The sequence below is a fragment of the Erythrolamprus reginae genome, chromosome 2 (assembly GCF_031021105.1).
Source record: "Erythrolamprus reginae isolate rEryReg1 chromosome 2, rEryReg1.hap1, whole genome shotgun sequence".
Taxonomy (NCBI): Eukaryota; Metazoa; Chordata; class Lepidosauria; order Squamata; family Dipsadidae; genus Erythrolamprus; species Erythrolamprus reginae.
Genome location: NC_091951.1, coordinates 84,455,071 through 84,599,249, shown reverse-complemented (window position 1 = coordinate 84,599,249; position 144,179 = coordinate 84,455,071). Strand labels below are relative to the sequence as shown.

Below are 144,179 nucleotides of genomic sequence, written 5' to 3'. Positions count from 1 at the left end.
CACTCTCAAATTGTGCCTCTGTTAAAAGTGTCCAGGACAGAAGGAGAACATGCTCTCCTTATCTGATGCAGGAAATGCAGACACTGGTTTGCATGCTTCACCAAGGATGATGTGTTGAAGACAAATTCATATTATTAGTTAATTATCCCCTTATTAGGTAAAGGGCGTAGAATGAATTCCAGAAGAATGTCCATATGGTGTCTCGTTGGCTTTTCCAGTTGTTGAACTGTATCTTTAACTGTATCTTTAACCTAGCTTCAACCACAACAACACAAGAGCCCACAACAGATACAAGCTTAATATTAACCGTGCAAACTTGACTGTAAAAAATACGACTTTAGTCATTGAGTTGTCGAAATGTGGAATTCACTACTGAACTCTGTAGTATTATCCCCTAACCCCCAACACTTTACCCTTAGACTATCCACAGTTGACCTCACCAGGTTCCTAAGAGGTCAGCAAGGGGCGTACAAAAGTGCACCAGAGTGCCTATCGTCCCCTGTCCTATTGTCTCTTCTATATCTCATATATCTTCTCTTCTATACCTATATCTTTTTCTGCTATTCTCTGATAGTTATATTTCACTCCTTTATTTTCTCCTCTATTCTCCCTTTAATACATTCTATTTGATTATATCCTCTATAACCCTCATTGTGTATTATTGTGATTTGGACAAAACAAACAAATAAATACATCTTTAATAAATCTAGCTTTCTTAAGATCTCCTTTGTTGAAATCCACAAAAGCAAATGTAAAAACTTTCCTTTACTTTCCCTTGCAATCATCTTCAGTATAACATAATTTCTTCCTATGTTCCAACTCTTTTCTCTATCTGCTAAATCTTCCTTATTGGTTAAGATCAGTTTATTATGAGAATACAGTTATTAAAAATAAACATAACATAGAAATAACATACATATTCATTATTCTTCAGAACTTTATGTGAATTATGAAAGTAGATGGTAGATAAACTGGAGCCTCACAGTGATAATTTATGCAGATCTCTTAAAGGAAACTCACATAGATAAAGATTGCATACCTGACACATTTGCATCCTCCTTGAATTATTTCCCCTTTAGACACTCATTTCTATGCACGCTTTGGCTCAGAACATTTACTCCCTGCAGCTCAATCCTTGTATGCATGTGTCTGAGTCCCTCTCAACTCAGTGGGGTTTAGTTCTGAATAGACATGTATAAGATTGAATAATAGCTGACTTTCTTCAGATACTTTTCAAGTATTTAGACTTGATCATACTGAAATAGCACCATTCCTTAGTGATGAAACAGGCATTTTGCCTTGGGGTTGGAAAACTAGAAATTGAGTCATCTCAGCATGATTAGAGCTCATATATATTACTGACCTACGGGCATGCATTAACAGGCAAAAGCCAGCAATGATTCTAATTATTCTACTCTTAATCATATTTCTTTGCATAGAAGCAACCCCCAATGTGGAGATTTGTAAGAAAGCAGAATTAAATGAATTTAGCATATTTTAAGTATTAGTGAATAGGTCAAATCAGATTTAGATTGATAGCACACTTAATTTCATTTATTTAATAGATTTATAAACTGCTCCTTTTATCTGGTAGGTGACCAGGTCAATGTATAATAAAAATGTGATAAAAATTGACTCTTAAACCAAGAAGGCCAAATCTGAGAGGGATTTCAAAATACTTTCTATAAGTATATCTGTGGCAAATGTCAAGACATCGCTAGAATAGGAAGAAGTAGCCATGTTTGCAACTAACGATAATGGTTTGTAAGCAGGGGTGGGCAGCAGGCAGGACAGGGTGGGACGCAGTTCCACTGGCAGAAATGAAGCTGTGTGTCCAGATCCAGCTGACTATCCCCCCCCTCCCATCCTCTTCCTCCTCCTCGGAAAGCAGCAGGGAGACCAGCACAAGTAGGAGTTGCAGGGGGCCCATTTCCTCCCCCCTCTTTTCTCAACAGCTGATCGGCACCCATTTGCCTAGCTACCCAGAATGAGGCTGGGGGCGACCCAGAAAGGAGAGTGCGGGAAACGCGAAGCAAATTGTCACTCCAGAGAGCGACGCTGGTGAGGTTGTAAGTCGAGGACTTAACAGTTCACTTGAACGATGATGATTGTTCAAGCCACTCCCACCTGATCACATGGCTGGCAAGCCACTCCTACCCAGTCACATGACCATCAAGTCGCACCCACAAAATAAGCCACACCCACTGTGTGGCAGTAAAAATTTGGGCTGCCCATTACTGTGTGTAATTATAAGAGAATATAGACCAGAGCAGTAGTGAGTTCCTGCTGGTATGGCTAATTGTGCATAGCTCCATGGCTGTGCCATTCGAGTGTGCGATCAAGCACAATTTTGCTTCCCGCACCTGTGCAGGTAGCAAAATCGTGCATGGGGATGCACGGGGATGCACATTTCGGCAAGGTTTTTTTGCATCTCCACAAAATCTATGCGAGATTTTGCTACCTGCACAGGTGCAAGGAAAACAATCCACACAATCTCGCAATCACGTGCCAGAGCCACAGAGCTGTGCGCAATTAGCTGTACTGGCAGGAGCCCACCACTGGACCAGTACAGTACAGTGTCGATGATGCAATTTTGGCACGACAACTCCAGTGCTGCCTTTGTGGGTCTGTGAGTGTCACCATCTTTTTTAAAAATGATTGTTGCTGCTTGCTGATTCAAATATCTGTCCAATATCTTTTATTTGTTTATTTGTTTATTTGTTTATTTGTTTATTCGTTTATTCGTTCATTCGTTCATTCGTTCATTCGTTCATTCGTTCATTCGTTCATTCGTTCATTCGTTCATTCGTTCATTCGTTCATTCGTTCATTCGTTCATTCGTTCATTCGTTCATTCGTTCATTCGTTCATTCGTTCATTCTATTTTTAGGCCACCCTTCTCCTTAGACTCAGGGAGGCTTACAACATGTTAGCAATAGACTTTTTAACAGAGCCAGCATATTGCCCCCACAATCTGGGTCCTCATTTTACCCACCTCGAAACGATGGAAGACTGAATCAACCTTGAGCCGGTGATGAGATTTGAACAACTGACCTGCAGATCTAGCAGTCAGCTTTAGTGGCCTGCAGTACTGCACTCTACCTGCTGTGCCACCCCGGCATATTTTACTGGGTTCAGTAGCCCATAGATAGGAAGATTTAACAAACAATAGCATTATAAATTCACAGCACAAGACTAACATGACAGCTAAGCAGAGAAACAGTAGATCCCAGTGTGTTTAAAAGGTGAAAAGTCATTCTCCTTCCTTGGTACAATTTTCTTAAATTGGCATTTGAGAATTAAAAGACACTGTGCTAGAGGGTTTTCTTTCCTGTTATATCTCAAATAGTAGGATAACTTTAAATCATACGATCACAGAACTGGAAGGTATATTCAAAGGTGGAATTCAACAGGTCCTGACCAGTTCTGGAGAACTGGTAGAGGTCAGTAAGGGGCGTGCATAAACACACTAGCGTGCCTCCCATCCCCTGTCCTACTGTCTATCCTGCATCTCATATCTCTTCTCTTCTATCCCTATATATTTTCTTCTATTTTCTCATTGATATATTTTATTCCAATATTTTCTCCTTATCCTTCTTCAGTATTTCCACTATAACCTTCATTGTGTATTATTGTGTATTGGACAAAATAAATAAATAAAATAAAATAAATACATTTTGAATAGTTCAGAGAATCGGTAAATACCGCCTCTGACAGGCCCCGCCCCATCTATTCTCTGCCTCCCGAGTCCCAGCTGTTCTGGAGGAAATGGAGATTTTGCAGTAACCTTCCCCTGGAGTAGAGAGGGAATGTAGATTTTACAGTATCCTTCCCCTGCCTCACCTACCAAGCCATGCCCACAGAAACATTAGTTTAAAAAAATTGAATCCCACCACTGGGTATATTGAAAATAATCTAATCTGCTTGCTATTACTGTACATCATTTCAAAGAGGCGAGCAGTCATTCTCTATTTAACAATCTCTAAAGAAATAAAGATTCTAAAGAAAGAGACTTCAATACCCGTCAACATTTGTCCACCTTTGGGACAGTTGGGCAGGTGGCATAATAGCTAGATTATGCAATAGCAGTTTCTAATCAAGGTAAACCTATGTCCTGAAGCAACTGTATCTAGCTACTTAACATAAATTTTAAGCACTGTGGGAGAAAAACTGGAATCTTAATACTTCATATCTGCAGTTACAGAGCAAAGAAGCAAGCTTCCAGCAATAATTTCCAAAAACTATCTTCTAGGGGAAAATGATTGGGTTATTGCAAAAAGATACAATGCATTTCCTATCCGCCAGCAGGGCCACCATCAGGAATTTTGGGGCCCCATACAGCCTAAGTGTCTGCCCCCCCCCTGCCATTTTAAAACTATTTTAAGTCACTAAGCCACTCCATCCCCCAGGGATCATTTCCCGATTCACGCCAAGCAAGGCGGTCCCATAGGCCAGTGTTTCCCAACCTTGGCAACTTGAAGATATCTGGACTTTAACTCCCAGAATTCCCCAGCCAGCGAGGAGCTGGAAAGGACGAGGGGAGAGAAAAAGCAGGGTACCAGCAGTTGGGCAGGTGTCTTGAGGGGGCACTCCCATCTGGAAGGAACGGAAGAAAGGCGAGGGCGAGCTATGAAGGAAGGAGGGAGGGTGGAAGGAAGGAAGGAAGGAAGGGTAAAAGGGGCGATCAAGAGAGGAATGGGTGAATGAATGGACGGAGGGTGGGAAGGAAGGAAGGAAAGAGGGAAGGGACAGGAACAGAGGAAGGGTGCAAAGGAAGCAAGGAAAGGTGTGAAAGGGGAGAGTAAGAGAGGAAGGAGTGAAAGAAGGGAGTGAGGGAGGAAAGAAGGGAGGAAGGAGAAGGAAAGCAAGGAATGGAGGAAGAGAAAGAAAGAAAGAAAGAAAGAAAGAAAGAAAGAAAGAAAGAAAGGGGGAAGGGACAGAACAGAGGAAGGAAGCAAGGAAACTTATGAAAGGGGAGAGTAAGAGAGGAAGGACTGAAGGAAGGAAGGGTAAAAGGGGCGATCAAGAGAGGAATGGGTGAATGAATGGATGGAGGGTGGGAAGGAAGGAAGGAAAGAGGGAAGGGACAGGAACAGAGGAAGGGTGCAAAGGAAGCAAGGAAAGGTGTGAAAGGGGAGAGTAAGAGAGGAAGGAGTGAAAGAAGGGAGTGAGGGAGGAAAGAAGGGAGGAAGGAGAAGGAAAGCAAGAAATGGAGGAAGAGAAAGAAAGAAAGAAAGAAAGAAAGAAAGAAAGGGGGAAGGGACAGAACAGAGGAAGGAAGCAAGGAAACTTATGAAAGGGGAGAGTAAGAGAGGAAGGACTGAAGGAAGGGAGGGAGGGAAGAAGGTAGGAAGGAGAAAGAAAAGAAGAAATAGAGGAAGGGAAGGTAAAAGAGAGAAAGAAAAAGAGCAAGAAAGAAAGAAAAAGAGAGAAAGAAAGAGAATGAAAGAGAAATAAAAATAGAGAGGGGGAATGAAAGAAATGGAAGGAGGGAAGGAAGGAAGGAGAGAAAGAAAGAGAAAGAAAGAAAGAAAGAAAGAAAGAGAAAGAAAAAAGAATGAAAGAGCAAGAGAGAAAGAGAGAAAGCAGAAATGAGAAGCTGAGAGCTGGCAGGCCAGGAGCCTCGCATGTGCTGTTGGAAGGGGGCTTGGTGGTCCTGGGAGATGGTGAACATTGTTCCTTCTTCCCTCCCAGCACAGAGGGGTGGCTTCCTCCTGCAAGGAGAGCTCTGCTCACCAACCTCTCCCAATTTCTTCCACAAATAGGTTTCAGATGAGAAGCCTCACCTGGGTTCCCGGAGCTCCTTAGAAACAGAACTTCCCAGCAGCGGTGGGGGAGGCAGCGTCAAGAAGGGCTCCACACGGCACTGGAAGGGCTCACCTTGCGCCGCGCCGCCCCGGTTCCCTGCTGCACCTCCCCAGTGCAAAGCGCAGGACTGCCGCCTTCCCCTCGTCCTAGGATCTCGCGCTTGCACTTCGGGCAGGGGGCTTGCGGGGGGCAGCAAATGGTTGCTTGGAAGCGGAACCTCGGAGCAACTCAACCGCCTTGCTTCCGCCGGAGAAACACCAAAGCAAGAGCTGGCAAGCGGGGGGGGAATGGGGACTGCCTTCTGCGGGAGTTCGGGGGGGTTGGGGCGCGCAGGGGCCGGCAGGCAGGGAGGGAGGGAGGCGCCAGCATCGGACGGGTCGGACGGAGGTGTCGGACGGGCAGCGCTTTCGCCTTGGCATTGCGCTGCGCGGGAAGGGCGGCGCCTTCCCTAACCGCACCTCCGCCCGTGTTGGCAGCCAGGCCATCAAGAGGGGCATCTGGAGCGCTCCAGGAAAGGCTCTGAGCCGCTAATGCTCCTCCGGCACCGCTCCGCCTCCTAAACCTGCGCGGTGGAGGCGTCCCCCGGCCCAGCACTTCCGGAGGCCGAAAGGCGCGGCTCTCTTCGGGGTTGGGGAGTTTTTGGCGGGAGCCGGGGCCCAGGCCCCCCCAATTTTCCAATTTGCCCGGGCCCGGGACAGCAGTCCCAGTAATACCCATCTATCGGCGGCCCTGTCCGCCAGTACAGGCCATTTGCTAATACAAGCAAGACAACTGACTCCCTAAACTTATAATAATTTGGAAATTGGTTTCACCAACTCTGTTACTGTTTTATGTCAGAAAACCTTTCCGAAAGATAGTACATAGGATAGATGTCAAACAATAATTATTCAAATTCCCAGTGTATAAGTGATCTTTTAAAAATTAGTGCATTCACTATTTTCTCTATCTCACATGACACAAATTTTGACCTTATCCTTCCAGATATTTTCAAAAGGTCCCAATAAATAAAAAGCTTATAGGAATCAGGTTCTCTCCTATAAGATAAGCGGAGTGATGGAGACCCAAAGATGGTAAGGTAAGATAAAGGAGGAGCCATCATGGCTATTGGTATCATGAACATGGTCCATGATACACTAACAATGACGTGATCCATTTATAGCAAATGCATGAGTGGAGTCAAATTTGCCAGCCATTGCCATCTCTACTCCAGTGTTTTTCAACCAGTGTACCGTGGCACACTAGTGTGCCGCGAGACATGGTCAGGTGTGCCGCGAAGAAGGAAGCTCAGGTTCTGGTCTTGCAACTTTTTGCTGAGAGAGTGAGAAAGAAAGAGAGAGAAAGAAAGCAAGAGAGAGAGAAAGAGAGTGAGAGAGAGAAAGCAAGATAGAGAAAGAAAAGAGAGAGAAAGCAAGAGAGAGAGAAAGAGAGAGAAAGAAAGCAAGAGAGAGAAAAGGAGAGGAAGCGAGAAATGAGCAAAAAGGGGAGGAAAAAAGAGAAACAAGAAAATGATTGAGACAGAGAATGAGAGGAAAGAGAGAGAAACAAAGAAAGAGAGAAGTGGCTCTTGATTTAAAGCATATGATAAAAAGCACCCAAAGAATAAGAGAGAAAAAACCCCAGCTCTCACCTGTTTTTGGAAATGGTTCAAGAGTGTGTATACACACCCACACACACACAAGGGTGGGGAGGAGACAGGGATGGGAAAAGAGAGGAGAGTGTCTTAGGGTGTCATTTTGTGTCATTTTGGTTGGTGGTGTGCCCCAGGATTTTGTAAATGTAAAAAATGTGCCGCGGCTCAAAAAAGGTTGAAAATCACTGCTCTACTCTGCCAGGATACTGAACAAAGCCCCAGTAATGATAGATAGGTGTATATTTTAATCTGGATTAATGGGCTTTCCCAAATATGCCCATGTTACACCAACACTCCGCAGTCTGCATTGGTTGCCGATCAGTTTCCAGTCACAATTCAAAGTGTTAGTTATGACCTATAAAACCCTTTATGGCACCGGACCAGATTATCTCAGGGACCGCCTTCTGCTGCACGAATCGCAGCGACCATTTATGTCCGACAGAGTGGGCCTTCTCCGGGTCCCGTCAACTAAAAAATGTCATTTGGCAGGACCCAGGGGAAGAGCCTTCTCTGTGGCAGCCCCGGCCCTTTGGAACCAACTCCCCCCAGAGATTAGAATTACCCCCACCCTCCTTGCCTTTTGTAAGCTTCTTAAAACCCACCTCTGCCGTCAGGCATGGGGGAAGTGAGATATTCTTTCCCCCTAGGCCTTACAATTTACGCATGGTATGTTTGTATGTATGTTTGGTTTTATAATAAGGGTTTTTTTAGTTGTTTAGTATTGGATTGTTACATGCTGTTTTTTATCACTGTTGTTAGCCGCCCCGAGTCTGCGGAGAGGGGCGGCATACAAATCCAATAAATAATAATAATAATTAATATAATTTGTTTTAGGATCTTGCAGTGAGAAATGATAGGGAATGATTTTCAGTCGGATCTTAAAGATCCTAGCAAATTTGGATGCATTTAAATAGTTCCTATTTCAAACGTAATAGAAAACTATGATTTGATGCTTCATTTTGGCTTGTTTGCTGCTTACTGAGAAGGAGGCATGACACAGCAAAAAAAGAAGCTGTATGCAGACCCCTTTTGCGTGTCCTCATGTACTCTGCCAAGACGGCAAACTGAGCCAAAGCAGGAAATCCAATCACCATATGTTGACAGCATTGTTGGTGGGGTTTCACTTTGCTTGGCAGCTGCATCATACTGGCTCCACTTTGCCTCCAATAAAATTTAGCTTCTCCAAAGGGAGGGGGGAAAGAGAGAGAGATCATTGCACTCTGCCCGCTTTGTAGTGCCAGCAGGTGGCATACAGAAGATGCTATTTCCTTTGAGAGGATTTTTCTGCCTTTCTCTGGAGATCACAGAACTTGGAGATCAAAAGATTCTGAGGTGAAAACACCATCTTGCTGAAAGGTTAACGATCAATAATTCATCGTGAGTAAGTAAAATGCTGTTTGCTTACTTCTCTGTCCAGAGAACTTTTAAATAACATTCAGCTGTGGCAAAAAATCCTGGAAACAATCCGAAGGTATTATCTTTGAACAGCTTTTAAAAGATGCTTGCTGTCCAAAAGCCTGGTCCTTGGTCTTTGAGATGCTTACTAAGAGTGATGCTTGAAAAGGAGGGGGGGACTTTTTTTAAATGTCTCTGCCATTTCAAATTTTTGTGTGACAACAGGTCAACAAGCCGAGTGCCAGTGGTAGCCACGCTTGGGTGGAAGAAGAAAAAAATGAGCTTGTTTTTTGTTTGTAGTCTTATTCCAAATGTCTGGGTTTAAGGAACCTCTGCTTCTCCCACATTAGCTCTCTAGACAAATCTTGAACTACCTTTGTAGCAAGCCTCTAACAAACTCTGTCACTTTGACCTAATCCGGTTTTCTGCACAGCTGTGCTAAAGTCACCTTTAGTTTTACCTCATTTTAATGCAAACAAGGCCGGAAGGGTCCTTGTTTGGCCTGAAGAAGCTGTGACAATTCTTATGAATAGGAACTTCAGTAACTGGGAAGAAAAATGTGACAGGCAGCTTTATCACTGCATTGTACACAACAATCTGAAAATTATTGCTTCTTTAGGGGGCTATTCTTGCATTGAGGCCTAGCACTGTCTATGCTAAGCAGCTAGACAGAACTCTGAATGGTTTGCCAGTCCTAAAGACGGATTTTCATTCTATTGTGTAGGGGTATTCCCGACTTTCCTAAGAGGATTTCAAAAGCAGGACAAGGCAGCTCGATCCGACTTTACCAAGGTTCAAGGCATGCCCTTTAAAATTCAAAGGACTTTTTCTTTTAACCCTCAATGCTTGCTTTGGAAAAGAAGGATATCAAATGAGTATGTGCTCTAAAAGAAAGCTGAAAACATTATACAGGAGGAAAAGAGTAGCTGATAAATAGAAGAGTGCGAATGAAACACAGTTTTTACTAGTATGAGCAAGCACAAATAATATTATGGTTGAAATCGGGAGCAGAATAATTATGACTTCCGTGTGTAAATATTGAAGTTGTAATTCTGTAGGAGCTGTCCCTGTCAGTGGTGAATGTGTGCAAGTAGAATTTCTGCAAATCTTTTTTTTTTTAAATAGTTTATTGAATATTAAAGAAAAAAAGGGGGAAGGGGAAAAGAAAGGGAGTGAGGATACACAATAAAAAAGAAAAAAATCATAAATTTTACATAGTTTGAAGGAAATTGAAAAATCAAAGAAAATAATTATATTTCTTTAAACAATACATATAATATGGAACAAAAAGAAAGTAATGGAAATAATAAAGAAAGAAGGAGTTTGTTAGAAGAGAAAATGGAGGAAGAAGATGGGGGAGATGGCAGACATTTCAGGAGTATACAACTTTATAATTTGATTATGTATTGGGTGCATATGGTAATAGTGCCGGCGGACTTACCTGCCGCCGGCGTTTGCAGGAGGGGCTGGGAAGACACCGGACCTCATGGCGGCCGCCATCTTGGTTCTCGGGCGGAGTCTCGCAACGCGAGACTTTGCCCGAGAGTCTGGCCTGCATAGGCCCGGCTGCTGATTGGTCCAGGCGGGGCTTGCTCGCCCTATTTAAGGGCGGGCAGGCCCGAGGCTCAGCCTTTTCGCCCGGACCATTGCCCCGAGCAGACACTCGGCTGAGTTCTGCTCGTGGCGGCCATTTTGGGAGCAGCCTCGTGAGGCGGCCGCCATTTTGTTGCTGCTCAGTGTCCGGCGAGAAGGCCTTTGTTGCGGTGCCCTTGGGCGAAGTCCGGAAGCAGGAGCCTCTTTCTCTCATCGCGGAGCCAGCATCGGCTGGGCTCCACCCTGGTTTGGTGCTCCGGTTGCCCCTGGGATCTGGGGGCGTGGGGGGCGCTTTTGGGGGGCGCGGCCTGGTCCTTTCTCCCGGGTTCCTTTAGGCCCCTTTACATAAAGCGGTAGGCAGTGAGGCCTTGCTGCCACCGCTGGGGAGGGGGGCGGATTGGCCTTCTGTGGGGTCGCCCCTGGGATAGGCTTGCCGTGAGTTGGGGTAGGCCTCGCCTCCCGACACGGGCTCATTGGTGTCGGGGTTCACCTCATATTTTTGTTCCCGATAGATATGGCCCCAAAGAAGAGGCAAGCTCGCCCCCCCCCGGCCCAACCTGTAGTTCGGCCTAGGAGGGCTTTGAGGCCTTCTGCCCGGGCTCGGGCTGCCGCGAGGGGCCCCCTGGGATGGTCCCATCTGAGGGGGTGGTGGGACCCGTTCGCCAGCATCAAGCCTGGAGCCATCCCATGCGGGCTGCCTGCTACACCCTTGGGGTACCACCTCCACCCATCAGTGAAGGAAGCAATTTGGCGGGGGGAGTATGTGGACCTCTTCTCCCTATTAAATAGGAAGGTCCCCAAGCAGGACAAAGATGTCGTGCCTGGGGAAAAGGTGAAGAAAACGAAAGTCACCAAGTGTTTCAGCTCATGGCTGTACGCTTTCTTGACTTTCGCATCTGTCGTGATTCAGAGGCAGCTGGTTAGGGCTGCTGCTCTGCTTAAATACATTGATTTAATTGCCAGGGCTAACTTCGAGTACGGAGTACCATTTGGAGGCATTATGATAAGGGGTTTCGGATGCGCATAGCCCATGACCCCTCCTTGCCCTGGGATATGGTGGTCTCGGACCTTTGGTTCCAGGCCACGTATATGTCCGGCAAGGAGGGTTGTGACAGGACCAACAGCGGTCACTTCATGGAAGAGGAGCCTGTGGCTTCCACGCCAGCCAAGGCGGCTGCGGAGGGAGCGGGAAAGGGGGTTTCCCAGGCATGCCATGAGTTTGCCGCAAAGGGGGTGTGTTTTCGTCCCTTTTGCAGGTATAAGCATGCGTGCGGTAATTGTGGGGGGAACCATGCCTCTTCCGTGTGCCCCCGCCCCAAGAAAGGGGCGGAAAAGAAGGGTGGGGGTCCACCAAAGCCTCCCCCACCAGCTGGGGGTAAAGGGGCCCAGTCCAATTAATTTACAGGTGCTTGAGGGTTGGTTAAAAGACTACCACCCTCGCTCGAGAGCGGCCGCTCTCTTGCTAGGATTCTCTAAGGGATTTAGGATCCCTTACATGGGGGTTAGGAAGGCCTTCATGTCCGACAACCTCAGGTCGGTTGCGGGACATGAAGACATTGTTAGAGAGAAGATTCGGAAGGAGGTGGCCGAGGGCAGGGTCCTTGGGCCCTTCCCGGAGCCGCCCTTCCCGAATCTTAGGGTGTCCCCCCTAGGTGTGGTCCCCAAAAAGGCGAGTGGTGAATTTAGGTTGATTCACCATTTGTCTTTTCCAAAAGGGGAGTCAGTGAATGACTGCATTCCTGACGAGCTTTGTTCAGTCCGGTACGCATCCTTTGATGCTGCCGTGGCTATGGTTAGGAAGTGTGGGGTTGGGCTTCCATTTTGAGGGTGGTTATTACGTGGACAGAGCTTTACCCATGGGTTGCTCTGTCTCATGCTCTCTTTTGAGAGTTTTAGTACCTTCTTGGAATGGGCGCTCAGGAGGCACAGTGGTCTGGGTTCGGTCATTCACTACCTTGATGATTTCTTGTTGGCGGGGCCTGCGTGTTCGGAGCAATGTTTTGCTCTAATGCGGGACTTCGAAGCCCTTTGTGCTCAGTTGGGGGTGCCTTTAGCCTCCGAGAGGACCGAAGTCCCCGCCACCAAGATTACCTTCCTCGGTATTGAATTGGACTCAGAGGAGCAATCTTCTAGATTGCCCCTCGATAAGTTACTTAAAATTAAAGGAAAGCTCGATGAGGTTCTTGGCTGCCGGAAGGTCACTCTCCGGCAGCTCCAGGAACTAGCTGGGATACTCAATTTCGCCTGTCGGGTTGTGGTTCTGGGCAGGGCTTTTTCAAGGAGATTGTACAACGCGATGAAGGGGCTCCGTTTGCCCCATCATCGTACCCGCCTCTGCGCGGGGGTCAGGGCTGACCTCCGCGTGTGGCGGGAATTCTTGGACAGGTTTAATGGCCTGTCCTTTTGGAGGCACGAGCTTCTTTTGGAAGCTGAGTTGCAGCTCTGCTCCGATGCTGCGGGGACTTGCGGTTTTGGGGTAGTGTTAGGTGACCAGTGGTGCTGGTTTGCGTTGCCTCCGGAATGGAGTGCCTCTTCTCTGGTTAAGGACCTGACTTTCTTAGAGCTCTTCCCCTTGATTGTGGCCTTAGAGCTTTGGGGGGAGCAGTTTAGGGACAAGACTGTGCATTTTTGGTGCGACAACCTAGCGGTTGTCCATGTGGTGAACGCCCTGTCCTCTAAGAGTGACAGGGTCATGTGGCTTGTCCGCCATTTTGTGCACAGGTCCTTGTCCCTAAACACGTTGTTTTTGGCTAGGCATGTCCCCGGGTTGGATAACGGGGTCGCTGATGCCTTGTCCCGTGGTCAGTTGTCCAGGTTTCGGACCCTGGCCCCGTGGGCCCGAGAGTCACCGGAGGCATTCCCCGGCCACCTTTGGAGTCTGGGGGGGCTCCCGAGCGGTGGAGAGACGAGGCATCCAGGGCAATCTCCCTATCTGTAGTGCCCGGCACCCTCAGGGCATACCAGCGTGCAGGTAAGGAGTTTGGGGATTTCAGGCAGGGTAGGGGTTACCCCCTTAGTTGGCCTGTCCCTGTTGAGCACCTGGCAGAGTTTTGTGTCCAGCTTAGGCAGTATGGCCTGTCAGTTAGGACTATTAGGTCCAGGTTAGCCGGCCTCGCCTTTTTGTCCAAGGCGGGGGCGTTCACCTTATTTTTCAGGTGACTTCCGCATTCGGAAGATGCTGGAGGGCTGGATGAGGGAGCAAGCGGGGGGCCCTGGTGACACTCGTCGGGCTCTGACGGTTCAGCAGCTGTCCTTGCTTAATGGGGCTTTTGACAGTCTGTGTGCCTCCTTGTATGAGGCCCGTCTTTTTAGGGCAGCGACTTGTGTCATGTTTTTTGGGGCCCTCAGGGTCAGTGAGGCCATGGCATCGTCTCAGGCTGACACGTCGCTCTGCGCCTTCCAGTATGCTGATCTGGCCTTTAGGCAGGGGGGTATCCCTTGTCGTAAGGCATTCGAAGACGGATCAGCTGCACAGAGGGGTTAGCATCCAGCTTAGTGCGGCCGCCGACCAGTCTGTGTGCCCGGTGGCTGCCCTACAGCTTTATTGTAGCTTGCGAGGGTCCGGGCAAGGGTACCTTTTTAGGCATTGGGACGGTACCCCCCTGACCCGTTACCAATTTTGGGTGTTAGTGTCCAGGGCAATGGCCCAGGTAGGCATGGATCCTGCCGGTTATGGAACGCATTCGTTCCGTATCGGCGGCGCCACTAGCGCGGCACTTTCTGGTTTCCCGGCCCATCGGATTCGGGAGATCGGCCGCTGGCGGTCAGCGGCATATTTGGGTTATGTTAGGCCCGCTGAGGATTCTAGGCAGGGCTTAGGCTAGGTAACCTCTCTGTGTGTGTCCTCTTGCAGGTCCCCATGCCAACACGAAACCGACGGCGCTGCTGTGTGGCCACAGCATGATTTTTTGGGCCGGCCGCTCAGCAGCCGGAAGCGCCACCGGGACCCAGTTGTCATTGGGACGGTGGGTCATGGTCGTTTGGATGGGCCGCAGAGGTATGCGGTGGGAGGGACTCCTACCGTCTTTGCTGGGAGGGCGGCATCCAGTGGCTGCACCCAGATGGCTGGTCTTGCACCTTGGTGGCAATGACCTGTGCCTGCTTGGGGGTCTACCGCTGATCGTCCAGGCGAGCGAAGACCTACGACGGCTTTGCGATGTGTGGCCCACCACGCAAGTGGTGTGGTCAGAGATCCTCCCAAGGATCGTGTGGAGGGACGCCCTTTCCCTTAGGGCCATTCACCGGGTCAGGCGTAGAGTGAATAAGGCCCTGGGATGGATAGTTAGGGAACTAGGTGGGGTTGTAGTGGCCCATCCCCTCATCACTGTAGATCGGCCGTGGCTTTACCGGGCCAATGGCGTTCACCTGTCAGAACAGGGGAACGCCATTTTCTTACAGGACCTGCAGCGGTCTCTGCGTGAGCTGGCGCAGCTAGAGGGGGGAGTCGGGGGGCCAAGATAGAGATCTGACCCCCGCTCCGTGGCAGGTTAGGGGCGGAAAACTGGGTGGTGGTCTAGCAACTGCGTGTTCTCCCTTGGGCATCTTTGGGGATGATTGACAGGTTCTCTCCAAGCTTGTGGTGGAAGCGACCTGAGCAGTTGGGGGGAACCTGTCTTTGGGTCACGCACCTTTAAGTCCCCTGTTAGGGGTTAGCTGGCGTGACCCCCCTCATGCAAGTGCATGGCAGGGTCTCAGGTGAGGGAGGGGTCCCTCACCTGGACTAGCATGGAGCTACGCCCATAAGTTGCCCAGGAAGTTTATGTGACGTAACTTTTCCGCCCCGGAAGCAATTGTTTGACCCTGCAGGTCCATTGTTTGGGTCATAGTTGTTTATGCTAATTTTATGCTAATTTATTTGAATAAATTATGCTAATTTAATTTAATAAAAACGACCCAGTTAAATCCAGCTCTTGTGTCCATGTCGTTACTCCGCCTCTCCTGCAAAAGGTAATAGATCATTTGCAAAATTGTAATAGTAAATTTTAATGTTGTGCACAGATATAGGTGTTTTTGCAATGAGGAGTACATTGAAAAGTTATGTTGTAAAGGTCTATGTTTGCATTTCAGTTGTTTTGTGATCAATATTTAATCTTGTTTCTGTTGTTGTTGTTGTTTATTTTTCATTGAAACATTGGTAGACGAGCCTAGTATCATTTCTGCAAATCTTGATGTGTTGTGTTGAAGCTTCAGACAATTAGATGGTGATTGTTTTTATATTAAAGGATTGTTATTACATAGTCAATATGGCTTACGCCTTCATTTTATTAATTTGGCAACTTTATTCAATCCCTTTTTTTGTTATCTCTTTTAAAACAAAAAGTAGGTTTAGGCAGAAGGAATAAGGAAGTGAATGTACTTTAGGGCCAAAATATTTGTATAGATAATCTCTGATCAATTTGAATTGAATTACCTATTTTCAGCACTATGTTTGCAGCACTAAACTGAATTATCCAGGTGTTACTACTAGAAACATAGAAACATAGAAGTCTGACGGCAGAAAAAGACCTCATGGTCCATCTAGTCTGCCCTTATACTATTTTCTGTATTTTATCTTAGGGTGGATATATGTTTATCCCAGGCATGTTTAAATTCAGTTACTGTGGATTTATCTACCACGTCTGCTGGAAGTTTGTTCCAAGGATCTACTACTCTTTCAGTAAAATAATATTTTCTCATGTTGCTTTTGATCTTACCCCCAACTAACTTCAGATTGTGTCCCCTTGTTCTTGTGTTCACTTTCCTATTAAAAAACACTTCCCTCCTGGACCTTATTTAACCCTTTAATATATTTAAATGTTTCAATCATGTCCCCCCTTTTCCTTCTGTCTTCCAGACTATACAGATTGAGTTCATTAAGTCTTTCCTGATACGTTTTATGCTTAAGACCTTCCACCATTCTTGTAGCCCGTCTTTGGACCCGTTCAATTTTGTCAATATCTTTTTGTAGGTGAGGTCTCCAGAACTGAACACAGTATTCCAAATGTGGTCTCACCAGCATTCTATATAGCGGGATCATAATCTCCCTCTTCCTGCTTGTTATACCTCTAGCTATGCAGCCAAGCATCCTACTTGCTTTCCCTACTGCCTGACTGCACTGTTCACCCATTTTGAGACTGTCAGAAATCACTACCCCTAAATCCTTTTCTTTTGAAGTATTTGCTAACACAGAACTGCCAATACAATACTCAGATTGAGGATTCCTTTTCCCCAAGTGCATTATTTTACATTTGGAAACATTAAACTGCAGTTTCCATTGCTTTGACCATTTATCTAGTAAAGCTAAATCATTTACCATATTACAGACGCCTCCAGGAATATCAACCCTATTGCACACTTTAGAGTCATCGGCAAATAGGCAAACCTTCCCTACCAAACCTATTGATAACATTGATAACTATTTATTGTAAATTGTGTTACTACTATTGATAACAATTTATTGTAAATTGTGTTACTACCAACTATTCTTAAAGAAAATTATTCTTTAAAAACTTGAAAAAAATGACTGTTGGTGCATCTTTTTGTAATCAGACACATTCCCTTGTGGCAGAAATTGGACAACAGTGGGGATTTTACTGGAAACTAATAGTCAGGCTTTTGGGACCAGTTATTATCTTCAGGCAGAACCCAAGCCTAAACTGGTGGGCTTCAGCAAGTGTTTAAAATGAGAGTTTTCCCATTCCATCAGCCATAACAATTTACAATGATAGGGATCTCCCAACTGACTTTTCACTTATGGACAAATAAAATTATTCCCTCTGATTTGTATAACTTCTTTATAGTTATAATGCACAATTATAACTATAATGCACAAACTAATGATAACAGATAGCTCGATCAGATTATAACTGAGAAGGTATTTAAGTGGTTAAAAGCGTCTGCCTTTTAGGATCATTTATTTACAGTAAATCAGCAATCAAAAAATATGCTGCAGACAGTGAAGGGCTACCAAAATTTTTACTACCACACTGTGGGCATAGCTTATGCAGGACGGCCTGCATTTTCTTTCAACAATTGGGTGCTCTGGGGTGGAGCTCCATTTTTGCTATCCTCTGCATTCTCCCCAATCAGGGCAGTAGCCCACCCCTGACTGCAGACCAGCTCTTGATAGGGTAGCAATGAAGGCTTTGGAAAAGATATTTAGATACGATCATCAATCATTCCAAAGATTAGAAATAATGCAGGAAAATATTTCCCCTGTCACACCCTCTAGTAATGAAAGTTGACTTAGAAAGAGTATTGCCACTTTTGAACATTGGTGTTGGGAAAGACTCTAAGGTTCATGTACTGTAAATTGTTGAGTTCCGATACGGAAAAGACAGAAGACTGGTGGAGTGACTTCAGCTCTTTATTAGGTTACAGGGAGTAACTTTCAGAACAGTATACAAAAGGCAGTGGATTTAAATAGGGAGCCAATTCGGCAGGGAACTAATCAGAATTTTCCTACTTTACTTCCCTGTCGGACTGGAGTGAAAACTTCCCAACTTCTTCAGGACATAATAGAAATGTTAAACTTCATGGGAGAATTCCACAATGCAGAAAACACTATCTCAACCACATTTATTCCTGGCAAATAGACTGAAACTCTCTACTCAGGAAGTAAGGAACTCATTTCCCAATGTTCAACTCTTATGGGCATTCCATAAATATACCACAATAAATGGTACTAAACATAATTAATAGATCACTTACTTTGGAAAACATGTGCTTTGAATGTTTGATTTTTACATTTTTCATTAGTTTGGAAACTAAAAAAATGTATATTTTCCCTTCATTTTCTTTATAGAGGTATTTAACAATAATTTTCCAGTAAAAGTCCTGCTGATCATTACTAACCACATTTGAGAGAAACATTGCATTTGCACCAATTTTGCTTGAACTTTCTCTGTCAAGAAGAGGTAAGACAATGGAATTAGTACAAATATTTGTAGAGGTTTGGCTTCTCATTAACATTTCTGATGTTGGCAGATAAACATGAGATAATAATAATAATAATAATAATAATAATAATAATAATAATAATTTATTAGACTTGTATACTTCCCCTCTCCGGAGACTCTTATAAGTCTATCCATGGGACTAACATATGAAAGCTTTCTAAATATACAAAATAAATGATAACACTCACATTGACTATTAGGTCTATCCAGGGCTGGGCAGCAGGCAGGACGGGGTGGAACGCAGTTCCACTGGCGGAAATGAAGATGTGTGCGTAGCTCCAGCTGATCGGCGGCTGTCACTTCCTGGATTACTGATCTCGGCTCAGCTCTCCTTTCCCCCCCTGCTGCTACATCTGCGCTCCTTGCTTTTTTCCTCTTTCCTTCCTACTGGCTTTGGACGAGCTTCCTTATCTCCTACCTGGCTCCCCTCCAGCCTCACGCGGCCACAAGCAGAGGGCATGGGTGGAAGCGGTGCCGGAAGCATTTATGCATTTATGTTCGCCTAGCTACCAAGCCTGAGGCGGGGTGACCCAGTAAGGAGAGCATGGGAAACACGAAGCAAATTGTCACCCCAGCGAGGTTTTTAAAGCCTTACAAAAAGCCAACAGGGTTGAGCTAATATAATCTCCAAGGGGGAGAGTATTCCACAAAACAGGGGCTATTGCAGAAACTGTGTGTCTTGTAGTCTACCATCCACACTCTTTGGCTGATAGGATATGCAGCTTGCCTTGTCTGCTAGGTGAAATGGGATGAGTAGAATCTCTTGGAAAAAGATGGTCCCTGAGGCAATATCCTTGTTGTGCAAGCAACTTTAAAAACTAATCTTAGAAGCAGCCACTGAGTCAGTTCCAACCAAGGCAGAGATTTCACCCGAATTACCTTAGGTCCACCATCACCTGCCGGAGTGCAGGTTCGCATGCTTCAGATTCAATTCCATGTAACTTGAATAATGTTGTGTAAAGTTTCACCATGTAAGCCACTGCTAGGGACTCCAAAGAAAGATAATTGACCACAAAATGAGTTACATGTTTCATAATGAAAGTACTTGTTATTTAGCAGGAGACAAGGAGTCTCTTGCTAAAGTCTGCATTTTAACAGTAATCTCTTTTAAAACTTGCAGTTTCTTATCATTTAAAAATGAGACAATGTTTTATTAACGGCAAGCTTAACCTAGGCTTTATTTTTTTTAAAGAAAAGAAAGACAAAACCCTCGCTGAATGATCTGAATATTCTATGAGGCTCAAAAAAAAAGTTCATTGTAAATGAAATTCCACCACTCTGCAAACAGGCAGGTCCGCTGCTGCATTGCCAAGCAACACTATGCTGGGGATTACTGCTGAGCTACTTCCGTTTCATAGGAATATGCAGAAGAGCTCCTAGCAAAACAACTGTGAAAAGGAAAGAAAGCCCTGGAGCTGCAAGCCAAAGAAAATTAGATGTGATTTGAATTCAGGACTGCAAATTGCTATCCTTTATTTCCATTTTCCCAGAAATAATAAACTTTTTATGGATTCCTTCACAATAGGAAAAGTGTGTGTGTGTATTGCTAAGTCTCAATTGAGAAAGCCAGTTTATTGTACTACTGGTAAAGCATCAGGCTGGAACCTGGAAAGACAATGAGTTTAAGTCCCACTTTAGACAGAAAACTGACTAGAGCAGTGATGGCGAACCTTTTTTTCCTTGGGTGCCGAAAGAGCATGTACGCACGCTATTGTGCATGTGGGAGTGCCCATACCCATAATTCAATGCTTGGGAAGGGCGAAAACAGATTTCCCCCCCCCCCCCCGGAGGTCCTCTGCAGGCCAGAAACGGCCTGTTTCCTGACTTCTGATGGGCCCAGTAGGCTCTTGTTTCACTCTTCCCAGGCTGCAAAGGCTTCCCTGGAGCTGGGGCAGGGGAAAAATGCCCTCCCCCATCCCCCCCAGTGGCTCTCTGGAAGCCAAAAACACCTTCCCAGAGTCTCTGTGCAAGCCAAAAATCAGCTGGCTGGCACACACATGCACGTTGGAGCTGAGCTAGGGCAATGGCTCGCGTGCCAGCAGATATGGCTCAGTGTGCCATGCCATAGGTTCACCATCACTACATGCCATAGGTTCACCAACACTGGGCTAGAGTGATCTTGGGCCAGTTACTTACACTTTATTCTAGGAAAGAGGCAATGACAAACTATGTCCTGTAAAGTCTTGTTAAGAAAACTGCAGGGACTTGTCCAGCCAGTATCCAAGAATTGGATTTGATTAAGCAGAATGGGGGGAAAAGTCCCAATTACATAGCAAGTTGTGTTGTATAAAACCACAAACCAGCCTTCCTTAGTTGTGGAACAAGAACTTGCTTATGGCCAGTTTCTTTTCCCCATCCTTTTATGACCCAGTGCTGAATGTTCAAAGTGTTAGGATAAAAAGATTCATGGTATACTCTTTGTATGAAGTAACTCCGAGTCTCCGGAGAGGGGCGGCATACAAATCTAATAAATAATAATAATAACTTTCAAATCTTAAGAGATATAAAGGTGTTGTCACACAGATGGAAAAAATAGAGGGAAAAGTGACAGTGGATATACTGTATGTTAAGTAACTAGCAACATATGTTGGGCAGACATTTTTTTCAGAAGCTACAAACCTCTGCAATTGACTAGTGAAGTCCAATTATGCAAAGAGGCAGGGCTGCTTTAAGAAATCACAGAACTGAGTGCAAAACACTGCACATCCCTATTTCCATTTTTTTGCCTCTGCATGTTGACTTGTGGCTGCCATAGCCTAAGTCTGAACTAGGTAGAAAATGCTAATTTTTCCCAGTACATCTTTGACACTCCCAACTCTGGAAACTGGTTTTAATTTAACCTGGAAAGAAGCTGAAGAGATTATAGTATGCACAACCGCAGTTGTCTTCTCAGTTCTTGAGATTGGAAATGATGACGCAGCTATTAAAATATTGATTCTCAGAAAGATGGAATAACATCCCTCTTCTCCTTAAACAGAATCTGGGTAGGTTTGTTATCGACTAATTGTTTAACAGCACATGGGCAAACCAGAGAAAAAAGGTCTATTTTAGAGCAGTTTAATGCTTTACCCTTGATCCTATCAGAAGGGAGATTTATAATATTTCTGATGATGTTATTACCTACATATAGCATATAAATATATGTGTGTGCAGATTATGCATATACAGTGTCTAGACTAAGGAATATTGAAACCATGTCTCATAGTTATTGTTATGGAACACTTAGAAAAGGTAACTACAGGAATATTTTTATCAATGTCTGATTAATAAGTGGAAATTAACCATCTATGTAGGTCAGTTTTGTCAATTCATTTCATACTTATTTATTTATTTATTTATTTATTTATTTATTTATTTATTTATTTATTTATTTATTTATTTATTTATTTATTTATTTGTGTGCCGCCCCTCTCCAGAGATTCGGGGCGGCTAACAGCGACAATAAAACAGTGTACAATAGTAATTTGGTATTGATGATTAAAAATCAATTAATATAAAAACCAAACATACATACCTACATACCATGCATAGAATTGTAAAGGCCTAGGGGGAAAGAGGATCTCAATTCCCCCATGCCTGGTGGCAGAGGTGGGTTTTAAGTTGTTTACGAAAGGCAAGGAGGGTGGGGGCAGTTCTAATCTCTGGGGGGAGTTGGTTCCAGAGGGCTGGGACCACCACAGAGAAGGCTCTTCCCCTGGGTCCCGCCAGGTGACATTGCTTAGTTGATGGGACCCGGAGAAGATCCACTCTGTGGGACCTAACTGGTCGCTGGGATTCATGCAGCAGAAGGCGGTCCCTGAGGTAATCTGGTCCGGTGCCATGAAGGGCTTTATAGGTCATAACCAACACTTTGAATTGTGACCGGAAACTGATCGGCAACCAATGCAGACTGCGGAGTGTTGGTGTAACATGGGCATATTTGGGAAAGCCCATGATTGCTCTCGCAGTTGCATTCTGCACGATCTGAAGTTTCCGAACATTTTTCAAAGGTAGCCCCATGTAGAGAGCGTTACAGTAGTCAAGCCTCGAGGTGATGAGGGCGTGAGTGACTGTGAGCAGTGACTCCCGGTCCAAGTAGGGTCGCAACTGGTGCACAAGGCGAACCTGGGCAAACGTCCCCCTCGCCACAGCTGAAAGATGTTTCTCTAATGTCAGCTGTGGATCGAGGAGGATGCCCAAGTTGCGAACCTTCTCTGAGGGGGCCAGTGATTCTCCCCCCAGGGTAATTGATGGACAGATGGAGTTGTCCTTGGGAGGTAAGATCCACAGCCACTCCGTCTTGTCTGGGTTGAGTTTGAGCTTGTTGACACTCATCCAGGCCCTAACATCCTCCAGGCACCGGCCCATCACTTCCACTGCTTCGTTGGCTGGACATGGGGTGGAGATGTATAACTGGGTATCATCGGCGTATTGATGATACCTCACCCCATGCCCTTGGATGATCTCACCTAGCGGTTTCATGTAGATATTAAATAGCAGGGGGGAGAGGACTGACCCCTGAGGCACCCCACAAGGGAGAGACCTAGAGGTCGACCTCTGATCCCCTACTAACACCAACTGCGACCGACCAGAGAGGTATGAGGAGAACCACTGAAGAACAGTGCCTCCCACTCCCAACCCCTCTAGTCGGTGCAGAAGGATACCATGGTCGATGGTATCGAAAGCCGCTGAGAGGTCAAGAAGCACCAGGACAGAGGACAAGCCCCTGTCCTGGGCCCGCTAGAGATCATCCATCAATGCGACCAAAGCAGTTTCCGTGCTGTAGCCGGGCCTGAATCCAGACTGCTGAGGACCTAGATAATCGGCTTCTTCCAAGGACCGCTGGAGCTGAAGTGCCACCACCTTCTCAACAACCTTCCCCATAAAGGGAAGGTTGGAGACTGGACTGTAGTTATTGAGTATGGCTGGGTCCAGGGAAGGCTTCTTGAGGAGGGGGCGCACAAGTGCCTACTTATAAGGAGCCGGAAAGGACCCACTCCCCAAGGAGGCGTTGACAATCTCCCGGACCCAGCTCCGCGTCACCTCTCGACTGGCCGAAACCAACCAAGAGGGACACGGATCCAGTAGACAGGTGGCGGAATACACAGCTCCAATGGCCTTGTCCACTTCCTTAGGTGTCACCAAGTCAAACCTCTCCCAGACAGATGGACAAAGACGTTTAGCCCCAGTCACCTCGACTGACTCATTGTCAGTTGACTCTGTTTTACAATTGGAGTCGAGGTCCGCTCGAATCCGAGCAATTTTATCAGCGAAAAACGTGTTAAAATCCTCGGCACTACTCTGCAAGGGCTCCCCAACTCCCCCCTGGTTAAGAAGGGAGCGGGTTACCCTGAACAGAGCGGCCGGGTGGGATTCCGCTGATGCAATCAAGGTGGCATGATACGTGCATCTTGCTGCCTTGAGTGCCACTTTGTAAGTCATAATATGAGCTCTTACAAGTGTTCGATTGGATTCGGACTTACTCTTCCTCCATCGCTTCTCTAGACGTCTCTTCTGGCGTTTCAACTCCCGGAGCTCCTCGTTGAACCATGGAGCTCTATGGGGTCTAGTGCCGCGGAGAGGTCGCAGCGGTGCAATTCGGTCAAGGGCCTCCGCTGCAGCCTTGTTCCAGGCCTCAGCCAGAGACTCTGCCGAACTGTGGACGAGTGCATCTGGAAGAGCCCCAAGCGCCTTCTGAAAGCCTTCTGGATCCATCAGGCGCCTGGGGCGGAACAACTTTATACAACATAGATTACTCAAAATGTTTTAAATATATTAGCATCTCTTAAAAGAATTTCACTTGTGGCTTATTTCTTTCTCTCTTATTTTGATTTTAATATTTCTGTCAGACTTTGAATTATAATATATTTTACCTCAGTGTGTTGAAGTGGATGACCCGGATTTAGTCATCTACTCAGTTAAGAAGATCACTATCTTATAGGCCAACCTAGTAGTGTTGTAAAAAATAAAGTAATAGTTTTGCTTTCTGAGGAAAGTTATGATATAAAATTAATAGTAAAAATAATAAAAATAGTAAAAATAATAAAAATTTTAAAAGATTTACTTCAACTTTTATTTCTGTAATTACCTATTTTCATTTTAGTGTTGTGCACGTGTAAGATTTATTACATATCCATCTTCAAAATCACAATGCAATTCGTAATAAAATACATATCTTTGGTTTATATCGCTTTTCAGAAGAATCAAATTAAGAGATGCTCTTTGTGCAGGTGATTTATTTTTTTTTGCTACCTGCTAGAAATCTGCATTCAGTATCTGTATAGTAGCTGCCTAATGTAACCAGAGATTAATAAACTAGAAAACCACAATTTATGATAGCTAGGATCGCACAAGTATCGGCTGACAATACTGTGTCACATTTTATTTCAAAGAAGTAGCATTAACAATGGCTTATAGTAATAACAGTAATGCTTCTTCCCCTCAGGGAGAGACAGAGAATGCTATCTTGCCACATGATCTCATTTCTTTTAAGCTTTGCACTAACCGCTGACATATCACATAAATGCCTCCTTTATTACCTGCCAGTGATTGTCTTCTGTATTGGGAATAGCCCCTGGAACCTATGCCCACATGCCAGCAAAGTGCTTCACTTACTCCATGTGAATTTCTCTCTCTGTTTAGTGTTCCATGAGGCCTCTTTATACACCTGACCATTCTTGCTAACTCAGGTAACCTAAATTACACTGCCGATGAAACACGGTCTTTGTTCAATTGCCTGAGACTGGAGTGGGCAGAGACTTGGGTTCTGTTTCTAAATTTGCCAAGTAAGCGTTTTGCCATTTAGCCCACTTTACACAGTATCCAGCAAAGACACTGTGTAAAGTGTATGATTTCAAGTTTCTCTGTATGATTTTAAGTTTTATCGTTTCAACTACTTCTAAACAATGTTGTGTTTCAAGCCCCTTAGTCATTCCAATGATGAACATTTCAAATTGTCTCTATAACATACTGTACCTTCTTTCAGTTTCAACATGGAGAAAAGTGAATGCATTGGTTTTACCATTATATTTATTTGTTTGTTTTATTTATTTGTTTTGTCAAGTATATATTGGTGGTATACAAAGATATAACAATATTTATATAAATGATGCTAGTAAGAGAGAAACATTAGGACAGGGGACAGAAGGCACTCTGGTGCACTTATGCACGCCCCTTACTTACCTCTTAGGAATTGAGAGAGGTCAACAGTGGAATGGTAAACTTTTGGGGGTTAATAATAATAATAATAATAATTATTATTATAATTAGTAGTAGTAGTAGTAGTAGTAGTATTGTTGTTTGTTGTTGTTGTTGTTGTTGTTGTTGTTGTTATTATTATTATTATTATTATTATTATTATTATTATTATTATTTAGATTTGTATGCCACCCCTCTCTGAAGACTTGGGGCATTAGGTCAGTGATGGGCTACCAAAATTTTTACTAACACACTGCGTTCCCCCCTTCATCTGGGCGGTAGCCCACCCCTCATTATCTGCTATATAAAGTGTATGTATACACACACACACACACACACACACACACAGAGCTCTTCTAAAATTATGTACATTCAACCTCATTTACTGTGGTAGGAAAAAATATACCCAGAGCCCAGAAGGGAAAAAAAGGGAAAAAAAATATCAAAATTTTGCTACCGGTACTGCGTACCTGACTGTACCCGTAGAAGCCCACCATTGGGTTAGGTGATGATACTACAGAGTCAGGTAGTGAGTTCCATGCATCAACTACTGTTCTCATTTACACAAGCTTAAAGAGCACCTTTTTGATCACTGCAACATAATTACTGCAACATGCATCAATTCTGACTTAGCATACAATCAGAAGTATTATACTATTATACATAAGTAACCTGGTCCTAGACCATGTAGGGCTAATGTCAATCATCTTCGACATTCACAACCTTAAAGTTTAGCTCTTTATTGATTAGAATTAGATGGTAATTAGATTCTCCTCCATCCTGTTAATAGTTTCATCAGTGGAATCAGATTCAAATTTATCTTCTGAAGCTGTACGGGTTGACTGCTATAATCAATAAGTAATAACCAACATAGCAAATACAGTCTTCCATTCTGCTAAGACTGGACTTGAACTCATGATCTATCATTAAGTGTTATACCTTATGATTCTTGATGAGCTTATCTTTTCTTTAATGTACACTGAGAGCATGTGCACCAAGACAATCACACTTGGCCAATAAAATTCTATTCTATTCTATTCTATTCTATTCTATTCTATCTGCTGCTTTCTAGCTTGATGGCTTAATCAATACACCAAACTGGCTCTCTATTATTATTATTATTATTATTATTATTATTATTATTATTATTATTATATAAAACACATAATTTAAAGAGTTATGTCATCTAAACTTATTTATAATGTATTAGAAAAATATAACTGACTGTTTATTAAACATATGAAAGAAATAATATTTATAATTTATTTCACTATGCAGATGAAAAAGCATTGTTCTTGTCAGTTTGTAAATATAATGCCACAAATCAGAAAGCTAAGATATAATAACACCTTAAAGTTCAGTTATAGCTAAAATACTTCAGTGACTCAGAAGCAATGGCGAACGTGTAGAATTGAAACAGATTTCATTTTATTAAGTTTGTATACCAGAACAATAGACACAAGATGCATTTTTATTCCACATTTGAATGCAAAAACAGCATTGCTCTACAAGCTGTCTAAACAATGCCTGTGAAGGACAGAAACAACTAAAATAGAATATCCCTGGGAAAGTGTAATAATGCAAACTTAGAATGCAAGATGAAGGAAATTGCCTTATTTTCTTTGCTCCAGTAATATGAACTTAGGGATCCTTCACTGTTTGCTTTAGATTTTGGTTTGCCAGGTGCAATGAGACACAAGAACAGAATGCACTCAAGATATTTGTCTGGGTGATTTTTATTTTATTTTCATTCAAATCCTGTTGCATATATTAACACATCTTCTTTTCCACATCTGGCAATGAATTTTTGCAATGGCTGCTTTCATTCAATACTACTATTGATTCACAACGTTTAATAGTTAAATGTGCTAATTGTTTTGGTTAATGAACTGAAACATGCAAAATATTTATTAGCCAATAATAACATTCTGTCTATCTTAAATCTTAATTATTCTGTGAGTGCTCTATAATTATGTAAAAAAAAATGAAAAAAAACCTGATTAGATTTTTAACCCTGCTGTTCTGTTCGAAAAAACTCCCTAATCTTCTGTTCCCGGGTCTATTTGACCCGGACTGCAAATTGATCATTTTAGGTACTTATATTTGGTCTTTTTGAAAGCTTTTTTCACCTGGAAACAAGATTGAACATTTCTGCACACAATGGAATGAAAATTGAACTGAAAAAATTAATCCTTATTGGTTTATTTTGCACATAAATGTGCCTACCCCCCCCCGTTTTTGTAAATTTTTTAAAGGTTTATTGATAATTTTGCATGCAAAATGCATTCTATTTTACTAAAGATGGTGTGGGATTGGTAGCTTGAACCTTCCTGAACATAATGATATGGAAATTGAACTGAAAAAAATGATCCTTATTGGTTTATCTTGCTCATAAATGGCCCCCCATGCTTATAGTCAAATAGGCTTATACTCGAGGAGGCTTATACTCGAGTATAAAACAATATGGTCTTATATTCAAAAATAAACCAATAAGAATCATTTTTTTCAGTTCATTTCTATTTTTCTTATGTTTAGGATTGTTCAATTTAGTATATCAAAACTTTTGGGTTTATTGATAATTTTGCCTGCAAAATGCATTCTATTTTACTATTCTATTTTGGTGTGGGATTGGTAGCTTGAACCATTCTGAACATAATGATATGAAAATTGAACTGAAAAAAATGATCCTTATTGGTTTATTTTGCTCATAAATGGGCCCCCATGCTTATACTCAAATAGGCTTATACTCGAGTAGGCTTATACTCGAGTATAAAACAATATTGTCTTATATTCAAAAATAAACCAATAAGAACCATTTTTTTCAGTTCATTTATATTTTTCTTATGTTCAGGATTGTTCAATTTAGTATATCAAACCTTTTGGGGGAAAATTCCTTAGGGATTTGTGGTCTTAAAAAATATAAATTGACATGAAATTCAGAAAGGATGGGGGGAGGGGCTTTTTGATCAAACTAAAAATATAAGTCTCAATTTTTCCAGTTCAATTTTCATATCATTATGTTCATAAATGTTCAAACTAGTTTTCCAGTTGAAAAAGTTTTCAAAAAGATCAAATTCAAGTACCTAAAAAAAATATTTTTGGTCTGGTCATATACGAACAGAAACAGACTTGAAGTGATGATTTTTTTTTTGCCCAGAAAACAATTAGCCACCACCCCAAAAATATTTTTTTGATGATCAGCATTGTTAAATTGAGTAAATGAATGCCTAAGATTTTAAAGAATATTTCGGATTTGGGGCATTAAAAAATAAAAAGTGAAAATGGTTGGAAGCAGTCGAGGGGGGGGAGGCCTTATTTCTGATGTAAAAAAACCAGTAAGAATCATTTTTTTTCAGTTCCTTTATATTTTTCTTATATTCAGAAATGTTCAAGCTACCAATCCCACACCAACTTCAGTAAAATAGAATGCATTTTGCAAGCAAAACTATCCATAAATTGAAAAACATTTCACAAAAAATGGGGGGAGGCACATTTATGTGCAAAATAAACCAATAAGGATTAATTTTTTCAGTTCAATTTTCATATCATTGTGTGCAGAAATGTTCAGACTACTTTCCAAGTGAAAAAAGCTTTCAAAAAGACCAAACATAAGCACTGCAAATGAAGAGTTTTCGGTCCGGGTCAGGGTGACCCGGGAACAGAAGATTTGTAACTTTTTTTGCCCAGCAAAAACTAAGGCCCCCACCCCCCAAAAAAAATTCTCATAGAGAGAACCCCTGAAATGAGGAAAAGTCATGAAATTTCAAGTTTCAGATATGCAGGGAAAAATTTTTACAGGGACTCAAACTTGGCTTCGGGTCACATACGACCCGAAACAAGGAATAATTGAAACTGATAAAATGGTTTACTATTTCATTCAATCATGAAGAATTTACTTCATACAAAGTTATTTTTAAAAGAAAATAATTTTCCTCATGTCAAAATACATTGCATTACCCACTTTGACCTTGAAAATCAACGAAGAATATATCTTAGGAATAGAAATGATCTCAAATTCACCTTATTTCTTAATTTGATTTTAATATTGTACCATTTAATTAAAACATCTTTTAGTTAGTCCAGAGTTATGTACTGTACCACTAGGATACTGGTCCTTTTGTTTCCTAGCTTTATTGTAACTTAACCCTGCTGTTCTGTTTCGGGTCTATTTGACCCGAAGCCAAGTTTGAGTCCCTGTAAAAAAAATTCCCTGCATATCTGAAACTTGAAATTTCATGACTGTTCATCATTTCAGGGCTTCTCTCTATGAGAATTTTTTTTGGGGGGTGGGGGGCTTAGTTTTTGCTGGGCAAAAAAAGTTACAAATCTTCTGTTCCCGGGTCAACCTGACCCGGACCGAAAACTCTTCATTTGCAGTGCTTATGTTTGGTCTTTTTGAAAGCTTTTTTTCACTTGGAAAGTAGTCTGAACATTTCTGCACACAATGATATGAAAATTGAAATGAAAAAAGTAAATCTTATTGGTTTATTTTGCTGATATAATGCACGCCCCCCCCCCCCCCGTTTTTGTGAAAGTTTTTTCAATTTATGGATAGTTTTGCTTGCAAAATGCATTCTATTTTATTGAAGTTGGTGTGGGATTGGTAGCTTGAACATTTCTGAATATAAGAAAAATATAAAGGAACTGAAAAAAATGATTCTTACTGGTTTTTTAACATCAGAAATAAGCCCCCCCCCCTTGGCTGCTTGCAACCATTTTCACTTTTTATTTTTTTATGCTCCAAATCCGAAATATTCTTTAAAATCTTAGGCATTCATTTACTCAATTTAACAATGCTGATCATCAAAAAAATATTTGTGGGGGTGGGGGAAAAAAATTTTTCTGGGCAAAATAAAAGTCACGTTTAGTCTGTTCGGGTCATATAGACCCGGACCAAAATGATTTTTTTTAGGTACTTGAATTTGGTCTTTTTGAAAACTTTTTCAACTGGAAAACTAGTTTGTACATTTATGAACATAATGATATGAAAATTGAACTGGAAAAATTGTGACTTATATTTTTATTTTGATCAAAAAGCCCCTCCCCCCATTCTTTCTGAATTTCGTGTCAATTTCTATTTTTTAAGGCTACAAATCCCCAAGGAATTTCCCCCCAAAAGGTTTGATATACTAAATTGAACATTTATGAATATAAGAAAAATATAAATGAACTGGAAAAAATGGTTCTTATTGGTTTATTTTTGCCACAAAAGGGCCACCACCCCCCTCCGCCTTGCTGTGTGCCATTATTGTCACTTTTTATACATATTTGGCTAGAAATATTTGGAATATCCTTTTGAAAATCAACCACATTGTAGCCAGAGAACTAATTTTATGAAACAAATCCATTTTACTAAAAAAAAGTATGTAAGTTTGAAATTAACAGCATAATTTTTATATAAATTGAAATAATTGAACATGGGGGGGAGGCATACATTTATGTGCAAAATAAACCAATATGCATCAATTTTTCCAGTTCAATTTTCATATCATTATGTTCAGAAATGTTCAAGCTACCAATCCCACACCAACTTTAGTAAAATAGAATGTATTTTGCTAGCAAAACTATCCATAAAGTGAAGACTATTTTTTAAAAATGTGGGGGGGGCGTGCATTTCATCAACAAAATAAACCAATATGCATCAATTTTTCCAGTTCAATTTTCATATCATTATGTTCAGAAATGTTCAAGCTACCAATCCCACACCAACTTTAGTAAAATAGAATGTATTTTGCAGGCATAATTATCAATAAACCTAAAAAAAATTCACAAAAACGGGGGGGAGGCATATGTGCAAAATAAACCAATAAGGATTAATTTCTTCAGTTCAATTTTCATATCATTGTGTGCAGAAATGTTCAGACTACTTTCCAAGTGAAAAAAGTATTCAAATTGACCAAACATAAGCACTGCAAATGAAGAGTTTTCGGTCCGGGTCAGGGTGACCCGGGAACAGAAGATTTGTAACTTTTTTTAAACAGAACAGCAGGTTTAAGAGGTGACCCAGTACAGTGATCCCCCGAGTTTCGCGATCTCGATCTTTGCGAAACGCTATATCGCGATTTTTCCACCCGATGACGTCACTCCCAAGCGGAGCGGCCGGGCGGGCGGGTGAACGGGCAAGCGAGCAGCCCGGCGGGTGGGCGAATGGGCAAGCAGAGCGGCCGGGCGGGCGGGTGAACGGGCAAGCGGAGTGGCCGGGTGGGCGGGTGAACGGGCAAGCGGAGTGGCTGGGCGGGTGGGTGAACGGGCAAGCGAGCAGCCGGGCGGGCGGGTGAATGGGCAAGCAGCAAGCGATCTTGGGGTTTCCCGTTTGCCTGGGCGGCAGGAAGACCCAGGGAAGGTTCCTTCGGCCGCCCAACATCTGATCTGCTCCGCAGCGCGGCTGCAGCAAGGAGCCGAAGATGGGGTTTCCCCGTTGCCTGGGCAACGGGGAAACCCCATCTTCGGCTCCTCGCTGCTGCCGCGCTGCGGACCAGATCAGCTGTTGGGCGGCCGAAGAAACCTTCCCTGGGTCTTCCCCGCCGCCCACACGCAAACTCCACCATCTGCGCATGTGCGGCCATGAAAAAAAGGGCGCGCATGCGCAGATGGTGTTTTTACTTCCGCACCGCTATATCGCAAAAAATCGAGTTTCGCGAGGGGTCTTGGAACGGAACCCTCGCGAAACCCGAGGGATCACTGTATACTAAAACTCAACTGAAGTATTTGCAGATTGAAATTTTTGCTCTCTAGCCATTTTAAGAAAAAAGTTTCTTTTTATTTTTTAAAAGAATAACCCATTCTGCTGCAAATCACTCCTCTCTAATATACATTGAAGATTTGTGTTGCATATTATGAAGAATTAAACTGGAATGTTACAAAATTGCATAATCCTGTTTTATTTAAAATATTAAACAAAATTAGCTTTTAAAAATGCAAAATTTAAAAATGCTAGTTGAGGACAGAATTTCTTCTGCATGATTCTTTCACCTTTCACAGGAAAGTGAAAAAACAAGTTAAACTCTCGCAATTTTCATTTCATTCATTTTTCCAGTGGGAAAAAGAAAGATCCAGAAAGGGAACGATTGCTTATTGCAGGCGGGAACCCAAGACAACTCTTGTCTGAAAGCAATTGAGAAAAGAATAATGAGTTCTTGATGTTGCCTTGGCTTTAAAAAGGCATCACAGCATGCTCCTAAAAAGCTAAGAACAACTCATCTAATTGCTGGGAATTTATCTTCCTGGTCACATTACCCTGGGTATTCATTTAACACTCACATCTCTTTCTTTGCCAGCTAACCTCTCAAAATCTGACCTCATTTTAACATTGTTGGTAAGTTTTTGGGTCTTCACACCATTCTCCATTAGCTGCCCTGTCATTGATACTGTGATTCAGATGGCAGTCTTAGTCCTTGCCAACAGAGAGGCAATGAAGTCCACTTCCTGTTTAGTAATTAAATCATTAAGATTCAATAACTGCATCTTTGAGGTTTGAGTGATGCTCAATGTCACTGGAACACAATTGCCTCATTTTGTATCATTAAACGGAGTGTGGCCTGTCTGATCATTATTGTTTTTAGAACTAAACATTTGCCAGAGAAATATCTGACCAGTAGATTCTGTAAGCATTATTACATCGGATTTTTTCCAATAGAATCTGGGATTCTTAAAAAAGAGAGACTTTGAGGGCCATAACATCATTCTAAAACTTTTTTTACTTTCACTCTGATAAGGAGAGAAGTAAAAAAAAAACTGTCCCATAAAGCAGGGGTCAGCAACCCATGGCTCTGCAGCCACATATGGCTCTTTCATCCCTCTACTACAGCTCTCTGTCGCCAGTCAGCTCCACAATTGATAGGGCTTTTGGTTAGGACAGGTAGAGTAAAAAGGATGTCACACAAGAGGAGGCTCTATGGTGGGAGAGCCAGACTTCCAGTTGGCAGAGGAAAAAGGACACCGTGCTAAGAGGAGACTCTATGGTGGGAGAACAGGACTTCCAGTTGGCAGAGGAAAAAGGACACCGTGCTAGGAGAAGACTCTATGGTGGGAGAACAGGACTTCCAGTCGGCTCCAGAATTGAACTGGGGACTTCCGATTTGGACCTTTGCGGCTCTTTGAGTGTTTAAGGTAGTTGAATCCTGCCATAAGGAATGAGGACATGGGGAGGCAACTATCTGTAGATGATACACGCTACCACTGCCATCATTCATTGATTTTGGCCACGCTAACTGTATCTGGGGTGGCACAGCAGGTAGAGTGCTGTACTGCAGGCCATTAAAGCTGACTTCTAGATCTGCAGGTCAGCGGTTCAAATGTCATCACTGGCTCAAGGTTGACTCATCCTTCCAAGATGGGTAAAATGAGGACCCCGATTGTGGGGGCAATATGCTGGCTCTGTTAAAAAGTGCTATTGCTATAACGTGTTGTGAGCCACCCTGAGTCTAAGGAGAAGGGCGGCATAAAAATTGAATGAATGAATGAATGAATGAATGAATGAATGAATGAATGAATGAATGAATGAATGAATGAATGAATGAATCTGTAGAGAATGCACTGCCTGCCCCTGGATCATGTTTCCTTTACCCACTGTGGATGGGCACATTCTTTGTCTTACAAGTCCACATGACCAGTTATTTTTTAAAAAGTACATTTTGCAGTGGCAAAGTAATCATGAAAAGACAGTTGAGCTATTAGATACTTCAATATGTCTCTGTTTCAGTGTTTCATTATAAATCTGTCTTTTCAGGAGTCTATGGGAGTATATTCCTAACCACTTTGGTTCTGCCCTTTATACTTGCACTGTATATAGCACTAAGGGGCAGAGCAGTGCGGCTTGTGCTAGATTCTCGGTAAATAAATAGGAGTATTTGCCATTGTATTAAAAAAAAACCCAATGCTTCTTGATGTTATGGCCATGCAATAAGAGTTTCAAAAAGATTTGGAGTTGCTGTATGAAATGCCATCTGGAGGGGAAAACATTATTTTATTTTGGGGTTGTTGTTCTTTTTAGAGTTGAAAGGGACCTTGCAGGTCATCTAGTCAAACCCCATGCTCAAGCATTGTCTTCAGATGTTTATCACTATGAGTCACCCAGATTTGTTTTTAATGTGACTGGTCATACAAATCGTTAAACCCCAAAATAAATCTATCCATAGCAATTTCTTCCTATTGGACAGGCAGATTTTGCAGAGCTGACAATCTCATAGTTGCCCAGGTCTTGATTCATGAAATATTTCAAAGTCAATGAAAACCAATACCTTGAACTTCATTGTGAAGTCTTGTTTGTTTGTGTGTTTACATTTTGGCAGGCAATGGTCTTCCAGCCATCTAGCCATCAAGTAATGGAGAGGAGACAAGCAACCTATTTCATTTTTACCAACCATCGTGGTGCAGCCTAAAGACGGGAATCAGTAGCTTGAAACAATTGGGAAGACTTTTCAAAAGCCTTGACCTAGTTGGCAACAGGCAGCATTTGTTCAAAGGGAAGGAATAACTGAAAAGAAGGGAAGGCAATCCTTTTGTAGCCAGTAGACAGAGTTTTAGACATTGATATGGCTTCTAAGGGCAACATCACCAAGAAGAATGGGGCTGAGTTTTCAATCCTTCTTTCCTTTCTTTTGGAAATTGTAAAATATTACAGCATTGCTTGTTTGTTTGTTTTAAATAGTGACTGATGTTGAGACCACCAAAAAAAAGGGAAGAGCTGGGAAGTCAAATAGAACTGGAAATTGCAAGAGGGACTCAGAGTGATGCCAAAACAGGAGGCTAAACTGGGTGAATGAATCATTTACCAACATGATTGTTCTTATGTGTGCAGGAGCCAGTTTTTAAGTGAAAGCATCTACTGTATATTTCACTGAAATCTCACTGAAATCAGAGGAAGCTCCTCAGCTTGAATCACATTTCTTGTTAATTTATCTGTGCTTGTAATTCAGTAGGCTCCCTTTGTGTTAGTTTGGATAAATAAATGAATAAATAGATAATCAGATACTCTTCAGTGGAACTAAGTAGTTTTGACAATAGGTCTTAATGATATTAAAAGAATCCACCATGTCAAAGAAAAGGCACTTCCGGGGACAGAGGTTATACAATGTATTAGGCATGACAATGCACAAGGAAAAAAATAAGCGTTTCATGCATTGGAAATTATCTTTTTATCTCAGGAAGACTCACAAAGCCCAATTAATCTGAAGCGACTGGCTCAATGACAGATCCAACTTCAGCAATTAGCACCATAGGTTGGCTGCTGAAGTCCACACACTGGCAGGTGGCCCAAATCTAAGATAAACAATGTAGAATCACGCTTTCTCCTCAGGCTTTTATTTTAACTATGCTTCCTTCTTTTGGGGGGTTTGTTAAAAACAGATCATGCCAAACTAATCTTATTTCACTCTTTAACATGATGACTAAATTAGCAGACCAGCTAAATGCTGTGGACATAATGTACTTAGACTTCAGCAAAGCATTCAACAAAGTTCATTCATACATACTTCTTAGTAAGCTAGGAAAAGGTGGGATAGATTGCACCACCATCAAATGGATTTGTAACTGGCTGACAAACCATACTCAACAAGTAGTTATTAATGGCACTACATCTATATGGAGGGAAGTAAGCAGTAGGGTACCACAAGATTTCATCTTAGACCCAGTACTCTTTAACATCTTCACAAATGATTTAGATGAGGGAATAAAAGAGCAGCTTATCAAATTTGTGGATGATACTAAGCTGGCAGGAATAGCCAACACCCTATATGATAGGCTCAAGATCCAGATAGATCTTGACAGACTTGAACACTGGGCCCTACCTAACAAAATGAAATTCAATATGGAGAAAAGTAAAGTCTTACACTTAGGCAAGAAAAAACAAAAGTATGCATATAGACTGGGTGAAACCAGGCTTAATAGCAGTAACTGTGATAGGGATCTCGGAGTCTTTGTGGACAACCAATTAAATATGAGCCAACAGTGTACAACGGCAGCCAAAAAAAGCCAATGCAAGCCTAAATTGCATTAAAAGTGGGATACAATCAAGATCAAGTGAGGTACTAATATCACTTTATAAAGCCTTAGTAAGACCACACTTAGAATACTGCATCTAGTTTTGGTCACCACACTACATTAAATAAAAAAGATATTGAGATTCTAGAAAAAGTGCAGAAAAGAGCAACCAAGATGACTGGAGGCTAAAACATATGAACAATGTTTACAGGAACTGGGCATGGCTAATCTAGTGAAGAGACGCACCAGTAAAGACATGATAGCAATGTACCAATATTTGAGGAGCTTCCAGAGAGATGCGTGGATCAAGTTATTTTCAAAAGCACATGGAGGCCAGACAAGGAATAATGGATGGAAATTGATCAAGGAGAGATTCAACCTAGAAATAAGGAGAAACATTCTGACAGTGAGAACAATCAATCAATGAAACAGTTTGCTTTCAGAAGTTGTGGGGGCTTCATCATTAGAAGCTTTCAAGAACAGACTGGACTGCCATTTGTTACAAATGATGTACGATCTCCTGCTTGGGCAGTGGGTTGAACTAGAAGTCCTACAATGTCCCTTACAACTAACTCTGTTAAACTGTTTGTTTGTTTGTTTGTTTGTTTGTTTGTTTGTTTATTTATTTATTTATTTATTTATTTATTATTTAGATTTGTATGCCGCCCCTCTGATTCCTCCCTCTCCCTCTTCCTCTCTCTCTCTCTCTCCCTCTCCCCCTCTCTCTCCTCTCTCTCTCTCTCTCTCTCTCTCTCTCTCTCACACACACACACACACACTTGAGGTTTACATATTGGGATACACTTTCTGGAAAGGCTTTTAGGTCTACTATTACATAACCAGGTCAGTTATTTATGGTGGATTTACCAGTTCCTTTGTTGATAATTAAATAATACAGCAATGACTCTATTCATTATTCCACCTTCTCTACCATGGTTATGTCCCATTAATAAATCCTGGAAACAGTTCTGGAGGGAATGCTTTATAGCTTCCTGGCTGATGCACACAGAAGAAACCTTCCAATGAAACATGCAGAACAAGTCGGCTATGGAACTGCAACTCTAAGCATAAAATAGCTGTGGAACACCCCAATGAAAGCCATTGTATGATCTTTGGATGTAAAAGGGATTTCAATGTGGTGAGAATCTGAAGAGTTTACATTAGATCATTAGTGAAAGAAGCAAACATAATCACAAACCTATGCAATGTTGTTCATAAAGCCCACATTTTTCATAGCGTTTGGAGAAGTGCAACCTTGGTAACAGACTCCCTCATCCACTGAGAACAATGAGTCACAAAAACAAACTATTCACAAAGATATTTCAACTTTGGTTCCTGTGAGCAGTTCTGAATGAGGACCTCAGAAAGGAATATGCAAAAATATGTGCACTATAAATGGCACTTTATTTTGCCTAAAAGCAACTTTCAGGTTCATTTACTTCTCTCTCTTTTTTTTTTTTGCAGGACCTTTCTTGATTTAATACAGCAACAACCTACAGATATATATTTAAAAATCTGCAGTATCAATTCAATCATAAATGGCATCAAGTTCAACATTTCCAATCCTTGAAAAGTGACCAGAAAAACACTTTATGCAGGATGACAAAAGAAAATATGGACAAATAAAAAAATACTACAATTTGATTTGGCAGGACTACTTTTCTAAGTGATTTTCTATGAAAGATTTTCATATGCAAATTTTACCCCTGTCATAGCTTAGCCAATTTATGAATATTTTGCCATGACCACCCAGGTCCCAAGGAGGGTAGCATTTCTCCATATCTATTCAGGCTTTATTTTTTTGTTAATTCAAAAAGAAATTTATTTATTTATTTATTTATTTATTTATTTATTTATTCATTGATTTGATTTGATTTGATTTGATTTGATTTGATTTGATTTGATTTGATTTGATTTGATTTGATTTGATTTGATTTGATTTGATTTGATTTGATTTGATTTGATTTGATTTGATTTGATTTGATTTGATTTGATTTGATTTGATTTGATTTGATTTGATTTGATTTGATTTGATTTGATTTGATTTGATTTGATTTGATTTGATTTGATTTGATTGTTGTGACTGTTGTTAGCCGCCCCGAGTTTTCGGAGAGGGGCGGCATATAAATCCAATAAATTGAATTGAATTGAATTGATTTGATTTGTATGCTGCCCCTCTCCGTGGACTCGGGGCGACTAACAACAGTAATAAAAACAGCATATAACAATCCAATATTAAAACAGTTAAAAACCCTTATTATAAAACCAAACATACATACAGACATACCATGCATAAAATTGTAAAGGCCTAGGGGGAAAGAGTATCCGAGTCTATGGAGAGGGGCGGCATACAAATCCAATAAATAAATAAATCTCAGTTCCCCCATGCCTGGCAGCAGAGGTGGGTTTTAAGAAGCAAGGAGGGTGGGGGCAATTCTAATCTCTGGGGGGACTTGGTTCCACAGGGCCAGGGCCGCCACAGAGAAGGCTCTTCCCCTGGGTCCCGCCAAGCGACATTGTTTAGTTGACGGGACCCATCGCGACCCCATGGACAACATTCCTGCAGGCCTTCCTGTCCTCTACCTGGAGTCTGTTTAAGCTGAGGGGCTTTATTTAGAGAGCTCTAAAACTTTTTCCAAGGAGTCTTAGGGATATCTCCCTCCCAATTATCCTTAGGAGTATCTCCAAGTAAAAAAACCAAAATCAATAAATCATAAAGCATTATGTTTTCACCTGTGGCCTTGCCATTGGAAGAAAAATTACTTCCCAGGTGTAAATTAACTGGCCTTCTAGACTGATGGCTATATTTTACTGACCGGAAAAAGCCATCTCCTTAAACAGTAACCTTCCTATGTTGTATGTTAAACACTGCCTCTAAGTCTTCTAAAACTATGGAGGGATGAAGATTATAACATGCCAAGTTAAATGTTGTACTATTAGTAGACAAACACATCCAGTACACATACCACAAACATTTTGCTATAAAAACACTTTCAAAATACCTTGGAGCATCCTATTTCCAATTAACAAAGATCTTGAAATTATAGCAAGTTATCTGTGGATCAGCATCAATGATATCTATCTTAGCACTGTTTTACATAACTACCACTGTTGTAGCACTTGCTGATGCGTCCAACCTGAGAAGCAAGTATAGGGGAAACCCAATGTGAGCCATGTTCTTCTCTACTCCTACACCCATGATGCCTGAAAGTTATCAGAAAGGATGAAAGGGTTAAGCCTTGTGGAAGAAGCTGAATTTACAACAGTAATGGATTATTCTTAACCAGGCTCTAGATTCAAGACATGTGACTGCTTCACTTTTCTTAAAACTTGGATGTTAAGGTCTGTATTGCTACTGTTTTGTTCTCTAAATCAAATGCAGCTGTTATATGCTAAGTTCCTGTTGCATGAAAAATAGGGTAATATGGCCACAATGCTTTCTTGTACCTTCAGGGGATGGAAGATACTGCCTAGAATTGAATTTTTACAATTTCCAGAGGTATGGAAAATCATCCCCAAGGAATTGAAATATGCCATCTATGCAAATGTTTTTCCATTGATCATCCAAGTCTGAATTCTTTTGTAAAACTTATATTAATCTTGTCATAATTCATCATAAATGTTGTTCCTTGTAGAAAAAATATTCAAAAGCATAGAGCCCACTGTAACTCTATTAATGTTCCCTCCCCACCAAAAAAGTCACTATGTCACTTGTGCTTAACAGCACTGTGATATACCTATTGCAGTTGAGGAAGGGGGATGAAATTCTGTTTTGATGCAATAACACAGGGGTCCCCAAACTTGGCAGTTTTAAGACATGTGGACTTCAACTCCCAGAATTCTCAACCAGCTTTGCTTTGGTGGTTGGAGAATTCTGGGAATTGAAGTCCACAAGTCAAGTTGCCAAATCCACAAGTCAAGTTGCCCAGTTGCCAAGTTTAAAGGCCTCTGCAAGAACACATCTCTTATCTGTCTTCTGATAGGTCCACAGATATAAAGTTGACCAACTCTATTACAACTTTATGATTAAATTTGGGATAGAAAAGGTGGATAGAGAAAAATTATTTTCTCTATCAATACTAGGACAAGGGGGTACTCCCTAAAGCTCATAGGTGAAGACAAATCAAGGGAAATATTTCTTCACCCAGAGGGTCATTGGTTTATGGAATTCACTTCCAGAGGAGGTCGTGACAGCTGCCAACCTTGATAGCTTCAAGGCAGGATTAGTCAGATTCATGGATGCCAAGCGTATTGGTGGTTATTGAAATGGATGTCCATGTGCCACCTCTATGTTGATTGAGGCAGGCAGGATTTCCTTGAGTACCATTTGTTGGGGGTCAGGGGAAAGGGAGGGTCTTGCCTTCTCTTTCTGCTCAAGTTCACCATGGACAATTGGTGGGCTGGACTGCTGGAGTCGATGGGCTTTGTCCTGATTCAGCATGGCTCTTCTTATGTTCTTAAATTCACATATATTTTGTAATAAACATAAATAAGACTTATTCAACTGATGTCACATTCTATCTGCCTCTTAATTTTGCCATTGAAAGATGGTCAAATATCTGCTTGAATATGAACATATGATCCAGATAATTGTATTGTGCTATTAATTTTTTGTATAATATTGTTTAACAGAACTTCATATTTTATCTGCTTCTTGCTTTTCTGCTTGAACACTGTCTCTATTCACTCTGTCAACGTCATACATAGGTATTTTGTATAGGTCTTATTAATAGTATTTAACAATGTTATATAAATTGATTGTACATTCATTAGGAGTAAGGCCTTTTTCTTTTATTTTTAAAGACTGGGATAATTACAGTATTCCTGTACCACAGTCTCAAGAATATTAGGCTATCTATGTGAATTAGATCCCATTAATCCAGATTAGTTTCAATCAACTGTAAATGAATTAAGTAAACCTTGCACATACATGGATCTTTCCAGCTTTTGATTATTTTAACTAATTATCATTCTTGCCTTTCTATCTATTTCAAACTAGTGATAGTTTTTAGCATTCATTCCAGTGCTATAGCAATGCTTAGATACTTAAGCTTCACTAGCGAGTAAATCATTGGTGTCTGGCTTGAACTTTACAAAAGCTACCTAGTACCAATAAATAACCAAGATGAAACCATTTTAAGGAGAAGAAATTGGATTGCCCTTTGTTAACATGTTATTGCAGTTTCTTCTTATACTCTTGCATTTTTTTCTCTCTGTTTTTCCCATGGCTTCATGGACAACTTGCATTTAATGCTAGATGATGGTTGATATAAACCTGTGGTTTGAATGCTGGGAGACAAAGTGCTGCATTATTTCAAAGCTGTGTATTGAATTAATAACATTCATTCAACTTCTTATAAAAATAGATTTTTTTTCTCAGAAGCTACCAATGCTTTTTCCAAAACATTTGATAAATGTGTAATCTGAAATTACTATGAATGATATCCAGATTTTAAAAATTCAGTTTATCAATTAATTATATGAAGCATGAAGAAGCATTCTAAGATAAATCAGGCTTGGTTTTAAGTTCTACAAAACTTTTTAAAATGGTTTCATCATAACTGATTTAAAATGGCTTTATCATAACTGACTTGGATCAATGTAATGTTATTTTAAAAAGTTGTTTAAACAAAAAGTTGAATTTACCAGTTATTTTAAACCTAAATTTATCCCATAATGTAAGTTTTTTTAATTATATATCACATAGCAAGAAACTTGAAATATAGTTTTACAGAAAAAGAGAAATTGTTGTTATCATTATCATAAAGATACTAGTGTCTAAAGTAAAATATGAAAATATTCAAGTAACTATTAGGAAAAAAAGTTGATGGCAGCAGGCAAAAAGGTGTGAAAGAACACATGAGTAAAAAGAATATTAGAGAAGTGAAAATGATGACAAGATGGAAGAAAGTTTAAGAAGAGTGTAACCTTATCTTCAGGACCACCTTCTGCCGCACAAATCCCAGCGACCGATTAGGTCCCATAGAGTTGGCCTTCTCCACATCCCGTTGACAAAGCAATTCCGTCTGATGCCAGGGGAAGAGCCTTCTCTGTGGGGGCCCCGACCCTCTGGAATCAACTCCCCCTGGAGATTAGGACTGCCCCCACCCTCCTTGCCTTTCACAAACTCCTTAAAACCCACCTTTGCCGACAGGCTTGGGGAAATTGATTCCCGTCGGCCGCTCCATTTTATGTATGGTTTGTTTGGGTTGTGTGAGTATTTTTAATCAAGGATTTTTAACTGTTTTGCTTTTTTAATCATTGTGTTTGTATTTTGTATTCCTATTGTGAGCCGCTCCAAGTCTTCGGAGAGGAGTGGCATACAAATCTAATTAATAATAATAATAATAATAATAATAATAATAATAATAATAAAAATAAGAGACTGAGCAACGAGAGGAAAAACTGTACCAAAAATGGGAAAGCTTAATGAGGAAGAACAAAAGAATGATATGAATGGAGAAGATGAGCAAACAAGAGAAGCACTGTAGGATAAGTCAAAACTAGAGGAAGAGACAAATGCATTCAACTCAGCAGGGGGTTGGTATTGTACCTGGTAGGTGAGGAACCATTAAAGTAATTACCCCAGATCATAATGCAATATTTTCTTCTATATATATTCTTTCTGTACAAAGCAGAAGTGACTTATTTCATTTTTTCAAAGGATGTCAATCTCTAAGGGTTTAAAGACTTCACAGAATTTTTTTTAACCAATATTTTGGTCCTATTTGTTAAAGACCCTTATATGAGCAGCAATGCAATTTGAGTGATTTAGCTAATTATTTTAGTGAACTACCATATTTTTCGGAGTATAAGACACACCAGAGTATAAGAAACACCTTAGTTTTTGTTGTGGTTCAGTCTGGGACCCCTCCGGGAATGGCTGACCTTCTGTCGGTTTCCAGCTCAGAGGGAGAGGCTGAGGAACAGGAGGTGCAGACTGACGAGGAAGAGGAATCCCAGGCTGAAGAAGAAGGACAGCCAGAGTCCCACCAGGGGGAGCTCTCCCCAGCAAGCAGCCTGGATTCCTTAGGGGAAAATGCTCAAGACATCATAGATATGCGACAAAGGAGAGCTAATCAGAGACGGACTCAATTGGCTAAGTATTTCCAGCATTAGGGGTCACAGCTGGGTTTGGGTGTGGTGCTCTTGGGAAAGGATAAAAGGCGGACCCACCCTTCCTGGCTTGTGGAGTTTTATCTTGGAGATTCGTGAGACCTGTCTGTGAACTTTGGTGGCTTACAATCCTGGTTTGTGCCTTGGACTATTGAAACCTTGGGGGGGGGGTGCCAGCAAGAAGCTTGTGGTATTGACTGGACATCAGGACCCTGCTGTAACGTATTATAGCCTGTCTGTTGTGAAGACAGGTTTTCCTTTGTGCTTATTTTTTCCAGCTATAAAATACTTTTGGCTTTTACCAGAGTGTCTGGCTGTTTTTTCAGTTGGTGTTGAGGTCTGGGAAAACCCAGACAGAACAGTTTTGGAGGAGGAAAAGGACGGGAATCTGCCGACCAGGTATTCATCTGGCTAGTGTCCTTAGTCTGCTCAGTTTCAGAATATTATTTTATCCCCTGGTAAGGGCTGAAAAAAGAAACATTTTTCAGAGGGAGTAGCAATGAAAACAAGGGCCTGCAAAGACTTAGGGCTGGGAAAAAACCTCTTCAGCGGGAGTAGGAATTAAAAAGTCTTGCAAGCTGGGAAGTGAAGAAACCTTTTTTAGATAGAGAAGCCATGAAAACAAGGGCCTGCAAGCTGGAAAGAGCCAGGAAGATTGTTAGCACCACGTTAAATTTTCAGCTGCTTTTATGGGGGGGGGGGGTGCGTTTTATACTCCGAAAAATACGGTAGCTAGAGTATGATAGTAAAAATTAAATTCACAACTAGGCAGTGGTGTTTTTTTTTACAATTTTGTTGGATTTCCCAGGGAGAGATGGAAAGAAATACATTCCTGTTTTTGTTTTGTTTTGTTTTCCTTTTATGCAAATCTCTGATTCTAGAATTGAAAAAGGACCAGCTCCTTGGAAGAAAGCAGCTCCTGAACCCAGGAAGTCCCCATATCAGCAGAAGGATTACATGTTTATGGGGGAAATGTTTGCACATCTTTTGATGTCTTGTATGTTTTGATTATGAGACCTCCCACTGAAGTTAAGACAAGCTCCAATTTATTCTTTCAAAATACCCAATTTTTGTGGAAATGCTACAAGGCCACACAAAAAACAAAATCCCAAAGCTACTGCCCTGAATATTTCTTAAAATTGTTCTTTGCCATATGTTTCATTTATATGCATTTTCTCTCGTAATTCTACAAGTGTGATCTTAGTCAGCACTTCCTGTTTCAAAGCACTTTGACTATATTGGACAAATATAATGCTTTGAAGTTTAAAAAGATTCTCCAGTATGATGTTTGACATGACATCTACCTCCCTCCAAATTATAGGAGCCAGCCGTATGTTGTACCAAGACTTTCAGATTTGGTCCTTCATTGTAACTCATCATTGTTTGGGAGGCTGTAGAGTCTGTGGAACTCGCCTGTCCTTCCGATCCACAAAAGACAAGATTTGTTCAGTTGCTGGCACCACATCATTTGCTCTGCATGGTCTTTGTCAAGGTCCAGATCTGAAAATTGTTAATTGTTGTGGGATTGGAGGGGAAGGGAAGGCTTATTAGTGAAAGAGTACAAAAACAAGCTTCCAGTAAAAATGGAGGGCAGCAAAAATGGAGGGCAGCATCCATGGCCTTGCAGATAACAAGCTGTTTCTTTTGGGACGTTTGTTTGTTCTTTCCGTTTTAATCTCTTTATTTCTTTTCTCTTCTCTTCTGACCTTACTAATGAATATGGAAGGAGGAGGGATTTTTGAATCATGGTGATATCATGGGTTAACACCCCCTTTCTTCCTTTTACTTTTTGAATGTAAATTCTTTTTAGACATTCTTACTTCTTGCCCGGCATTGACTCTGAGGTGGGTTTTTTTCTCCACATAACACAAGCCAATGCTCTTTGGTTATGCATAGTTAACATTTTGCTAATGGGAAGCCAAGATTCTCTCAGCAGCTCAACAACATTTTCAAATGCACCCTGGCGTTGTTGTAGCAACTGGTGGCTGATCTGTGAATAAAGCAGATGTAATTGTGGCCAGCTAAAGAGAGAACAATCCATCACCTAGATACTGCCACTCCTCCTGCCCAAACAAGTCATCAAAATGACAACGTTAGTGCCACCACCGCCATCAATTAGGATCTGCAGATCACCTTTAGTCCTCTCGTTATGAAATAAATTGGTGTTATGCTACTCATGTTAAGAATGTGTCAGTCGCTGCCAGTATCTTTCCCAGGGGAAGAGCAATAGCCCACTAAGACACTGACTCTTTGCCAGCTTCCTTTAGTCTGTGATTGATTTTGCACTTTCTTGCAAAAGGGTCTGGCCTAAATAAACACAATATCTATTCTAAGAAGTTTCCTTCTCCAGCCTTAAATCTGAATTCAGTTCATTAAACATGCAATTAGACATGGGCAGGCATTAGACTAATCTATCCAATGCTCATACTTTATACAAAAGCAGTGAGAGAGTTAAATAAATTGTCTTTCTAACTTTGAACAAAAATGGAGAAAAAAAGGAGGGGCTCCTTCTATTTGGCCTTTCTCTTCTTCTGAGAATCTCACCAGAGCTATTCACCCGGGTTGAATCACCCCATTTTACCATTTGCATACTGTGGCAATGCAGTAGCAGAATGTATTTAATAGTGCTGTGTAACATTATTTGCATGGACCATTTCCCAAATGGTTTAATTGTTGCTCCTACACAAAGCATTCATCACACAACCATTTGCCTCATTCATGGAATTTTATAGAAGGATGGATGATTTGGCTGTCGTTTCATAATTATTCCATGTTTTCCCTTCTGTCAAATACATTAAGATGAATAAGACAGAATAATCACACAATACTTTTTGATTGATACTGCTAAGAGTCCTCCATATGGTAACAACTAAAGAATGGAAAGAGGGAGGAGGAGAGAGAGAGATTAGCATTCCAAGAAGAAAGCAAAAAAAAAATGCCAGTGTAGAACGTAAATGGTGGCTTGGAGACATCACCCAACAAATCATTTCTTTTTATTTAAGTGATACAAATACTTGATACCAAAATGAACCAAATTGGGCAGATATTTGAAAAGTTAAATGCATTTCTCCTCCTGTATTCATTGCCTTAAATGCTAAATTAAGTCAAGTATTTAATTCCTATTTGACTGAAAAAGAATACATATGACTTTATAAATTTATTTGTAACTTGTTTTAATAAATGAATGTATCATTCTTCATAAAAATTAACACTGCCTTATCACTAAAGGGAATAAAAGTGTAGAATTTGTTAGTTTGACTACAGATTGGCTTGGCTTTTTTTTAAAAAAAGTCATACAATTGACAAAATGGTATAAATGTTATAAGGGCTGATGAATGTAAGGTACAATATCAAGAATAAATGTTGAACAAGTGTGGTGTTTTTAGCCAGGAGAGGTGTTTAGCTGGCATCTCGGGGGTGTCAACATTGTTTTCAATAATGTTTTTATGGATTGTTGTGAGCTGCCTAAAGTCATTGTATGAAATAGGCCGCCACATAAGACAATAAATAAAAAAATAAATACAATCATTTTGATTGATTCTGAGTGCTGCTCGGTGGGCATTTTCTATAACAAAGGAAGGGGGGAAATCAGGGCCCCCTCTCTAGTACCTTTATTTCTGTACAATTTTAATTGCCTTCCATCTATTCCCAACAGAGAATCTGCTCTGCTTGATGTTTTCCATTTAATTTAGAAACTCCTGTTTTCTATTGTTCCAAATAAGGTTAAAGATTGCCTACAGATATCTTAATATGATTAGATTGCTTATTTGTACCCCATGACAATCATTGTGTTGCACCTTATGATTCTTGATGAACGTATCTTTTATTTTATGTAAGTTGAGAGCATATGCACGAAGATAAATTCCTTGTATGTCCAATCACACTTGGACAATAAAGAATTTTATTCTATTCTATTCTATTCTACTCTACTCTATACATTAAACTATGTTTGTACTCACTTCTTTCTTTGGGTATAAACACTTATTTCCAGATGACGATTTGCAATGACAATTGAAATATAAACTCAATCCAAGCTAGCAATTATTGGCTTTTTACTAGTCCTTATTTACTTAAACCTAGACTTCAGCATGGCAATTATTGGAGAATATTAAACAGTAACTTTATATATTGTTGCAACCATATCATTATGGTGACAAGAAATGGATTTCAAATCCTGATTTGCATTTATCAAAAATGCATGTATAATGAATATTTTACCATTTTACCTAGGCTTACTGTTGTGAGCCGCCCCGAGTTTTCGGAGAGGGGCGGCATACAAATCTAATGAATTGAATTGAATCGAATTGAAATACAATGTGATGCAGAAAGTCTAAAACATTTAACCCAGCAGTGGGGATTCTGAAGCTTTCTGAATGAGGCTTTCATCACTCTGGTCTTTAGCCAACATGATTGGAACTAGTACATGTGCATAACCCAACTCTTTGTTTAATCAATCAATAAATTAGGTATAAGTCTAAGAGTGCATACAAAGGAGTTTAAATTAATTAGAGAACATTGTTAAGAATGAATATTTCCTCTTCCAAAATACAAGGTTATGAAAATAGGAAATAAATTATTCTGTATTACTTACAGTTAATGAGCACAATAAGATAGAGCAATCTGTTTCAACAAGATCTAGTTTTAATGATAAATGTAAGCTGTGATATCATATTGATAAGAAATCGTTATTATACAGATCTTGTGTATGCAATAGTTATGTTATATGTATGTAGGTTCTTCATATGATACAATTACTAATATATGTAGGGTTTGTTTGATTGTATAATCATTCACGTACCGGTAATTTTGTTACCATTAAAAGAAAAAAATGGAGAACCGATGGGGAACAAGTTCTGGCCCATGAGTTAAATCCAGTCCCAGCTCCCCTTATTTAAGCAAGGTTTCATCAAACCTTCAAGGATTTTATGCTTCAGAGTCCTAAGGATGCTTGGAATTAACTCTTCCCACAGAACCCTTTTCCTAGCTTTTGTTATGGGGTCAGGCAGGAAGCCAAAAAAGACCCAAGTTTGGAAGATTCCAAATAGCTTGGTCTCTTCTTCCTTCAGGTTGCACCCACTGAGTGGGCCAGCCAGGCAAATCCCTAATTTATGGGTTGTATAGCATTGTGTCAGCTTGCCATCAGAAGGACAGCAGCATTTGATTTGAGAGTTACTCCAGAACAGAAAGGGAGAATACTTGTAATGCTGAGAGGAGAATAGAGGTGGGGGGACCACTTTTGCATTCATTGATAAAAATCCATTCCATCAACACAGGAGGGATTGTACATAAATCATAATGCTAGACACCTTGGGGAAAAGGGAGTTGGACTGGCTTCAACTCTCACTTCAATCTCAGTAAAGCGCAATCTGTAGAATAGCATTTCACCACTTGGGATGATGTTAAAAATCTAAAGCAATATGGACCTGCTAAGTCCTTGGATGCAAGATCATCCGGAGATACCAGGCTGTAGACTTGACTGGCAAGCTGAAAACCGTTGTCCTCAGATGGGTAGTGGCCAAGCTCCTGCTGCATTCTTTCTACAAAAGCTACACTGCTTCATCTACAGAGTCAAGTTCTGCTTGAGATAATCTTGCCTCTGTCCACAGGACATCCATGGGTATCATTTAACCCTGCTGTTGTGTTTGCATTTACTATATATTTCTACTGTTTGGGGCGTAACAAAATGTAACAATCAGCTGGTTTTTTTAAACTACTTTTTTTTTAACAGAAATTTAAGGAAATTGGTTAGAACCTTCTAGAAATGGCAGACCTCTCAGACTTTCAAAGAGGCCAAACTGTTGGTGCTCGAATGGCAGGTGCTACTATAACAGAAAGTGCCCGAATGTTTGGCGTTTCAAGAGGTAATATCTCAAAAGTAATTACTGCTTTTGAAAGAGAAGGGAAAATGTCCTCAACCAAGCACAGGTCTGGTCGAAAGTCGAAGTTGTCTGAGACAGAGACCATCGGACTCTAAAGCGAATTGTTAGAGCGGATCGCAAGACCGCGATCCTAAAATCACTGCAGAGCTCAATAGACATGTACAGAACCTAGTTTCCACAAAAACTGTTCGAAGGAAGCTTCACAAATCTGGATTCCCTGCAAGAGCTGCAATGTATTTCCATTTTTTTTGTCCAGTCCCTATATATTAGCACTCATTTTAATTTCCAAACTGTAGTTTGTGCTGAATTCTGCTGTACACTGCCTAGAAACCCTCTTTGAAGGAAATGGGAGGTTAAGAAATGTTAAATATAAATAATATTTCTATATGTATTATATATACACTGCTCAAAAAAAAATAAAGGGAATACTTAAACAACACAATATAACTCCAAGTAAACCAAACTTCTGTGAAATCAAACTGTCCCCTTAGGAAGCAACACTGAGTGACAATCAATTTCACATGCTGCTGTGCACATTCAACTTTGTACAGAACGAAGTATTCAATGAGAATATTTCATTCATTCAGATCTAGGATGTGTTCTTTGAGTGTTCCCTTTATTTTTTTGAGCAGTATATTATTTGTAAACTTCCCATCTCCTTCAAAGGAGGATAGATAGGAGAGGGGGGAGGAGAGAGAGAAAGAGAAAAGAGAGAGGGGTGAAGGCAGCGAGAGAAGGAGGGGGGCGAGAGATTTCCCTGACAATAGATTTTCCAAAAGTAAAATCCTGAGTTAAATCCTCTAAAAAATAAAGAAGAGGCTAAAGTATCAGGGTCTCTTGTAGGGGAAAAACAAAGCTATGAACGTCTACCTTAACTAAAACCATGATATGGATTTCTTAATAAAATCCAAACTGATTTCCTTTTTTTTAAAAAAAAATGTTTATTTTTGGTGTTTCTTCCAGGAGCACACATTGTATAGAAATTCCTGGGGTTTTTTTCTCCAAGTGAAAGGTTTTAGGACCATAAACTTTTCAGAATAAAAGTAGTGTCACTGGAATGATGAGAGTGAGAAAACTGGCTGTGTGCAGAGCTCTGGCAACCTCTCTAGAGCATACAAGACCCTTTCCCTCCCCACTCACAACTCTCTTTGAGGTAAACAACCCATCTCTTAGTTACAGTGGCACTAATTTTTTGCATATCATTACCATTTGTTCTAGGGTGTTCGGATTCTTCTTGCTTTGATACTATTTTCATTTAATACAAAGAATTTCCCTTAATAAGCAATTGGAGATTTCTGTGTGTCAAAAATTGAGAAAAGGAGATTGGGCGGGAGAAAGAGATCAAATCCTTCAGACTGGCTCTGAGCTAAGTGGGTCGTGACATTTGATACAACTCAAGTAGTGTGTTAAATACTGTGAGCTACCTATTGCCATGTGCTGCATATCAATGCTTGTTGGCAAAACTGTGACCAGAAAGAAGAGCACTGGGTTGAATCTGCCTAAACTTCATGTGTTTATATATTTTTCTATTTTTTCTTGCTTCTAGGAGCAATCAATTTAGAATACTGTTTCATGAATATTCATTGCTGCATTTGAGAGTTCACACATTCTTTATAGGTCCTTCCTTGAAAAATCATGTCTCATTAAATCAAGTAAAAGCTCTTTAAATTAAAATAGCTAAACTATTTGTTTCGGTTTTGAATTTATAATCCTGAGCATAGACATTCTAATTAAAGATTGTATGGATACTGCTAATAAACATTATGTTAAATAATTTTAACTTATCAAAAATAGGGTTTATGATTATTTTGGTCTCGGGTAATGGTATTTAGGTATTGTTTTGAACAGTTGTTCTGATATCTTTTTTCCTTCCTTCTTCCTTCCTGCCTTCTCTCCCTCTCTCTTTCTTTTTCTCTCTGCCACCCATCACACAAAAAGAGACTGTGGTTTATAACAGTATTTTTTTTTTGCATTACTGTTGTTAATTATGTTTATTTTAAACTGCTACTTCCCTTGTGAAGAATCTACTCAAGCATCAATAGTTCATTTTATGCGGAGGGTGTTTTTTCCAACTACAGTGAAGTTTGCAATAGCAATAAGAAAATTACAGAAATATAATACAGTAGTTTGTGTGTTGAGCTTCTTCTATATTGTGCTAGTTTTATCAACGGGCTAAAATAAGATGTGACCAGAGGTGGGCAACTGCCCGGATGGGGGGCGGGGGAATGCAGTGGGGTAGCAAAAATGGAGCTCCACCCCACAGCACCCAATTTGCACAGAAAGATGTTGAAAGAAAATGCAGGGTGTCCTGCATAAGCCACGCCCACAGTGTGGTAGTAAAAAATTTGGTAGCACTTCACTGGATGTGACATTATTCTTATGTTTATGAAAAGGCTTATACTGTTCTTTCCTGGAAACAGTGGCACTACCATTCCATTTAAAGAACACTAAATACTTCTATTTATCATCACAGATCAGTTTGGGACATTAAAGGATAATGGGTAAGACGGAGCCTGTCACTATCTTAGGGGATACGTGAGGGTGGAGAAGATGTTAATGGTGGTGGTGGTTGTCATTAAAACTATCCCTAACATCCTTTTGGAGTAGTGTGCAGTGTGAATTGGCAATTGGATCATAATACTCCAGGTACACTAGTCCTATTGGGATGGCTGTTCAAATACACAAAACAATATGGTGTGGAACAAACATTTCTGTGGTACTTTTAAAGACTTTCTGTCATTTTAACGTTAAATCTATACAAAGTCAGTGGGTGAAATATACATCCACTACAGATATGGAACAGAGTACCACCAATTAAACTGTGGAAAAATTAAACTAGAGCCTGTGATCAGTAATAGACAGAATGAATATAAATACATTGAAATTAAATTCAGATCAGAACTACAATTGCAAACGCATTGTTCTCTTGTAGGATTAAGTAATATGTGGCTTTTTTGGGTGGGATTTCACTTCTCTTTAAATGTCATAATTCAGGCACTCAAATCAAAATATTTATTATGCCCATAGACCAACCAAGAAGTTCAGATACTAGATTTAGGTGTTCAGCTGACTAGTAATCACACTTAGGTTTTAATTTTAGCCTTTTTTCTGGGTAGGAATGACTGACTGCAATAATAGGCATCTTGCTAATGCTCCATTTACATTTGCAGAGTTTTGTATATGCCTTTTGTAAATTGCAGTTAATTCAAAATATGGCATCTTAAAATAGATCAAGTTAGTGGACAATAACTCATCATTTTAAAACAGTGCACTGGCTGCAATGGTCATTGTTCTGCGGGCGTGTCTCAACCGCCCGTAATTACAGAGTAATTAGTCCAGGAAGACACACACCACACGATAAAAGGAAAAACCCAAAAGTTTTTATAAACAGAAAAACAGAAACAGCTCCCTTTTTAAATGTCAAAGGGATTTTCTGGTACACACAAGGCACAGGTTAAATGCAGTCCAATTACTCACCCAATAACTGGGAAATTGAGTCCAATTCTAAAGTCCAGAGAGTCCACACACACAATACTGAACAGCAAAAACCACGATCTTGACGAAACAATGAATCAGATAAACTGCCATGAGGCTAAAACACCAGGCTGCTCTTTTATCTGTAGCACTAATTACAGCAGCCCCACCCAACCACAGGTGGCCTCATTTTCTCTTGTAATAATCCTTCAGTTGTTGTCTCCTATGCATCACTCTATGCATGCATGGATGTGTCATTAATTCTTGTTCAGAATCCAGGGATGATACAGATGACTGATCTCCTCCTGGGCTGTCTGCCAAACTCCCCTCTTCCCTGTCACTCACGCTTCCTTGGTCAGAGGAGACTTCGTCGGCAGATTCTACTGGGAGCAAAACAGGCCTGCGGCATGTGGATGTCTCCCCCACATCCACCTCCACATTCCTTGGGGCAGGAACTGGGCCAGAGCTAACCACAACCGGTCATTTGCCAAGTTTCAATTAAGGTCATGGATTTTCATTTCAAGACTCAATAATGTTTGAAACGCTAAAGATCCCCTTTCTTCCAAATTGCAACTATTAAAATCCTAACTGAAGACATTTCTCAGCATGCCAATCTCACCTCTAAAAGTATTTTTCAGCTGTGGTGCTTTAATTCTGGAATTCTTTCCCCATAATCTTGTTCAACATACTTTCAAAGAATGTAAGTAAATTTTAATGCTGACTATCTGCAGCAGAGTAGCAGCCAGACTACAGGAAGATGAAAATGAAGATGAAGATGAAGAGGAGGATGGGAGAAAGAGGAGGAGGAGAAAGAAGTAGGAGGAGGTGGAGAAAGAGGAGAAATACAAGAAGGAAGAGGAGAAGGAGGAGAAAAGAAAATTTCTCATTTCTTTTTGATGGTTCCATGCTTTATGCGATAATGATAATATTTTGAAAAGAATATACCTTCTGTCACTGAAGGACTCTTATCTTTGCCCTCTAACACCTTAATAAGAATAGCTGCATTTGACAATTTTTTTATTCCATGGAACATTCAGTGACCCGGCTCCTTTGAGAGTAACAATAAAAGTTTAACTCGACCAGCAAGTTTACATGCAATTAAATTAAATTATATGATTTCTGCCCTGATTTTTGTAGTATATTATTTGTATCATATAAAATGCAATTTCTGTGGTTTATCAGATTTTAAAATGTCAAGAAAACTGTGGCTAGATATGTCCTATTTCAAATTGACCTGTAAATGACTTGCTTTAATTTTCAGTTAATTTTGAAGTTCATTATTTTATTCAGTGTCTCTAAATAGAATAAGATTCATGATTTGTTAATGATTTATGGAACAGACAGACCTCCCAACTTGGTAAGTAAACCATTTCAATCCTGGACCATTATTTAGAAGTTTATTTTAATTAAACTTACCTGGATAATTGGAATAATGAGTTGCCTTGTTTTAAATGTAGAAGGGTCGGATACAACTATCTGTAAGGAATTCCTTTTAAAATTGTATATCTGTTCTAAAATCCTGTCTTTTCAATATATCAATATATCAAAATCAGCCTGGGGATATAAAGAGCCTTACCTGGGCTGTTTTTGGAAAGCAATGTTCAGGTAAATAAGAGAGCTTAGCAAAATGGCATTTGACATGGTTTAAGAAATTAAGAAAGTTTTCTTCTAAAAAGGAAAATGAACAGTCTATCCAGGTACAAACACAGATGTCATCTCAGGCACTCTATTCTTTGGGTCCCCAAAATCAGAAGGCCCCCTCCTCCAATGTTCTTGTTTTCGCCTCTGTGATTGCACAAAACTACATTAGCAAGACTTCATATCACTATGTAAAACCCAGTGCGCATATATGGAACAGATTTTCTTTCTCTCTCTCTCTCTCTCTCTTTGATTTCTTTTGATATGTTTTTGCGCATCCTGTTGTTAAATACTCAAAAGAAAAAAACCCAAAACATCTAGTTTGTCTCCTGTATGGTGATAACATGGAAGTTGGTCCCGTTTCTTTTATGTTGGTATCAGTTTGCCAGAGAGACAGAAATACTAATCAATTATAAACTTGGGGATCAAATGCTAATGGATCCTGGCAGAATGATCACAATGATGCCACAAAAGCAAACTATTTAATTGAGCATAATTGCACTAGAAAATCTTAGGGATAAGAAAGGAAATGCCAAAGTGTAAAAACCAAACAGTACAAAAGAAGCAAGTGGGTGGGAGAAATGGATGGGTAATTGAAAGCTTTTCTAAATATGACTTGAGAATATTTGGGAGGCAGGGGAAGGGAAGAGCAAGGGAAATGCCAAAAACCAGTTGGACAAAACCCGTAAGCTTTTTGCCTTATCTATGAGAATCAGATGATGTGTGTCATGCTAGTTTTTATAGTCAGCGTCCACAGTCTTACCCTGATAAAATCAAATTTGACAGTAGCACAATATAGAGGTTTAACTGACAGCACACACAGCACATTTGCTAGTCATAATGCCACAGTTTAATGACTGACGCATCTGGGAAGCTAGTTCAGATTTTTCTCTCCCTCTCCCTCTCTCTCTCTTTTGAATGGGATAAAGGAGCATCCAGTTAATTCCAACCATCAATTCAAGCCCTGTGACAAAACTGATGCCACATACTCTGTTCTTGTTCTGCATATTCTGCAAATTGAACTACAGGAAAAGAGCCACTTTGTACATACATCCGGAGAGAAAATTCATTTTGTATTTTGTATATACACCAGATTGTTACTTTTTATGTTAATGAAGTAACTGGCCTTAATTGTTAAATAGCCTATGAATTACAAAGCGTGTGCCTGTTTTGAGAAAAAATTACAGGTTACAGAATTTTACAAGCAGATATAGTATAAATAAAATATTCATATAAAAATAGTCTCTTACAAAATATATTCTTTTATCCCATGGTTCATTTTCCAAAGGTGGAAACCTGTCTGGCGTTTTGCATTTATAGGTCATGTGTTATTTCCAACTGGATTTTTGAAATGATCCTTTTTTAAAAAAAAAATGGGAAAATTGTGTACTCTGATATATAGAGGAATGAATAGCAATTTGAGATTCCAGACAACTAGCAGCATACAGCCCAAAATTATAAAAGATGCCTGCTTTTGTACTTTATACCTGCAGGAACTGTCCTGCATTTGCAACTAATAGAAATACCTAGGTAAACAATAATATGTACACCTCAAGGGTTTTCCCCTCTACTGAATCTACAAAAATGATTCCACAAAAAAGCAGGCTATCTACTTTAATTGCAGAATGCTTCCCCAAAAAAATGTGGTAGAGAATTTTTAATTAAATAAATTAATATTAGTTTTATCTGCAAAAGTGATTAAATATTGCTATAATTATTATGCCAAGATTTCCCAACACACTGTGCTAATATCAGCAGCAGAGCAGAAAAGCAGCTAAACCAGTGTTCATATGGGAAGCACCCATTGGTCTACTTGCATTAGCACAGGCTGAAGAATGGGAATACAAGGAACAACCAACAAGGAACAACCAACATAAGTTTTTTTTCACAAATATAGAAATCCCTACAACTGCATAATTCACACTCTTTCAATGGAAATTCACACAGGTGCATTGTTGCCCAATTGTGGACAAAGCTCCCCTTAAAATATGACTTTTTTTTTTCTTAGATTACCAGGCACTTTGCATGGTCTTTTGTTCACTTTCATCTGGCCTCGTGAATGCCTCCTCCAAGGAAATTCAATTTTTCCCACAATTTTAAGGCAGTCTCTAATGTTTGGTTGCCCAGATTAAGTATTTCTCAAATTTATTTTATTTTTGGATGAGGTTATGTTAGCTAAAGTTTTGTGTTAGGCAAATAGTTTGTTTCTGTGTTCCTTTTTAAAAAAAAATAAAACTGGGTGTAGTGTTTGGACTATTCCCAAAAGTCTTTGACCAATATCCACATAAACACTGTTAAAAGGAGGGGAGGGAAAATTGGATTATTTAACTGGATTTTCTTTTGTAAATCATTTTGGCCTTTGCTACAGTATTATTTAGATACACTGAGCTTATGTGCAAAAAAAAGGTGTGTACTCCAAGGCTTTAGGTTCCCCTGCCAAAGCCACACTTTCATTTACAGGTGTAGACCTCTGTTCGTTCACTGCAGGTGTTACATTTGACATAACAGCACCAGTGAAATTTGCAATTGCACTGCCAGACTCTGGAATATTGATGAGTATTATAACCTCGTCCACAACACATCAGGTCACAGCCATTGGTCTGCAGGGCTGTTTTGTTGCACATTCTGCCCTGTGTGCCCACACTGCCAGTCACAGGATCTTCTTCACAGTAGTTGGGTGATTTCTCTATGTAGACTAAGTCTGTATCCATCGGTTTACGATAGGAGAGCGGTTTCTTTATCTTCAGAAAAGTGGGACGCTTATTACGACTTGCCCGCACAGGTTCAACCTGAACAGCTTCGTTGTATTTGTCCTTAAGGATATAGCCCAGCTCCCTGAATTTAGGAAGAGTTGTCCAGCATGTTTTAGTAGTGCATGATCCTGACACTCCATGGCACTTGCACTCCAACTTCATGTTATCTTCAAGGATCTGGAGTGAAAAGAAAAGAAGACATGATGTTTGAAACAAAGGAGGAAGGAAGATCTGGAGGCAGAATTAAATGATGAAGAACCCACAATCCAGTTTAATAGAAATCACATCCAGTATAATAGAAAGACATAGAACTCTGGTTAATAAATAAATAAATAATAAATAATTATCCACACTTCTTTTTGCTTACACCATCTCCATAATGCTTTCAATGATGAAAATGAACATGTTTCTAAAATTCAGAACAGGTATACCGTACTAACAGTTGTGTTATAGTTTGTGTTCTCAGTTGTGAGGCATTGCAAATTTAGCTCAATTGTATTTAAACTCCTTGTAAATTGCTCTGTTCAAAAAAAGTATTGCAACTGAGGGTTTTTTTTAATAGAATTTGTTCCATACATTAAAATATAAAATTAGCCTGCTTATTTTTTAAAATATATATTCTTTTCAGCAAGTCCAAGAAATGGGAAATAAATTGAGTATGAAAATATATTGGGAAAACCTAACCATAAAAAAATATTAGAAATTTGGGAAGAAATCTAAATATATGCCATGTTTCCTTTTTATAGACATAAAGTCTCTTTCCACAATGTTTTATGTATATAAAACAACTATGAGTTAAATTGGGCTGAATGAAACTGACTTGTCCAAAGTCAGATATCAGGAGACTTGAACGCGAATGATCCCAACCTAAGTGACCCATTCAAATACACTGACTCTCAATTCAGTTCAAATGGCTGAATGCCAATAAATATTGTTTATTTTTGCAAACAAACAAAAAAATTACATGAACATAGCAAATCGGTTGAAAGCAGCAGAAAGCTCTACAATTTAGAAATCAAATGTTCTGGAGAACTTCAGAATATTCCATTCACACCCTTCCTCCAAACCATTCCAACCTCTTCTACATCAAGGCATTTTGAGAATGGCTCAGCAATTTTTGAAGTAAATCCGCTAAAGAGGAAGTGAGTTGTGGTATTCCAAGCTTACTTTGTCGCTATCTTCAAGACATCTCAAACTACTTCTCATCCAGAAGATATTTTCCTGGAAGCTACCAAAGCACTTTGAAATACATAAACTAGAAGAGTTTCAGTATGTTCCAGAGATGGAAAAGATAGAATGTTTCAGAGGTTTTTTTTAACAATATTCCAATCCAAATTAGTCACTTTTTCTCTTTCCTAAGAATAATAAATATGGTATGTCCATACTGTATGTACGTTGTCTTCCATCATACTGAACAGAAACCAAGATGCATGGAAACAAAATTAGAATCTATATCTTTAACTGTTGCCTGATCAACCGCATTTTATACCCAGAAGTGCCATAATCTTTAATTATTTGTTTTCGTCCTTTATTTTCCATTTTCTAATTTTCATGAAGTTCCAAAATGAAATGTTATTTACATTGTGCTAAACTTCACCACTCTTTTACATGTCGATTTATTCATTGTTTTTCTATGGTGTCGTATCTAGCCTAAGACTCAAACTCAAACCTGATAAGACGAAGTGGCTGTGGGTTTTGCCTCCCAAGGACAATTCCATCTGTCCGTCCATCACCCTGGGGAGGGATTATTGACCCCCTCAGAGATGGTCCACAACTTGGGCGTCCTCCTCAATCCACAGCTCATATTAAAGAAACATCTTTCAGCTGTGGCGAGGGGGACGTTTGCCCAGGTTCGCCTGGTGCACCAGTTGCGGCCCTATTTGGACCGGGAGTCACTGCTCACAGTCACTCATGCCTTTATCACCTCGAAGCTCGACTACTGTAACGCTCTCTACATGGGGCTACCTTTGAAGAGTGTTTGGAAACTTCAGATCATGCAGAATGCAGCTGGGAGGGAGCTTGTGACTGGAAACTGATTGGCAACCAACGCAGTCTGCATTGGTTGCCAATCAGTTTCCAGTCACAATTCAAAGTGTTGGTCATTACCTATAAAGCCCTTCATGGCACAGTACCAGGATATCTGCGAGACCGTCTTCTGCCGCACAAATCCCAGCGGCCGGTTAGGTCCCACAGAGTTGGTCTTCTCCGGGTCCCATTGACTAAACAATGTCGTCTGGCGGGACCCAGGGAAGAGCCTTCTCTGTGGCAGCTCCAACCCTCTGGAATCAGCTCCCTCCAGATATTAGAACTGCCCCTACCCTCCTTGCCTTTCGTAAACTCCTTAAAACCCACCTCTGTTGTCAAGCATGGGGAACTGAGACATCTCCCTCTGCCTATGTAGTTTTTGTGCATGATATGACTGTATGTATGTTTTTTATATTGGGGTTCCTTGCTTTTTAGATTTTTTAAATGTACTATTGTTATTTTAGATTCTAATTATTAGATTTGTCATTATATATTGTTTTTATCACTGTTGTGAGCCGCCCCAAGTCTGCGGAAAGGGGCGGCATACAAATCTAAATAATAATAATAATAATAATAATAATAATAATAATAATAACTCCCTATAAATGATACTTATAAATGTATCATGTATAACAAAATAAATAAGATTTATTTATTTATTTATTTATTTATTCATTCATTCATTCATTCATTCATTCATTCATTCATTCATTCATTTATTCTTGTTTGTTTATATCCCACTCCAAAACGGACTCAGAACGCTCAAATTTTCAAAGTTTTGGCAAGGAACAAATGTCTGTATTATACATTCAAGCAGCCATATCATTAGAAAGTTTTAAAAAACCCACACCTAACTCCCTTAAAGAATAGTAGAGAGAAACTCAAAATTCTAAGGCACTTCCAAATCATTTTTGACATATGTACAGCCTGAAAACAGAGCATTGTAGGAAATCTAAAGTAGGGTCTATCACAAGAAAATGCTGCACACAGAGTCTAGTCTAGTATCTATAGGCTTGTGATGGTGAACCTATGTCACACATGCCCAAAGTGGCACACGAAGCCATGTCACTGGGCACACATGTCTTTATCTATTCATCTTCTGGGTTTCTGGCATGCATGTGTGCACCATGATCAGCTATCCTTTGTGTGTGCGGCAGTGCCAAAAACCGGTGTGCACAGCTGTTTGTCAGAAGCACATGCATGCCAGAACCCAGAAGTTTGGCTTTTCTGGAGCAAGGCCCCAATGTGTGTATTCGCAAGTGCATGCAACATTTCCATATGACCTTTAGAGCATTCAGTGCTAAAAAAGTTCACCATCAATGCTATAGGCAATTTAAATAAGGATACTTAAATAAGATCCAGTTTATCCCCCATTGAATAAGTTGCATGCTCAGAAGCACCAAATATATCTTGAAATGTAAAAAGGATTTTTAAGAGGGATTTTGGGAGAGCAACCATTTCATGCTGCTGTTCTAAGTACTATGATTTTCTTTATGTACACCATAGTGCATATTATTCTAATCACATTCTAATGTTATAAATTATGCTTCAAGCTTTGCTACATCCTTTGGCTTTCCATTCACACATATCCAAAGGTGACAAAGGCAATAACATAATCTGCGTTCATATTAAAATCCCATAGTTCTGTACTGTGATTAAGCTTGCAGCTTTGATGAAAGTAGACTACACTTTTATAGTGTCCAGGTTCCAATTCAGCCCTTGGATAGACAGAGACATGACTACAGAGGGAATCAACAGCTCCATTTGAAAGAGCTGAGTAAGCTGCTGCAGAGGATCAATAGCTAAAAAGTCTCATGACATATGTTGAGCTTGCTGTTCTCAGAATTGTATATTGATGCCAGCTGGAACAAGTCCTGCCTAATTCATTCTGATATTTCCTCCCAATTTCACTAGCTCCAAACTCAACTTTGAAGAAAACTTTCCTATCTTGTTTTAGACAGTTTCGATAGACACATTTTAGACACAGGTGCTGTAAATGTATATTGCTGGTAGGGAGGTGTACTGACAATAGGATTTGGGTGAAGAACAAATGTTTTCTCTTGTGAAATAGTGAAGTTTAACTCGGGAAAAATCAGAGACTACCTGATTTGATCCAGGATCCAAATTTAATATGAGTTGCCCCTTTCCCAGTGTCTCTTGTGAATCTAGAACGTAGAGTGTGAGGTGCCTTTCAGTCTTAGTATATTATGCTACTATGGGTTCCCAAAACATTGGGACAGAGCTGAGCTACACTGATTACAGGTAGCCTTTGACTTTCAACCACAATTTTGAAAATTCTGGTTCAAAATTGTGGTTGAAAGTTGTTAAGTAAGTTGCACCTGGTTTTATGACCTATTTTGCCACACTTGTTAACCAAATCACTGCAGCTGGTAAATGAACCATACCGTCATTAAGAGAATCTGGCTTTGCCCCTTGATTTTGATGGTTGGAAGCTAGTTGGGAAGATGGAGGTCACATGACTCCAGGACATTGCATTTGTTGTAAACATATGTCAATTATCTGAATTTTGATCCTTTCAGCAGGGTGATGCTACAATGGTTGTAAATGTGAGAACTGGCTGTAAGTCAATTTTTGTAGTGCCAATGTGATTTCAAGTGGTCACTAAATGAAAGGCCATAAGACAAGAACTACCTCTATGTGTATGTTGTCTCAGTATCATAGGTGAACTGAATAGAAGTGTCTTCCTTGAAGCATTTGAAAAAGACACTTGGCTCAAAGCTTCATGAAAGCAATTGCATACTTTTAAAACTCCATGTGTCGCCTTAACCTTTTAACTTTTTTTATAGAATGGAATTAAATGTTCAGATATTTTAAATGCTTCTGAGTGGAATCTTTTGCCCAATTTCTGAAAAACAGTAGCAGTGGTTTTGGAGCTAAGTTCCATGTAATTAAACCAGAAAGTTCCTGTAACTGTTGATTCTGAAATGTGTTTAAACATGATAAATTAGTCTCTGTTTCTTAGTGAACAATTTCTATGAAAATTGAAGTTACTGTAGATGGGTCCTGCTGTCAAGAGACTTCCCTAATTTAAGGTAGATTAAAAGATTTCAATTGTAATTTTTCTAAAAGGAAAGTAAGTGCTTTTAACTTCATTGAAACTTGGCCATAATTATATAATATTTGCTATATGGGGCCTCCCTAATAGCATAAGATTATGTTAGGTTCAGAAAAGTGAACTCCAAGTTCTCACTGTGTACACCAGTATTTTGATTTGAAGCTCATTCCTAAATCAACTAATGATAATCATAATAATTAATAATAATTTATTAGATTTGTATGCCACCCCTCTCCAAAGACTCGGGGCGGCTCACAACAATGATAAACAGTGTACAAAACCAATATTTAAAAAACAATTTTAAAACCTTTGTAATAAAATAATCATACAACTCAATCAAACCATACATAAACCAAGATAGTTAGGGGATATGTCAATTTCCCCATGCCTGGCAACAAAGGTGAGTTTTCAACAACTTGCGAAAGGTGAGGAGGGTAGGGGCAGTTCTGGTCTCTGGGGGGAGTTGATTCCAGAGGGCCAGGGCTGCCACAGAGAAGGTTCTTCCCCTGGGACCTGCCAGACGACGTTGTTTAGTCAACGAGACCCGGAGAAGGCCAACTCTGTGGGACCTAATTAGCCGCTGGGATTCATGCAAGAGAAGACGGTCCTAGAGGTATTCTGATCCAATGCCATGTAGGGCTTTATAGGTCATAACCAACACTTTGAATTGTGACCGGAAACTGACTGGCAGCCAGTGTAGGCCGCGGAGTGTTGACAAGACATGGGCATATTTGGAAGGCCCATGATTGCTCTCGCGGCCGCAATCTGCACAACCTGAAGTTTCCGAATGCTCTTCAGAGGTAGCCCCATGTAGAGAGCATTGCAGTAGTTGAACCTCGAGGTGATGAGGGCACGAGTGACTGTGAGCAGAGACTCGCTGTCCAAATAGGGCCACAATTGGTGCACCAGGCAAACCTGGGCAAACACCCTCCTAATGTTCCCCAGAGAACTTCTTCTGAACTTCCAAAGTGGTTCTTAAAATATTCTACCCAGCTTTATTCCTTGTCCTACCTTCTTTTCCCCCCTCTGCACATTCTGTAGATATACTAATCCAATAAATAAATAAATATTTGCCTTTCCACACTGCTCAGACAATGAGTATTTCAGCGGTCCCAATTCTGTTCATTCAAAGCCAGATCACAGCTTCCTCTTTTTACTTGGAACTGTAGCATTCTGGCAATCTTGTTCTCAGTATGAAATGTATTGTTTGAGGCATCTGACATGGCAGCTTCCTAACTTTGTTAATCTTTTCTGTAATATTTTCAATTCTATCTCCTGGAATACAAAACTGCATCCTGATCCTATGCCAAAATCAACATCTAGATACAGCTACCTCTGCCAGTTTTTTAGCCATCTTAATATTGCTATCTCTGTCAACTTTTTAGCTGTAATGACAGGTCATTGTGATTACACCGAAAAAGCTGTAAGTCAGATTGGACTGGCATATGAAATCAGACAAAGTCAGATATAAAGTCTGTAAATTTTATATCGCTTCTTCATGAGTCAGCATTGTGCCAAAAAAAAGAGAGGCTAATGCAGTCCTAGACTGCACCAACAGAGGAATTCACACATCAAGATTGTGTGAAATATTAATGCCACTATATTCTGCCTTAAGGACACAGTGGCTCAGTGGCTAGGACCCTGAACTTGTTGATTGACAGGTCAGCAGTACAGCTGTTCAAATCCCAAGTGCCACATAATGGGGAGAACTCCCATTACTTGCCCCATCTTCTGTCAACCTAGCAGTTCAAAAATGCAAGTAGAAAAAATAGGGACCACTTTGGTGGAAAGGTAACAGTATTCCGTGTGCCTTCAGTGTTTAGTCATGCTGGCCACATGACCACGGGGACATCTTCAGACAGAGCTGGCTTTGAAATGGAAATTAGCACTGTGTGAGTGGAACCTTTACGTTTATACTGCCTTAGTAAGATCGCACTTGAAATACTGCATCCAATTCTGATCATCACAATATAAAAAAGATGTTGAGACTCTAGAAAGACTGCAGAGAAGAGTAACAAAGATGATTAGGGAGGCTGGAGGTTAAAAAATATGAAAAATGGTTGAGAGGAACTTGATATGCCTAGTCTAACAAAGAAAAGGTCTAGGGATGACATGATAGTAATCTTTGAATATTTGAGAAGAGATAGTAATCTTCGAATACAGAGAAGAGGGGATAAACCTATTCTCCAAAGCATCTGAGGGCAAGACAAGAAATAACAGATGGAAAATTATCAAGGAGACATATAACCTAAGAACTAAGAAAAAGTTTCCTGAAATGGGAACAATTAACCAATAGAATGGCTTATTTTCAGAAGTTCAGAGTGCTCCGTCACTGGTGGCTTTTAAAAAGAAATTGGACAGTCACTTGTCTGGAATAAGTATAGGATCTCTTGCATGGGCAGAGGGTGGGAGTAGAAAACCTCCAAGGTCCCTCACAACTCTGTTATTCTGTATTCTGTATTTGCACATGGACAAGCTATTATCAGTAAACTTCTTCACTATTTTAAAAACCATCACCTCCCCTATTCTAAAAACTTACCAAATCAATTATTTTAATGGCTTTTAATTATTTCCAATACTTTTAATTATTTAATTATTTTACTGCTTTTCAATTTATACATAGGACTACATGTCCCAGTACCACCAACCGGCATAATTAGAATCATAGGAACAGTCCTTTGAGGAAGGTCTATGACTATTCGCCTACTCTGGTTGGCTGCACCTGTTTGGTCTCCAGGCTTCTGCCCTCAACCATTAGGCACTGCCTTTTCTCATTCATTGAAAGTGCTATGTCCTGAGAACCTGGGAAGTTTTCAGTCCAGTCTGACCAGGAACTCAAGCAGGCAAAATATGATTAGCTCCTGAGTTAAAAGGGCTCCCTATTTAAACCCTTTCCTATAGCAGGACATTGTTGATGTTTGCTCGCTGTGACCAATAAAGAGCTGAAGTCACTAAACCATCTCCTGCCTCTTCAGTATAGAGACGTAACAGAAAGATCCCTAGCTCTTTGCCTAGCTCTTACATTACAGTCCCTCTGGTCACAACCCCTTCATCACAGGCCTTTCTCCAAACGGGCCCAAAACCCCATTCACCCCGGGCTTTGGGGCACATGGGACACTTTGCAAGAGCAAAGAATCCTACCCCCTTCTTCATTCCTTCCCCTCCACTCCTCTCCACTCTGTCCATGTCCGTGTTTGTATCACATTTGCACGGGAAGGGGTAGCTTTCCTCCCTCTCCCTCTCTCCCTCTCTTCCCCCCATTTGCAATGTGTACGTATGTAGCCTTCTCTCTCTCTCTCTCTCTCTCTCTCTCTCTCTCTCTCTCTCTCTCTCTCTCTCTCTCTCACTCTCTCTCTCTCTCTTTCTGTGTGTGGGTGTGTGTTTGTGGTATGTGTGTATGTGTGGGTGTGGGTGAGAGAGAGAGAGAGAGAGAGAGAGAGAGACAGAAAACAAAAAGTCACAAGTGCAAGAGAAGCCTCTGTTAGTGTGGCACACAAGGCACATCCATCCCCTGCACTGATTCAGTGTGTCAAATTCGAAGAGGGTGGGGGACAAAAGTTCACGGACTCCAAAGTGGGAGAGAGAGGAGGCAGGAGGGAAGAGAGAGAAATGGCCAGACAAAGGGGGAAATGGCCAAAGTTCAGGCCAGACAAGAGGAAGAAATTGCTACAGCTCAAGCCAAACTTGATGATTTGCAGAGTGAAAAGGAGGTCAAACTAAATATGGCAAGAGCCACAGCTTTACAAGCAGAGGTTCAGGGTGCTATCCCCAAGTTCAACCCTATAGAGTTGGAAGAAGGGAATCCGAACAATTGAGCCCAGGCCTATGTAGATGAACAAAACTCACTACAACAGGGAGGTGAATCTCAACAACCAGATATACCAAAGAATCAGACATGCATCATTGTACGCTCCATATCACAAGATCCTTCTGTCACCATTACAAAGCTCAGCCTGATGCACCAAGACACAAAGAGTAACCAGGGCGATCCTTCAGTGGTGAAGGAGTACCAGCCAGAAGGTTCTCAAGCAGCTATGAAGTATAACCTCAATATTGAAGCTAAGACATTCCTGCCTAACCTGCAAGCCCACTTGAATGTGTGCCACCAGATATACCCAGAGGTATGCCCAGAAGTTATATGCAAGGATAGACATGCAAAGCGATCAATCGTTATCTAGGTCTGCATTCTTCAACCTCTTTGATGTCCAGACCAAGGAAGCACACTACACAATGTCAATGTGTGCTGGATACCAGCACACAGTAGGGAGGAACTTGATATTGTTGAAATCAGAAGGTGGAAGTGCAACATTCATACTGCCACCATTGCAAGAATGTAATTGCAGCCAGATCGCAATGCCTGACTGTATTTTGCAGCCTGCTGCTTGATTTGGATGAAGCTGTAGATGCTGCTAACAAATAAAATAATTGAATAACTAGATGAGCACAGTCTGAGGTTTGGGTGGCATGATTTTCTATGTTTAATAAAGTTAAGTTTAACATGGTTTGGAAAATCACTACACTAGAAATATCATATTAGAATATGAAATACATATAAACTCAGATTGTATTTGAAAAAGCCTGTGTGGGTCTCAGTACAACAGGCATTTTATAGAAAAGAAACAGCAGGCAAAGAGAGGTAATCTATTGAGGATTGTTAACCCTGCTGTTCTGTTCGGGTCTGTGAGACCCGAAATCAAGGTTTGAGACCCTGTAAAAAATTTTCCCTGCATATCTGAAACTTGAAATTTCATGACTTTTCATCATTTCAGGGGTTCTCTCTATGAGAATTTTTTTGGGGGGGTGGGAGGTTTCTTTCTTGCTGAAAAAAAAAAAACTCCCTAATGTTATGTTCCCGGGTCACCCTGACCCGGACCGAAAACTCTTCATTTGCAGTGCTTATGTTTGGTCTTTTTGAAAGCTTTTTTCACTTGGAAAGTAGTCTGAACATTTCTTCACACAATGGAATGAAAATTGAACTGAAAAAATTAATCCTTATTGGTTTATTTTGCCCATAAATGTGCCTCCCCCCCCGTTTTTGTGAAAGTTTTTTCAATTTATGGATAGTTTTGCTTGCAAAATGCAGTCTATTTTACTGGAGTTGGTGTGGGAATGGTACCTTGAACATTTCTGAATATAAGAAAAATATAAAGGAACTGAAAAAAATGATTCTTACTGTTTTTTTAACATCAGAAATAAGGCCTCCCCCCCCCCTGGCTGCTTGCAACAATTTTCACTTTTTATTTTTTTATGCTCCAAATCCGAAATATTCTTTAAAATCTTACGCATTCATTTACTCAATTTAACAATGCTGATCATCAAAAAAATATTTGTGGGGGTGGGGGAAAAATTTTTTTCTTGGCAAAAAAAAAGTCACATTTACTCTGTTCGGGTCATATAGACCCGGATCAAAATGATTTTTTTTAGGTACTTGAATTTGGTCTTTTTGAAAACTTTTTCCACTGGAAAACTAGTTTGAACATTTATGAACATAATGATATGAAAATTGAACTGGAAAAATTGAGACTTATATTTTTATTTTGATCAAAAAGCCCCTCCCCCCATCCTTTTTGAATTTCGTGTCAATTTATATTTTTTAAGGCTACAAATCCCTAAGGAATTTTCCCCCAAAAGGTTTGATATACTAAATTGAACAATCCTGAACATAAGAAAAATATAAATGAACTGAAAAAAATGACTCTTATTGGTTTATTGTTTTATACTCGAGTATAAGCCTACTCGAGTATAAGCCTATTTGAGTATAAGCATGGGGGCCCATTTATGAGCAAAATAAACCAATAAGGATCATTTTTTCAGTTTAATTTTCATATCATTATGTTCAGAAAGGTTCAAGCTACCAATCCCATACCAAAATAGAATAGTAAAATAGAATGCATTTTGCAGGCAAAATTATCAATAAACTCAAAAGTTTTGATATACTAAATTGAACAATCCTAAACATAAGAAAAATAGAAATGAACTGAAAAAAAATGATTCTTATTGGTTTATTTTTGAATATAAGACCATATCATTTTATACTCGAGTATAAGCCTACTCGAGTATAAGCCTATTTGAGTATAAGCATGGGGGCCCATTTATGAGCAAAATAAACCAATAAGGATTAATTTTCTCAGTTCAATTTTCATATCATTGTGTGCAGAAATGTTCAAGCTACCAATCCCACACCAACTTTAGTAAAATAGAATGGATTTTGCAAGCAAAACTATCCATAAATTGAAAAAACTTTCACAAAAACGGGGGGGGAGGCACATTTATGTGCAAAATAAACCAATAAGGATTAATTTTTTCAGTTCAATTTTCATTCCATTGTGTGCAGAAATGTTCAAACATGTTTCCAGGTGAAAAAAGCTTTCAAAAAGACCAAACATAAGCACTGCAAATGAAGAGTTTTCGGTCCGGGTCAGGGTGACCCGGGAACATAACATTAGGAACTTTTTTCGAACAGAACAGTTAAACAACAGCATGGACAATATAAGATGCAATTAAGAGGTCAATTGACATAGAAGATTGAGGGCAGAAAAAGACCTTATGGTCCATCTAGTCTGCCCTTATACTATATCCTGTATATATGAAGGTACTCTGAAATACCCATAATGGTAAAGATAACAAAATTAACAAAAGTGACAAAACTTGTTAGAATTTTAAAAAAAGGACCAATAACTACATTAGAATACATAACTACATTCGGAGAGGGGTGGCATACAAATCTAATATATTATTATTATTATTATTATTATTATTATTATTATTATTATTGTTGTTGTTGTTGTTATTATTACTACTACTACTACTACTACTACTACTACTACTACTACTACTGTCTGGACACTTCTCTTTGCTGAAAAAGCTGCATTAATTGGGTACTTAAATTATTGGACTGGAAGAACAGAAGACTGGAATAAAATCTTGTGCTCATTGATTGAACTAAATATCAGAAAAGTATTCTTATTTCAGACCAACATGTTTTAGGGTGTTCATCAAATACAAGATATCTGGGAAATGACCTCATTCAGAAAACGACTGGAGTCAAATTTAAATTCTCTTTATAAACAGCATTACCACCAGATAAATTTGTAACTGTCTAATGAACCAAACTCCACGAGTAGTTCTTTATGGTACTACATCTACATCAAGGGAAGACAAGGTTTAGTTTAGGATTATTAAAAGCCTGGAGATTAAAACATATGAAGAATGGTTGAAGGAACTGGATATGGCTAGTCTAGAGTAAAGAAGGACTAGGAATGACATAATAGCAGTACTCTCATGTTTGAGGGGCTGTTGCAAAGAGGAGGGGGTCAACTTATTTTCCAAAGCACCAGAAAGCAAAATACAAGAAACAAAGATCCCACTTGTAAGAAACCTGCAGAATTACAGAAGAATATGAGTATGGCTTTTTATACTATGCATCAGGCAACTGATCTGTTGCAGATCAGGAACAAGCAATAATGAATCCATACACTATAGTGGAATGGGAGGTACCAAGGTACCATCCATACACTATAGTGGAATGGGAAATACCAAGTCCTGCAGAAATTAATGTATAATGTTAGCTTATTTGGAGATATGACTTCAATAAGATGCCAATCCACAAAGATTCCACCAGAATGAACATTTGGTTGTCAAATACCAAATTCTTATCCATTAGATTTGTGATTTGTGTTAATATCTTGTGGTCCAATATTTGCCCTGCTTCATGTCTTTGATCATCATCTGCTTTGATAAGAAGAGGAGAAAAGAACCTAAGAAGGAGATCAGTACACTGTCTACCCTACTAGGCCAGTCTGTTTTAATCCTAATCACTTGACATTTGCATCTTTAAAGAATGGGCTGTTGTGGTTCACTCAGGTGAAGAAGCAGACATCTGTGTACATTATTCTAACTTTTTTATTCTGCTTAGATTTTTTTTATAGTATAGGCAAAGAAATTCCTGGAATCTCTTGCCATCTCAAAGTAGTCCCATTACAAATTCTGTCTTTTCTGTGCTGATTCATAAATTCTGCTTTAAATTCTAGGAATTCACCAGCCCTACTGAAAAGAGGAGATCATTAAATGAGGCATATGGCCCATTAGTGGGGTTGGCCTTTTGTTGTCTTCTCCAGCCCTAACAAGTCAGCTTAGTGTTGATTTGGAGGCAAAACTGTATTAAAGAAAATAGCAATTGAGAAAGTGGAGTCCTTAATACTCCCCAAGCTTAGTTGTTTGCTTGTAGATGATTTTGTATCTGACTAAGTAACATAAACAATACTAAGTGTGAAGTTCACTCCCTGTTTTAAGTGTTTATATACTGTAGACATAGTAGCTTATCCTGACAGTGTTGGTGAAGGGATGCTTTTCTCTTTAATAGTTTTTTGATTAGGGAATTGTTTTCTGCTTCATTGTTTATCTGGGGTTATTGCTTTACACACAATTACATACCATTCAAAAGAAGCAATAAAAAAGCTAAGAAAGAAACAAAAATACTTACTCTCCACCAACCTATATCCAGATAAGTAACTGATAAATATGCAGATAAACCAGATAATCCCATAGATTAACATCTTTCTTTTTCCTTTTTTCTTTCTTTCTCTGTCATATCTTTCTTACATGCTCCAAGCTACTCTAAGAGGCTTTCTGGGTTACTGCTGCCCAGATTTCCAACAAGGTGCAAAGAAGAAGAACAAAGATGATAACAAATTTGGAATGTAAATTGTACAATGAATGGCTAAGAGAACTAGGTATGTTTATCTTAACAAAAGGAAAGGTTAGGGGGGACAAGATAGGAATCTTAAAATACTTGAAGGGTTGTCATAGGGAAGATGGCATCAATTCATCTTCCATAGGACCTGAGGGCAGGTCAAGATGCAATGAGCAAAAACTCATCAGAAGGAGAGATCCAATCTTAAATAAGGAGGGATTTGCTGACAGTCAGAACAATTAATCAATGGAATAGTTGGCTCCTAAAGTTCTGGTTACTACATTGTAGGAGGCTTTCAAGAAAAGACCGGATTCTGGATGGTATAAGGACTCTTGCCTTGAGTAATGGGTTGGACCAGTGGTCCCCAAACTATGGCCCGCAGGATGCATGCGGCCCACTGAGGTCATCTATCCGGCCCGGGGCAGCGCTTGAGATTTTACATATAGACAATAAGCTCCCGATTCTCCCGTCCACTTACTGTGAAAAACAACCTTCCGCACAGCCTTTTCCAAGGCTGTGCAAAGGAGCTGGGCGTTGGAGTTGGGGGCCGGGAGCGACAAAAGTGGGGAGGCTGGTGAAGGTTTTTCTTATTTTGAATGTCAAGCGTGCGTGCGCACACCATCTCCATCCCCCTGCCAGCCCGCGGGGGGAGGCCACGCTCCTGTGTGCTGCCGGCACCGGCCAAAAGATGCCTGGCTGGGGGCAAGAGAGAGAAAGAGAGAAAGAAAGGGGGAGATATAGAGAGGGAGAGAGAAAGGAAGAGTGAGAGATAGAGAGTGAGTGAAAGAGAGAGAAAGAGAGATAGAAAGAAAGCAAGAGAGAGGGGACAGAGAAAAAGAAACAAAAGAGAGAGAAAGAAATGGGGAGAGATAGAGGGAGAGAGAAAGAAAGAGGAAAGACAGAAAGAGAGTGAGAGAGAGAGAAAGAAAGCAAGAGAGAGAGAAAGAGAGAGAGAAAGAAAGCACGAATCCCAGCGACCAGTTAGGTCCCACAGAGTGGGCCTTCTTCGGGTCCCGTCAACTAAACAATGTCGTTTGGCAGGACCCAGGGGAAGAGCCTTCTCTGTGGCCGCCCCGGGCCCTCTGGAACCAACTCCCCCCAGAGATTAGAATATCCCCCACCCTTCTTGCCTTTCGTAAGCTCCTTAAAACCCACCTATGCCATTAGGAATGGGGGAACTGAGATATTCTTTCCCCCTAGGCTTCTACAATTTATGTATGGTATGTTTGTATGTATGATTGGTTTTTAAAATAAGGGTTTTTAGCTATTTTAGTATTGGATTGTCGCATGTTGTTTTTACCACTGTTGTTACCCGCCCCGAGTCTACGGAGAGAGGCAGCATACAAATCAAATCAAATCAAATCAAATCAAATCAAATAAAATAAAATAAAATAAAATAAATAAATAAATAAATAAATAAAGAGAGAGGGACAGAGAGAAAGAAAGCAAAAGAGAGAGAAAGAAAGGGGGAGAGATAGAGGGAGAGAGAAAGAAAGAAAGAGGGAGAGATAGAAAGAGAGAGAGAGAGAGAAAGAGAGAAGGATAGAGAGAAAAAGAGAGAGAGAAAGAGAGAGAGAAAGAAATATCTCTTTTCCAAAAAGATGATGAAGACAAATGTCACTGGGAATATGACAATTTATTGTGAGAATTTTTGCTATTCCTCTAAGTTGTTTATCTGTATCAATTTGACAAATCAAGTCAAATAGAACAAATAAAATTATTTTTTAATCTATAAAGTGGAAACTGGAAGATAAATATTTTAAGGAGGAAATTGGTCTCATTTCATTCCAAAATAGGCATTCAGATTCTAAGAATGTATGTATGTTTGTATCTATGAATATATAGAACTCTATACAATACTTATATAGCAACATTTCCAGGAAGCTTTCAAAGGTAACACTTTCATTAACTAATTTTTAAACTTGGTTTGTCTTTAACTTGCTTTCTACAATTAAAACAATGTTTTCCCAAACTTATCTTTGACTACCATCAACACTTATCTGTCTTGCTGCCTTTGAATCCTCACTTATTGCTAACGCTTTTGATAATGGCAACTAAAAAAGAATAAAGCTTGACAGGAAGAATTGTTGTCTGCCATTTTACCATTATTATCAAAACAGTCAGATTCGAATTCATTTTTGATCAAAATAGACAAGCTAGTGAAACAAAATTCTAATGGAAGTTAAATAGAGGATCTAGTAAAAGATGATGAATCATAGCACAGTGGTTAGTATGCAGTATTGCAGGCTAATTCTGCCAACTGCCAGGAAATTCAATCCTGACTGGCTTAAAGTTGACTCAGCCTTCCATCCTTCCAAGTTCGCCAAAATGAGGATCCCGGTTGCTGGGAGCAATATGTTGACTCTGTAAACCACTTAGAGAGGGCTGTAAAAGCACTATGAAGCACTATATAAGTCTAAGTGTTATGGCTATTGCTAAAAGTCAGGAAAAAAACAAATGGCAAAGATTTTTGCCCTTTGTAATATGTACAAGTTATATTATAATATCACTATACTATTTGCAGCTACAGGATGCAATAATGGGAGAGGTTGTAATGTAAGATAATGAAAAAAATTATTTAAAGGGTTATATAACTCTTTATCCTCAAATTTCTCAAAATGAATTTAAAACAGCCAAGAAAAACTGCTCCAGTTCTCCATATATACACTTTATTCCAAATCTCATAAAATTCTGATTCCTCTTGGTTGTTTAACCAAGATAAACAATAAGAAGAAGTAAATATGTCTGAGAATTGTAGTGGTAGTGTTATGGATTAAATTTTATGTGCTTTATCTTGTTTTTACATGAAGGGTTTTTTTATACAAGGTTAAACAGAATGTCTTTTTTTCACTTAAATTAATAAGTTGACTTAAGGTATTAATACTGTATTTTCCTTTCTGTATGGAAAAGTGACTTCTATGATAAGAGGGGGAATTGCAACCCCAATTTTATGTTAAATGTGTGTGTTTGTTTGTTTGTTTGTTTGTTTGTTTGTATGTTAGTTTTTATGGAAATTAATAAAGTCTATTAAAAAAAAGAAAAAAAACTGCTCCAGCTCTCAATATATATACCCTGGTGTCAATTCTGGCAGCAAACAGCCATCAAGCCTCATTAGCACAAAGACAGGAGCTGAAAATGTGTTATAAGAGCATCATAGATCCACAGTTATCTTATGGACCCTGGATTGCCACCTCTCCATCATAAAGATGCTGTCGAGCCAATGCAAAAGTTGGGGGGGGGGGATCATCGGCTCGCCACATTATCATTGGAAGGCCTGTTGACTATGAGAATTCAGGAGGGAGCAGATGTATCCACAACACATTCTTTTGAGATGTTCAAAGTCATGTTTTGTCCACCACCTCCCCAGAAGCTAGGACGAGGAACTGCCACGTTGGCAAAACTTGAGTGGGCAACGTGACAATTTTCGGGGTGGGGGACGAGGAGTGTGAATTTTCAACTGGGTGGGAAACTTTGGGAGGGACAGATTTGGGTTTCCCATGGTGGTACCAAAATGGCTCCAGCAATAAATTGGAACTTTGAGGAAGACTTTGCCTTGGACTTTGATTTAAGGTCAGATGCTATCTGGAACCCTGACAGATGCCTTCTCAACACACACTTGGAAACAAATTCTACTGTCATCGATGGGATTAACTTTTAAATAAAACTGATTGGAAGCAAGGCTACATGTAAGATTTAGATTGTTTAATAAAAATACAGTATAGCATTAAAATTCCTTCTTGGTGTACCATCTTTTAAAATCACAAAGGTCAGAAAGGTCTATGTGTAGCAGAGTAATAGCTCCACTACACCCAAGAGCAACTCCAACCTTAGGCTTGCGCCTCCAGCAATAGAAAAAGCTGCATGGAAGATTTCAAATCAACATCTAGCTGCACAAGCAGTTCTCCCACACACAAACACCTCGCTCTGTTGGACAGTGGCCAAACACTTGAAGGCTTTAAAACAAAGATCAGCAATGTTAAACAACAGCAAAGTCAGAAAATGGCTTTTAAATGGCATGATTAACACCTGAGCTTCAAGGCCTAGGTGGCTTTGTGGCTGATACCATAATATCACTTGATTCCAGAGGTATCTGAGCAACCTCCATCATTTTTTTAATTATTCAATAGGAGGATGTTCTTCTAGACTTCCTGGAGTCTATGGCAATTTTCAAACGTTCCAAACGTATGAGGGCATTTAAAGCTTTTTCTGCTGGCATGACTTGTGATAGCTGACTGCTGCAGCACATATTTTTGGTTTCCATGCTAGTACAGCAGATTTTGTCTCTTCAAAGATACTTGACTTAAAGGCCAGACTAAGACTGGCATATCAAGAGTGGGGGAGGGCAGTTTCCTCCATGAGCCTATTTTAGAATGAAGACCATGCATCGCTAGCATATACCCTTCGTTCAACCACTCCTTGTTTACAGTTACTTTTTTCCATGGTTAAAATGGCAGCTTATGGCCCTGTCAAGCAATTTTGGTTAGAAATCAGAAGCAAGACTCTAAAGAGTAAGACGACAATTAAAAATTCTCATCATCAATACTATTCAGGGTGTCCATGGAGGAGGACAATTACATTAAAATGCAGCTGTCAACTGGGTGATCAAAGTCCAGCCACTTTTTCACATGCATGATACATCCATTAAAAGATCAGAGTGTTCCATTGTCCAGTTGCATCTGCCATTTTGATTGTTGGTCATATACAAAGAGGCACATAGACAGCTCTGGTTGTATTGAAATGTTGCAATTTGTGAAATCAATAACATTATTTAGATTTAGAATTGCAACATGTAAGTAAGAAGGTTCATTGAAAGTTTGGTTATGTAATTAAACCTTTACATTTATGTTGTACTTTCTTCTTCTTTTTTCCTTCTTAAATCATTCTCCTGCTACTAAATTTTATTTGGCCAAAGATGATAAAAGTCTGGGTCCATTTCTTTAGAGTCTAGATTTACATAGCCTATTTTACAAAACATCCTCAGATTGTAAACAGAAGATAATAATAAATTGGCAGATACTTGGACTGAATTTGTTGGAAGAAGGAAGGGAGACTAGTATAGATCTATTTCAAGCTCTTTTGCTCTCTTCAGTTAGACATACCCTTGCTGGGATTTGAACCAATAGACTTCTGCCTGCAAGACAGAATATTAACCTCTAGGCTACGGGCTTGCCTCCAAATCAGGTTGTTCCAGGGAAGAGCGATGTTTGTTTTCTGTTGAAACACCCTGGTATTTCCAAACATGTGAGGAAGCATCCTGATTTCTTTTGCCTCTTGGGGCCATATCCAAGGCAGATTTTTTTTATAGTCAACAAACTATAAATATACACGTGTAACATATTTTGCTGATAAATGATGAGGCAAAAGGAAAGTAGGCTGCTTCCTCCCATATTTGGGAATACCTGGGTGTTTCGACAGAAAAGAGAGAGAGTAGGAGAAAAGGAGAGAGGGAGGGATTGAGATTTCTTAGATTTGCTTTACTGGAGAAAAAAATGCACAAAAGATAGGGGAAGAACTGTGGTTTTGGGGCAGACCCCTTGCACCAAAGGAGGGTTCAATCCTCAGGCCTTTAGGCATTGCTGTAAAGAACTCAAATTCACTTATAAAAAGCCACTAATAGTAAGAATTCTCCTGAGCTACATGGAGAAACCACCTCATTATAATTCAGGTACCAGTATCCAAAATTGTCCATTGCCACATTACGCTGTAAAAACTGTGGGTAGTTCTATTGGCCTTAAGGTTTTTTTTAATCTCCTTTAGTATACATTGGTATTTCTGTGCATTCCTTTTGTAAGTTATGACCTCATCTTTGATAACTGCACATTGCATTGTTCTTTGTCGTATTTGCTTTCAACTGTTTGATGCCTCAGATTTCAATTCAAGTGCTGAAGGAAACAGAAAGTGCTCCCCGCACATGACATGATAGGATTACTAAGCCAGCTCACCTAAGTCCTGCAATGAAGAAGCACATCAAATAAAAAGCCACCTTGATAAGTCCTTGGTTACAGGAGTCTTCTAATGCAGCCTGGGTTGTAATTTATCACAATGACTCATAATGTGGCGTTATGTGTAATATGATGTAATGCTGATGCAAAATTCCATTCATTGAATTTCAAGGTCACAAAAGAGAAAACAAGCGAGAGAGAGAGCACACTTTATTTATAGTCGTAACCAAATGTTTTTCCTTGAAAAAGCTTTGACTGTTTCTTACATGCGCTCTTATTCTGTAAAATTTCTGCTCGAAAATACGCTTATGCTTTGTTTAGTATATCCATTAAATAGCACACTTCTTCTGCTATTCTCACAAGACCTTGATTAAAAAGGAAGTTGACTTTGATAAAAGCCAAGGCTTTTCTTAACCACAAAGTGATTTTCAAGCAGCCACCTTGTGGCAGAGATCTGCACTGGAATTGATTTAGCTCACAGCTTGCTGCTTTACTGCCACAATAACTAAGGAGCTAGTGGCCAAAATGAATCAAGATGCAACACTATTCAAAGATCTCCTTCTGAGAGCTAGAAAAATATTCAAAATGACAACTGTTATGTTGGTGAATACTTCAGTTTTAACAGTTTAAACATATTATACAGAAAAGTACAAAGACAGCAAGGACATGATAAGTATCTACTGAATTGCATAAAATATACTTGCAAGTTATGATTTTGTCCTATGGTTCAAATTTAAGATTCACAGTTTATGTGGTGCCCACATGACAACCAAGAGAATACAGAGGATGGGAACATCAATAAAACCCAAATCTGTTGTCAGTATCAAAGCTACCATGGCCAAGTTAATCAATAGCAGCTCATGTTACTTCAGCCAGGAATATGTCTACAGATGGTTTAATTTTTTAAGTTTAAAAAACATTATTCTAGGATTCATTACAAGGTAGGTGTGTTTACCAAATTGCATTGTATTTTTAAAATTACAGTGTCGCCGTATTCCATCTGCTCAAATTCTCTATTTATCAATACTGACAATGAGTTGTGTTTAGATTACACACCACATTACATATCGGATGTCGGATCGTGATACAGAGAAGAAAGTTAATTGTGTATATTAATGTTGTGATAATGATCATAGATGCATAATACTTTTTTTGAACAGGATCAATGTTAGCTGGCTAAACCATTGAATACATATTTAATTTAATTGATTTCTGGCTTTTAGGTGAGTAATTAATTCTGTTGAGATTCAGATTGTTGAAGCCAAGAGACTAGTGTATAACACCCTTTAATGAAGCTGAATGTTGGTAGGTTGTGATCAACTACAGTTCTTCATTATACTACAAAAACCAGTAGATTGAATAGCTCTGGATAATTAGGAAAGAACAAGAAAATATAGCCTTCATATCCTTCTTGAACTTTTATAATGACAACTAGTGGGCACTAAACTAAGATAAAGTACAATAACTTTCTTGAATGATCTGATAAAGTTCTTCCAAGATTATTTTACTATACACAATAAAGCAGTAGATGGCATAATTGACATTAAATACAGTAAATGTTTCTGTAATTAATATTGCTCTTACTGGAATGTAACAGTAAAAGAACTATGAAAGAAAGGACATTCCCTGAGAAACCATTAACCATGGAATACAGCATATTCCTGACACATTCCCTTCCACCACCTCGTAATCAAATAATCAGATGAACCTCACATCAACAGATGTTCAAACTAGATTATCTATCCAATTGAAATAAGGTAGGGAGAGAGAGGGGGAGAGTGAGAAAGAGAAGGAGGGAGGGGGATTTTCCAAACTACTAATTAAAACACAACCTGAAAAAGAAGACAGTCTAATGAAGTGTGTCATATGGTGACTTTCATATAATAATTGCTTGGCCTTTCTCTGCTCATTAAATACTTTCTTTTCCTCACTATCTTAACCAGCTCTTTCCTAATGGATTAGGAAAGAGCTGGTTAAGATATCATTATCCTCTAATGAGTAAAGATATCCTAGCATCCTCAAATGAGTAAACTATTCATTCTACTTAAATGGAAATCATTAATTAACAATCACTACTAAATAATTATTAATATAATTATATTAAAATTGCACTAATGGAATTTGATTGTAGAGTATTCTAATAGGAATTCTCCAAATCTCAGTGATAACTATGTTATTTCTTAACAACAATAAAATAATTATTTGGCATGTAGTCATATTCCAAATCAAATACAATTTGATCTGATTTTTATACTAAATATTTTATTATCCATGAAATAAATTCTATATTTAAAAATGTCATTTCACCAATGTTTATACTATGTAAATCTTCATTTAAATTGCAGTAATAAGAATCAAAGTTATCAGCATCTTCATAAATGAGCTGATCTGGATTTCCTTAATAATGTTAACCAGTCTTATGCTGGATTACAGAAACAAAAAATTGCCAACAACTCCAAAATCAATTCAATCAATCCACATTGGGCAAATATATAAGTATCTGCCCACTAGAGAGCCTTTAAATTTATTGGAAAAATATTATACAGCCAAAGATAGCACACAATGCAATTTTTCCTACTAATGCCTTCTACACAGTAAAAACTGTCATGCTCACATTATTAGTATTAAATGCAATTTAAGTATCTACCAGCCACTTTTGCATTACAGTCTATCTATTTGAATGCTAGTATGTATACAATTTTTTATGTATAAAAATGGGTTGGCATTGCAATATGTTAAGTAGACTTTTGACCATTCTCTATCAATTACCTGATTCCACAATTAGAAAGCATTGGAATTTTTCTACCAACAATCTGGGACTCCAATACTCTACCAAAACATGCATGAATACAGCAAAGAAAACATCAGTTTACATGACATTCAACAAATGTTTAATGTGTGAAGATTTACTATACACATTAGGACTATGCAATGCCTTGAATTCAGTTTCAAACGCACATGCTCCCCAGCCTGAACTGTTCTCACATACACAATTGTGCCACCCTAAAAATGTCTGTAAGGAAAGTAAGGTGGCAAAATGTGCACTGTGACATTGTGACACAAATTCCTTACATATTTGCCGACTATGTTATAACAAAAGGCAAGATAGAGCTTGCACTGGGGTGTCAAAAGGCACCTTTTCTCATTTTACTGACTTTGTGGTTACATAGACATTATAGTTGCATTGTCCCCTTAATATTTAAACACAGTATTCATTCTGCTCTATTGTGAGGAACTATTGTATTGGTTTTGAAGGGAAAATATTGTTGTGCCTGTTGCAGTAAAAAAGAAGAAGAAAAAGTCCTATGGAATACTAAGGTCAAGCATTTTATAACATTAGGTTTTATGGGTTACATTCTACTTGATTAAAATAATAATAATAATAATAATAATAATAATAATAATAATAATAAGAAGAAGAAGAAGAAGAAGAAGAAGAAGAAGAAGAAGAAGAAGAAGAAGAAGAAGAAGTAGTAGTAGTAGTAGTTTTGGTTTTTTTACTAAGTACAGAAAAACTGTAACTCAATGTCGTATGGACAGTTGGCGGAACAAAGCATTGCATGGCCAGTTCTTGGAGAAGATTGAAGGCAAAGTGGATAAAGAAAAGACCTGGTCATGGCTTACAAGTGGAACACTCAAAAAGGAGACAGAAGGACTAATACTGGTGGCACAAGAAGAACAGGCCATTAGAACAAATGCTGTCAAAGCCAGAATTGAAAAATCAACAGATGATCCAAAGTGCAGACTCTGTAAAGAAACAGATGAAACAATTGATCACATACTCAGCTGCTGCAAAAAGATCGCACAGACTGACTACAAGCATGGACATGATGCCGTGGCACAGATGATCCACTGGAACTTGTGCCGGAACTACCATTTACCAGTGACAAAGAACTGGTGGGATCATAAACCTGAAAAAGTGGTCGAAAATGAGCAAGCAGAACTACTGTGGGACTTCTCACTTCAGACTGACCGAATTCTGAAGCATAACATACAAGACATCCTGATTGTGGAGAAAAAGAAAGTATGGATCATCGACATCACAATCCCAGGGGACAACAGAATTGAGGAGAAGCAGCTAGTGAAATGAGTGAGCTGCAACGACTCTGGCATAAGCCAGTGAAAGTGATCCCAGTGGTACTTGGCAAGCTGGGCACAGTGCCAAAGGATCTCAGTGGACATTTGAAAACCATCGGAATTGACAAAATCTCCATCTGTCAATTGCAAAAGGCAGCTTTACTGGGATCGGCAAATATAATTCGCTGCTATATCACACAGTCCTAGGTGCTTGGGAAGTGCCCGACTGGTGATGAAATACGAAATCCAGCATAGTGATCTCGTTTGCTGTGTTGTATTGACATAATAATAATAATAATAATAATAATAATAATAATAATAATAATAATAATAATAATTTAGATTTGCATGCTGTCCCTCTCCGCAGAAAAAAATCTAAAAGTAGATTGCAGCCCATATGTTACATAGTATGCAATATACATGAATTTAGAATAAATGAACACAGGAAGGTCAGTTGGAAATGGCATCTCCAAAATTATAAATTTTGCTAATCACATTTCATTTAAATGGCAAGGAGATTTTAAAAAGCCCTTCTCTATATGTCCAGTTTCCTACTGGGATGCCATTGGGAAGTAGATACAGGATGTAATTCCTCACTTTCTCAGCATTTGACATTGAGAAGCGTATTTCCTAAAAGTAATATATTGGTATCATGACTGATTGTCATTGCGTCTCATTGCCCATGAAAACAACCATTACTATACCCATTCATAACATTGGCTATTGATAGTAAAAGAAATGCATTCATAATATTAGGTGCAGTCTTTTTTTGGTTTCTGTGCTTTGCTTTAATTTTTGTCCTTGAAAGTTGTGTCTGAAGATCCTAATTCCATCTCAGGCCATCTCCATTCAGTTTGATATCTTTCCCAGATAAGGGCAGAAAAACATCACAAAAAGAATACAAATTATTAAAGATGACACAAAGACCTAAATAAAGGTCTTTCAGCTTCCTGGGATGTCCCCGAGGTGCTATGTTCAAAATTTGTTAAACAGGAATAATTATCATCATTATTTAGCATAATTAATTATCATCAAGATCACTGTTTAACAAAACCTAAGCTTTGTGTATGATAACAGAGACCAGGTGGATGTTCCCATGTGGGAAGACATCAAAAGTAAAAATAATATCAACAAAGTTTCTTCCAACATGTTAAAAACAAGAAAAAAGTCAAGGAAACAATTGGTTCTTTGCTGGGAGAAAGTGACAAGGAGGTGACAAGCAACAGGGAGAAAACAGTACTTAACTTGTTTTTTGCATCTGTCTTTATATAAAGGGAAAAAACAGTCCAACCTATCAAAAACAGCACCATAAAAATTGATTAGGAACACAAGTTAAACTATGGAAGAAAATAGTATGGGACACCTGTCTACCCTAGATGAGTTCAAATGACCAGGACCAGATGGATTATACCCCAAGGTTCTGAAGGAATTGGCAGATGAGATCTCAGAACCATTGAGTTAAATCTTTCAAAGATCCTAGATCACCGGGGAACTGCCAGAGCTGATGTAGTTTCTATTTTTTTAAATGGAAGGGGAAAATAGATCCAAAAAACCACAGACTTATCAGCCTGAACTGAATACCAGGGAAGATTCTGGAAAAGATAATCAACCAATGAATCAGTGAATACCTAGAAGCAAACAAAGTAATAACCAAAAGCCAACATGGGTTTGTCAGAAACAGATCATGCCAGACTAGGTGAAATCACATCAGATACCTGTGCAATTAGCACAGGAGCCTCCAATGTGCTCTCTCCACTTCTGTTCTCTCTATACACCAATGACTACATCTCAAAAGTTCCCTCTATTAAAAGTACTGAATTTGCAGATGATAAAACAGTGATTAGTCTAATTCAAGACAATGATGAATCTGCATACAAATGGGAGGTTGAACAACTAGCCTTGTGGTACAACCAGAACAATCTTGAACTAAATACACTCAAACCTGTAGAAATGGTGGTGAATTTTAGCAGAATCCCTCCTATACTACCATCTCTAACAATACTAGACAACATAATATCAACAGTACAGACCTTCACGTTTCAAGATTCTATAATATCATGGTGGTGAACCTATGGCATACATGCTGGAAATTCTGTAATAATAATAATAATAATGATTTATTAGATTTGTATGCCGCCCCTCTCCGAAGACTCAGGACGGCTCACAACAATAATAATAACAATGTTACAATGTAAACAAATCTAATATTAAAAAACATCTTAAAAAACCATCATTTAAAAACCATGCAACACACGCATACCATACATAAAAATATAAAAGCCTGGGGGAGGTGTCTCAATTCCCCCATGCCTGGCGATACAGTTGGGTCTTAAGTAATTTGCGAAAGACAAGGAGGGTGGAGGCAGTTCTAATCTCTGTGGGGAGTTGATTCCAGAGGTCCGGGACTGCCACAGAGAAGGCTCTTCCCAATACAAATGCCATTGTTTAGTCGATGGGACTCGGAGAAGGCCAACTTTGTGGGACCTTATCGGCCGCTGGAATTCGTGCGGCAGAAGGCGCATGTAGAGCCATTTCTCCAGGCATGTGAGCCATTGCCCATTGATCTTCTGGGTTCCAGCACATTGGCCAGCTGGTCTCCAAGTGCACAGGAGTGCCAGAAACCGGAAGAGTACCTGCCTAGTGTGCATATGCTCACCAGGAAGATGATCTTCCGGGTTTTGGCATGTGCACCAGCCAGTTGGTGTTTGTGAGTGCAGGGGAGCCAGAAACCAGAAGACCAGGTGCATGATCCCATTTCAGCACTAAGTGCCAAAAAGGTTTACCAACACTGTTCTATTATAACGCAAGACTTAAAATGGACACTTAACATCAAAAATGTCATTTAAAAAGCACAACAAAGAATGTTCTTTCTGCACAAACTCAGAAAGCTCAAACTGCCCAAGGAGCCACTGATACAGTTCTACATTCTACATTGAGTCTGTCATCTGCACCTCTATAACTGTCTGGTTTGGTGCTGCAACCCAACAGGACCGACACAGACTTCAACAGATAATTGGAACTGCAGAATAAACAGTTGCGACTAACCTGCCTTCCGTTGAGGACCTGTATACTGCATGAATCAAAAAGAGGGCTGTAAAATATTTACAGACCCCTCACATCCTGGACATAAATTGTTTCAACTCCTACCCTAAAAACAACACTATAGAGCACTGCACACCAGAACAACTAGGCACAAGAACAGTTTTCCCCCAAACACCATCGTTCTGTTAAACAACTAATTCCCACAACACTTTCAAATTATTTATTAAGACTGTATTACTATCATTCTTCTCATCCTTCCTAGTATCTCTTCCCATTTATGAATATAACCATGTTGGTTGTATCTTTACAATATATATTGTTTTATTTATTTCCTACTACAATTTGATTGTTTATGACTATCACTTAAGTGTTGTATATTATGATTCTTGATAAATGTACACTGAGAGCATATGCACCAAAGACAAATTCCTTGTGTGTTCAATCACACTTGTCCAATAAAGAATTCCAATCTGTTCTGTTCTGTTCTATTATTGCATTCTTTGACAAAGTGACAAAATTAGTGGACCAGAGGAAAGCTGTCAATATAAGCTACTTGGACTTCAGTGGGGCATTTGATAAAGTAGACCATAACCTATTATTAAATAAAATAGAAAAATATGGATTAGACAGCAACACCATCAGATGGATTCGTAACTGGCTGACCAACCACATTCAACGTATAGTCCTCAATGGAACTGCATCTATATGAAGGGAGGTAAGCAGTGGGGTACCCCAAGGCTCTGTTTTAGGCCCAGTCAGTACTCTTCAACATCTTCATCAATGACTTGGACGAGGGGATAGATGGGGAATTTATCAAATTGGCAGATGACACCAACTGGCAGGAATAGACAACACTCCAGAGGATAGGCTCAAGATACAGAAGGATCTTGGCAGACTTGAACATGATACCACTTTATAATGCTTTGGTAAGGCCACACTTGGAATATTTGTTTGTTTGTTTGTTTGTTTGTTTGTTTGTTTGTTTGTTTGTTAATACTACAGAGAAATACCAATGTGGCTTTCAATTAGGGAAGTGTTGACATACACAAAATTGATGAATATACAAAATATTATTAGATACAAAGATATTTAATAGAAAAAGGAGAATGGAAACAAAAAAAGATTTACAAAAACAAGGAATTGAGTTAGATTGGCATAATACAATTAAGGCATAAGGACAATTTTAAAACACTTAGACTAAAAGATAAAGAAAAATAAACAGGAATCGTTTTATTACAAGACATGGGAAAGATTTTATGAATGGTTGGGAAAAAATATGAATGAATAGAAGGGAAATAAGAATGAAAGAGAAACCTAGATGACACATTTGAAATGGAAGAGGGGAGGAGAAGGGAAATATAGAAAAAATATATTAGACAAATATACATTGAAAATGGAATATATTAATAAGTGAAAAATATGAAAGAAATAGTAAAGAAAAAATCTCGCATGGGCGCGCGCACCTGCCCATCGGTCTTCTGGACCTGCGCACAGAATCGCACTGGTAGCGCTGTCAATGAGGAACCCTTGCCTGCTAAGCAGAGATTGGATTAGAAGACCCCCAAGGTCCCTTCCAACTCTGTTATTCTATTATACATTACTGCCACACTTCCAAGAAACAAGAACTGTGGTGTCGCAGTGGCTGCAGAATTGCAGGCTAACTCATCTTACTGCCAGGGGTTCGATCCTCAGTGGCTCACAGTTGACTCAGACTTCCATCTTTCCAAAGTCAGTAAAATGAGGACCCACATTGTTGGGGGCAGTGTCCCGACTCTGTTAGAGGGCTGTGAAGCGGTATATAAGTCTAAGTGCTATTGCTATTACTAACAGGTCATGTGACAGAAATGAAACATTTCTGGAGAACTATTCTGACCAAATATCAAATTATGAAATTATTCTGGGGATTCTTATTTTGTAAACGGAAACTATTTTGCATATACAGTAAACGTTTTTTTCAGTCCCATCTTGCCAATTGTATATGTTGTGAGCCGCCCTGAATCCTCAGAAAAGGGAGGCATATAAATCTAATAAATAAATAAATTTTACAGTTATTTATATAGAATGAGAAAAATACATTCTAACCATGAGATCTATTCCCTGCATTGAGTTCAGTAGTGGGTTCTGAATTAGTTTACTACTGTTTTGCATGCGGGTGAGCAGAATCTCCGGCTGCCACTGCTACCTGTTCTAAGAACCGGTCCAAACTGGGAGCAACCGAGCATTGATTGAATTGTTCCAAACAGAATTATTATTCAAAAGCAACAGGTTGGTACTAAGTTTTTATCTTACCATTCTTACACATATTTTATTTTACACATATTCATGAGTAACAAGTAAGTAAAGAAAAAGATCCGATCACTAAGCTACATGCATGATTAATGTCAAAATATTGTTTCATTATTAATATGTTTTTCTTGTCGCTTCCTATTATATTATTGTGATACATAAACCCTGATACAAATAATTTCCTGAAAGTCAGTTCCGTTGATATGATAATTTCCTGAAAGTCAGTTTCTTGTTAAATGGGAAGTGACATTACCTTCAAAGCACAAGCACATACATTATACAAAATAGTTTGCTCGGCCACATTAGGATCTTAGCAAAGGTGCCTACCTTCCGCCCAGCCTCATTGTTGTGCAAATTCATGAGAGTCCTTGCATTCTGCTTAATCTCCCTTGCATCCACAAACACTTTGGAGAATCCTATTCCATATCGGATGTCTGCAGAGCAGCCTCCCCATTTCCATCCTTCGTCTTTGTGGTACTGTCCTTGCTTTTCCTTGTCACAACCACAATTGCTCAGGTTCCCCTGGGTGCAGGCGGCAGTGATGGCATGGGCTACTCCAGCAGCAATGATGGCATAGGTGAACGCTGCTTCTCTACTACCTGAAATTAAGGATAGCATGTCTCAGAAAAAAGATAGGCTACATTTGGAAGAAGAAAAGCAAAACAGTGATAACAATAAAAACGCAGTGTGCAAGTCTATGCAATGAAAAGGCTTCAAGGCTATTATTAGACGTGCTGTAAATTTGCAGCCATAAGCATTTCTTGTCATATCCGAGCACTCTTCTTTTGTTGATGCTCAGACACACCCTGAAGAATCATGCTTTAGTAGAGATGGCATATTTTTAGCATTTCCCAAAAATATAAAATTAGTAAATGCTTCATAATACAAAGCAAGGTTGCTTTTTTTTTTTTTTAGTTTGCAACCTGTAGTTAAATGGGCTTTTTTAAATACTCAGCTGGAGCACTTTAGATCAGAGAAATGTTGCACCATGTGACTTAACAATGTACAGGGCATTTTAGACTCAACAAAATAATAGGAATGTCATCCCCCACAGAAAGGCAGAAGCAATAGGCAAACTTTATTACACTTACTACAGTAATTATTTGCTGTAACTGACACAAACATAACAATTGGAAAATGACATCTCCAAAGTACATGGCATACATATTGTACAGATACGCCCTCGACTTACGACCACAATTGAGACCACAATGTAGGTTGTTAGGTGAGGATTTGTTAAGTGAATTTTGCCCCATTTTACAATGTCTTACCACACCTGTTAAGTGAATCGGTGCAGTTGATAAGTTAGAAACCTGGTTGTTAAGTGAATCTGGTTCCCCAATTACTTTGCTTGCCAAGAACTTTGCAAAAAGTAATTACATGGTCCTGGGAGGCTGCAATGGTTATAAGTATGAGCCCGTTGCCTAGCATCTGGATCTTGATCACATGACCCTGGGGATGCTACAAAGATCGTAACTGTGAGAAAGAGTCATAAGTCACTTTTTTTCAGTGTTGTTGTAACTCTGAATGGTCACTAAAGGAACAGTTGTAAGTGAAAGACTACCTGTATTTATAGTCAAAGGGCTTTTCCTAAAGTGGTACCTCAAGATACGAACCCCTCGTCTTACGAACAACTCGTGATACGAACCCGGGGTTCAGAAAAATTTTGCCTCTTCTTACGAACTTTTTTCGAGTTACGAACCGGCGTTCGGAGACTGCTGGGAAGCCGCGCGGCTGTTTTAAAAGGTGACAGCCGGGCGGCGGGGCTTCCCAGCAGCCTCCCGAACGCCAGTTCATAACTCGAAAAAAGTTCATAAGAAGAGGCAAAATTTTTCTGAACCCCGGGTTTGATTCGGGAGGTTGCTGGGAAGCCCCCCAGCCCGGCTATCACCTTTTAAAACAGCCGCGCGGCTTCCCAGCAGTCTCCGAACGCCAAACGCGGAAGTTTGAGTTTGGCGTTCGGCTTTGGGAAGCTGCTGGGAAGCCGCGGGGCTGTTTTAAAAGGTGACAGCCGGCCTGGGGGGCTTCCCAGCAACCTCCCGAACCCCGAACTTTTGCCAAACTTCCGGGTTCGGGGTTCGGGAGGTTGCTGGGAAGCCCCCCAGGCCGGCTGTCACCTTTTAAAACAGCCGTGCGGCTTCCCAGCAGTCGTCGAATGCCGAACGCGGAAGTTCGGGTTTGGCGTTTGGCTTCGGGAAGCTGCTGGGAAGCCGCGGGGCTGTTTTAAAAGATGACAGCTGGCCTGGGGGGCTTCCCAGCAACCTCCCGAACCCCGAACCTTTGCCGAACTTCCGGGTTCGGGAGGTTGCTGGGAAGCCCCCCAGGCTGGCTGTCACCTTTTAAAACAGCCCCGTGGCTTCCCAGCAGTCGCCGAACGCCAAACGTGGAAGTTCGGGTTTGGCGTTCGGTTTTGGGAAGCTGCTGGGAAGCCGCGCGGCTGTTTTAAAAGGTGACAGCCGGCCTGGGGGGCTTCCCAGCAACCTCCTGAACCCCGAACTTTTGCCGAACTTCCGGGTTCGGGGTTCGGGAGGTTGCTGGGAAGCCCCCCAGCCTGGCTGTCACCTTTTAAAATAGCCGCGCGGCTTCCCAGCAGTCGCCGAACACCGTTTTTTTGCGGGGGGGGGGTTTGGTTGCACGGATTAATTGACTTTACATTGTTTCCTATGGGAAACAATGTTTTGTCTTACAAACCTTTCGTCTTACAAACCTCCCCCTGGAACCAATTAGGTTCGTAAGACGAGGTATGACTGTACAGTGGTATCTCGTGATATGAACCCCCCATGATACAAACATTTCGAGATACGAACCCGGGGTTCGGAAATGTTTTGCCTCTTCATACGAACTTTTTTCGACTTACGAACCCACCGCAGATCACAAAATGGTGCTCCGCTGGGCGCCGCCACCTGGCTGTCACCTTTTGAAACAGCCGGGGGGCTTCTCGGAGTTCTCCCGAACCTGAACCCGAACTTTTGCCGAACTTTTCAGGTTTGGGTTCGGGAGGCCACCAAGAAGTGCTGCTGCCTGCCTGTCACCTTCTGAAACAGCCGGGGGGCTTCTCGGCGTTCTCCCGAATACCGAACCCAGAAGTTCAGCAAAAGTTCGGGTTCAGGTTCAGGTTCCAGAGGCCGCTGAGAAGTGCCCGCACTGTTTCAGAAGGCTACAGCTGGATGGCGGCGCCCAGCAGAGCGCCGTTTTTATTTATTTTATTTATTTATTACTTAGATTTGTATGCCGCCCCTCTCCGAAGACTCGGGGCGGCTCACAACACGTGGAAACAAATCATAAATAATCTGACAATTTAAAATATTAAAGATTTTTAAAAGACCCCATATACTAACAGACATACACACAAGCATACCATATATAAATTAAACATGCCCAGGGGAAGATGTTTCAGTTCCCCCATGCCTGACGGCAAAGGTGGGTTTTAAGGAGTTTACGGAAGGCAGGAAGAGTAGGGGCAGTTCTAATCTCCGGGGGGAGTTGGTTCCAGAGGGCCGGTGCCGCCACAGAGAAGGCTCTTCCCCTGGGGCCCGCCAACCGACATTGTTTAGTTGACGGGACCCGGAGAAGGCCCACTCTGTGGGATCTAATCGGTCGCTGGGATTCGTGCGGCAGGAGGCGGTCTCAGAGATATTCTGGTCCAATGCCATGAAGGGCTTTAAAGGTCATAACCAACACTTTGAATTGTGACCGGAAACTGATCGGCAGCCAATGCAGACTGCGGAGTGATGGTGAAACATGGGCATACCTAGGTAAGCCCATGACTGCTCTCGCAGCTGCATTCTGCACGATCTGAAGTTTCCGAACACTTTTCAAAGGTAGCCCCATGTAGAGAGCATTACAGTAGTCGAACCTCGAGGTGATGAGGGCATGGGTGACTGTGAGCAATGAGTCCCGGTCCAGATAGGGCCGCAACTGGTGCACCAGGCGAACCTGGGCAAACGTCCCCCTCGCCACAGCTGAGAGATGTTTTTCTAATGTGAGCTGTGGATCGAGGAGGACGCCCAAGTTGCGGACCCTCTCTGAGGGGATCAATAATTCCCCCCCCCCAGGGTGATGGACGGACAGATGGAGTTGTCCTTGGGAGGCAAAACCCACAGCCACTCCGTCTTATCCGGGTTGAGCTTGAGTCTGTTGACACCCATCCAGGCCCCAACAGCCTCCAGGCACCAGCACATCACTTCCACCACTTCGTTGACTGGGCATGGGGTGGAGATGTAAAGCTGGGTATCATCCGCATATTGATGATACCTCACCCCATGTCCTTGGATGATCTCGCCCAGTGGGGTTTTCGGCCGATCTGGAGGCTGAAACGGAGGTGGGGAATCCCAAAAGGGAATTCCATGGGTGGAGCTTTGACATCACGAAGACGTCCTTCTTGGAAGGCCACGTTTTAAATTGTGACAGCTGGGCGGCGGCAGCAAGCAGAGCGCCATTTTGTGATTTGTTTTCCCTTGCACGCATTAATCGCTTTTACATTGTTTCCTATGGGAAACATTGTTTCATGTTACGAACTTTTCGCCTTACGAACCTCCTTCCGGAACCAATTAGGTTCGTAAGACGAGGTATTACTGTAGTTGTTGAACTACGCAAACTCTAATATCTATAATATGTCATAAAATAACGTATAGCTGGTATCAGGTGGGGGGTTACCATTCCCACTGCTACTGGTGTGCTGCCTGTGCAGCTCCACAGCTCCAGCATGCATCCAAATGAGATTTTGTTTCTGAGCATGTGGAAGCAAAATCTCGCAAGGGGACATGCGCATATGTGAGATTTCAGAGGTTTTTTGCTTCTGCATATGTGCAAAAAAAATGCTGAAATCTCGCATATGTGTGCACATGCACAGAAGCAAAATCTCACTTGGATGCATGGGCACGCACTCCAGAGATTCAGAGATGCGCGTGCAGCTCAACTTTCACTACCGGCATGATGGCGTCGATTGTACCAATAGGAATCCGCTACTGGCTGGTACCCTTCATTGATGAAGACGAAACACAAAGAACTATGGCATGTAGCTTTTTAAGACTGCATTAAACACCACATAAGTTTTAGAATCTGGGGAGTCTTCTGCAAGTTCCATTAATGGGTGACATGTTCCTCTGTGTTTTTAAACAACAAACTGCAGAAAGTTTGCAATCTGTCCTTGCCCAATTAAGGAGAGAGAGAGAGAGAGATAAGCTAACACCATGGAATTTATTTGGTCTTCTGTAGGATCTGGGAATTCTGGGTCTTTCAATCCCTATACCTCTGGAAGGGATCGTATTGGAAAGGGCAATCTCACATTCTTTATCCTTAGCAGAATTGTTCTCCATGGGTGATCTATATATTAATTTTGGCCTCTAAAAGGTTTGGTTACTGAGAATATTTGTTTCCTTATTATTTGCCACAGATAACTGGCAGTGTAATGGAGTCAAGCCTGCCATCAATAAAACCTGTTAAGAGAAACCTTTGTGGGTTTATCGTATTCCTTTTTACATTTAGTTTTTATTGCATGTGTACATAGAAAAATGTTGTGCTTTTAGACTTCTTAAATTCCTAAGAAACATAAAACTATCCAAGGAGTATCTCTGACATAAGCATAATTTAAGTATGATTTAGATTAGACTAAGGGAACAAGCTGTATGTATGCTTTTTTTATTGGCATATTTCATCTCAGGAGGATGTTTCACAGACTTTGCACGTGATTTAGGAGAAGGTGAACATCTTACTATTTACATGGGTTTTGATGTTAACTCATTCATCACGACAAAGATAAATATCAATATTGTGCTATTTGGGAAAACATAATACTCAGAAGGAGATTGATCCTTTAAAAATAAAACTAGGAACCCTTAATTTTTCTTGTCTGTCTATACCATTTGAAGAAGGTCTATCTTTATGGTTGTTATTGGTCAACACAACTTGATGGCACTTAATAAAAACCAGGAATCTTCCCACCAATGTCCTGAACATCATCTCTGAAAGGCCAAATATACTGGTTCTCTTCCATATTCAGCATTTATACACTTTTTTATTTATTTTCTAACATTATTTCGTGTGTGTGTGTAGAAAGAGGGAAGGAGGGAGGGAGTGCTTGGTGTAGTGGGTTAAGGCAGCGTTTCCCAACCGGTGTGCCGCGGCACAGTAGTGTGCCGCGAGACACTGCCAGGTGTGCCGCAGAGCTACGGAAGCTCCAGCTGGGCGGGGCGCTGCCGGTGCCGACCTGGAGCGCCCGCTCGCAGCTGTCCCCCGGCTCCTGCCCGATGCCGCGGTTTCCGGCGCTCTCCTGCTGAGCCCCAAAGAAGGAAGGCAGGAAGAAGAAGGAGAGCTTCGTTCCTCGCGCCTTTTCCCCGCCTTCCTTCTTTGGGGCCCAGCAGGAGAGCGCCGGAAACCACGACATCGGGCAGGAGAGGACAGGAGAGAGCGCGGGCCGGGCGGGGGCGCAGAGGCGGGCCGGGGCTGGGGAGCGCGCGGGGGTTGCCCTTTTGGTTTGCGGCTGCAAGCGCGGCTCCCCGAGGCAGGCGGGCAGGCAGCTTCCCTCCCTGCGCCTTTCCCAGCTGCAGCCGCAACCCCCCCCCGGTCCCCCCGCCAGTGCCCTCCCGCCGGGCCCTGGCGTCGGCGGCAAGTGTCCTTTGGGGCCCGGCGGGAGGGCACTGGCGGGGGGAGCGGGGTGGTGGTGGCTGCAGCGGCCGCAGGCATTCGCGGGGAGATGGCGGCGGCAAGAGGGAGCTCCAGGCGGCGGGAGCTCTCTCTCTCTCTCTCTCTCTCAGCTGACTGCAAGTGGGAGCCCTGACGGTGGCGATTGGACGTGCTGCTGGACGCCGTACTGCTGGCGCTGCGGGCTTGGCATATACGGCGTCCAACAGCACGTCCAGCTGCCGTCAGGGCTCCCGCTTGCAGTCAGCTGAGAGAGAGAGAAAGAAAGAGAGACATATAAGAGAGGCAGAGAGAGAGGCAGCAAGAGAGGCAGAGAAAGAGACAGAGAGAGAAAGAGAGGCAGCAAGAGAGGCAGAGAAAGAGAGACATAGCAAGAGAGGCAGAGAGAGAGAGAAAGAAAGAGAGACATAGCAAGAGAGGCAGAGAGAGAGAGAGAAAGAAAGAGAGACATAGCAAGAGAGAAAGAGAGACATAGCAAGAGAGGCAGAGAGAGAAAGAGAAAGAAAGAGACATAGCAAGAGAGGCAGAGAGAGAAAGAGAAAGAAAGAGAGACATAGCAAGAGAGAAAGAGAGACATAGCAAGAGAGGCAGAGAGAGAAAGAGAAAGAAAGAGAGACATAGCAAGAGAGGCAGAGAGAGAAAGAAAAAGAAAGAGAGACATAGCAAGAGAGAAAGAGAGACATAGCAAGAGAGGCGGAGAGATAGCAAGAGAGGCAAAGAAAGAGACATATAGCAAGAGACAGTGAAAGAGAGAGAGAAAAAAGCAAGAAAGAGATAGCAAGGGAGACAGAGAGAGAGCAAGGGAGAGAGAAAGACAGAGGAAGGGAAGGAGGGAGAGAGAAAGAGAGCAAAAAAGAGAGGAAGAAAGAAAGAAAAAGGGATGGAGAGAGAGAAAGAAGGGAAGGAAGGAAAAGAGAGAAAGAGGGAGAAATAGAGCGAAAGGGAGGAAGAGAGAGGGTTTTTTTGTCCAAACTTTTCTTTAGCCCACCCCCCACCCCCCACCCCCCCTTTCAATGTTCCCCAGGATTTTGAAAATATGAATAATGTGCCGCGGCTCAAAAAAGGTTGGGAAACACTGGGTTAAGTCATCAGGCGAGAAAACAGAAGACTGTGATTTCTAATCTCAAGGTTGCCACAAGAGACTGTGATTTCTAATCTTAGGCCACCAAACCCCTACAAAAGAGACAATGGCAAACCACAGTTAAAGAAACTGTTATGTCAAATTAAAAAAGATTTAGAAATATGGAATAATTTACAATTAACATTACTTGGAAGAATCTCTACAATAAAAATGAACATTCTTTCCAAAGTACTGTTTCTATTTCAGGTAATTCCAATTAACCTGGGAGAATTTTTTTTTAAAGAATTGAGTAAGATTACAAAAAAAATTTATATGGCAAGGGAAAAAACCAAGAATAAAACAAAGTGCATTAGAAGATTTTAAGGTGAGGGGTGGGCTTGCCCTTCCAAACTGAAAGTTATATTATCAAGCAGCAGCCTTATCTTGGATAAAAGAATGGTTAACTCTGGAAAATAGAAGACTATTAAATCTTAAAAGACACGATTTAATGTTAGGATGGCATGCCTTTATTTGGTATGATAAGTATAAACAACATTCCTATTTTAAAAGACATACAATCAGAAAGGTCTTATTAAATAAATGGAATGCAATAAGGAAAAATCATTTCTTAGTAATGCCAGAATGGATTTCTCCAATAGAAGCTATATGCCCCCCAAATTTATTACAAAAAAGTAAAATTTTGAAGTATAGGAATGCATTAGATAACCAACTGAAACTAAAAACAAGACAAGAGTTACAATAGGCTGGGGTAGTAACCGATTGGTGGCAGTATGCGCAGATCAAATCCAGATTCCAAAAAGATGTAAGAACATATATATTTAAGAAAGACAATAATATACTAGGGAAAATATTAATCAAAAATCAAGGAAAATTTATTGGGAAGATATATAAATACTTGATTAACTATAGGACGATAGGTTGGATTTTAAAAGATAATATGATAAGTTGGTGTAAAAATTTAGGAAAAGAAATAGATCTAGATACATGGGAAAAGGTCTGGACATACAACTGGAAAATAACCAAATCAGTTTCTTTTAAAGAAAATCAAATAAAGATGTTCTATAGATGGCATTTGCCACCAAATAGAATTTCAAAGATGTTCCCAAATGCATCCCCTAATTGTTTGAAATGCAAAAAAGAAATCGGTACATATTTCCACTTATGGTGGATATGTCCGAAAGCAAAGAATTATTGGAACAAGGTGGAAAGATGGCTAAGAGAAATAACAGAACAAGAAATTAAGAAGACTCCAGAATTTTTTTTGGTAGGTATTACAAATGATAAATATAAAAAGTAAATATACTATTTAATAATTCATATTTTAGTAGCTGCAAGGATTGTTTTTGCACAAAAATGGAAAGTTATTGAAATCCCCAAGGACGATGAGGTTTTTAGTAAGATTATGGAATGCGCAGAATTAGATTATGATGATGAGGCGGTTGAATAATCAAGTGGAAACAGAATTTTATAAAACTTGGCAAAAGATTTATTGTTGGTGGAATAAAAGGAATGTTTCACGATGTTGAAGTATAGAGTTTAATAGTTAAATTTATTAGATATAGAATAGATTATATAAAGAAATTTTATAGAAATGTTTACTTTTCTGAATTGATCTAAATTATAATTAACTTTTCCTTTCTGTATTAAGATAACTTCAATACTGAGGGGAGCAATTGTAGCTCCTTTTTATGTTATGTGTTATATTGTCTGTCTTGTTATGTCTTATTATTTTGAAAACAATAAAAATATTTTTTTTTTAAAGAAAAACTTTTTGCCAAGAAAATGGCAGTTTTCAAGCATCAGACACAACTATACTGAATATATCTAAACTCTTGATGTAAGACGTATTCCTTTTCCAACCTTTCTTGTTCCATGTTCTCCGCATCTGCCCAATTTTGGTGCATCTTTCCATAACTTGCATCCCCTTTCAAAAGAATTTCAGCCAGTGTGGCCAGAAATCGTATCCATGTTCCATCCCTCTTTAACAATTATTGTAATTCTGACTGATTTTCCACATCACAACCAAATTCCCTGTATCGTGACAATATAGATACAGTAGGTTGCCAAGGACAGCATGGGTGGAAGGAAAATCTGTTACTAAATTCTTAAAGATCTGCAACTGATCAACAAAATGGCTCCTCTCCTGTCTTCATTAGAAAGTTGAGAAAAAGACTTGGGTTACCAACAGCAGGTGTTTGTGTAGAAAATCTGAGGGCATTGTGCAGTGTGGATGCTAAAAACAAATTCCTAAATTCAGAAAACAGTTTTCCCTTAGCACTGATGTCATGAAATGTGTCTATGCTGTATGAATTAACCCAGATTTCTTTGGTTTCTCTTTCTTTCTTTCTTTCTTTCTTTCTTTCTTTCTTTCTTTCTTTCTGTCTTTCTTTCTTTCTTTCTTTCTTTCCTTCCTTCCTTCTTTTTGTGGCTTTCATTTCACTATTCAATTGGATTGAAGAATTAATAGTTTGGCAATTTTCCCAGTACGTGGGCAAAATTGAGTATGTTGTTATCACTCACGATCTTTTTTAAGATATCATGTAATGCAAATATAACTATAGCTTGTTTCAACCCTCAAATAAATATATAGGACAAATTGTAGCCGACATAAATAGGTGGACAGATGGACAGACAGTTCAGTAGACAAATTTCAAGGGAAATAATAAGTTCAAACTTATTTCCCCCCCAAAAAATTTATATTTCTTGCTGCCTGACTGGGTAAGGGTTAGTTTTAGATGGATTTTAACAATGTTTCTGCAATTTTTAAAAGTACATTTGATTCCATGGTGCATTCAATTATCTTAGAAGGTACGTGACTGAACACAATAGAATTTGCCTCTGAGCATATAGGCATGGGTTAAGAATTAAATCTTCTACCCAATTATCCACTGATGATATGACCACTCTATTAACCTCATCTGACCTTTCCAAATATTCTTGTTTGTTTATTTATTTTTTCCCATCTCAGGTCATGACTTCAGTTTTTCTGTTGCCTTATACAGTCCAATTTGGTTACCAAAATTTATATCTGAAAAGCCTTGTTATATATCTGCGGTAGAAAAGAGAAAGCTGCTCACCTTTGTGAGTAAGTATTTATGGCTGCCTCCTATCAAATATAGGATGAAGTGAGACCTGAAGTTAAGAAGGCTGTGGGTTAATTAAAGGATAGTAATGAACTATTATGTATGTCAGCACAGAAGCCGTGATGGTTTTGTTGGTATTTTCACAAATCTCTGTAATACATGAATAGAGCTTTATTTGTGAAGGCTTTCAACTAACACGTGACCGATTTCAATGTTACCATTCACTCCTTTGAAATTATGACCTATGATCTATGCCTCAGTTGCTCTAGAGTTGTTTCATCTAGTGTATCAATGAATGTATCTTGCTTTAAGATTCTTATCTCTCTAATTGCACAAGGTGAAGGCGGAGGGGAAAAAAATCCTTTCAGAGATTCTCTTTGAAGACAAGTCAAGTCAAATCTTCTCGGATGAGGAACTCAAATCTAATCACAGAGTTCCCAATTGATCTGGATGATTCAGACACTTCTGCCCATGCGGAGAGACGGCTTTTAGTAAACTGACTGAATAGATTTGAGAATCCAGTTCATAAGCTAAGCTGAGCAGTGAGCAATCGCTCACTTAAAAATCATCATCAACTCAGAGTTTTTCAAACCTGCCCAGAAGCCGAGAGGGAAAGAGTGAGAGGGAAGGAGAGAGAGAGGAAGAGAGAGAAACTGATAGAAAAAAGAGAGGAAGAAAAAGAGAAAGAAAAAGAATGGGAGTAAGGAAGAGACAAAGAAAATCAAAATCTAGTTTGAAACTAGCTCAACTATTTAAGTGGCATTTTGATATTGATAGAGTTGCCCTATTATGAGCTCACTGTTATAGACACACTGTTATAGACACACTGTTATAGACACACAGTACAGTATTTTATTTTGAAATTCTCTGAGGCAAAACAGGGTGGGTTTTTATTTGTTTGTTTGTTTGTTTGTTTGTTTGTTTATTATTTTTGTGCCGCTCAGACACTATACTTTTCCGCCCCCCCCCCCCCAAAAAAAATTAGAGGGAACACTGATCCAGTTTAAGACAATTTTCAACAGCAATCTGAATCCACAAATCAAATCAATTTGCTAAATTGAAAAGACTTGTTGGGACATTTTTGTATTTAGACTTTGTCTTAGTACTGGCTACCTTCTTTGAAATTACTTTCAAGGTGCTCTCTTCTCACAGAACTGCAATATAAGACAGGGGTCCACAACCCCCAGGCCATGGTCCACTACCAGACCTTGGCCTATTTGGAACTGGGCCATGCAAATGACTGGATTGAGTGTGCGCATGCATGCACCACTCGACTTCTACAAGCAGCAAGCTGGTAGGCACCCATGCATGTGTACATCAACCCACCACTTACACAAGGGCTGTGTGCACACACACAAGTTCTTGCCATCCACAGGTGGCTTTTACCCAGTTCTGACCAGTTCACCTGAACCAGTAATGACCCGCTGGTGATGTCACAATAATGCCACAGAACCTGTTCGGCCAGTTTCAGTCCATGGGCACCGCCATGTTTTTTTTTTTAGATTTGGGGGAGGGGCTTTCTTTCTTACGCACATGTGCAGAAGCACTGTGCATGCAGACACCATCTTGTTTTTGGCTTTTCTTTAAAAAAGTAGGATGTTTTGTCACTGCACATGCACATATGCGCAAATTGTGCATGTGCCCATGAGACGCAGCTACACAGTTTGGGAGAAGGTTAACCAGTAGTGAAGTAAGTTAGAACCCATACCAGCCGCCAACCTACCATTCATGCAGCCCAATCCCATTGGGCTGCATGAGTGTATTGGGGACCGCTGGCATAAGATACCAAAGCCTAGCCAAAAAAAGAAGAACAAAGCATTCTCTAACAGAATCAGTTTTAGTGTAAAATCTTATGTGTTAAATCTATTCAAGAATGAGGCAGCATATGCTGGAAACTATTCAACGGTTTATTTGTAACACGGTTAAAGCAACGGCTCTGAAACAAGTTAATACAACAACTACAAGATGGCCGTGCCTGGCAGCTATTTATATCCTTGCTGCCAGGCTTAGCCAACCAATCCAGATTCTGTATTTTCCCACCCAAGGAATAGGGGCGGGTACCCATATCAAACTGTCCTCTAGACCATAGTTCCCTCTAAGCTGAGCAGGTGAGCAATCGCTCACTTAAAAATCATCATCAACTCAGAGTTTTCCAAACCTGCCCAGAAGCCGAGAGGGAAATTTTATTATTATTTTTGTGTCGCCCAGTCCCGAAGGGACTGCCGCTCAGACACTATACTTTTCCGCCCACCCCAAAAAAAATTTAGAGAGAACACTGCTCTAGACCCAACAATATGAGAAAAGAAAGCTGTGTGTCCTTATTCATTTGCATACCAATGACTACCACATATGAAATAGACACTCTGTGGAATATGTTTCTTTAAGAGCTTTCAGACTCACAAATTTAGCGGTGGAGTATAAGAGGAGGCTGGTTTTGTCCAACTGTTTGTACCAAATTCCTTCTTTGACATATGGTCTTTAATGGAGCCTATATAGCCTTTCAGATTCAGCTAGGAAAAAGGTACTTCAGAGCAAAGAAGGCCAATATATAACATACTGTATGCCTAAAATTCTTGACTACACTTTGTCCTGAGACCATGCAACTGTCCTTCATAGAAAGCTACTTTCGAGGCAGTTTTTTGAAGTTGCCTCTCAGCTCTAGAAGGGGACATAGCAGCTTTAAAGAATTATTCTTTGGGGCAATGTTTGCACTCTGGTATGCTCTAAAACAGCTTTTTGGAATTGACTCTCATGGGTTGCAATACCCTACTATTTATAATATTCTAAAATTCATACAATAATTACAAATATGTAATTGGTTTCATTGGTCTACAGGGCTTAAGACTAGATTACTTACAGGACCACCTTCTCCCTCATACATCCCAACAACCAATCAGATTCCACAGAGTCAGCTTCCTCCAGGTCCTATCTGCAAACAATGCTGGCTGGCGGGGCCATGGGGGAGGGCCTTCTCAGTGGTGGCTCTGGAACTCTGGAACCAACTTCCCTTGGAGATTTGCACTCTCTCTCTCTCTCTCTCTCTCTCTCTCTCTCTCTCTCTCTCTCTCTCTCTCTCTCTCTCTCTCTCTCTCTCTCTCTCTCTCTCATGGCCTCCTAAAAGTCCCTAAAAACATGGCTTTGCCCACAGGCCTGGGAGGGTCATTGAGCACCAACACTTTGCTCCAGCCTAACTGTTGAATGATTGATGGATGAATGTTTTTACCATAGGGTTTTAATTTTTGTATCTTATTTTATTGTTGTTAGCCACCCTGAGTCTGTGAGGAGATGGGGGGGCATATAAATGAAATTAAATAAATAAATAATTGTTAATTAGATTGTCTTTAAACCAATGGAGTGGTAGCGCAGTAGTTAGAATGCAGCATTGCAAGTTGATTCTGCTGACTGCAAGGGATTCCCAATGGCTCAAGGTTGACTCAGCCTTCCATCCTTTCAAGGTGGGTCAAATGAGGACCCAGATTGTTGGAGGCAATAGGCTGACTCTGTAAACTGCTTAGAGAGGGCTGTAAAACATTGTAGAGCAATGTCTAAGACGGTCTGATCCTCTCTAAAATCTTTCAGTGTCAACACCGTTCAGCCATGGACAACATAGTCAATGACAAGGGCTTATTGAACTCTAGTCCAAAACATACAGGAAGTGCCTACCCCTTAGTGGGTTAAACAGTTCTCCTTCTCTTTTTAATCTTCTTTCTTATCCTCCTGTTTAAATTTAGATTTGCTCATGAAAACTGTCCAGTTTTAAAGGACAGAAACAAGGACTTATTGGGTAAGGATCCAAAGCAATTTGCTATCCCAGAGTTATAAAAAGCTTGGTACAATATTGATTAGAAATCATATCCATGCTTCATTAAATTTGAAAAGTCTTGTGGTTTTTACTGATAATGCATGAGCTAAACATCAAAGCATTTCTTCCTTAAAATGTAAAATAAATAAAAATAGGCTAGCTTTCTTAAAACCCGGGTTTCTAATTTTAAGTTGCTATTGTATCTAACGGTGTGTGGTTATTGTTTTTAGAAAGTGTTTTAAACTCTGAAAATAAGAATGATCCATCACTGCAGGTAAAAGAGAAAGTAGGAAGGAAGAGGCGCCAGGGTGAGAAATTGTGTTGAAGAACATTGCCCATACCAATCACTTAGCAAAAATAAATAAAAACCACCACCCTTACAAAGCTATATCCAGTTAACAATTGAACTCAAAATGATAAATATGCCAGAGGAAATTATGTATAAGAAATTCCCACCCTAAGCTATTTTAGACAGTATGAAGCATAAATCAAATATTACTGTTTTCAGTGGGGAAATCTTGTTTAAGAAACAGCTCCAAGAATAATTATAAGTCTTGCTGATGACTAGAGATGTTCCTGGCCAAGGTTTTTATCATGCCACTGCCTGTCTCCTTCTCAACATTTTATGGGGAGTCCAGATAGCCTAATACCATCTTTCTCTGGTACCCTCCTGTGCTTTCCCACCATTGTGTCTTTTTTTCTTTCAAGTAAAATATGCATCACAAAGGTGGAATAGCTGGGAAATGCTTTTCCAATTTTTAATATGAGTTGCTTCTCCTATGAAACACCCCAAATATCCCATGTAGCAGTAGATCCAGGACTATAAAAATTATTTATGTTACATACAGAATTACAATTACATTATATAATACATACTGCAAAGAGCAAAGGTATAAATTTTTCCTCACATGAAGTTATTAATGTGGTTGAGAAGGGGCAAAATAGGAGACAATTCTTGCTTTTAGGCTCTGCTTGTGAGTTATCCAAGGTAGTCACTGTGGACTCCCACATTGGATCTCTAGTTTGAAAATTCTCAGCCAGCAGATTTGTCAGATTTGCAGTTCAAATCATCTCAAGAGCTTAATGTTACCAAATCCGCACGGGACTTTGGTTTATTTGTGATATTTACATTTGTAATTATGTTTCCTATTTTCTCCAGATGTGTGAACTGATTTGTGAAGGTATAATCCACTAAAATTATGCCAAAAAAGAGAGGGTTTCAGCACTGAGATGAATTATGTATCATGCAAAACCTTTGTAACATTATTTGAATCAAAGTTTAAATAATATTGCAATATATCTTATTTCCATTTGCAAATATATACCTCTAGGCATTTTTATTCAATTACCTGAAGTTATCATATTTATTCAAATTTGTGTGATTAATTTGTTTTAAAGAATGGTTAAAAAGTGGATAATGTGATGGCACAGAATCAATCAAAGTAATGTTCAGAATTATTGCAGTGGAATGATTTGCTGCATTTGCTGCAATCTACTGCAAATCAAACATACAAATATCACTTTTAAGGAATTGCTTCTATTAACTTCCTTTTCTTAGAGAAATTATCAGTTTCAACTTAGCTGTTACACCTGTTAGTTAAAAATTTATATTCAATTTTATCTGAAAACTCTGGTAGGCAGTTCACAAATAAAATATTTAAACTGTGTGCTTATATTGAAGTGAAATGACATAATTCATACAGCAGGAGTTCCAATCTTGAGACTCAACCTGATCGTCCATATCAAATTTTACTTCCTTGCTAAATCAGTTTAATTATCTAGCCAATTTGGAGGTGTGAGGCAAGCATCCAAAATAGGAGTGTAGTGACTTTTGGTACCATAGAATCTGAAGATATGCAAATTTTGATGAGGTTGATCACAACTGTTTAAAACCCGTTAAGAAGACATAAAATATAGAAGCAAGAGGGATAGGGACGATGTCTTCATTTTTCAATGAATCACCATTTTAATAAATCTATGTTCAAATAGTTGCAGGAAGTAATAGAAGGTTAAACTATTTAAGAAAACAAAATGAGAAGGATGCCGTGTAACATAATGGAATGTTTTATTTGACCAAGTGTGATTAGACACACAATGAAATTGTCTCTAGTGCAGAAGCTTTTGGTGAACAAGCAAAAGAAAATGTGGTGGTGGTGGTGGTGGTGGTGGTGGTGGTGGTGGTGGAGGAGGAGGAGGAGGAGGAGGAGGAGGAGGAGGAGGAGGAGGAGGAGGAGGAGGAGGAATAATATAGCCATACTACTTGGGTAAATATGCATAGAGACTTGGAGACTTGAAAATACTTTATACTATCAAACCTGCTTGTCATAAATTAGGTATTCTGGAAAATAAAAAAGACAAATTTGTATTTGTCTCACTGTAAAACATATGTTACATTTTCTGCTATTTAAGGCCAAGGGTCAGGGAGGGAGTTATCTGAAGAGACATGTGCTGAATTATACAATGATTATGAAAATATAAAGATGGAAAGTACAGCAGAGCTTGCCAATTATGTGCCATGAACTACATTATTTCACATCTCTATAGAAGTCGTAATTCATAAACAGCAAATTGAAGATGAGAAACCATCTTTTTCCCAACTATCTAAATCTACCTCCTTCAATTCCATTACTGGGCATAGATATGACCATTAAACAAAACCTGTGCAATGAAAAATGGTGGTCGCAAAAGTAATATCAAATGCCCATTTCTCTTGATAAACAGTCAAATGTTGCAAGGTGCAGAACAGCTCCCACATTTCCTGGATCTCCCTGGACTGCATGGGGGTGGGGAAAGCCTGTTCTGAGGCTCAAGGTATCAAGTTGAAGAATAGCTCCAAAAGAAAGACCACTGCCTTCTAAATATGTTAGCAATGCATCTTTATATACTGGAATGCATGAATGAGACTTTTGGCCATTTCATCATGATGCACAAAGAGGAACAGGGTAAAATAAATATCTGGTAGAACCTAGCATAGTGTTCTATCTGCTTACAGTAAATCCATTCATTTCATTCATGCTTAAAAGGGAATTGGCCCAATTCAACTCTGTAGAGCTGGTGAATACAGGTACAAGAGCCCTTGACTTACAACAGTTCATTTCAGGATTGGGTTCTAACTTTCCTCACCCCCGGTTCGCTTCCTCCCATTCTGAGTGGTTGTGCATGCATGCGCAGAGCCAGAAACTCAGCTTCTGTGTATGTGCAGAAGCAAAAATCAAGATGGCAGTGCCTATTAGAGCTGGTTTAGGGGCGTGGCCAACCAGCAATCGCTCCTGGTTTGGTGAGCGGGGGAGAAATTCCCACTACTGGTTCTATAGAACCAGTACAAATGAGGAGCAACCCACCTCTGGTTCATTTAGTGACTGTTCCAAGGTGTAATAGCAATGATCATTTTGCACCTGACCATTGCAGCATCCTCGTTGTGATGCAATCAAAATTCGGATGCTTGGCAACTGGTTCATGTTTATGATGGATGCAGTGTTCTAGGGTCATGTGATCACCTTTTGCTACTTTCTAACAAGCAAATCCAATGGGGAAATCAGATACACTTAACAACCATGTTATTAACTTAATAACTACAGCAATTCACTCTGGCAACAAAGGTCATAAAATGGCACAAAATTCACTTAACAAAAGCATCACTTAGAAATTTTGGGCTCAATTGTGCATTAATCGAGGAGTAGCTGCACTTTGCATAGAAAGTTGTGGATTAACTACGGGTCTCCTATGTGTTGGGTTAACTACAGGTCTCATCATACTCACCCAACATCATCATTTGAAACAACCGGTAGGAAGAAGAACAATGCAGTCAAAAAGTGTACTGCAAATCGCTATATTATTGCTCACTGACTTCATTTTAACATCTTTTTGTAGGTATTTTCACAGAAAAGTCACTATTTCATTACAAAATCATCCTGACTTGATATATGGCTTCTCAAGGATACTATTCAACTTATCTGTGCCATTAGGGCATCAAAATACATTTTGTGTAATTGTGTTTTCTTTTGGAGAGAACTCTTAGCAAAACTTTAATCAGCATTAGAGAACCCAACTCTTCTAACCCACGGTAATGCAATCCTTTGTTTCTCTAAAACATGTACTCACAAGATACATTTGAAGGCAGGTATGAAATGAAAATTCCTGTAAAAGTGACCTTGGGGCAATGTTTTTATCTACCTATGACAGTCACTGCCTAGAAGATTGACTCTTTGGCAAAAAGTATCATGTTAATTTTTTAGATACTCCATGCCAAATTTCCAACTTAGCTTCTGTTTTTTGGTGAGGGTTCTTTTTGTTGTTGTTGTTGTTAAAGAAAACTTTTTTGAAGGCCAAAACAAAACAAAACCCCCACAAATATACCAACACCATCTTATGCCTTCCCCCATCCCCGTGTCATATATACAAATTATTTTACATGCCTATCTTGTTCTTGTTGAAGTCAATGTAAAGTTATATTTATTTTCTGACAGTCATTACTTCACTATTCTCTGTGCAGGTGTTACAAGTCAGAAAGGAAAAGCAGTCAGGTAACATGTATATTCAATGCTTTAGTTTTCAGTTTTGCAAATGTGTAAAGTTTGTTTTCTCCTCTGTTTCTTGTTTGTGTATCGTGTTCACTGAAATTGATGTTTTTTAAAGAAAAACAAAGACATTCCACTAAAATGTGCATTTCTTTGCAAATTTCCTTTAGGATTCCTTGTAAATTCCTTGCAATCTTGCTAAAATAATATTTTTTCTACAAATATTTCCCTGTTGGGTTCTTCATATTGTCTGAGATGTTGGTTTCCTGTAGACGCTTCATTACCAATCCCCATAACATCATCAGTGCACTGAACTGTCTACACTAAAACCATTAAGTGAACCCAATATGGTAGTCCTTGAATTGCAATCATTTGTTTAGTGACATTCGAAGTTACAACAAAGATGAAAAAAGTGACTTACAACTGGGTCCCACTCTTACAAGCAACACAGCATCCCCATGGTCACATGATCAAACTTCAAGCATTTGGCAACTGGCATATATTTATGATGATTGGAATATTCTGAGATCACATGATCATCTTCTCTGACTTTCTTAGCCAGTTTTTTACAACCAAAGTCATAGAGAAAGCTTGATTTGTTTCACAAATGTCACATTTGCTTCACAAATGTCAGTCATTTACTGACTGCCATGTTTTATTTGACAACTGCACCAAAAAAAGGTTTGTAAATTTGGGTGCAACTCACTTTTACAAATAATTGTGGTCATAAGTTGAGGACTACCTGTAGCTCAATTAAATATTCTCTACTATGCGCCACAGTGGCACAGTAGTTAAGAGTGTGGAACTGTAGGCTACTGCAATTTGGCAGCTCACATCTTACCAGGCTCAAGGTTAAGTCAGCATTCCATCCTTCTGAGGTGAGTAAAATGAGGACCCAGATTGTTGAGGGCAATATGCTAACTTTCTTAGAGCGCTGTAAAGCGGTATATAAGTCTATGTTATATTACTATTATTGTTGCTGTTGAAATTATTTAGTTTTATTGACTGCTTTTGAATAGAAAGTTGGGGAACTTAAACTGATAGAAGATTGATTGATGGCAGAAAAAGACCTCATGGTCTATCTAGTCTGCCCTTATACTATTTCCTGTATTTTATCTTAGGAGGGATATATGTTTATCCCAGGCATGTTTAAATTCAGTTACTGTGGATTTACCAACCACATCTGCTGGAAGTTTGTTTCAAGCATCTACCACTCTTTCAGTAAAATAATATTTTTTCACGTTGCTTCTGATCTTTCCCCCAACTAACCTCAGATTGTGTCCCCTTGTTCTCGTGTTCACTTTCCTATTAAAACACTTCCCTCCTGAACCTTATTTAACCCTTTAACATATTTAAATGTTTTGATCATGATAGTGGTGATATACAGTATTTATTCACCAATTTTTATTATATTAATAAAAAAACATCCTCATAGATAATTGCAGTGCATACAAATATTTCCGAGTCTACGGAGAGGGGCGACATACAAATATAATAAATAAATAAATAAATTTTAAACTTTTATCTTTATGGTACAAGTCTACTTCTGTACATTGCCAAACAAGGTTTTTAGAGTGTTTCAGCCTCTTTATTATCTCACCTGACTTCTTGTAATGGATTCTGTGGTCAGCTTCAAACTAAATAGTTTCTAAGAGGGCATTGCTTCCTGTCACATTTTTTTTACATTTTTCTCCTTTGTCTTCAGATTAGACACCAACAATTTATGTCTTGATTATTTGGACCTTACTTTTGTGGTTAAAAGGGATAATATAAAATGCAGTCAAACTGCACTGAGACAAGAAGAGAGCAAGAAGACAAAGGTCATCTAAAATAGGGATTGCTAATAATCATTTTTAAAAATCCTCTACTTAAAAAAGTGAATTAATAATATATCAAAGAAAAGTGGCCTAATGTAGTTGGGAATGCAGATATTCAGTACCGTAAATACATATTGCCATGGTTCCCCTAGTCCTGGGATATGTAGCTTGGTAAAATTCTAATGCAAAGTTGTTACAACTATATTTCTCAATCTTATTCCAGAGGAGAAAATAATAATATTGCAGAGATGCCCCACTTATTGAGTTCGGTTTTTCAGAATTGTTTTCCTCAAAGGAAATAAAATAATGTGGATGGAAGTGCCAGATAAGTCACCCAAGAAAAACCATGCAAAAAACCAGGATAGTATGACTGGCAAGGCTTTTGCTAGTAATTAAAGAGCACATTCCCTGCTGAAGCAACCAGGAAACAGCCTCTGATAGTAAAGGTGTAACAAATTATATACAGTATCTATTAGCAGAGCCCAATAGGGGAGAATACGAGATTCAATTTGTTCTGTAATTCTGTTTCCTGGTCTAGACCCTTGTTGGCTCAGATCTCAGGTATTCATCCCTATGGGAGCACTTTAAAAAGTCATGATGGCTTCAAAGGATACATAGACTATTGAAGTGAAGGAACTCAATGTATCTAATACCATAGCCCATTCTAACAAAATGTCATCAGCCTCCCCTTTCACATAGGAAAGCTTTTCAAGGTGTTTTGGATAAAGGAAACTATTTGTTCAGTTGAACTTCACAGGCCTAGAGACAGTTGCAATCTTTACAGAACTATCCCGTTAGAGTCTTGCTCCAGATTGGATTTCCAGCTTACACCCCTGCTATAATTTTTGGCTGGGAACATGGGATACTTTGGGCATTGTCTGAATGTATTATTTGCATCATTTTCACTAGTGATAGTTATAGTCCATTAATATTTTTGCTAGTCATTTTTCACCTACTGCACTAAGGAAGGCTGTGATATCAGAAAGATTCTCTGCCAGCGATAGTGCTTAATGTTCTACTGAAAAGAGGTATAGTGAGGTTACTGTCTTCGCTGAAGGGTCCAGTTAACTAGAGGAAAAGGTGAGTGTTTGTCATTTCAACAAAGTTTACTATCATTTGGGAATGTGGTGGCACAGCTGCTTAATGATGCTGGAACTGCCGGCCAGAAATGGTTGGCATTCCAGCAGTTTAAGTCCGGCTCTCTGAGAAGGAGTGAACTCCCGTCACTTGCAAACATTTGTCTATTAAGATCAGAAGGGTCTATGTCTACTGTGCATAGAATTAAAGACTGGAGTCCTCTCCAACCACAACCAGTTAGGATATAAATTAAACCTGGGATTTGTCCAACAAACAAAACAGGACTCTGAAACTTATCTGCAACCCTTCAACCATTTTGAAAACTTTAAGAGCTTTCTGAGACATCATACTAGGTCTTCTAGGTGGAGCAGCTTTTGCATGTGAATGCAGAAAAATTGATATATTTGTCTATAGTTTAAAACTCACTTTATTTCCATAATTTTGATTAGCTACTTTCTTCATTGGCTAACACAAAGTATTTTCCATAATATTTAAGTTTTAAACTTCAAAATTCTCTTGAATCCAGATATCTTCATAGAATAGCAGATTACACAGATTACACATTTAATAATAAAAAATAGTCAGTTGAGTAAATTTTCAGTTATTGGTTGGTTTCTAAGATGCTGATCAAGTTACACTAGAAGGTCTGGCATTAGTCATGAAGTACTTCTAATCAGTCAAAAGGTAAATCAAGGAACAAGAGCATAATCTTATAGTAATTGGTTAGTGTTCTGCTGGGCTCTATGGTATGAGTCTCCCGAAAATTCAAGGGTACAAATTTCAGACACACAAACACTTGAAAGTTCAAAAACAATGTTCTTTATCACAAAAATTCCAAAGAAACAAAGCACCCTTTTTGTATTGCAAGGAGCACTCATCCCAAAACAATCTGGTAGTCTGTACAATCCCCTTAATCAGTCCTTAAGTACTTAGCTAACAGCTGTGAAGGAACGTCACAGCCCTCCTTCTTCCACGAAGTGAAACACTTTGCTCTGCTTTGGTTTCAAAGTCGTGGAAAATCAACAAACAAAGTCCGGAAACAGCAAGGCAGAGTCCTGAAGAACTGCGATCAGATAATCTTCCACAACGGCCAAGCCAGCAAGCTGCTATTTAAATCAGCAGCTCTAATTACTAGAGCCTGAACCAAACACAGGTGGCCTCTCTTATCTCCTGCAATATTTCTTCAATTGGTCTCTTCTATGCATAATTCTGCGCATGCATGGGTCTAACACTTTCTCATCTGAATCGATCGAAGATGAGGGAGATTGGCTTCCTGGGCTGTGTGCCAAGCCCCCCTCTTCCAAGTCACCCCCACCTTCTTCTTCGTCCAAGGAAACTGCACTACCTGACTTTGTCAGTAATAAAACAGGCCTATGACATGTTGATGTTTCCCCTGCATCCACCTCCACATTCCTTGAGGCAGGAGCTGGGCCAGAGCCAACCACAACAGTTATGAACTTAATTTGTTTTTAAAATATAGAACTGTCCGTCATTCCCATTCAACTGTACTCTCTAGATTCCAGACTTTATTATTTATTTATTTATTTATTTATTTATTTATTCGTTCATTCATTCATTCATTCATTCATTCATTCATTCATTCATTCATTTATTAGATTTGTATGCCGACCCTCTCCATAGACTCAGACTTATTCATTGAAAAATAAAAGGTACATTTGGAAAAGTATTTATGAAGGCCCATTTATATATCTTACTAGATTTGAGTGTTCTAGCTACTCAGTCAAATTTCTGAGCAGTTGAATGCTTGAGAAGGTGAGACATACCTTGTATCATTATATGTATATCACATAGAATTCTGTCACAATATATCACAATATACATTATATACATTATAAGTATATCACAAACATCTTCACTTGGTAATTGCACTGCTTCTACAATTACCTTCAGCCCTTTGCCCTACCCCATCCCTCAATCTCAATCCAATAGAGGATTGACTAACAGCATTGGGTAATTCTACAAGGTACACTCCTCTGACCCTGACTCACAAAATGAACATAAAAACCCTAGGTTATTGAGATAGACTTACATAAGTCATAGTGTTCTCACCATTGTTCCATTTTTGCCAGTCTGTGTATTAGGGTTTTGAAAGGCTCTTAAGGAGACTTCATTTCAATGCATGAAGCTCTTTGGCCAGTCCACACATACTGATTCATACTTATAAACCAGCAGCTATGTTGATTCCTTTCGTGTTGCTGGGAGGCCTCATCTGGGATTCCGGTGGCTGACAGAGGCTTCTGCACACGTCAACCACTGGAAACACTAGAAAAAAACTTTCAAGTGACACTTCTTGCTCATCTTGATCCCTTCTACATCTTAAGAAGCTTCCTTGAAGCAAGATCCAGCTGCCTCATATGCTCCTATTTCTAACCAAAATGAGTTTCATCTGCATGCATCAGAGATGAGGAGAATGTTTTTAATGCTCAATAACTCAGAAAACCCATCCAAAAATATGGACCAAACTTGAAAGATTTCCAATTCCTGTTTTGTGTCTTTTGTTTTCTTTTTTAATAAGTCCACTTGAAAAACATATTTTTTGAGGCAAGGGAGGATTATGTAGCAAGATGCAGAGGATCTGAAATAGTCAGAAAATGTATTTGAAGATTCTCTGCTGTGATTATTTAAATCACATACATAGGCCAAAATTCAAATATAGGTAGTCTTCAACTTACATTCAAAGTTATAGTGGCACTAAAAAAAGTATTACATCCAGTCTAGCTTTTATGACTGTCATTATTTGTTTGTTTGTTTGCTTGTTTGTTTGTTTGTTTGTTTGTTTGATGGTTTGTTTATTTATTTACTTACTTACTTACTTACTTACTTACTTACTTACTTACTTACTTACTTACTTACTTACTTACTTACTTACTTATTCTACTTCTATGCCACCCAATCCCGAAGGACTCATTGTATCCACTTCACATGGTCACATGATCAAAATTCAGGCATCTAACAACCAGCATGTATTTATGCCAGTTACAGCATCCTGGTATCATGTGATCACCATTTACAACCTCCCCAGCTGATTTCCTATAAGCAATGTGGAAAGCTTGATTCATTTCTATGACCATTTGATTCACTTAGCTGCAGTGGTTTGCTTTAAAACCATAGCAAAAATTAGGCACAGCTCATGTAGTAGCCAACTTGCTTATTAACTGAGTTTCTCATCTTAATTGTGATTGTATTTGTACTATCATGTAGCTCCATTTACTCAATAATACAATATAGTGCAGGTGAGCAGATTTGTTTTCAAAGGAATGCTGCATTAGAAATGAACAACAGCCCATCCTTCAACAACCCTTTGTGTTTTAGGCATTTTTCACTGATATCATTGGAAGCACTTTAAAATTTGCTGTCAACAAAAGGTTTTTTTAGATCTTTAATTAACTGCTAATTAGAGATTATACTTTTCTAGCCTAAGGGCCCAGATAGATCCCTAATAGCCATTTTTTGCTCCCTCGGCAGAAGGTAACTCAAATTTTGTGAAAACTGAACAAAGCTGGCAACTAAAGATGCTAAGTTATGCACTATGTGAGGAATGAGATTATGACAAATGTACTGTACATCCACAAAATCCTGGGACAATCTCACAACAAGGCAGTAGAGAGTTGATGCTAAATTTTATCATCAGAATCACAGTGATCTTAGGCTAATTTTCAGCTGTAAGAATGCTTAAGAAAGGTGTAAAAAGGATAAAATTTGGGAACCCATCTGACAGTAATGAAATATGGTTCCTATAAAGAATGCAAGCCTGTTTATTTGTCTCGAGATGGTGTTGCTTCATAATTAGGTTATATTTATCTAAATCTTCAGAGATGTTATAGCATCCACATGGTTATGCTATACCTTGATAACTTGGAAAGTATTTGCATTATTCTGTATTTCCAAATTCCTCAAAGGGCAACAAGGAACTCCCTTTCACTTATAGCAGAGAGTTGGTCAAGTAGGTGATAATGTCCACACTATTCCCAATAGCTTCTAGTAGTTCCTAACAAATAATTTTCACACTATCCCCAATAGTTTCTAGTTCCTAACAAATTCCAAACCTTTCACCTTTCACTCTAGCAGTATTTTCTAGGACCCAAATATATATGCTAACCATAAAAAAATAAAATTGTAACATATACCTATAAGCAGTTGATCTGAGCTCCTAAATCACAAGACGGATACATGAAGATATATTTTAATGAAGGTAACTATTCTGAAGTGTTTCCTCTACAGGAATGTTACATTTGGTGAACTTAGAACTATCTACTTGAAAGATAAAGCATGACTTCAGAAATCAGAAAGATATTAAACTTCTGTTGCAATTTGGAGTATTCATACATCTATTTAAGATAAACTTGCCAAAGTATTTTTTTTTAGGCTGCCCTTCGTACAATAGTTTCAACATATAAGGAACATACAGTTCAGTACTGATTTTAATGCACATCTAAGTATTGGTGAAGTAAGACTAAATGGGTCTGGATCAGTTCTTCCAAAAAATCAAAGCAACATACATCTTAGACACACCTTCCTCTTAGTGTTTCCCTTATATTCTGCCCCTTAGGCTACTATAGGACTCTGTCAATGTTCTTTCTCCCAAATCTTCTTTGAACTTTGACTGGTTTCTTTCCAAGAATACTTAAATCTGAGGACATAGATGCAAGCATGTCAACTCAGTTAGAAAAAACAGCTGTGGACAAAGGATTAAAAGAATCATACCATTACATGTTTGTAACCATGCCTTTAGCATTTATTTATTTATTTATTATTTGGACTTGTATGCCGCCCCTCTCCGAAGACTCGGGGCGGCTCACAACAAGTGAAACAGTCACAAAATCCAATTAATTAAAATATTTAAAGATTTAAGAAAAACCCCATGTAATAACAGACACACACACAAGCATACCATGTATAAATTAAACGTGCCCAGGGGAGATGTTTAATTTCCCCATGCCTGATGGCAAAGGTGGGTCTTAAGGAGTTTACGGAAGGCAGGAAGAGTAGGGGCAGTTCTAATCTCCGGGGGGAGTTGGTTCCAGAGAGCCGGTGCCACCACAGAGAAGTCTCTTCCCCTGGGGCCCGCCAACCGACATTGTTTAGTTGACGGGACCCGGAGAAGGCCCACTCTGTGGGACCTAATCGGTCGCTGGGATTCGTGCGGCAGGAGGCGGTCTCGGAGATATTCTGGTCCGATGCCATGAAGGGCTTTAAAGGTCATAACCAACACTTTGAATTGTGACCGGAAATTGATCGGCAGCCAATGCAGACTGCGGAGTGTTGGAGTAACATGGGCATATTTGGGGAAGCCCATGATTGCTCTCGCAGCTGCATTCTGCATGATCTGAAGTTTCCAAACACTCTTCAAAGGTAGCCCCATGTAGAGAGCGTTACAGTAGTCGAGCCTCGAGATGATAAAGGCATGAGTGACTGTGAGCAGTGACTCCCGGTCCAAATAGGGCCGCAACTGGTGCACCAGGCGAACCTGGGCAAACGCCCCCCTCGCCACAGCTGAGAGATGGTTTTCTAATGTGAGCTGTGGATCGAGGAGGACGCCCAAGTTGCAGACCCACTCTGAGTGGGTCAATAATTCCCCCCCAGGGTAATGGACGGACAGATGGAATTGTCCTTGGGAGGCAGAACCCACAGCCACTCCGTCTTATCCGGGTTGAGTTTGAGTCTGTTGACACCCATCCAGGCCCCAACAGCCTCCAGGCACCGGCACATCACTTCCACCACTTCGTTGACTGGGCATGGGGTGGAGATGTAAAGCTGGGTATCATCGGCATATTGATGATACCTCACCCCATGTCCTTGGATGATCTCCCCCAGCGGTTTCATGTAGATGTTAAATAGCAAGGGGGAGAGGACCGACCTCTGAGGCACCCCACAAGGGAGAGACCTCGGAGTCGACCTCTGACCCCCCACTAACACCGACTGCGACCGGCCAGAGAGGTAGGAGGAGAACCACTGGAGAACAGTGCCTCCCACCCCCAACCCCTCCAACCAGTGCAGAAGGATACCATGGTCGATGGTATTGAAAGCCGCTGAGAGATCGAGGAGCACCAGGACAGAGGATAAACCCCTGTCCCAGGCCCGCCAGAGATCATCCATCAACGCGACCAAAGCGGTTTCCGTGCTGTAACCGGGCTTGAAACCCGACTGTCGGGGACCTAGATAATCGGCTTCTTCCAAGGACCGCTGGAGCTGGAGTGCCACCACCTTCTCGACAACCTTCCCCATAAAGGGAAGGTTGGAGACTGGACGATAGTTGTTAAGTACGGCTGGGTCCAGGGAAGGCTTCTTGAGGAGGGGGCGCACGAGCGCTTCTTTATAGAGTGTTGGAAAAACTCCCCTCCCCAAGGAAGCGTTGGTAATCTCCTGGCCCCAGCTCCGTGTCACCTCCCTGCTGGCCGAGACCAACCAGGAGGGACACGGATCCAGTAGACAGGTGGCGGAACTCACAGCTCCAATGGCCTTGTCCACTTCATCAGGTGTCACCAGATCAAACTCTTCCCAGACAGGTGGACAAGTACGTGCCCCAGTCACCTCGACTGACTCGTTGTCAGTCGACTCTGTTTTACAACTGGAGTCGAGGTCAGCCCGGATCTGAGCAACTTTATCAGCAAAAAACGTGTTAAACTCCTCGGCACTACTCTGCAAGGGCTCCCCGACTCCCCCCTGATTAAGAAGGGAGCGGGTCACCCTAAACAGAGCAGCCGGGCGGGATTCCGCTGATGCAATCAAGGCGGCATGGTACGCGCATCTTGCCGCCTTGAGCGCCACTTTGTAAGTCTTAATAAAAGCTCTTACAAGTGTTCGATCAGATTCAGACCTGCTCTTCCTCCATCGCTTCTGGCTGTTGTCTGTTGAAAATAACATATAAAAAATATTTTGGTGGAAATGGAATGATTGAATTGCAGCTTCATCACCTTTAAAATGAAGTCATTGTATAATTATGTTTCTCATATGCTAAATTGATAGGAGGAGGCTAAATTATCAAGTCACCGCATCCACTGGATTATTCATGAGTGAGAAAGTGGCTGAAATCATGGACAGCAAACAACTACACCTCACATCTAAAGAGAAAAGGATCCAGATGCTATCAAAGGAATTCCTAACCTCATATGTACTCAGCAGGGAGCTTTGTCACACACAGAAATAATCAATAGTTGTCATTAATTGCAATGGAAGTACTAAGGGAAATCTGCAGTGTTTTCCAGCTATGATTTTAAAACCCTTTTTAGACCCTTGAAAAGTGGCACAAGCACCAGTAACATCCATGCTATCTACTCAGAAGAATAAAATTATAGAATTATTTCTTGCAGGGTCTGCGCTGTATGTAGGACTATAGGCCCAATAGACTACAGTGATCTCTCGATTAGCGCGGGGGTTACGTTCCAAGACCTCCCGCGCTAACCGATTTCCGCGTTATACTGGATGCGGAAGTAAAAACCACCATCTGCGCATGTGCGCCATTTTTTCATGGCCGCACATGCGCAGATGGTGGAGTTTGCGTGTGGGCGGCGGGGAAGACCAAGGGGAGGTTCCTTCAGCCGCCCAACAGCTGATCTGCTCCGCAGCGCGGAAGCAGCGAGGAGCCGAAGATGGGGTTTCCCCGTTGCCGCGCTGCGGAGCGGATCAGGTGTTGGGCGGCTGAAGGAACCTTCCCTTGGTCTTCCCGCCGCCCAGGCAAAGGGGAAACCCCAAGATCACTTGCCGCTTGCCGTATTGCAGCTTGGAGCCTTGCTTCGCCTCCTTCGCTGCAATACGGCAAGCGGCAAGCTGCCTGGGCGGCGCTGGGGCCATGCGGAGCCGCTCATCTAGGGGGGCGTGGACCGGCAAGGTGCCCTCCGCTCTCTCTCTTTCTCTCCCTGTTACCGGTGTGGTATAAGAGAGAGAAAGAAAGAGAAAGGAGGGCGACTTGCCAGTCCACGCCCCCCTGGATGAGCGGCCCCGCATGGCCCCAGCGCCGGACTCCGTTGCCGAACGCCGAAACCGGAAGGGGCGAGGTGGGGGGGGAGAACGGGAGGCTCAGCATTCCGTCAGTCGCAGCGCTGGCTGTCAACTTTTCTTTTTAGCACTGGGGAGGCAAGTCAGCTCCTGCCCAGTTTTAAAAAGAAAAGTTGACAGCCAGCGCTGCGGCTGACGGAATGCTGAGCTTCCCGTTCTCTCTCCGCCCCCTCGCCCCTTCGCCCCCCTTTGTTCCTAGGAGAAGTGCTGGTGAGGAGCAGAAGGTCTGTCTTGCCTCAATCCCCAGCACTTCTCCTAGGAACACAGGGAGGCAAAGGGGCGAGGGGGGGGGAGAGAAAACGGGAGGCTCAGCATTCCGTCAGTCGCAGCGCTGGCTGTCAACTTTTCTTTTTAGCACTGGGGAGGCAAGTCAGCTCCTGCCCAGTTTTAAAAAGAAAAGTTGACAGCCAGCGATTGTTCCACTGCCGCCAGCATGGCCTGGCTGGCAGCGGAAGATGTTACGGAGCCCACGGGGGATTCGCCTTCCTCCCACCCGCAGCCGAGACTGATCGTGGGCTCCTTCGCAACCTCGGAGAGCTTCCAGGGCATGAAAGCTCACGAAAACCAGGAAGCTCTCCGAGGTTGCGAAGGAGCCCACGATCAGTCTCGGCTGCGGGTGGGAGGAAGGCGAATGCCACAGGGCTGGGCTCGGCTCCCCCCTCGGCTCCCCCCCTTACCAGCCCCGCCGCGGAAGGCTCCATTCTGTTCCCTGCCGGCCCGATTGAGCGGCCGGCGGTCTCCATTCAGGGAACCGGCACCCAGCGTCCCCACGCCGCCTCCACCTCCCGATAATGCGCCCGACCTCTGCCTCTCTCTTTCTCTCTCATATACCAACAGGCAACAGGGAGAGAAAGAGAGAGAGAACTAGCGTGGACTTATTTTTTATTTTTTAATATTTTATTTTAATATTTTATTTTTTTAATTAATATTTTTTGAAAAACCGCGTTGCAGCGTTTCACGCTAATCGAGACCGTGCTAATCGAGGGATCACTGTACTACTTTTCAGTAAATAAGTGAATAGTAAATGAAGTGCACATAATCCTCAACTTGTAGCCATTCACTTAGTGACTATTTGAAGTTGCAATGGAATATTTTTTTAAAAAATCATGTATTCATGAAGGCTGCAGCATTCCAGGGTCATATGATCACACCTGTGATCTTCCCAACCAGCTTCCAACAAGCAAAGTCAAAAGGGAAAACTTGATGGGCTTAATTATTTTGGGATTCACTTTAAAACTCTAGCAATTTGCTGAAGGTCATAAATTAGGGTGCAACTCACTTAACAATCACCTTGCTCAGCAACAAAAACATCTGACTTATTGTGGTCATAAGTCAAGGACTATCTGCAGATGCATTTCGGTGGAATTCAAGACTCACTGGCTGCCAGTCAGGACAGATAGCAACACTTCTACAAAGATAGCCATACTAGTGTTGAAATATATATCCGTTCATTTTCTAAAGTTAAACTTTCAGTTGCATAAAATGATGAATAAAAAAAACGCCACCAAATAAATCTTAGTTAGGAACACCATATAGCCCCCTTACCTGACATGACACCTTCTCATTATGCATGGCCACTATAATTTATCCACCTAGGTGGACATTGTAGGAACTGCAGCCTAATAATGATATACTGTATATTCAAAGAACATCTGTTTTTAAAAAGTTGTCATGTGTCCCAAAACTAGATCACATTCGTATACAAAAAAGTGCACTTAGTTTTTGAAAGAGCTTGATTATTTCATATAGAAGGCGATACAGTATAATAAGTATCAATGGTACTTATTGATGACATGTCACATACAGGTCCTCAAATTTCAATTTTCACCTATTTTTGGGATCTTCCAGTTTATTCAAATGGAATCTATTGTGAAACTTTCAGAATTCTGGATATCAAATAAACGTTTGACATTTGCAAACCCCATTCCTTATTCAGCTTGAAACACCCTAATTAGCTCTAATTAGTTCCTATTGATGGATCCAAGCTGCTGTTCAGGAATCAGCCTCATTGAAGTTTCTTGGACACAAGTGAAAGATAACAACTTCAAAGACTTCCATGTCAAACAACAAGAATAAATAAGCAATCTTTTAGAAAAGAGAAAAAGTAAAGTGATACTTTTAGAGATATAGGACTGTTCTTAAATATGTATCAACAATTAAACCACTATATAACAGGCAACTTCATTAAAGATCAATACTGTATTCTACCATTTTATTAAAATTTGACTATCACAAATTAATTAAAGATTTTTTTAAAAAGCTATCTATTTTAGCTGACTAAGAGTTTCAGATTATTTTCACACATGATATTGACATCTTTCCCTAACCCCACTCTCTTCCTGCATTTTATGATCCTGGAATGCAAATTTGAACTGTCCATTAGGAGGAAGGATGTTTATATGTCTCACACAAAGGCTATGATAAGTTATGTTTAATGTGCCAAGTTTACGTGGCATTTTTAACACAGATAACTTCTGTATCTTTTGATATTATTAAAAACTGGTTGGTGATGTGATCATAAAGCATTCACTGCTTGAATTTTGTCTGTGTGATGCTTTCCATCTAAGTGCATTGTGGCCACAACATTGACCCAAAAAAGGAGGGCAGACTAGATGGACCATGAGGTCTTTTTCTGCCATCAATCTTCTATGTTTCTATGAGCCAAAAGCTCATAGAAAGCTCATATTTGGAGGGATACCAGGGATCAGGGAGTTCTATTTCCTTGTCTTAAGAGTGGGGAAACTACAGTCAGTTCTCCAGATGTTGCTCTATTCCTGACATTCCCAGTCAAAATGCTTAAGCGATAGATACTAGACCTGGCATCAGTTATAGTTCAGCAGCATCTGGAGGGCCAACATTGAGAGTTTCAGTTTAAGACATAACTTATTTTGAGGATGCTGTAGGATGGACTTTTAAAACTTTTTTGAAGTTTTAAAGTTGGGGGGGGGGGACTTTCCTTTTTTAAAAAAAGGTAAGCTTTTTTTAAAAAGGTAAGCTTCTAAAGGCCATGCCTTGCATATATTACAGTTTGCAAAGGAAAAGCAAACTTTAAGCCATGTTTTAGGACGACCACTGAAAGCAGTTTCCCTGAACAGTTGCACCTGCTCCATTATTTCCCTAGCTAATGACTCTCTCCTTTGAATGGATAACAGGCTCATCCCTGGAACAGTTTATAGAAGAGCCTCGGTGGTGCAGTCGTTAGAGTGCAGTACTGCAAGCTACTTCTGCTGATCACCAGCTGCCAACAGATCTGCAGATCGAATCTCAGTAGGCTCAAGGTCCACTCAGCCTTCCATCCTTCCAGGGTCGGTAACAAGAGGACCCAGATTGTTTGGGGGCAATATGCTGACTCTCTGCAAAGCGCTGAGAGAGGGCTGTGAAGGGTATATAAATCTAAAGTCTAAATGTGAAGCGGTATATAAGGTCTAAAGTCTAAATGCTATAAAGAGGAGGTAACATACCCACTTTCAGCTCTTTGCCAAAGACGGTCCTCTCGCCCAAGGCGGAGCAGTTCCACCGCCCATTGCGGAACTGAAACTGACACTCGTTGATCCCCATTTGGGAGCCTTCCCCGATCACGATGATGGCATCGGGTCTGCTCTGACAGATCGCCCTCTGCCTCGGAGCCAAGCCCGGGATTTTGTTACAGATGATGCTGGCTCCCAAAGCCACGACCGAAGAAAGACCCCTGGAAGAAGAAAAGGAGAGGGAGGAGAGAAGGGAAGGGAGGAGAGCGGCCGTGAGTCCCCTCATCCGAGTCGGGATCAATCGATTCTCTTTTTTCCAAAAAAAAAAAAAAAAGGCTCTCCTTTTGAAGCACGAACTGGAAGTGGCAGGTTTCTCCACATCAAAGCCCGCCCGGATGCCGCTTAAGCCCTCTCCGAGCGGCTCATCTGCCCATCAAGGCTCGACAGCCGCTCATCCCACCGATTGTCTTTGGAGAGGAAGCTTCCAAGGGCGTGCGGGGGGGGGATTTCTAACCACCCCCCACCTCCCACTCCCACTCTGGCAGAAATAGGCAAGGGGCACCGAACCGGCCAAGCGGGTCCCCCCCCCCCTTTTGCTCCCCAAGGGTTCCCCAAACCATCCGGCACCTACTCCAGCAGGGCCAGAAGCATCATTTTTGCTCCCCCCCTCCCAGCACCGCTCAGGCTCGGCTGCTTTCGTCTCTGCCCCTCCGAACTCCGGCGTTGGGGGAAGTAAAAAAAGAAGGACTGGGTCAATTGAACAGCGAGGAGAGAGCCTCGCCTCCCGTCTCTCTCCCAATCTCCTCGTGCGGGGTGTGTATGCGTGTGCGTGGAGGGGGGGGTTGCTCTCTTATTCCGGACTTCCCCAACCGTGCGTGGGGGGAGGATAATCCAGATGCAATGAATGGCGATTGGGGGGGGGACAGGAGCCCTGGAATAAATAAAATAAAATGAAACAAACCAACAAAAAACAAATAAATAAATAAATAAGAAAATAAACAAAATAAATAAATAAATAAAAATATTTCAAAAGAGACTAGTTGGGAATTAAAGGGGGGGCCTTACAGGATTGGGTCCTGCTTACAGGGTTGAGAAAGGAAAAGGGGGGGGAGAGCTGCGATGGGGGACCATCCGCCTGGCCTCTCTTTCCATTGAAGGCAACTGGCAACCCTTAAATGGAAGGTGGTGGTGAAAGGGGCTCAGGATCCTGCTTCTAGTCCCCCCCCTCTCTCAAAACATCAGCGTGTAGGAATTCCACAGTTTTCTCCCTTGCCTCGAAAATTCAAGGTTGACTCAGCCTTCCATTCTTCCCAGGGGGGTCAAATAAGGACCCAGATTGTTGGGGGCAATATTGACTGTCTAAACCGCTTAGAGCAGTGTTTCCCAACTTTGGCAACTTGAAGATATCTGGACTTCAACTCCCAGAATGCCCCAGTCAGCACTCTGGCTGGGGAATTCTGGGAGTTGAAGTCCAGATATCTTCAAGTTGCCAAGGCTGGGAAATACTGGCTTAGAGAGGGCTGTAAAGCACTGTGAAGCGGTCTATAAGTGTAAACGCTATTGCCATTGCTAAAATACAACACACACATACACCAGCGAGAGGCAGGCCTCCTCCTACGCACCTGGCAGTCCCACCTCACCAAGTCGGCGCTAGGGAGGATTCCCCCAAGCCTGGCCATTGGGGCGAGTTGGGCGCCCCTTCACGAGCTCGCTCTCTCCATCGGGATTTGTTCCGACGGTCTCAAACCCTCACCCCGGCCTTGAACTCCTTTCGGATGGGGGGGGGGGTTCTTTTTCACGGAGAAGGCGTGTTCTCTCCAAGGGGAAGAACGCAAGGAACCTGGGCGCGGCGACGTGGGAAACGAGAGAGCCTCCGAAACGACCGCGGGAGCTGCTTGACAGGTAACCAGGTTACTTTTGTGCGCGCAGTAGGGAAGCGTGCTGAGGTGGAGTTGCTCAGCCTGCCGCCTCCGGGGGTGGGGGAAAAAACGAATCAAAGTTGGGCCCGGGATCCCCCACAAGTCAGCTCCCCCGGAGAGGTTTCTTCGCGCGTAGTTCGGGCTCCGGGACGCAGGTTCAAGTTCTGAAACTTAGCCGCGCGGCGCGTGAGAATAACGCGGGAGTCGGCGGCCAGCCGCAGAGAGCTGCCCGATTTCTTTTCTGGGTACCAAAAGCAGACCTCGGTCCAGCCCTCCCCCCCCCCCCCCCCCCCCATTGGCCAGGCGATGACACAGGGCAAGGGTTTAAATAAAAAGGACCAAGCCCGCGGATCCTGCCCTAAATCGCTTAGTTGTGTGTTGTTTTTTCCCCTGCCTGGCGCGCTCATTTGCCATTCTGGTCATGCCTCTCGTCTGGCAGAGGCGAGGACTTTCGCCTTTCCCTAGAGCTTGACGCCCATTATTTAGAATTTCGCTGGGGGACGACGAGAGCAGCAAATATAGTCGCCTCACCCTGGAGAGAGCGAGCGAGCGAGAGGGAGAGCGAGGGAGAGAGAGAGAAAACTCTTTCAGACTTCCCCCGAGTTAAATGCTAGCACAGGTCTGGACAGGTTGAGCCACCGCAGCGTGTTTGCCTTTAAAAAAATGGGGGAGGGGAGAGCGGGAGGGAGAGAAGGAGGGAATAGGAGGGAGAGAGATGTAGGGAGGGAGGAGGAGGGAGGGGGAGAGGGAGGGAGGGATGGAGAGAGAGAGGGAGAGAGAAGGTTGGAGGAGGGAGGGAGGAGGCAGAGAGAGGGACGGAGGAGGAAGGAGAGAGAGGGAGGGAGAGAGCGGGAGGGAGAGAGAGAGATGGAGGGAGAGAGGGAGGGGGAGAGGGAAGGAGAGAGAGGGGGAGGAGGAGGAGGAGAGGGGGAGTGAGGGAGTGAGGGGGAGGGAGAGAATGGGAGACTTACCCTATTTTGATATAGACAATCCCTAGGCTCATAAAGATGTGGAATATCCAGCGCCTGGTTTTCCTGTTCATATTCCTCGGTCGTCGTTGGTTTTCAGACCAACATGCGAAAGTTCGGTCTTTTATATATATACAGTATATCTATATTTAAAAGAACGACGGCAGCGGTGATAGCCCCCACCCCACCCCCTTTTGCGGGCTCCTCTGAGCCCCTGGCGGCTGTCTTCGGTGCCCTCAGACAGTGCAACGCCGGGTCAAAAGTAGCTCAGACAAAACAGTCCAGCTCTCCTGCGCTCGGAGCCGCCCGGAGCGAGCGGTGGGTCGGTGGTAAATCCCCAAGAGGCCAGCACCATCGCCCTCCGCCGGGTCTTCCTCTGCGCTCCCTCGCCGATCCCGGATTGGTATGCCCGTCACACGCAGACCCTGGAAAGCTCGCTCGCTCGCTCGGGCGCGGAGGGGGTGTGTGGAGAGGAAAGGATGCGAAAGGATCCCCCCCGTCTCTCTTCTCTCTTTCGCGACGAGAGGATTTCCCCCCGGCAGGTTCAGCGTCGGCGTCTCCAACGCTTTCCTCGCTCCTTCAGCATGACTGGGGCGTGTTCTCCAAAAGGAGGGAGTAGTCCAGCCCGGGTGGGGTGAGGGTGGGAAGGGAAAGAAGTTTTTTTTTCAATGGTTTTGGGGTGGGGGGATGCGAGGGTGGGAGAAAGGATCGCGCGGCGATCACCTGTTCGCCGCTGCCGCTTCCTCCCGCCTGGCCCCCAAAGCCATCACAAGAATTAAATCAACGCGGAGTTGGGGCCAAAGTGGCTCCGTTCTCTCGAGTTCCTGCAGCCAAGAAGGAGACGGTTCTCTTGATGTTGGGTGTCTGATCCAGCCTCGCTTCCTCGGACCTCAACGGGAGCCAGTCTCGGACCTCCAAGCCGCCTCCTTCTAAGCCAGACCCGGTTTGGCTTGGCTTCTGGTTCCAATGGAGAACTTCCCTTTATCCATTACGCTCCACTCTCTTCTGCCCGTTTGGCTTGTCGCCTCTCCTTCCTCCTTACCTCCATCCCTCTCAACTCCCGTTTCGGAACAGTCTCAAAAGCTCACCGATTTTTTTTTTTCTCACGCCTTGGGGAAGAGGGGGGGAGGGAGGGAGGAGGTCGCCCCTCCCTGGCTTCTACCTGCCTGGGAGCGCGCGCGCCCTGCAGGAGCAAAAAAATAAACAAAACCCCAACAAACCCTTCCGCGCGCAAAGCGAGTTTGCAAGGATTCCTCTCGGTTGCCTGACTTGGCGGAGCTCTACATCTTGCTTCCTCCCCCCCCCCCCCCTCATACACGCCCGCAATATGCAGAGCATCTCCTACTAAAGGGCGGGCGAGGGTGGGGAGCGGGGGTGGGAGGGGGTGGCATCGGCGACAGCGCCGCCAAATGCAACCTAGGTAGGACACTAAAGTCAATTTTGTGGGGCGCTGCTTGCTCGAAAGCCTCGACTCCCCACATCCTCTCCAAGAAGAAGACCTCCCTGTTTTTGTCTATGTAACCCTGGACCAGCTGACTGATGGATTTCTCCCTCTCTCTATCCCTGGTACCCCCGCGCGGAGTTCTTTGTGGCACCAGCCCAAAGAGCTGCCCTGGGCCGGGTGTCCCGCAGGTGGCGGTGCGGCCGGAGCGTCTCCGATCCCCTCCGACGCCCCAAGTCGGGAGAAGGGAGATGTGGTATCATCACCAAATCCCAAAAACTTTACCCTTGGACTCTCCACTGTTGACCTCTCCCGATTCCTAAGAGGTCAGTAAGGGGCGTGCCTGAGTTCACCAGAGTCCCTTCCGTCCCCTGTCCTAATGTTTCTCTTTACTAGTATCGCGTATATACATATTATATCTCTGTATACCATCAATATGTACTTGACAAAACAATAGATAGATAGATAGATAGATAGATAGATAGATAGATAGATAGATAGATAGATAGATAGATAGATAGATAGATAGATAGATAGATAGATAGATAGATAGATAGATAGAATAAGCGCTGGGAAAAGGGGAGCAAGATCTGGGGATGCCTCCGGACGCACCTGTAAGCTTGGCGCCCCCCTGAGGCCGACAGAATCCCCTGATTCCCATTAATAGCAATAGCATTTAGACTTATACACTGTACACCGCTTCATAATGCTTTTATAGCCCTCTCTTAAGCGGTTTACAAATTCAACATATATCCCCCTCCTCATTTTACCCATCTGAGAAGGATGGGCCAACCTTGAGCCGGTGGGGAGATTTGAACTGCTGGACTACAGTTAGGAGTTAGCTGAAGTTAACTTTAGGGGCCCTTCCCTCTTGTCTCGGGCGGGGGGGGGTCGCTTTATTTTGACTACCTGCCCTCTGGTCTTAAGCGCCGGAGTCGCTTCCCCACTTTTGCTCTGCTTTCGTGCCCTGAGCTCCGGAACGCGGCCACCGGCGTCGTTGCGCCGGGATTTTTTGGAGGATGCTGAACTGCAGGACGCCGCTCCGGGGATGATTTCATTCGGAGGCCGAATGCAGGCGCAGGAGGGAGGATTTGCCATCTGGGAATCACCGAGCGGGGTGCAGTGGGGTAAATGGTTTTGAAAGGTGGGAGTGGGGGAACCCCAGAACAGAAATAGCCTCGGTCCACGAGAGCTGCTCTGGCCTCGGGTGAACCAAACAGGGGGTCCAGAATGAAATATTCGGCGGGTTTTAGCAACAGCAATTTCATTTAGACTTATATACCGCTTCATAGTGCTTTTATAGCCTCCTCTAAGCGATTGGCTTAATCAGCATATCTGGGTCCTGGGTTTTGACAGAGTTAGGACAAAAGCAGCCCTTGGCGAATTCCTTTCTTCTTTCAATTGCAGAACAACTCCCAAAACACGCGCGTTATAAGCGGCGGGTCCTCCGCTCTCATCTTCTTCCCGGTCAAAGCGACGGGGAGTAACGGGGCTCTTTTCCTATTTAGAACCCCTTGCCTTCTACAGAGAGTTCATCCTGGATGCAGAAACTTTATCGGCGACTGTCTGACGCTTTAAGTCTTTGTAAATCGCTGGTGTGTAAACTGCTCGCCATGTAACTTACTTCTCTCCTTGCCTGCCTGTTGCCACGTTTATTTCAGTCTATGCCTGGTAGTATGGGGGGGAGGGGAGGAATAATTTGCCTTCATACCAGCGATCAAACTTTTGGTTAACATCACACGTGAAATTAAACAAACAAACAAAAATACTTTCAGAGTACTGTATAAGGTGCGCTCCAAAGTTTTGTTCAGATGAGACAGAGAAGTGATTTTCTTTGTTTTGTTTTTGTAAACACGCCATCTAGTGGAATTAACGATGAATCGGTGAGATGACCTTTAATAAAAGTGCATTAAAACTAATTTAATTTATTTTATTCGGAATGAACAGCTGGGACATGAATTCTGTGTAACTTTTTTCTTTTATCAGTTAATATTACTTAATTAACAAAACCCTGGCTATTTCTTTGGTTTGTGTTGATTGGCTTTGTGTCCCGTCCCCCCCCCCCCAAATAGGAGACCAGACTAAAATTGTAGTCTCACTCACCCCAAAGTAATATTTGGAATAAGAAGAGAAATATTCATAACACAAGGACAAAGGTGTACATAGGAGAGTAGGTAGATAAAAAATTGTAATGAATGTGATGTTGCAAACTTAATTAAAATAATACTTTAAAATTGTCTGAAGGTTCCAAAACCTGGGAAATTATATTCTTTTAATATAATATTTTATATAAGAACATAAACTGTGCCTTCCTGGGAAGGGACTCCTGACCCATAAGAACATAAGAAGAGCCTACCAATTGTCCATGGGGATCTTGAGCAGAAAGAGAAGGCAAAACCTTCCCTTTCCCTTGACCCCCAACAAATGGTACCCAATGTAGTTCACTGCATGCTTCACAGTCCCCAAGTGCACAAGCAAGCCCAATAGTCACTTCTGGGTGTCAAGTTCCTAAAAATGGCATCAACACTTCAGAAATTATTCAAGGAACAGTTTGGAAGGAACCAGATCTGTTCCTCATTATGTGGAGACTTTGCTGGGGGCCAGGGAATCTCACAATGGGAAAAAATGGAAGGAAATAGAAGACAAGGAGAACTGACAGCAGAATAGATGGATTCAGTTACAATAGGGATAAGAGCATCATTGGAAACTCTGAAACTGAGGGGCAAAGGAAGGAAATATACTGGATTGTTAAGAACTAATGCCAACTTGATAGCCCATAATCATTTATTCAATCAACCGATCACATGTGCTTGTCTCATAAGTAAAAATGAGCCTAGATGCTCCTCTGATGCTTTTAAATACCTTGGTAGGTACCTTGAGATACCGACAGACTCTTTGCCTCCAAGCCTGCATTGCCTGAAATAACTTTGAAAAGGCATGCAAAGTTCCAAAGAGGACTTTTTCCCAAGTATATAAAAAAGACGCTTTTGTAAAGCCTTTGCTTTGCTTCTGAACTGCAGCCCTTCAACAATACAAGCTTATTGTAGAGCCTTGGTGGCGCAGTGGTTAGAGTGCATTACAGCCAGCTACTTCTGCTGATCACTGGCTGACAGCAGTTTGGCAGATCGAATCTCACCAGGCTCAAGGTTGACTCAGCCTTCTATCCTTCCAAGGCAGGTAAAATGAGGACCCAGATTGTTGGGGGCAGTATGCTTAGTTTTTGTAAACCTCTTAGAGAGGGCTGTGCAGCACTGTGAAGCGATATGTAAGTCTAAATGCTATTGCTATTATTTCAAGGGGACTTTTACTGTCAATTGTGCCCAAAGACTTAATATTTAAAATATTAAATGAATCCTGATTTGGATGTGTCTGAAATCATAATCTTGAAATTTATAATCATAATCTTTCATAAATGGAAAGAATGAAAAAAATACCACCCTCCACCAGTAACCAAATTGGGCAAAACCCATCGGGTGTGACCAAAGCTAAGTAATATTAAGACCCACTGCTACCCATACAAACCTGCTGTACTCATTGAGTTTTGTTAGAAGTGCATTGTGGCAGCAATGTACTTATTTACCACAGTGTGACCTTTGCAGGCAAAAGTATTTTTAAATCTAGTTAATAATGAGAATACAGTTCTCCAAGAACTCTGAAAGAAATAATGTGTACTAATACTGCTAATAGCAGTATTAGCAGCAAACTTCACTTGCTAATTTTGTAAGGGTTTTTTTTTTTAATGAAAATGGAGATACGGTATGTTGCAAGGACAGGGGGATTTCTTGGGTATATGCTTGGTCACCAGAGGCTTTTCTAAGACTGACTTTCCATCTCTTTATTTAGCAGCAATAATCTTCTCCTAAACAAAGATAGCCAGCCAAAGCTACACCCAAAAGCCATTAATCATTTGTTTCCACATTTCTATCCCTATTGTTAATTCTCTATCAGGGTTGCTTTTGAGGTGAGGCTATGTAACCATTTAATGCGCTACAAGGTCAGAATGATATGCTTAGATTGAGTGTGGAGACACTTCAGCCTTAATAAATTGCAGCTCAAATCCTAAAAAATAGCTACGGAAAGAGTTTGTTCCCCTCTTTTAGCAAGGATTCTCCACTGCTGTTGCTGTAAAGATGCAAATCCATTGGTCCTACCAAACAAGGGCGTTTGCACAATGGCTTCCAAGACAATGGCTGGCGTTGGGCAGGGTTATTAATGTCTTATTTTCCATATGTAATAATAATAATAATAATAATAATAATAATAATAACAACAACAACAACAGCAACAACAACAACAACAACAGAGTTAGAAGGGACCTTGGAGGTCTTCTGGTCTAACCCAGTGCTGAGGCAGGAAACGCTACACTACTTCAGACAGATGGTTATCCAACATCTTCTTTAAAACTTCCAGTGTTGGAGCATTCACAACTTCTGGAGGCAAGCTGCTCCACTGATTAATTGTTCTAACTGTCAGGACATTTCTCCTTATTTCTAAGTTGCTTTTCTCCTTGTTTAGTTTCCACCCACTGCTTCTTGTTCTATCCTCAGGTGTTTTGGAGAATAGGTTGACTCCTTCTTCTTTGTGGCAACCCTTTGTTTGATGATGATGATGATGATGATGATTATTATTATTATTATTATTATTATTATTATTAATTATATTTGTATGCCGCCCCTCTCCGAAGACTCGGAGATATTGGAACACTGTTATCATGTTTCCCCTGCTCCTTCTTTTCATTAAAGTAGCCATGCCCAGTTCCTTTCCGTTCTTCATGTTTTAGCCTCCAGTCCCCTAATCATCTTTGTCGCTCTTCTCTACACTTTTTCTAGAGTCTCAACACCTTTTTGCATTGTGGCGCCCAAAACTGAATGCAGTATTCCAAGTGTGACCTTGCCAAGGCCTTATAAAGTAGTATTAACACTTCATGTGATCTTGATTCTATCCCTCTGTTAATGCAGCCTAAAACTGTGTTGGCTTTTTTGGCAGCTGCTGCACACTGGTTGTCCACTAGGACTACAAGATACGTCTCATAATTATTACAATTGAGTGAGCTACCACCTGTGCATTTTGTTTTTCTTGCCTAAACATAGAACCTTACTTTCTTCACCATTGAATTTTATTTTGTTAGATATCGGCCATTGTTCAAGTCTGTCAAGATCCTTCTATATCTTGGTGTCTTCTGCCAATTTGATAAATTCCTCATCAAAGTCATTGATGAAGATGTTGAAGAGTACTGGGCCTAACACAGGGCCTTGGGGTACTCCACTGCATATATCCGTCCATGTAGGAGGGATGAAGAGTGATTCAAGCAACAGCAACAACATGAACTAACCCCCACCCCAAAAAGAAAAATCATTTAGGAGCAGTGGCCCTTTGCAGTTTGAATTCAAGAGAGGATGTTTTCTAAGAACCCCATTCTGTAACTAGATCCTAAGGCATACCTCCCATCAATGGCCTTCCCTTTTATCAAGCTAATCATAGCAGTTCTGTTTTGTTGTCAAAACACCTCCTTAAGATTGAAAGCCTTCCCCCACCCCCCCAGTGGCAGGATTTGAGAGGCTGTCACTAATGTTGCTGGGTGTTTGAACTCTCTCTTCTCCCTCTTTTTCACCCATCTGAAAGAGAATAATCAACACAATTATTGGATTACATGCCGTTACAATTCTAGAACCCAAATTCAGACAATTTAGATCATGGCCTGTTATATACTAAAAACAAGCATCCTAAAGAATTGTTGACATTTTAAAAATGATATCAGAAATGGTATCTTCTGGGGAAAGGCCATAAGCTCTGTTTGTCCTTATCCCAAGACTGGAAGCAAACATCTTTAACTGGAGAGCAACCTGAAATCCAGATATTATTTCTAACCAGGCTCTGAAGTCATCTCAGGTAGGTACTTCCAGTTCCCAAGCTAATTATGCGTTACTCTAGGTCAGGACCAGGCAAAGTTTGCTCTTCTATGAGATGTGGACTTCAACTCCCAGAATTCCTGAGCTAGCATGATTGGCTCAGGAATTCTGGGAGTTGAAGTCCACAAGTCATAGAAGAGCCAATTTTGCCTACCCCTGCTCTAGGTCTCTGGACAGACTTTGAGTTTTGGAATAAGTTAGATTACTGCAAGGGAAGAGAGGCAGGTACTTCTACTGACCAAGTGCCAAGAGAGGAAATCTGGATAGAAGCCTTGGCTTTCATATTTACATGAAGTATGGACTTCTTCATGGACTTGGTTTGCATAAACACATACTCAAACTGAGCAATTCAGCCCTACATATGAACACACAGAAGGAGAATACATAGGAATGCAATTTGCAAATTGATACTGTCTAAACCTAGAAGTTGTGAATTATGCCAATCTAACAATCCAGCATAATTTCTGTACAAGTTAGGTCTTGTCATATTGATTTTTATTTTTGGCTTACTTTTCCTGCAATTGTGTTTTCAGTTCAAAACTTCACATCACAAATTTTAAACAGGGTTTCAATCCACAGACATATTGAACTTGCTAAAGCAAGCAAAATAATTAATTCTTGGTATTTTTCTTCCATCATCCTTTCATAATATTGACTCTTTTCACTTTTTGAAAATGGCAACATTGAAATGTGCATTATCTTTTTTTCATTGAATGTTGATAAGTTATATGAGCTAATTTGTATTTTGCAATAGCAAACACAGATCCTAGATGAATAAACAGGAACCGAACAAGGAGATGTTATATGACTGTGACAGGCGAGTTGAAAAAATCTTGATAAGAAGTTACACAATAGACCAGAGCTTTTAGAACTGTACATGTAGATAATTAAAGAGGGAATATAGCAAGAATTAAGTACAAAGAATTATGTAGAAGAATTGAAAGATATGGAAAATTGCCTGAGACCCAAATATTTTGAATTCCTAGCTTATTGGCCCCTTCCTCTCTCCCATCTTCTACCACAGATTGATGGGATCATTGAATGTCAATATTCTATCTAGGGTGAAGTATCCAGGTTTTCAAAGATTTATAAAATGCCAGCAGTGTTGAGAAGTCAAGTGAATCTCAGGGGCAACAATGTTCCAAAGGTCAGGCAATGCAACAGAGAAGACATGCTTCCTGGGTCCGAACCAGATAGCACCATTTAATGGAACCCAAAGCATGTCCACCCTGTGAAATCTAGTGGGGTGGGCAAAGAGATAGAGATGGTCTCAGAAATAACTTGGCTGTGTACCATTAAGGGCATTATAGGTGATAATCAAAACCTTCAATTGCATCCAGAAGTGAATTGGGAACCTGTGCAGCTCATGAATCTGGGGCATACGGAGGTGGTCTTGTAACTTCCAATGTTGCAGCTTCCAAGTGTTTTTAAAACACACTGTATTAATCCATGTGGTAGGTGACCAAGGCATGATCATGAACAATGTCTCCCAATTCTGGGAAGGGTACAATTAGTGTCCGTGTCATGATTGAACCTGTGCCTTAAATAGGTCAAGGAATATTGCATACCAGCTCTATCTAAGCCACTGTGACACCATTGAAAACTAAGGACTCTAATGACTTACAACATCTTCTAGTATCATCCAGCCAATATCGATGCAATATAACCTCTATTCTCATTAGTGTAATGAGAGTTGGATGGCTCTAGAAAATGTATGACTTATTAATAGAGGTCCTTCTTGCAAGTCTTACAAAGCTAACATTTTACAATATTTGTTGAATAACAGGCTGGGCATGCAGTCACAAAAGTTCAAACTGGAAAATCCATATAGTATTTTGAAAGCAACAGTGAAACTTATCTCCTAAAATAACAATATGACTCAGAAGAGAATTGATCAGAATAATAATTTCTCCCAGGAGCAGAGGAAATAATAGTGAATGGAAAAAATGGCAATAAGTAGCAATCAAAGAGTAAGATGAAGTCAAGGGGTGTCTAGATGAGTCATAACATTAAGGGGAATGATCACTACTGTAGTTGTCAAGTTCAGACAGAATAATTTTCCATCTGTCAAATTATATCTTCTCTCTCTCTCTCCCTCCCTCTCTCTCTCTCTCTCTCTCTCTCTCTGTGTTTATTGCATCTTCTTACTTGTTGAATATGGGATAATATATGCTAAAGTAACATCTATCTTTAATAGCAGTACGTTTTAAATTCACTAATGTAAACATTAATTTGACATAAATTTCTCTGGACATAGTGCAATCTCTTTTGTTTGAAAGGTAGAACCAATGGTGCTATTCCTTTTTCATCTTATTATAACTCCCTGTATTATAACTTCAGAACTTCTTTTCATCTTATTATAACCTCTTACACATCTTGTACTGTACAACTGAAGAGACATTTTAGTTGGCACAATCCCTCCCTTCAGCTTTCCATTTCCACAAAAGATCACCTTCAATTATAATTACAAAAAATATATCTTCTTCAAATCCATATCTACAGTATGTATCAGGATCTTCTTCCATCTATAGATCCAGAGTTGGTATATATTGGCTGCAAAAATATGGACAAATACCAGACTGAAGCAAACTTGATCACTTCAAGTGTACATGACACTGTATCCATATGGGATTGCCCAGTAATTGTTTAAAATAACAATAACAAGATTGCAGGATTTTTTTTAAATTTTAGTTTTGCTTCTGTTAAAGTTAAAAGTCAATACAGTTAACGGTGTTTAGAACAGCTATAGCTCAGGTATCTTGGAAGCTATATTTTGTTTAGCTAAAACAAATGTGACAAACTTGAAAAATGGGCGCTATTCAACAAAATGAAATTCAATGGTGAAAAAAAGAAAGGTTCTACATCGAGGCAAGAAAAACAAAATGCACAGGTACACTATATGTGGTACATTGCTCAACAGTAGTGATTGTGAGAGGGATTTTGGAGTCCTAGTGAACAACCATTTAAATATGAGCCAGCAGTGTGCAGCAGCTGTCAAAAAAGCCAACACAGTTGTAGGCTGCATTAACAGAGCGATAGAATCAAGATCACATGACGTGTTAATACCACTTTATAAGGTCTTGGTAAGGCCACACTTGGAATACTGCATTCAGTTTTGGTCACCACAATGCAAAAAGGATGTTGAGACTCTAGAAAAAGTGCAGAGAAAGGCAACAAAGATGATTTAGAGGACTGGAGACTAAAACATGAAGATCGGTTGCAGGAACTGGGCATGGCTACTTTAATGAAAAGAAGGACCAGGGGAGACATGATAGCAATGTTCCAATATCTCAGGGGTCAAAGAAGGAGGAGTCAACCTATTCTCCAAAGCACCCGAGGGTAGAACAAGAAGCAATGGGTGGAAACTAAACAAGGAGAGAAGTAACTTAGAACTAAGGAGAAATTTTCTGACAGTTAGAACAATTACGGTAATCCATGGAACAGCTTGCCTCCAGAAGTTGTGAATACTCCAACACTGGAAATTTTTAAGAAGATGTTGGACAATCATTTGTCTGAAATAATTTAGGATTTCCTGCCTAAACAAGGGGTTGGACTAGAAGACCTCCAAAGTCTCTTTCAGCTCAGTAGTAGTAGTAGTAGTAGTAGTAGTAGTAGTAGTAGTAGTAGTTGTTGTTATTATTATTATTATTATTATTATTATTATTATTATTATTATTATTCCCTTAAGCTCTCTTCCTCATTTCTATGATTAGCACTGTCCACAGAATAGTAAGATTCCAAGAAAATGCCTCATATTTAGCCTTTCAACCCTTTTTCAATTTTGTAAAGTTGTAAAAGATCCTTGAAATTCAAGATTTCTCAGGGACACATGTCACATGCAACATAATTCATCTTAAATGAATACCATACTTTAGCTTTGGACCAGACTTTGTTTGGTGGTTGTTTTTTTCTCTCATGTGGTACAGCAACAAAATCAACTAGCTTCAGGATCAGGAAATAAATATAGGACTATAAAGATATGAAATGTTATTTAAAGTAATATAGTACATAAATTTATTTAAAAAGAAAATTAGTTCAGTTTCTGAAAGTTAAAAAAAATCCTTCTCTTATACACATAAAATTTTGGGCAGGGTGTTTTTATTTTTTACTCCACGGGACTATTTTTTATGTGCTGATATGATCCACACAGAAAACAAATTAAAATGGGTGAAAGGCTCACCTTTGATCTCATTTCCTTTTCAAGTTATTTCTGTCTTATTGTACAATGATAGCAACATGTTCCTGAAGAAACAGCCCATCACTACCCAACACAATCAACATGGATATATATATATACAGTGCATATATAGAAAGTCTACACACCTCTGTTAAAATGCCAAATTTTTGAGATGTAAAAAAATCAGATCAAGATAAATCACTTCAGAATTTTTCTCCACCTTTAACATGACATATAAGATGTGTGATTCAATTGAGAAAACAAGCTAAAATCTTTTGCGGGGGGATAATGTAAGAAAAATACATGATTGCATGAGTAGGCAAACCTTAAACCAGGGGTAGGCAAAGTTGGCTCTTGCATGACATGTGGACTTCAATTCCCAGGATTCCTGAGCTAGCATCATTGGCTCAGGAATTCTGGGAGCTGCAGTCCACAAGTCATACAAGAGCCAACTTTGCCTACTCCTGCCTTAAACTAATACTTTGCTGAAGCATGTTTTGATTTTATCACTGCATCCAGGGGTAGCAGCCTATCAACATTGCATATCTTGCCTTGGAAATCTTTGGCCACTCTTCTTTGCAAAAGTGTGCTAAATCTATCAGATTGTGAGGGCACCTCCTATGCCCAGCCCTCTTCAGGTCACCCCTCAGATTTTCAATTGGATTTAGGTCTGGGCTCTGGTTGGGCCATTCCAAAATTTTGATCTTCTTCTGGTGAAGCCATTCTTTTGATTTGGAGATATGCTTTCTTATTGAAAGCTGAAATTCCTCTTCATCTTCAGTAGTTTGGCAGAAGCCTGAAGGTTTTCTGCCAAAATTTAGTAATATTGAAAACTGTTTATAATTTCCTCTCCCTTGACTAAAGACCCACTTCTGTCTGAAGAAAAGCAGCCCCAAAGTATAATGTTGCCATCATTATTCATAGGTGGTTTTCAGCAGATTCTGACCAGTTCTGGAGAACCAGTAGTGGAAATTTTGAGTAGTATAGAGCAGTGTTTTTCAACCTTGGCAACTTGAAGATAACTGGACTTCAACTCCCAGAATTCCCCAGCCACCATTCGCTGGCTGGGGAATTCTGGGAATTGAAGTCCAAATATCTTCAAGTTGCCAAGGTTGGGAAACACTGGTATAGAGAACCAGGAAATACCACCTTTGACTGGCCCCGCCCCCATCTATTCTCTGCTTCCGGAATCCCAGCTGATCTGGAGGAAATGGGGATTTTACAGTATCTTTACCAGCTGTGCGTTGCTCCTGGCCCGCCCCGGTTCTAAGAACTGGTAGCACTGGCAACTGAGAGGCTCTGCCCACCCACCCAGGACACTTCTGCACATGCACAGACATTTTGTGTGAGCGAACGGGTAGTAAAGGGTTTTAGAACCCACTACTTATCTTTCCCTTGCCATGCCCACAAGCCACACCCACCAAGCCAAACCACACCCACAGAACCAGTAGTAAAATTTTTTGAATCCAGCCACTAATTATGCTTCACTGTGTGTATAATGCACTTTTGGTGATGCACAGTGTTATATTTCTGCCAAACATACTTTTTGGAATTATGGGCAAAAAGTTCAATTTGGTCTCATCAGATTATAGCACATTTTTTCCATGTGCTTTTGTCAGGCTTGATGTAGGTTTTTGTAAAAGGTAGTTGGGTTGGAATGTTTTTCTTTTGTAAGAAAAGGCTTGCCTTGCAGCCCTACCCAACAACCCAAACATATGAAGAATACAGAAAATTGTTGTCATATGTCACAATCAATACTTGCCAGAAATTACTGCAGCTCTTTTAATATTGCTGTAGCCCTTTTGGTAGCCTCTCAAACCAGTTTTCTTCTAAAGGTTTTTTATCAATTTTGGAGGGAAATCCAGTTTTTGGTAATATCATTGTTATGGTATTATTTCTCCAGTTTTTGATGATTGTCTTCACCACATTCCATGGTATATCTAATGCCTTGGAAACATTTGTAACCTTTATCCTCATTGATAACTTCCAATAATGAGATTGCTTTAGTGCTGGGTAAGCTCTTTCCAACCATGGCTTTTGCTATATAAGGCAAACGACTAAATTTCAAAAAACATCCTACTAGAACAGCTGTGAAACCAAACCCTAAACATGATCAGAATCATTATAATTGATGGCACGTATGTGCTGACTACTATTGAACATCAATTAGAATGTGATGGTTAATTCTGCACACAACTACATAGATAGAATAGAATAAAATTCTATACTGGCCAAATGTGATTGGACACACAAGGAATTTGTCTTTGGTGCATATACTCTCTGTATACGTAAAACAAAATATGCAATGAAGAAACAATCAATATTAATAAAAATGCCTAGTTATAAGAGGATGTGTACAATATTATTGTACATTTTTTATTATTTTCCCCTTAAAATATTTCAGTTTGTTTTTAAATTGAATTGTAGAGCTTATATGTTATACGTTTACAGTATATCCACTATACGTTAACATCAGAATATCTCTTATATGAGTACTTTGGGAATGTGAGGTGCTTTTTTTGTAGGTTTCTATGTTTCTATTAAACATGAGCCATGATAATTGAGAATCTTAAATAGATGGCAGCTCTGCTGATTCATCAAAGTGAGTCTTTTGAAATTCTGGACAAAACTATAAAACTAATACTTGTTTATGCCAAGGGTTACTTGTGTGGAGATTTAATTTGCATCTGTTGTTTTTTTTTTTTCAAAAGGCCTATTTCCAAACAATAATTTAGAAGAAAATGAAAGGAAAGCATCACACCTATCATTGTAAACACTGTCAACCTAATACCACATTTTTTAAAAAAACTTCAAAGCCAAAATATGTCATCCCTTTGTAGTTCAGAATACATTCACAACAAGGAAGGTTCACCAATTCAATTCAATTCAATTTATTAGGTTTGTATGCCGTTCCTCTCCGAAGACTCGGGGCGGCTCACAACAATAATAAAAACAATATAACAGTAAACAAATCTAATATTAAAAGAAAAGATATATAAAACCCCAACAATTAAAACCATGCAGCACATACATACCAAACATAAAATATAAAAGTCTGGGGGAGGTGTCTCTGTTCCCCCATGCCTGGCGATATAGGTGGGTCTTGAGTAATTTGTGAAAGACAAGGAGGGTGGGGGTTGTTCTAATCTCCGGGGGGAGTTGATTCCAGAGAGCTGGGGCCACCACAGAGAAGGCTCTTCCCCTGGGGCCTGCCAAATGACATTGTTTAGTCGACGGGACCCGGAGAAGGCCAACTCTGTGGGACCTTATCGGTCGCTGGGATTCTGGTAGCACCAGATATCAGTATCCCAATATGTCATATCTTGTAGCCAATATTTCATATATGATGATCACTCATGTAAGATCTTTTTCCACAGCTGCCATTTTAAACATTGTGGGTGCAATTGCCATTGCTGGCTGCTCTTATTGTTTTGGGTCAATTTTCAAGGATCAGGAAGAAGTTTTTAAAATAAAATTTTAAAATAATTAATTTAAAAATATTATTAAACCGTAAAGAAGGGTTTAAAACAAGTGGCTTTTCAAATGCTGCTGGTAAACTCCTAAGTACCTCAGGTAGCATGACTAATGGTGAAAGATTCTGTGAGGGATAATTCAGTAACATGTAGAAGATCACAAGTTTTACACCTTGTTGCAGTATCACAAATAATACCTACATTTTGTATTTGTACTGTAAAAGCATCAGAGCTCATATTTCCATATACAGTGTTCCCTCAATTTTAGTGGGGGATGCGTTCCGAGACCGTCCGCGAAAGTCGAATTTCCGAGAAGTAGAGATGCGGAAGTAAATACACCATTTTTGGCTATGAACAGTATCACAAGCCTTCCCTTAACACTTTAAACCCCTAAAGTGCAATTTCCCATTCCCTTAACAACCATTTACTCACCATTATTACTGGTACTCACCATTGAATAAGACACTTAGTGATCCTGATATTTATAAACATAATTATTTATTAACAATATTTTTTTTGTTATTTATTTGCAAAAATTATTAATTTGGCAATGACGTATGATGTCATCAGGTGGGAAAAACTATGGTATAGAAAAAAACCGCAAAGTATTTTTTTATTAATATTTTTTGAAAAACCATGAGGCAACATTCTAGAGCAGTGTTTTGCAACCTTGCAAAATTTTAAGCTGTATGGACTTCAATTCCTACAATTCATATTGGCTGGAGAATTCTGGGAGCTGCAGTCCACACAGCTTAAAGGTATCAAAGTTGAGAAACACCAATCCAGATATCATAGTAGCAGCCTAAACTAGAATTGCCCCTATATTTCATTACTAGAGATCAGGAGGATGCTGTGAGAACACCACTTTTGAAGCAAGATTCAACTCCCAAGCCAATTCACTTAAAATTAAGAAATGAAGAAGACATAGTCTTCCCTTTAAGCAGCAAAATGTCTTCCACCAGCCTTGGTCCATATTTTCATATACTGTACTGTACTATATATTTGCAACAGTTTATATACATACTGTACATGCATGTATACCATCACATAGAGTCAAGAATGAAAGTACTAAAAGAATGAAAACAGAATAGTGGGGAAAATATTTTTTTTTTAAAAAAGGTTTTCATGCCTAAGACATTCAAAACTAAAGGTGTTTTTTAAAATTAACTTCTAAGGGTTGCAGGGTCAATGTGGAAATGAGAACATAACTTTTAGGGATATAAAAAGCCAAAGATCATGATGTCAATCAAACATAAAAGTCCAATTAATAAATTTTTAATTTTCCTAGGGCTCCATGCCATTTGTTTAAAAACTTGCCTCCTGGGTTTTGAAAGTTTCAACTTAAGACACACTTGGATTCAGAAAACGGAGTGGTCTATACTAGTTTTATCCTGCAAATATTTTCAGTGGGAACTAAAGAGAGAGAAACCATCTTTAGGATTTTTCCTTATTTAAAACCACACGCATTCAGGAAGTTCAACTGCCTTGCTTTGCCAAAAAAGTAAATTATTATAACATCTAATTTCCAGCCACTGTAACAAGTGTTTCTCTTTTCATTTATTTTCTGTATAAGGTCCTAAAATTATTTTCACTCATGTCCTGATCGCTGCTAAAAGACTAGCTCTACGTCTGGGTTTAAATGCTCTTTCAGCAATATGTAAGGTATACTTTATTTTGGTTGTCTAATTGTACTGGTTGGTTAACAGAACATGCTTTTTACCTTGGAAGGACAGTTATCATTGTACATCCACCCATAAAGGTTTTTCCCTAAGATAATGGACGTTTTAATGATTCATCTTGTGGACCCTGCCCTTCCTTATTTGCACAAAATATCCTACACCCTGTAATAATTTCTGGGTCAAGCAATACATGCAAATCGTTTTTGGACAGAGACAAGAAAAGATTAAGTTAAAGGTCCCCTAGGTCAACCAACCCCTCTTTGGTGTCTAGGTCATTTCAAGAGCTTCTAATAGGTTGTTATTAGATCACTGGGTATTTTCAGGAACTAAGCCAGTGGTCAGCATGAGGCAGAATTTATTGTTGGCCCACAGAGGAAGGCCAGGGGAAAATAGTACTGCTGTTGTGCTGGAAAATTTCACTGCTTCTGTTTCTAGTGGAAAACAGTTATCACTAGCACATCCTGACATGTAATTTGCCTCATTTATTATTGTCTAGCACTGACTTAGAAATGCACAATAAGCACTAAAGTAGGTACGGGGGATTGTAGTTCTTTAAGGAAACATTATATAACCAAGAACTCCTTACACAAACTGGGCTATATTAAACTGAGCTAGATAAAATATAATTCAGATTTTCCCTAAGCAGCACAGAGAATGACTAAATACAATAATGATCATGATAAAAATGTACAGGCTTGTGTTCTGTTCCTGTTTCCACAACAGAGCATTATATAAAGGGAAAAAAGTAACAGAGATTGAAATGTTTAACATGTTAAGTACTACATCTACAAGCCTTTATATTTTTATTTTTAAAAGTCTCACTAAATTTATTAAAATTTATTCTCTGGAGAATTAGGTTGGTATCATCACCTTAGCCAATTGGGGCAGTTAATTTTAAACATGTAGTAGCATTAAAATCCATTTTGGTTCACCATGGTCTTTGTTGAAGGGTGGGCATTAGGACAATTTTCTCAGCTACACTTGAAGAAGGCACATCAGGGTTTATAAGAAGACATTGACACATTATTTTCCACCCTTGAGAGCCCGTTTGGTATAATAGTTGAGACTAGGAAATGAGAGACCGTGTGTCTTGTCCTATTGAAGTCAGTTTGAGTCCATCACTTCTTCTCAGGCCTAAATAGAAAGCTATGGCAAATCACTTCTGAAAATGCTGCTGAAAAAAAATGTGGTGATTTGTCCAGGCAGTCACCAGCTATCACCAGAAGGCACAAATATGTGTTTCCATCCTTCTTTCTCTACAAAATAGCATTAATCTGAATTTTATACTCTTACAGTCTATCCTCCATACTAAGCCACCCAGGCTACCCAGGAGTCCAGAGCATGAGACCATGGTCTTTCGAGACTGAAGGATGCCAATGCAATAATCTTATCCAGAAGAAGCAGAAAGTAACACCACTATTGATAGTAATGTATAAATTATGACTTGTTATAGTTAATAGCTACTGCTATTAATTAACCAGATTCTAACAAATACACTTCTTAGAAATAAGATAAATAAAAACAGACTTTGATACTATTTTCTCCCTTTTCTGCATTTATGGAAAGTACTGACTGATTATCTAGGGAAGCTATATGGGAAAGTGCAATTTTCATGCATCATGCATATAAATCCAATAAATAAATAAATAAATAAATAAATGAATGAATGAATGAATGAATGAATGAATGAATAAATAAATAAATAAAATCTGCTTTCTTTGGTTTGTATGGGCATGAGGGGAAATGTGTGTGAGACAGTGGGAGGGGGGATAATTTTTATAGTGTTTAAACAACTCACCTTGTTCCATTGTGTTCACTTGAATCTATTAACAGTTAAAATGTTTCTTTTCCTGCAACAGATCCTCTGGATCTGGTACAAGTGGATTATCACCTATCACCGTGATGGCAAACCTATGGCACATGTGCCACAGCTGGCATTCAGGCCCTCTTCGTGGACACACGAGCCATCGCCCAGCTCAGCTCTACCACGTATGCGCACATACTTCCCGCCAACCAGATGATTTTTCGGATATGCGGGGGCATGCAGAAGATGTGCACGCATGCACAGGGGGTTGTATGTACATGCACAGGGGGGGAGGGGAGTGCAGCTCACCTCCGCACAGCCTGTTTTTGGCCCCAGGAGGCTGCAGGGAGACCTGATATGCCCAAAATGGGGGTACGGGTGCAGCACATGACGAGAAAAGGTAAACCACCATTGACCATTGTAACTTTCTAGTGGAGCTGGTTTCTGAATATTCTACATTGTCTAACATGCTATTTGTAAACATTTCAAGGGGTCTGGGGGCTAAAACATATGAGTGGTTGCAGGAATTGGGTATGTAATGAAGAACTAGGGATAGTCACAAAGAGAGAGAGTCAACCTATTCCCCAAAACACTTAAGGGCAATACATGAAGTAACAGATGGAAACCTATTAGAGATCCAACCTAGCACTAAGGCAGTGATGGCAAACCTATGGCACGGGTGCCACAGGTGGCACGCAGAGCCATATCTGCTGGCACACAAGCCGTTGCCCTAGCTCAGCTCCAACCTGCATATGTGTGCCAGCCAGCTGATTTTTAGCTTGCACAAAGGCTCTGGGAGGGCATTTTTGGCTTCCAGGGAGCCTCCGGGGAGACAGGGGAGGGCAATCTTACCCTTCCCCGGCTCCAAGGAAGCCTTTGGAGCCTGGGGAGGGCAAAACACAAGTCTATTGGTCCCACCAGAAGTTGGGAAGAAGGCCATTTCTGGTATTCAGAAGTCCTCCGGCGGATGGGGGAAGGTGTTTTTGCCTTCTCCGGGTATTGAATTATGGGTATGAGCACTCGCACATGCACAATATTGTATGTGTATGCTCTTTCGGCACCCAAGAAAAATTACTGCACTAAGGAGTAATTTCCTGACAGTGAAAATAAATAATCAGTGCCTTGTCTTCAGAAATTATGGGTGTTTCAACACTGGAGGTTTTTAAGAAGAAACCGGGCAGCCATTCTTCTGCTTCTGGTTGAACTAAGTGAGCTCCAAGGTTTTCTTCCAGCTCTGTATTCTGTATTCAGTATAGTCTGTCTACATGCACTGTTTTATGTTGTGTGTATATTAAACCTGTTAAAAATTAATAAATATATATATATTTAAAAAAATATAGTCTACCTTTTTAATCTCATTTGATGAAGATTCAAAATTTAGACAATCTGGGCAACAGTGGTCTACAACTGAATTCAGCAAAGCTCTCTATGCATGTGGTATGTGGTTCTCCCTGCTATATTTAATTTTATTGTGTTTCCTAGGTTTTTTGCTGGTTTTTAATCATATGCCATCCATTGTCTATGATGAATTAGGTGGTCTTACAAATCTACATTAGAAATAAACACATCTTTTAGAAAATTGTAATGGAGTGATACAGGTCTTGGATAAGAAGTGGAAAGGTGCCATGAAAACCCACTTAGGGTGACTTAGGGCCAATCAAGCTTTCTCCAATGTATCTCAGTTTTCTTGTAAATTAAAAGTTCCCTTCCTAGGCTCACATCCGTTTTGCAGAGAATCTCACAAGCTTGCAAAATGCCCTCAACTGTACATTAAGTATTCCTGAGAATACAGAGAATGCCAAGAAATCAAATACAAAGAAATAATTTTAGACTTCTCACCTGAAGCACATATGACCAGGCTCAAATTAGACTATTTTGAATACCTTATTACCCTGGGGAACAATTTGTAACACAATTTCTGTTGGATTTTTGAGCTTTTTTTATAGTTAATTAGGCATGCTGGTTTCAAAACTGTAGTTAGTTTTCTTCTACCCTGTCAAGTTTTTTCTCTACACCTTATATATATATAATATAGTTAATTAGGCAACATGAGCATCAAATTGCATTGGTGCAGTCAGTGATGAGCAGGGTGAGCGATTCCACCAAGGTTTGGAAGTCATGGAGGCACTGTATCAAGGTAGATGGGATGTACATATGATGGCTGACTATTGTTGGAGCATCAAGCGAGAATGTCCACAGATTAAACACTCCCGAAAAAGCTATAAGCGAATTTTTTTTACCTTAATATGTATAATTACTGTTTGATTAAAAAACCAACTATTTGTATGAACACAATTTAACTTGCAATAACTAATATAGCCTTTGTATGAATAAAATTATTCTTTGTAAATAGTATATTTGGTAAGTTTTTACTTCCCTTTCCTTTATATGCACAATTGACATGACTTTTGAGCTTAAAAACTGTAGCTTAAAAAGTTGACGTAATAGGCAAAACCTGGTTATTTTTGGATCGAGGCAAAAGGTTAGTTGAAAACAAGAGGTGTACATAAGTGCACCAGAATGCCTACCGTCCCGTCCTATTGTCTCTCCTATATCTCATATATCTTCTATTCTATACCTATATCATTTTCTGCTATTCTCTCATAGTTATTACTCCTTTCTTTTCTCCTCTATTCTCCCTTTAACACATTCTACTTGATTACAGTACAGTGATCCCCCGCTCGTTGCGAGGGTTCCGTTCCAGGACCCCCCGCAACGAGCGGGTTTTCGCGAAGTAGCGCTGCGGAAGTAAAAACACCATCTGCGCATGTGCAGATGGTGTTTTTACT

At 40.5% G+C, this 144,179-nt stretch overlaps 1 protein-coding gene across 2 annotated transcripts; it reads right to left on the bottom strand.

Annotated features, from left to right (window-relative positions):
* Positions 1-55,452: 55,452 nt before the first annotated feature.
* WNT7A (Wnt family member 7A) lies at positions 55,453-123,493 on the bottom strand. 2 transcript variants are annotated; one of them, XM_070738543.1, is made up of 4 exons: positions 122,911-123,493; positions 120,015-120,241; positions 86,846-87,117; positions 55,453-57,555 (listed from the first exon to the last, which is right to left on the bottom strand). In XM_070738543.1, exons 1-4 carry the CDS (start codon positions 122,979-122,981, stop codon positions 57,076-57,078), a joined length of 1,050 nt encoding a protein of 349 aa, XP_070594644.1. In that variant the 5' UTR covers positions 122,982-123,493; the 3' UTR covers positions 55,453-57,075. The 2 variants fall into 2 exon arrangements, with proteins under 2 accessions (XP_070594644.1, XP_070594645.1); XM_070738544.1 differs by lacking the exon at positions 122,911-123,493 and adding an exon at positions 121,643-121,797 and having other exon boundaries at positions 55,678-57,555.
* Between the last annotated feature and the right edge of the window lie 20,686 nt (positions 123,494-144,179).

Bases quoted from the DNA above. Each gene is read 5' to 3' on its own strand.
- WNT7A (XM_070738543.1), bottom strand. From the start codon at position 122,981: ATGAACAGGAAAACCAGGCGCTGGATATTCCACATCTTTATGAGCCTA. The intron at 87,118-120,014 runs GTATGTTACCTC...CCTTAATTTCAG, and splicing joins TGGCAAAGAGCTGAAAGTGG to GTAGTAGAGAAGCAGCGTTC. The intron at 57,556-86,845 runs GTAGGCACCTTT...TTTTCACTCCAG, and splicing joins ACAATGAGGCTGGGCGGAAG to ATCCTTGAAGATAACATGAA.